Source organism: Populus euphratica, unplaced genomic scaffold, assembly GCF_000495115.2.
Source record: "Populus euphratica unplaced genomic scaffold, PopEup_1.0 scaffold442.1, whole genome shotgun sequence".
Classification (NCBI taxonomy): Eukaryota; Viridiplantae; Streptophyta; class Magnoliopsida; order Malpighiales; family Salicaceae; genus Populus; species Populus euphratica.
The window spans coordinates 59,139-191,674 of record NW_011500222.1 but is presented as its reverse complement, the minus strand read 5'-3'; the positions used below and the strand labels follow the sequence as shown (position 1 = coordinate 191,674).

General features: G+C 30.6%; 7 protein-coding genes across 10 annotated transcripts; 4 read left to right on the top strand and 3 right to left on the bottom strand.

Annotated features, from left to right (window-relative positions):
- Positions 1 to 2,172: 2,172 nt before the first annotated feature.
- On the top strand, positions 2,173 to 4,343 carry LOC105112315 (alpha-1,4-glucan-protein synthase [UDP-forming]-like). Of its 2 annotated transcripts, none has more exons than XM_011007986.1 (4): positions 2,173 to 2,565; positions 3,239 to 3,489; positions 3,571 to 3,739; positions 3,895 to 4,343. In XM_011007986.1, the coding sequence occupies exons 1-4, from the start codon at positions 2,242 to 2,244 to the stop codon at positions 4,231 to 4,233; spliced, it is 1,083 nt and encodes a 360-aa protein (XP_011006288.1). In that variant the 5' UTR covers positions 2,173 to 2,241; the 3' UTR covers positions 4,234 to 4,343. The 2 variants fall into 2 exon arrangements, with proteins under 2 accessions (XP_011006288.1, XP_011006287.1); XM_011007985.1 differs by having other exon boundaries at positions 3,571 to 3,778.
- A 12,084-nt stretch (positions 4,344 to 16,427) lies between these two features.
- LOC105112316 (uncharacterized) lies at positions 16,428 to 21,158 on the bottom strand. Of its 2 annotated transcripts, XM_011007989.1 has the most exons (4): positions 21,026 to 21,158; positions 19,824 to 20,736; positions 19,344 to 19,480; positions 16,428 to 17,523 (listed from the first exon to the last, which is right to left on the bottom strand). In XM_011007989.1, exons 2-4 carry the CDS (start codon positions 20,486 to 20,488, stop codon positions 16,646 to 16,648), a joined length of 1,680 nt encoding a protein of 559 aa, XP_011006291.1. In that variant the 5' UTR covers positions 20,489 to 20,736; positions 21,026 to 21,158; the 3' UTR covers positions 16,428 to 16,645. The 2 variants fall into 2 exon arrangements, with proteins under 2 accessions (XP_011006291.1, XP_011006290.1); XM_011007988.1 differs by having other exon boundaries at positions 19,824 to 21,158.
- Positions 21,159 to 66,204: 45,046 nt separating this feature from the next.
- On the top strand, positions 66,205 to 67,578 carry LOC105112313 (uncharacterized). Of its 2 annotated transcripts, none has more exons than XM_011007984.1 (3): positions 66,205 to 66,653; positions 66,763 to 66,848; positions 67,148 to 67,578. In XM_011007984.1, the coding sequence occupies exons 1-3, from the start codon at positions 66,224 to 66,226 to the stop codon at positions 67,430 to 67,432; spliced, it is 801 nt and encodes a 266-aa protein (XP_011006286.1). In that variant the 5' UTR covers positions 66,205 to 66,223; the 3' UTR covers positions 67,433 to 67,578. The 2 variants fall into 2 exon arrangements, with proteins under 2 accessions (XP_011006286.1, XP_011006285.1); XM_011007983.1 differs by having other exon boundaries at positions 66,208 to 66,653; positions 67,142 to 67,578.
- An 8,333-nt stretch (positions 67,579 to 75,911) lies between these two features.
- LOC105112312 (probable galacturonosyltransferase 11) lies at positions 75,912 to 80,653 on the top strand. Its single transcript, XM_011007982.1, has 2 exons — positions 75,912 to 76,641; positions 78,809 to 80,653. The coding sequence occupies exons 1-2, from the start codon at positions 76,489 to 76,491 to the stop codon at positions 80,261 to 80,263; spliced, it is 1,608 nt and encodes a 535-aa protein (XP_011006284.1). The 5' UTR covers positions 75,912 to 76,488; the 3' UTR covers positions 80,264 to 80,653.
- A 12,855-nt stretch (positions 80,654 to 93,508) lies between these two features.
- Positions 93,509 to 94,507, top strand: LOC105112322 (uncharacterized). The gene has a single exon (XM_011007994.1). It carries the CDS (start codon positions 93,509 to 93,511, stop codon positions 94,505 to 94,507), a length of 999 nt encoding a protein of 332 aa, XP_011006296.1.
- Positions 94,508 to 99,323: 4,816 nt separating this feature from the next.
- On the bottom strand, positions 99,324 to 113,524 carry LOC105112311 (formin-like protein 20). Its single transcript, XM_011007981.1, is given in 18 exon segments — positions 99,324 to 100,246; positions 100,809 to 100,875; positions 100,971 to 101,039; positions 101,681 to 101,797; positions 101,879 to 101,950; positions 102,861 to 102,955; positions 104,179 to 104,260; positions 104,348 to 104,398; positions 104,499 to 104,579; positions 106,606 to 106,647; positions 106,777 to 106,875; positions 107,787 to 107,858; positions 109,187 to 109,313; positions 109,467 to 110,169; positions 110,171 to 111,527; positions 111,605 to 111,826; positions 111,911 to 112,614; positions 112,928 to 113,524. Coding segments are annotated over 18 exon segments (4,185 nt in total). The 5' UTR covers positions 113,001 to 113,524; the 3' UTR covers positions 99,324 to 100,094.
- Positions 113,525 to 124,928: 11,404 nt separating this feature from the next.
- On the bottom strand, positions 124,929 to 132,017 carry LOC105112310 (probable serine/threonine-protein kinase At1g54610). Its single transcript, XM_011007980.1, has 9 exons — positions 131,224 to 132,017; positions 130,130 to 130,414; positions 129,544 to 129,861; positions 128,651 to 128,878; positions 128,250 to 128,347; positions 127,685 to 127,769; positions 127,053 to 127,586; positions 126,242 to 126,374; positions 124,929 to 125,749 (listed from the first exon to the last, which is right to left on the bottom strand). The coding sequence occupies exons 1-9, from the start codon at positions 131,578 to 131,580 to the stop codon at positions 125,730 to 125,732; spliced, it is 2,058 nt and encodes a 685-aa protein (XP_011006282.1). The 5' UTR covers positions 131,581 to 132,017; the 3' UTR covers positions 124,929 to 125,729.
- Between the last annotated feature and the right edge of the window lie 519 nt (positions 132,018 to 132,536).

Below are 132,536 nucleotides of genomic sequence, written 5' to 3'. Positions count from 1 at the left end.
TATTATTATTATTATTATTATTATTATTATTATTATTATTGTTATTGTTATTATTATTATTACTATTGTTGTTGTTGTTATTGTTGTTTTATAATTGTTGTTTATAATTTGTACAATTAACCTCCCTGTGGTTCGACCCCGGTCTTGCCGGGTTATTTATTACTTCGACACTCCTACACTTGGGAGAAGACATCAATCTTTTCGTCGTGTCATAGAACTATTTGCATTGAAATGTAGCATTGTTTGAAATTGCGTTACAAATGATGTTTTATGAAAATTAAAAATATTTTTAATAATTGATGTCAAAAATAATTTTTTAAAAAAATAATATATATTATTTTAATATATTTTTAAATAAAAAACACTTTAAAAAATAATCATTAATACACTCTCAAACATCTCATAGAAATAACAATAGTGATCAAAATTGATGGTTAATTATATAAAAACAAAAAACAAAAAACAATGAAGTATTTTAGTTTTTTAAAATAGTTATGGTTAACAATTGAATGATTGGTTTGGTTATGGTTAAGATTATGATTATGATTTTCATAATTATTGAACTAAAAGAACAACATTTATTTCTATAAATGTTTGTTATAAATATTAAAATATTACAATTATATCATAAATAATTAACAATTCATTTCATGCTTCAATAATACTTATTTTTAAAATTTTACCATGATATTAAGGCTTGACTTATGTTTGTTTTTCATATTGGTTATTATTATAAATTAACATATATTTTGTATAATAAGTTGTTTTTATATATAAACCTATTTGATTATTGTTATTATTATATTTTTTATTATCAATGTTTGTGCTGCTATGGTATTATTTGAATTTTATAAATTCATTTATCTGCTTAGGTTTCTTTAAAAATATAAATATAAATGGTTAATTTTTAATTGAATGGATAATCAAAGGCTATGATTATTAGTTTTTATTTCAAATATGATTATGGTGATTTTTAAAGCTGTAACCCTAGTTAATTATTGTTATCTCTACATTAATGATTTTGTGTTCATGATGTGGTTGGGTAAAACGACTGGATCACGAGTTAGATAAGTCAACTTGAATCAAGAATTGGGATACACATTAATATAGTTGTTTTTGACATAAAATTTAGCTAACATAGAAGAAAATATCACATTAACATGTACGCTAATATTATCAACAAAAAAAATATTATATTAACATATATGTTAGCATAATTAATTAGCATCAACATATTAGAAGATGCATTTGTCTTCAAATAAACAAACATTTAATATAATTTTTTTAAATAAAAAAATTAAAAACAAGGATAATGAAATAATAAGTTATTCTAAAGATAAATAATTTAACATACTTGCATAAAGAAAACAAAAGATTTTAGAATATGTTGAATATTTAACACATTTTTTCTAAAGTAAAATTTAAAAATGAAAAAATGAAAAAAAAAGAAGCTAAAGTACAATATGTTATTGAAATAATCACACTTTTTTCTAACACAATATATAATATTTTTATTTTGGTTGAATATAGATATTAAATTATACAGTGTTCATATGATCAAAATTTAAATCAAATATAAATTTTTGAATAAAATTAAAATTGAGCCTTGTTTAAATATAAAGACGATTGAATTTTAGATTTTTAAAACGCAAAAGCTATTTAATGCTCTTAAAACACTTGTTAAGCCAGATCACAATGTATATATATAGGATACCATTTATTGTTGGATTATGAAAAAACATAAAAAATAATATCTAAATAAAATTAAATGATATTTATTATAAATATTTAGGTGTTAATATTATAGTTATATATTTAAGTGTTGATGATAAAATATATATATATAAAATAAAAATAAAAATTTATTTGAAACATTAATTATTGAAAAATCCAGAATATATATAAAAACTTCATATTTTTATCATGATTCTTAACCGATGTTTGTTTGGAAATATGTTTTTTTATTGTATTTGAATATATTTTAAAAATATAATTTTCTTTAAAAAAAAAGAGATTTGTTTTAATATTTTCTAATAATTTTAATATTTTAATATTAAAAAGTAAAAAAAATATTTTAATATATTTTTAAATAAAAATATTTTGAAAATAACAGCCTACACAATTCTAAACTCGCACTATATCTACGCTGTTCGCTCTCTCTCTCTATCTGCAAGTACAAGGTCATAAGCATAAGAAAAACGCCAAATCTGTCCACTCTTCCTCTCTCACTATTGTGCAACAATGGCTGAGACCAGTGCCTCTCCGACACTTCTTTTGAAAGATGAGCTTGATATTGTAATCCCGACAATCAGAAACCTTGATTTCTTGGAGATGTGGAGGCCATTCTTTCAACCATACCATCTTATCATAGTCCAAGATGGTGACCCTTCAAAAATCATCAAAGTCCCAGGAGGCTTTGATTATGAGATTTATAATAGGAATGATATTAATAGGATTTTGGGTCCTAAAGCCTCTTGCATTTCCTTCAAGGATTCTGCCTGCAGGTGCTTTGGTTACTTGGTTTCTAAGAAGAAGTACATCTTCACTATTGATGATGATTGCTTTGTAAGTCTTGTACCATAATTCTTCCTTCTTCTTTTCTTCTTCTTGAATGCATTTGTATTTTTGGGTACAATTTTGGATCTTTATGCATGTTCAAATTGGACTTGGGATCTGTTTTCTTGTTTATAGCTAGTAGCAATCTTCTCATGGAATAATAACAGACCGGCTTTTGATTAGTATATTGATCTTTTTCAATGCTGACAGACCAACCCATCAGAATGCAACCCAATCTTAAATCATTTCGTGTTTCTCTTACATTTAACATGTCTTATCTCGTCATCTAGATCTGTTGTTTGCACAAGCTGAGAATTCTTTATGGTTTTAAGTTCAGCATTAACAAATGATATTCTAGCTTTGCTACTAGTTCATTATTTTCGACCTTTAGTTTGTGCACTGAAATATATCATATCATGTTGTCAAACGAGAAGCTTAAAACTTCACAATAGAAGACACTCTTGCTATATGTATGACTTTCAACAATTTTCTTTTGTATTTATTCATGCTTATTAACCCTGCACCAATCTGCTTTCTCACCAATATTTATCCATATCTTTTAAGTTTTCAAATCTTAGAAGGATGCATTATGCATAGAGAGATCTGCATACTGAAGATATGTGCTTTAAAATTTGAAATTGGAGGCGAGATCCAAAGTTGAACATCCTTTATGCGATTGCAGGTGGCTAAAGATCCATCTGGTAAAGAAATTAATGCTCTTCAGCAGCACATAAAGAACCTTCTGGCTCCATCCACTCCATTTGTCTTCAACACCCTATATGACCCATACCGAGAGGGTACAGATTTTGTTCGTGGGTATCCATTCAGCCTTCGCGAGGGTGTCCCCACTGCTGTATCTCATGGCCTTTGGCTCAACATCCCAGATTACGATGCTCCCACCCAGCTTGTCAAGCCTCTTGAGAAGAACACTCGGTAGGAAGTTCCTTAATGCACCTCTTGGTCATTTTTGTATGTTCATTTAACAGAAATATTAACTTTCCACGTGTTTGTCAGGTTTGTAGATGCCGTTATGACAATTCCAAAAGGAACCCTCTTTCCAATGTGTGGCATGAATCTGGCATTTAACCGTGAGTTGATTGGTCCTGCAATGTACTTTGGTCTCATGGGTGATGGTCAGCCAATTGGACGCTATGATGATATGTGGGCTGGCTGGTGCACCAAGGTTTCTACCCTTCTTACAGAGCACTTCCTTTCTCTCTCTGTGTTTATCACTGTCCAGTGATGTACATTCTTTAGGCTTTAAATCAGCTTGTTCTATGACCAGCAAATTTCATATCTGTTGCAGCTAAAATAAGAGATGTTTTACTAATCTTGTAGGTTGTTTGCGACCACATGGGCTGGGGAGTCAAGACAGGATTGCCTTACATCTGGCATAGCAAAGCAAGCAACCCATTTGTGAACCTGAAGAAAGAATACAAAGGAATCTATTGGCAAGAAGAACTGATCCCATTTTTCCAGTCTGCTATCCTTCCGAAGGACTGCACCACTGTTCAGAAGTGCTATATTGAACTCTCCAAGCAAGTTAGGGCAAAACTTGGTAAAGTTGATGAATACTTTATCAAGCTAGCAGATGCAATGGTCACATGGGTTGAGGCATGGGATGAGCTGAACCAAACCGGAAAGTCCATCGAAGTACCCAACGGTTCTGCAAAATAGACTTTATGGATAATGCAAGGAGGCGGCAGTAGTTATCAGGTCATGGATGTTATCTTCTCATCCATAGTCGTAGCCTGGTGTTTTGAGCAGCTCTTCTCTTGTTGTCCAAGCATTCTGTGGCCAATTAGATTGAATGGTTAAATTATGCAAGAGTGTGTTTGGTATTGCTGTAATTGTCATGATTGTGGTTTGAAAAAAGTTGTTTTATAAAAAGTATTTTAATTTAAAAAAATAAATGTATGGTTAAAACTATAGTTGAAATTGAGGTTAAAGAAAAAGTAGTTTAATGTGTTTGGTTAAAAATGCTTTTGAAATTTAGGTTATAAAATAATTTTAAAAAATATATAATAATATTAATAATTTTTAATTTAAATATTGTGGATTTAACTATTATTATTATATCATGAAATAAATCATACTTTATGTAAAAAAAAATTATTATTTTATTAAACTATCTATAATTTTATTACGTACAAAATTCATCCGACAAGAACTACAAAATTAGATAAAATATTATTAAGAATAAAATTGAAATTACAATATAAGTAAATTTAATTTACCTTAAACTTATTTTTTAAAAAAAAATTATTATTTATATTTACATGAATAATACAAATAAAATCAATTAATTATATTTATTTTATAAAAAAAATTGTTCAATGAACAATAAAGCATGATTTTTTTATAAAATACGCAGGAAGCAGCTCCAGTTGCTTCCTTTTTTTCTTACGTTTTAAATGTAATAAATTATGAGATTCATGTACAATAACAAGTATTTGTTACTTAATTTGGCCGTAGAAAACATGGATGACAGCACGTAGTCAAACGGGTTCTAAATCAACAATGATCGAGTAGAGTTAATGCCTTCTGGAAATCCGTATCAAATTATCAATTATTCTTGTCAAAATGTTAGGTTTCTATCGTTTTGTCTGTTGATAGCTATTCCAAACGCCTTGCTCGTTATTTCCCGTGAAAAAAAGGGTTCGGTCGTTGATTTTTGGAGTCAGAGAGAGGCCCTGAACCTCACTTCTGACAAATGAGTCAACAATGTGGAGTGGGAGATTTCTACCGAACATCCTGCCATCTTTTCAAAGGCAAATGCTTCAAGCTCTGCAATACTGTACTAAATTTAATTGTACTTTGTTGAACAATAAAAGAACGAAAAAAATGATTGCTAGTGGCATTCATTTAGAGCACTTGTGGGACATTGAGGCCAAACAAAAGGTATAATTGATTATTGAAAGTGCAAAGGGCCTTCATAGTTTGTAGGGTCTTTCATTATTATTATTATTGCAATGAGCTCACAATTTAATTGACATTCATACCCTTCTTCTCCAAAGAAATTTCAGGTTCAGTGATTATGATATTAAGCAGATGTTGAGAGCCAAAAGTCATCTTTGGAATTTATGTAGTTGCATAGTCAGCCTTGAAATAATTATCCTTAATAATTTTCCACCAATTTTTGGCATTAAGAACAGAGGGCATCTTTTGATTAGTATTTTGTTTATGGAAACAACAGCAACAAGAAGAGCTCCCCCAACAATCTCACAAAATAAGGTAGTTGGTTCTTGCACCGAAGGGCTTGGCCTAGCGGTGGCAGGAGCCTAGCTCCTGCCACTGTGCAGGGTTCGAGCCCTGGCGTTGCACGTCTGTCAGCCCCGCGCTGCCTTACCTGCCTGCTGGGTTTGCAGGGTATTCAGTGGGCCGTGGGGATTAGTCGTGATGCGCGCAAGCTAACCCGGACACCTCACATTAATCAAAAAAAAAAAAGTAGTTGGTTCTTGTTTCCATCGCCATAGAACACACACATATATATATATATATATATATATATATATATATGGAATTCATGCCCCACGTAACTTTGCAGTGCTCAGCTCTACTATGAATTCATGTCCCATTATGGAGTTGTCGTGTTTCCATATGCATGACGCTTAATTCCAAGAGATTGATTCGGTCATCATCGAAGTATATTCCCTTTTAAAAAAAAAAAAATTGGAGTTAGTTTGTCATAAAAAAAATTATTCTTTTTTTTCTCTTTGTTTCTTCTTTAAATTATATCTCAATTGATTCTTAAAAGTATTTTTAAAATACCATAGTTTTAAGATCCAATCCAATTCAGAATCTGAGTTTTGAGTTTGACCAAATTATCAAATTGTCCAGTTTATTTTAAAAATATAAAAACAATGTTTTTTTAATAAAAAAAAGTTTAATAAGTTATAACTGAGTTTTTAACCAGGTTTTTCTTAGTCAACAGGGTCATCGGGTCAACCCACTAGATCAAACTAGTTAAACCAAGTTTTTTTTTTTCAACTCGGTTCGGTTCCAACCCCGAGTAAACTAGGTTCCAGATCTACCCGTCTAGCCTGATCGAATTTTAAAACTATATAAAATACTTTTTATAATATATATAACAAAAAGGCTAACTAGTTTGCCACTTCATATTTCCTTAATTATTTAAATTCTAAAATGAAAAATATATTTTTTTTTACTAAAATTTCTCTTTCTTTATTTATTTGACAACAACCTATGCTTTTGTTTTTATCAATAATATGGTTTTAGAATAAAATTCAAAGCAATTAAAATAAAGAATTATAAGAATTCAAATGATTTAAATTTATCAGGAAATATGTATTTTTTTAGTAAAAACATCATTTTCATTATTCATTTATTTATTTGAAAAAAGAATATATTTATACATCACAAGATTTACTACATAGATGCTGCTTTTCCTCTTATATTTAAAAAACTACGCTTTATATATTAAGATTAATAAAATTGATACCACTTTACATATGAATTCAATTAACAAAAAGTTTTGAAATATTATATATTTGCTATTAAAAAAACAAAGAAAGAAAGAAATAAGAAAGGCAAGACGCTGCACATCAAACCCTAATTAATCCCCAACGGTCCAAATCAATAGAAAAGAAAAGAAAACAAAGCTACGTGAAACGCACTTTATCTTGATGTTGTATGATCCTCTCATGGTGATATTATATGTATCAGATTTTTTTTTCAGTTAAATGAAATTAAGAATCATTTATTTTCTTTTCAATTCACCGCCACATTTCAGATTAATATAATACGCTTGATTATCAAATAAATGGAATGGGAATTTTAGAAAAAATGTAACTGGAATCTCAATGAGGGAGATGTCAAAGTAATTAAGGCGTATTTTTATTATTATTATTATTATTTATTAAAATTGATACATTTTGGTGAACAATTATCTATTTTTTTAATTGAAATAAAGGAAAAATTAAGGAAAATTTAGCATTCGAAACTACATGTTTCATTACTAACTTTAATTAATGGATGATCGGATCTAATAGTGAAGATGCTTTAGTATAACTGATCTTCAACGGAAATAACATTCCAGGAGAAAATAATTCAAATTATTATAATAGTTTAAATAAAATATATTTATTCTCCTTTCAATGAAAAAAATTTCAATTCCTCCAATTAAGTACATTATAAATTAATTCTTCTTGTCTTATAAAATAAATTAAATAGTTCTTCTTGTTTAAAAAATTAAAAAATTAATCCCTTAATTAACCACTGTTAGTTATGCCTTTTCATATTATTTATTTCTTTGTATATTATTTTTTTTATTTTCTAATAAAATAAAATAAATGGGAAAAGAATATGAAATCGATTAAAAGGATTAACTAAGTCACAAATAGATTTAAAAATACAAGAACTAGTTAATTAGTTTTTAAAACTACAATAACTATTTAATTCATTTTGTATCTTCTCAATTAATCATCTTCATTCAAATCATTCTTTGCATCATTATATTCAATATAGAAACAAACAAAAAAAAATTAGACCCGTTCAATTTGAACACCAGGGAACATACCCTTAATTTAGCAATTCTTTACCAAACCCAAAAATTCTAAACCCTTAATTTAGCAAACCGATTTGCAATTCTTCACCAAACTTAACTTTTTACAAATTAATTATACCTAAAATATTTATAGAGGCTTGCCCGACCCGTTTAGCCTTGTAATTGCTTTGAAAAATAGGTCGACAGATATGAAATTGGTGGCTTAGAAATATTCTAGGGTTTCCAATATGACAAAGCCAATGAATGGGTGGGTTGCGATGGGGCTTGGGATTGATGGTGGTTGGTGAGGGATCATGGATGCGTCAAGTTATAAAGGCTTAACTGGATACCATTATGAAGCTTATATAGTGGTGGTCGAAGATAGAGAGAAAAATAGAGAAGAGGTGGTGGCTAGTGTAGAAGAACAGGGTAAACTATTTATGGTGTTTGTGTTATATTATATATGAGGGTAATTTGATTATTTTATTTAATTTTAAATTTTAGGTTGACTCATGATATTAAAGTGTAATTTAAAAAGGTATAGAGAGAAGGTGAAACATGATCAAGTTATAAGAGATGTTTTATAATTATCCCATAATTTCAAGATAAATTACAACAATATTTATGAAGCATTACAAAATAAATAAAATAAATATTATCTAAAAAGGTAAACTAAAAAATTTAAAAATAAGAGGTAGGGTGTTAATTATAATATAAATTGAAAAATTGTTAAAAAAAAAGGATAAGTATTAATTAAATTTAAAAAGACTAATTAAAAAAAAAAGTCAAACGTTACTATAATTGGCCAAAAACCCAAAAACCTAGACAACCCTAGAAAAAATGTTTTCAAGGAGTGGATGTCGACCCATCATCCACTCAAGTTCTTTTCTTCTTCTTTTCTTCTTTTTTTTTAAACGTGGATGATAGGTCCTTCTTCGTGTTTGTTCTTTAGTAATAAAAAAAATAGAATTCAAGTTTTGGAAACCTAGAAAATCGTTTTCAACTTGATTTCACCGGAAAACACTTAAAAACACCTTATAATCTTTACAAACTTGTTTTTGAGCCCAAAATAGCCTTTAATGTCTCTAAAAAACAAAAAGTAAATGAATAAAAAAAACTTTATAATAATTACAAAAAATATCCTGTATTGAGGTTTTTTTTTATTTTTAATTTATTGTTTGAGAAATTATGGTTTGCTTATGTTATAAGCAGGATAAATCAAATTATATAAAAATAAATTTTTGTCCTCATGTATAATAAATGCAAATCAACATAATTTTCTCAGTAACCTTGTTTCTTTTTCTCAAACACAATTTCTTTCTTTAGTCTCTCTCTAATAATACGACATCACACCCGCATAGAAACACTAAATATGATGTAAGATCTTTGTTTTTTTTATACTTAATCTCTTCGTATGATCTCAACTAAATAGTAGCCTAGTGAAGTATTTATGTATGATTTTTAGAAAGTGACATGTATTTGCAAATCATATGGTTTTGATTTGTCTATGCATTTATTTATCTAGCAGTTCTACATTTTCTTAACCTGTAAAATGTCCCACATCCTACAAACCACCTACCATTGGTGGTGGCAAGGTAAATTGAATTCTTATCTAATTATTTTCTAGGTTTGGAGGGATGGTTATTTTTTTTAAGGTTTTAGGTGTACCTTTTTATTCTTTAGTTTTAGAGTTGGGATGATGAATGAACTTATTTTTGTTTGTTCATATATATAGCATAAAACCTCGAGCTCCTGAGTTTTACTTTGCTCCAAAGATCAATTATCTCAAGGATAAAGTTTAGTTAATCTTTGTCAAGGAACATCGAGATATGAAGGTTTGTTTGTAGTAGCACAGACTTGTATAATTCTATTATTCTATGATTTTTTTTGTCTTTGATAGAGAGAATTTGAAGAATTCAAGATTAGGATAAATGCAATTGTAACAAAAGCACAGAAGATTTCTCTAAAGGAGTCGATTGTGCAAGATGGGACATTATGGCCTTAAAAAAATACTAGGGATCACCCTGGTATGATTCAAGTATTTCCTAGTCGCAGTGGAGGTAATGAAATTGAAGGAAATGATCTCCCTTGCCTTTTATATTTATCTCGAGAGAAGACACCTAGTTTTTCTCATCATAAGAAGATTGATGGCATGAAAGGAATGCCCATAAATTGTTTGATGAAATTCCTAAAAGGAATTTGTGTTCATGGAATTATTGTAATTATAAATTATGGATGAAAAATTTTGTTATGTTGATGCTCCAGGTGCTTTTTAATCATTAAAATGAGTATAATAGCAAACATGTCAATAATTTAATATTTTTTATTGATTTATTTTTTACAATGTTAAGTGTTAGTGCCCATATGAGATAAACTATAATTTCTTAAACCTTGATTCAAAATGAAAAATGGACCAAAATATAAGAGTTTTTTTTTTTGTAATTATCCTAAAAGCTTTAATGACTTCAATCTATTTTTTTAATATGTTTAGCATGAAATTTTTCTCCATGAACACAAACTCATTGACACTATTATAATCTTTTTTAATGGATTGAATGTTGACATTTAATTATATTTTCTCTCATCTTTATTTTCTAGTTACTCTCTTTTTTTTCTTCACTTTCAAAGATTGAAATGAAAAAACAAAAGTTATAGATTGAAAGTGAAATTGTAAAATATTAGAGATCATACAATAGATTAATTAAAAAACAAAATCAAAATGAAGTTTTCTATATCAATTTTAAAATAAGGTTTTTTTTATGTTTTTTTTTGTTATATTTAACTCTCATTCTTTTAATTTATATATTTGGATTAAAATGTGAAATTATAAAATAACAAGGACCATATAAGAAATAAACTAAAAACTATATGGAGGAAAATGAAGTTTTCCATGCCAATATCAAAGTAGGGTCTATTTTTTAAAAAAAAAAAAATTGATCATTCTTCTTTTGGTTTCTATTCTTATCTATATATAAATTTTATTTTGCAAATTATTATTTAATTTATTACCAAAATATCCCTAACTACTTTTTATGTATGAGAAAATACAAATCAAAAGACATATTTGTTGGGTTTTCCAAAAGTAGATGATAATTTAAAAACTTTTTGGGAAGTCCTAAGAACCCTCTTAAACAATTTAGAGTTATTTAGAATTTGAGTGAAGATTATACGAAGATCACATCTTTTTTAGGTTAAATCAACTTCTTCAAGGCTTGGGAGTCATAAAATAGAAACCTTCTAAGTATTCGACCTTTAATAATAATGTACTTAAACAACAAAGGAGAAGTTTTCTAAAACCCTTTCAGAAAAGATGAACCATTGTGCTTTTGAGAGTTAGCTCTTTCTTTTATGTTTTCAAATGTTTTTGTATCGTTTATAATTTATATAGTTATTTTCTATACGGAAAATATAAAGTATAACATCCTATTTATTGAAAAACATGATAACTCTATAAATAGCAAAACATCAATTTTCCATTAAATAATATGATATATTATTTATTATTTCATATGAGAAAATACAAATCAAAAGACATATTTTTTAGGTTTTCCAAAAGTAGATGACAATTTAAAAACTTTTTGGGAAGTCCTAATAACCCTCTTAGACAATTTAGAGTTATTAAGAATTTGAGTGAAGATTATACGAAGATCACATCTTTTTTAGGTTAAATCAACTTCTTCAAGGCTTGGGAGTCATAAAATAGAAACCTTCTAAGTATTCGACCTTTAATAATAATGTACTTAAACAACAAAGGAGAAGTTTTCTAAAACCCTTTCAGAAAAGATGAACCATTGTGCTTTTGAGAGTTAGCTCTTTCTTTTATGTTTTCAAATGTTTTTGTATCGTTTATAATTTATATAGTTATTTTCTATGCGGAAAATATAAAGTATAACATCCTATTTATTGAAAAACATGATAACTCTATAAATAGCAAAACATCAATTTTCCATTAAATAATATGATATATTATTTATTATTTCATGATAATTTTAAAATTTTATTCAATTAAGTTCATACTTGATTTTTCTAGGTCTATAATTGAATCTCTTATATTTATTACATTTTAGTTCTCAATTTCTAAAATTTATTTACAATCAAGACGCATTTTCTGGTTTAATTTTTAAACAATTTGTTTTATATGTATAATCCATTAGTTTTTCTAATATGTTGGCTCAAATATAAATCACAATCTTAAATAAAATAAGATTAAATAAATTAAAAAATTTAACTTATTATCAATTTAATAAATTGATCGATTTATATTTAAAAATCAAGTATAATGTCCAGTAATGTGTTATATTCCCTTAAATATTAAAAAAATTATAAGTAATTTGACTTAACCTTTCAAATATTTATTTCTCATTATAATTATTATTTCTTCATCGAGAATTTTCTATTTTACATATTATAGAATAAAATGTGTTTTCTTTGTTAAATCATATTTATTCTCAATACTATAGTTACTGATTATTTTAATAAAATTTGAAACTATTTTCAAGTTTTATTCCACCTTACATAAAAATTTGATAATTAACACTATTTGAGAATAAATGAAAGATTTTTTCAAAATCATATAGAATGATGAATAATGTATTAATCACTTAAATACAATTATGTGGTATACACAATATTTGCCTACCTAGTACCCTTAATTAGAGAAACGTACATTTATGAGTAAAACATAATATTCTATATATAAAATAACTTGATGATTTTAAGTTTAAAGATCATTTACATAACTATCATATAAATATTTCCATAGATATAAGTGATTTATCGATATGGAATTCATATACATATTAGTTAAATGTATATGTCATTTAACAAAAAACTATATATTAGTTTTAGGGTTTCCATCATTTCTTAGCTTATAAGAACTGTTTTCTTTCTTAAAAAAACATGATATGTATAAGACTCAACAACTCTAGAAAATATTCAATCTTAGTAAAGCATATGTTAAGAACATTTATGAACAATATCTTAATGTAATAGGAATCTTATAATTACAACAACTTTATAATTTTTTTTCAAATAATTTTTTTTTTATAGACCTTATTTTTACTCTAAATTCATTAATTAAATATTAGACTTATTAATCAAATATAAAAAAATATTAAATATAAAAAAACTTTTATTAATAATAACTATTATATATTTTATATAAACAAAGTTAATATCTTCTGCAATCAAATGATTGAATACATGACATATATATTAATAGTCTCAACATAGAAAACCATGTTAGTGTAACTTAGAAGGACAAATTGCAATTAAAAAATTTCAATGACTAAAACAAAGAAGAAAATTGATATGAATAGTAATTGACTATATGCCTTTATATGAACAATAATCGTGGTTGCTTATATGATGGCCACTGGAGACTTATATGGTCGTTAACTTCAGGGCCCGTGGGATTAGTCGTGGTGCGCGCAAGCTGACCCGGACACCCACGTTAATCTAAAAACAATAATCGACACTGGATCTTCTGGTGTATGTAGTAATAGGAATTCAAAAGATAATTGGTTCACACCATGGTGTGAGTAAAATTAATATTTTTAATATAAAAAAATATGTAGACATTTGCAATATGTATTTTAGCAACAAAAAGAATTTTAATTATTAACTCAAAATCTGAGGTATATGTTTAAAGAAATAAATCAAGAATTATAAGTGCTAATAAATTCTAAAATAAATTTTAATCAGCTAACAACTAATTCGCAGTGTTAAAAAATAGATACTAATAAATATATCAAATCATATGCTATGAATAGCCCTTTATTTTTATTAATTCATTATATGACACTAATATTTTTTTATAAGAAAAGTAATAATTTAAATTCTATTGAAATAAAATAATTTTATAGTAAAAATATTTCTTTTTAATTAATATCTCTAACATAAACAAAAAAAAAATTAACATGTTTTTCTATGTCATATATTTAATAAAACCGAAAAGCATTAATATGGTATCTCAATTTTCAAGAGATGATTTAAAATAAGAAGAAAAAGATACCTGTCAAACTAAAAGCATGCATCTCAAATGAGAACATTTGTTTCGTAGACAATATTATATCATTATTTTAAAAACAATTTTATTTATAACAAACAAAACCCTAATAATTTTAATGTAAGTGTATTTAAAAACATGAGAATAATATAATGTTTGTATGTTTGGTGAACATGAGAATAATATAATGTTTGTATGTTCTGTGAAAATATATCAAAATAATTTTTTTTAAAAATTATTTTTTATTTCAATAAATTAAAATAATCTAAAAAATTAAAAAAAAATTAATTTTAACAAATTTTTCTTTAGAGGCTTAATGAGGTGCAACTGCACACACTCAAAAGAAAAAAAAAATGAGGCACAATAAAATAGGATTTGAAGTCAATATTGCCTCCTACACGTTTAAATAAGTGAGAGAGAAAAAATCTACTTAGTTTTCTATAAATATTTTTGCGAGATGATTTTTGCCTGAAATTCTATTTGTTTTTATATTTTTAAAATATATTTTTTAAAAATTATTTTTTAAAAAATAAAGAATATTATTTAAAAATAATTATAAATAAAAAATAATTTTAAAAACAACTACTCCTACACTCCTCTTACTTCTACACTCGTCTTGCTTGCAAAAGTTTCCAATAATTTCAGAGATACAAGCATGTAGCAGAATGCCTCATTCAAGCCGGCCTTGTTGATGATTTTCCTTAGTCACTGCATCTCTCTAGCGCGCGCGCGCTATATATATATATATTAGCAGGCCAGTTGAAGCTGGTGGAAAGTGGAGGTTTTTTCCAGTCTCGAGCTCGGAATATGCTGATTGCTTTTTTCATGCCCACAAAAACCGGAATGTATGGAAACACTTATTAAAATACAGATTAAATTAAAATTAAAAACACTAAACAGAACCCACTTTTATTATACTGTTCATTCTACTTATTTTAATCTTTCAACTTTTTTCTGGTTTCATCCATGCTATATATATATATATTAGCAGGCCAGTTGAAGCTGGTGGAAAGTGGAGGTTTTTTCCAGTCTCGAGCTCGGAATATGCTGATTGCTTTTTTCATGCCCACAAAAACCGGAATGTATGGAAACACTTATTAAAATACAGATTAAATTAAAATTAAAAACACTAAACAGAACCCACTTTTATTATACTGTTCATTCTACTTATTTTAATCTTTCAACTTTTTTCTGGTTTCATCCATGCCTTTGATGTTTGAATCCATCTGTGTAATAATTCACTTTTATTTGCATTCTATTGCCTGTGAGAAGTGTCTCGGAATGTTCCATCTATCAATTAAACATCAACACTTTTAATTTATTGCTGGGAAAAATTGAAAAGAATAAAGATTAAAATTATTAAAAAAAAACATGCATTTCATTTTTATTGTTCAAGAGGTATGGAAAACTATAGTTTGATCTCTAAGATTTTGAACTTGTACATTATTTGGTCCTATTGTTTGATGATTTTCTATTTAAATCCTAAATTTTATTTTGTTTATTTTTTGGCTCCTAGGTTAATGTACATCTGTGTAATAATTCACTTTTATTTGCATTCTATTGCCTGTGAGAAGTGTCTCGGAATGTTCCATCTATCAATTAAACATCAACACTTTTAATTTATTGCTGGGAAAAATTGAAAAGAATAAAGATTAAAATTATTAAAAAAAAACATGCATTTCATTTTTATTGTTCAAGAGGTATGGAAAACTATAGTTTGATCTCTAAGATTTTGAACTTGTACATTATTTGGTCCTATTGTTTGATGATTTTCTATTTAAATCCTAAATTTTATTTTGTTTATTTTTTGGCTCCTAGGTTAATGTAGAAGAGAGAAAATTACCAAGAAAAAAAAAGAATAAAAAAAATATTTGATTGTCAATATTATAGAATAAAAAAAGAATAAAAAAATAAATGAAAAAATTAAATTCAAGCTAAGAAATGTTTTTTATTGTCAATATTATAGAATAAAAAAAGAATGAAAAAATTAAATTCAAGTTAAGAAATGTTTTTAAAATTGGTAATTTGTTTTTACTGATTTTATGCTATTTTGAGGTTTAAAAAAAAAAGAACATTAATAAATTATATTTTAGTTTATTTTTCATGAAATAATCAAATACTAAAAATACATTCTAACTTATTTTTCATCACCCTACCAAATATATATATATATATATATAGAGGAATCCAATTTCCCAAACAAACGAGCCCTTATGCTGTGTAAAATGACAATATGTAGCTTCAAAGCAAAGTTGACTAAGCATCCTTTCCTTCTGCTCATGTCAAACACCAAATGAAGCACTAGATTAAGAAAATGAATAGGCAACTAATGAGTTAACATCAATGAACAAAGCGTTGAGAATTGAAGATTCTCATTCAAGAGGAGGAGAGTTTGCAAGAGAAGATGATCGTGCCCAGGAGTTCCAAATCGAAAGAAAACAAGTCAATTGTAGGGGAATTTATTGCCTCTTAAGCCATTACAATTGTCAGTTTCAGTGTTGCACTGTCATTCTGGAGACAAGAGCGTACAATATTTCAAGAGGCATGATGGTGATTGACCGTCTTTATTCCATTCATCAAAGAAATTTACTGGCCTTGTTAAGTGATGCCGGGGCAGCTGAAAGGATCATTTCCTGTTTCTCTTGCATTGATTGCTTTTGATGTTCCACTCGCTGAAGCTGTGACGACAGTTGAAGCAAGTCAATAGTCGTGTCATCTTCACTGCCAAGGTGATCTTTGGCATTAAATCCATGGTATACCCCATCTGTTATATCAAAGTTGACGCCATGACTATTTTCAGGTATCGGTATTGGACCCAAATGACTCCCCTTGACGGAACTCGTCACCCATGAAGAGAACTTATTTGGCACCACACTTGAAGAAACCTGTGAGCTAACTCCTATGATTTGATCCATGCTGTAACATGTATTTCTGCATGAAACTAGCAGCTGGTGGGCGATAGGAACTCCTGATGAATGGCTTGAAGAATTTTGTGATTGAGATGACAGAAGAGAGCGAGCACAGCCAGAAGCTGTGATCCCCGAGAACTCTTGAATGGTTGATGCTGCATCAAAAGCAGCAAATTCATCATTTCCCAAAGACGTATCCTGGAGAAAAGAATGTGAACTAGAAGTTCTGCCTCCCATAACATCTAGATATCTATCAGTGCTCCCGTTGAAAATGCTTCTTGATGCAGTGCTAGCTCCATCTTCATGAAAAGTTGGAAACATTTTCTCAGAATTATTAGAAGGGAAGAGGGGCTTTGAATGCAGATATGCATTTGTAATGGGAATTGCTGATGGTGGGCTAAAACCAGTCCCATCTTCAATTTTTACACGCTTCCACCAATCATTTTCTCCATATTTATCAGGATGCGATAGGCCACTCTGGAGTATGTCTTGGCAGATAAAAGATGTTGGTAACGCAGTTCCTTGAAACCTGCTGCTGGAAAAGCCTGCACATGTCGGGGAAAAGATTTCAGGATTCCAAAATAATACGTCTAACAAATCAGAAAAGGATATCAAACAAGAAATTGTTGCATAGAGCACTAGGATGTCCTGATTCTAGAAGAAAATTTGGCACAGAAACAATAAGCTATCATTTCTCTACAAAGAGGCAAGCCATACTGCATCCATTGTTTCATCATGTCCCTGGGAAACAGAAACGATCCAAAGCCTTACAATACATGTGTCTTTCCGAAGTTATCCACTAGTCATATTTTTCTTTTCTTGATTTTGGTTAGAACCATCGAGAATGTTATTGAAAAATGCTATGTTACATTAATAATGTGTAAACTATAGGCATATGACTTGATCTGCAGGTCACGTAAGGCTATTACTACCACGGAATTACTAAGTGCTAGCACAACCTAACTAAGGTCTGGGAAGGATGTTCTGTATGTGATCCTAAATTAGATGCTCTAAAGATCAAAACCATGCAGTCCAGAAGGCTCAGTTCCTCTTTATCTTCCCACCAATTATGGGTTTGCTACTTGCGTGGTTCCATTGGGATACTTGAAACAAGTCTGTACACAAAACAATCAAGTATTGAGTCAGCATGGCTATGAAAAACAAATGAGCCTTTCATGACTGATGAGCATGACCTTAGAGTGACATTTCAAGGAAGAACAGTCCTTTCTGTAGCTTATCTGGATGATATCCAAAGAAATGCAGCATCTGAAGATGACTATAACAATATCCAATATGGTAAAAATTCTGTGCTTAATTTTAGCAATCAGAAGCAAGTTTTCAGAAGAAATGGTTCCTGATTTCATTTTCATTCATATTGGGTATCCAAAAGGTTTGCTCGTATGTTATGTCTGCAGAGTGAAGCATAGCCTGGCAGTATAAATTCTTCCAGGATGTAAAATAAAATATTGATTAAATGGTTCCTGATTTCATTTTCATTCATAGTGGGTATCCAAAAGGTTTCCTCGTATGTTATGTCTGCAGGGTGAAGCATAGCCTGGCAGTATAAGTTCTTCCAGGATGTAAAACAAAATATTGATGTTAATCCATGAACATGCTTCTAAAGGCATACATTTGTACACAGGTTCCCAAAAACAGACCAAAATATTCCAGCATAAACTAGGATGAAATCAGAGAAAGCTGCTTTATTTATCTACTAGTAAACAGGACATCAGAAAAAAATTTGATGCACAAAAGCGAGTCAATTTTGATAAAGAAAATGTAGGACAAAACAAAAAAAACAGCAAGTGCAGTTAAGATCAACATGTTACAAATTCTTTTGTATACATTAAAACGAGAATAACAAAACCAAGAATTCTTGTAATGGATTGATATGACAGGGAGTTCCTCCAATACCACAGCCGACTACCATGATTCAAGCTGAGAAAGAAATATAATTTCACCCTCACTTCCTTGAACAAAGTCTAACTACCTAAGAAATTATCAAGTAGTGCATGTATCAACTTCTGAACGGCGAGATAGGAAAAGGTTAAAAAAATGGAAATTGTACAGAGATACTGGTGCAACCAACCTAGATGAAGAATACCATTGATTTATTAAGAGTTACCTTAGATATTAACTTTATAGTAGTAACTGAACATCTAGGAAGTAAAATACAAGGGCTAACATGTAAAAAAAAATTTTACAGCTTGATGAGAAGTTAAGGTGAAGATGACCGTAACGAGACATCCAGACCACGACCAAATATAGCATTCTCTAAACTGACAGCTAAAGCAGCTAGCTGCTGCAATAAACTTAAGCAGAGAAAATACAGTAAAGATAGTAGTAGATATTATGCATGTTTTACCATTGTACGGGTGAAGTAGCCTTCCAGTTCGTCCCGATTGAAGACCAACTTGAGGCTTTCTCCTTCGCTCATTGTGGCCTGCAAGGCGTTTGCGACAGCTGCGCTTACCATCATCAAATTCAGCGAGCAAATGAAACCTGGGCAAGTCAAAAACTAGTAAACATTATAGTGGGAATAATGGACTAGTATAGAGCCATTGTAAAAATATTTAACAGGAATTAAGAATTTACGTTTATACTTCAATGATGATATCTGAACCACAGATCCCTAACAAGCAAAAGCTAAAGATAAATCTGAACTTATTGAGATGTTTGAATTGGGAAAACGCATACACCTTTATGGAAGAGGAAATGCAAGAATTTAAAGAGAGAGAAAATGCAGATGAAGAACATTCGAGGAGAGAGGGACACAAGAAAACAAGAACAGCTTCAACCCTTCTACCAGTGAAAAATAAAAAAGCATAATGTAAACATGGCAAACCTGCTGCATTGCTGACAGAACCTCTGTTCTATTCCATTGACAATGACTTTGGCAGTCCTGGAGTGAACTTCGCATACTTTATGTCTCTTGTGATACTCTTTTGAGGAGCTGAGATCCTTGTTACAATCATAAACTTGGCAAAAGGCAGTATGGGAATTCATTCCTGCTCGATGCCTTCTTGGAGGTGCAGATGACTTAGTTGGGGACACGATAGATGTGCTTTTGGGAATTCTTCTGCAATTCTGTACATCTCTAGGATCACCAAACCTCCCAAGATTCAAATCAATGAATGCAGAAACCCTGCAATCAGAGTCCATCGCAGTGCTTGAAAGCCCGGAAGTGGACTCATCTTCTAAGGAAAATGAATTTGGGACTACCACAAAGGGATTGATGTTTTTTCTACCAGACACCTCACTTATTAAGGCATTCCTGATTGAGGTGTCAGGTACATGTTTCTCTATCAATTGCTGATAACCTAGTTCCCCTCGAGCTCCATTCTCAATAGTTGGTGAACCTGAGGCTAAGAAGTTATATTCAAAATTACATTGATTTTTCAAATCGCAGCTCATCAAAACATTGTTGCTTCTTGAAAACGTATCAGAAGATGAGGTTGGCTCATTGGATACATGACCCTTCCCTCCAAGAACATAGCTCCCAGACTCCATTACAGATGACAAAACCACAGTTTATTAAAATCCACTTTTAAAATTAAGCAAGAAAAGCATCCCCTTAACACTTTATCACTAAAAAGGGCAAAAACTAAGTTAAATTGTATGCCCTAAACCACAAGGGACTTCAAACAAAAAACAAACCACGTGTGACTGATTGTTCAAGAATCTTGCTGAGCTCTGCGCACACTAACTAAAAAAAGCCCAACTCTTTCCAGCCTCCGATTTATGGAACAAATCAGTTCCTGAGACATCAAATGCATCACATAAGAAAACCCATCAAAGACGCCTCAAATTCCAGAGATTTGAACAGAAGAAAAATGACACTGAACCAAAGACCAGGGGTTTGAAAAAGAAGTACTACTGTGCAGAACTAGACCAAAATTTTAAGACTGGCGAAAATCTTTAACACAGAGGAAATGAAAAGTTCCAGATAGCAAGGCAGCTGAAGAAAGCAATTTTAGTTGAAAAAATGTCTGTGCTTTAATAGTTTGGAGTGGAGAAGTGGAATGGTGAAATGAGGTGGTTGGTTACCTTTAGGCAGACCCAATTCACTGAAAATGATTTTTCAAAGTTGTGTTCCCCGAGACTCCATGAAACAGAGCCAGTAGTTGCTCATTTTGGAGAGAGAAAACACACATTGACTCCATTGACAAACTTCTTTTTACTTTGTTTCGTAATTAAGTTAGTTACTATATGGTTACCAAATCAAGAATATAAATTAAATATTATAAAAGTTAGTTACTAGATGCCATTTCTTATACAGTAACACGATATGTTCAAAAGAAAAAAAAAATCCCTTCCTTGATCTAATAAATTTCTTCTTTTTTTTTTTCTTTTCTTTAAGGTAGTTTATTCCATTAACCGACCTTCGCTGCTGCAAGTTATACTATTTTTATTGTGAAACATAAAAAAATATAAAGATTGTTTGAATTTTTGTATTAACATCATTAAACTCAGAAAATTATACGATAAATAATAATATCGTTTGCATTTAAAAAAAATCAAGTTAATAAAAAATCCTATAAAAAATAAATCAAAACTAATTAATTATATAAAAATTAAAACAAAATATATCTTGAAAATTAATTCAAAATAAATCAAATGCTTAAAAAAATTTAGTATTGCATTTAAAAAAAATACATAAGAACATATTTAATTGATTTCATTTTTGCTATCTAAAATATCAAGTTTATGATTCATGTCACTAAGTTTAATTTTGTTTCTTTTCAATATATTTTTTTTCTTAATTATAGGATAAAAGAAAGTTATTTAAAAAGAACTAAATGATGGCATTCAAAGAAAATAAAGTAATGGAATAAAAAAAACCTATAAAAATGATTATTTGTTAAAAAAAAATATTAACATGGTGACATCTTAAAGGAGCTTAGGTCAACTCATATCAATATATTACACCTGCAACTCAAATAATTAAAGCATGAAAACCATATAAAAATTAGATTTGAACAAATTAATCACATAAAAAAATGCATCATGAGGAGATTTGAACAAATTAATCACATAAAAAAAATGCATTATGAGAAAAAATTAAAAAAAATGTTTAAAAAAATATATCAATCAAAAATTAAAAAAATATTTAAAAAAAATATATCGATTTAAATTTTTTTATAAAAAAATATTTTAACAAAAATATATTAGATTGAGTTGAACTTTATAGATTAATCTGTCAGATCTGCGATCGAAAAAAGTTTATTGATTTTTTTAATAAATTTATTCTTTACCAAAATATATATATAAAAAAAAAGAAAATCCAAAAAGAACCTTGGCATGTGGGTTTAAAAAAAAAAGATCAGAAATGTGAGCCTATCAGCCTAACTTGTGTTTCTTGATATGATCCATTTGTTTTTTTTTCTAAAAAGAAGACAGGACTCGTCATCTTCTATTTGTAGAATTCAATGACTAGGGAGTGACTAGAAAATCAGTGTTTCGATTTTGTTTTGCTAGAAAACCTTATTTTCAATGTATATTTTAGTCAAAACATGAAAAACTCCATAAACATCTTGATAAAACTATTTATAATCTCAATAAACCTAAAAAATAACTTGAAAACCTAAAATACTATTTTTATTAAAAAAATCCCTTCCTTAATCTAATGAATTTCTACATTTCTTTTTTCTTGAGGATAGTCTAGTCCATTTACCAACACTTTGCTATGAGTTAAACTATTTTTCTTTGTCCATTTACCAACACTTTGCTATGAGTTATACTATTTTTCTTTAAAAAAAAAAATATCAAGATTGTTTAAATTTTTTTGGTGTCATTAAACTCGGCAAACTATAAGATCAATAATAATATGGTTTGGATTTCAAAAAAATTAAAATAATAATAAAAACCATATGAAAAAACAAATCAAAACCGATTAATCTTATAGAAATCAAAACAAAACACATCTTCAAGACTAATTTAAAATAAACCGAATGATTAAAAAAATTTCAATATTGCATTTTTTCTTAAAAAAAATTATACACAACATATTTGATTGATTTGATCTTTGAGACCTAAAATGTCATACTCATGATTCGGGTCATATAATTTAATGTATTTAATTTCTTTTCCTTTTAATATATTTTTTCTCAATTATTGGATAAAAAAAGTTATTTAAAAAAATTAAAGGATGAAATTCAAAGCAAATAAAGGAACAAAAAAAATCTAGAAAATAACTTAAAAAAATTACACTTGCAACCTGAATTATTAGGTTGTGACAACCATGTAAAAATTTGATTTGAACAAATTAATCCTAAAAGAATTACATCACAAAGAAAAATTAAAAAAAAAAAGAAATGCTTAAAAGAATATATCAATCTAATATATTTTTTATAAAACAAACATTTTGATGATAAAATATTAGATCAAGTTGAACATTTTAGATTAACTTGTTAATCCTACAATCCAAATAGGTTTAAAGATTTTTTTAATAAGCTCTATAAACAGCTTGATAAAACTATTTATGATCTCAATCAACCTAAAAACTGGCTTAAAAACCTTAAATCAACTTCAACTCAAAAATCTTCATACGATAGAGAAAAAGAAGGAAAAATAATACCTAGGTGAAACTCTTATTATCAAGTAAAACTCATTAACACCAAAACTAACCATTTTTATAGTAAAAATTAGTGTATATGAACTCTTTGCATAGAAATTAAGTGACTCTCTCCCGCTCCTCTCACAAAAAAAAAGAAAAAAAAAAGACTATAAAACAAGGAAAATAAAGTTTGGTATCAAATTTGTATTTTTGATAACTAAAGAAACTGATCATTTATTAATTGAAAATTAGAGGGATCAAATTGACCTTTTCTTATGAAATTCTAAGCTACCAGATAGTTTACCCATTTTTTTTTTATCATATGTATTTTAATTTTATCATTCTTTAACAAATTAAAAGGATATTTATCTACACAGTTGTGGTTGCTTTTAAAGCAAACCGCGGCCTTTAAACGATTGGTAACCAAAAAAACCACGATTTACTGTTCATGTAGGGCTGGTGAAAATGAGTTAAAACTGCAGGTTTGTGGAAAGTAGTTATCTGCTGCTTTCCGCAAATTCTATGGAAAACAATGGAGAGTGAATTATAATTCACTCTCCATTGTTCACTCAAGTGAAGTGAACATTTGAGAGTGAACTCCACTGTTCATGTGAATAGTCGAGTTCAATTTCACTGTTCACATGAATAGTAGAGGGTGACCTTGTTCACGTGAACAGTGAAGTCAGAACATTTGAGAGTGAACTCCACTGTTCATATGAATAGTCGAGTTCAATTTTATTGTTCACATGAATAGTAGATGGTAATCTTGTTCACGTGAACAATGAAGTCACTCTCCACTGTTTCTATTACTGTTTTTATTTTTTAATTGTGTTTTATTTAAAAAATTAGAAGAAGATCTCTTGATGACGTAACATTTGCAGAATTTGATCGCAATTTCAATTTTGTTCTTGCCAGATTCAACCTAGTTAAAAAAATTCAGTTTTTATTTTTATTTTTAATTGTATTTTATTCATAAAATTAAAAGAAGATCGTTTGATGACGTAGCACATAATTTAATAGAATAATAAAAAATATTTGATATCAATATTATTTATTTCATAATGTAATAATAGTAGTTAAATCTACAATATTTAAATTAAAAATCATCCATACACGCGCATACATACTATTTTTTTTTAATCAAATATGTTAAATTATTTTTTGTTTAACTTTAATTTTAATCACAGTTTTAACAAAACATATATTTTTCTAAATCAATTTCAACTAAAAATATTTTTTATAAAATATTTTTTTTAAGACACAATAACAACAGTTATTACAATACTAAATACACTTAAAAGTAATTGGTTTGCCTTTAATAGTTGCTACAGTAATATCATCCCACTGCGAATTGTTTTGTGAATTTAAGAAAAAGAGTTGAGGTCTTTTTAACGATATTCTAATGAAATAGTATATTTAAAGCGGTTTTATGTATAGTGTGTGAGATGACACAATATTTTTTTTTGTACATATTATTAAATTTTAATAACAATAATAACACATATCCAACATTTTGTTTATGCAATTTATATCGTGCAGCTTATAGTTACTGGGGAAGAGCCTCCACCATTTTTAGGAAGATGAAGGGTTAGCTCTAGACCCTTTGACCTTCACTTGTTAACTAGATCATGTAGGCACGGCGTTATTATTGGGATCATTTTTTTTAATGAAAAAAATTATTCAAATAATATGTTTTCTAATTAAATAAATTTTGATTATAAACTGAAAATATATAGCATATTAAATGATATTTTTTTAAGTTATTGATATAGAAACATATTAGATGATATTTTTTAAAAACATATTAAAACTGTGATATATTAAATTGATTCAAGTTAACTTTTTGTATTTATAATTTAAGTTATAAAATAGTGATATCCCTATAAAAATTAAATTAAAATGAATTATGAAAGTTAATCTCTATTCAATTTAATTTTTTTAAAAAATTAAAAATTAATAAAATAAATCAGTTGAATAGACAAATATTAATATGTTAAATCTACATATCAGGTCATGAGATCAAAATCATTTCATAAAAAAATTATAAAACTTAATTTATAATAAATTCAATATTAAAAAATAAAAAATATAATTAAAAAAATAATTTAAAAAATAATTTAAATCAACTCGGATTAACATATTAAATCTTCAACCTGAATTACGAGTTCAAAATAAATTTATAAAGGACAAATAATAAAAAAACAATTATGATGTTCATTTTCTAATATATCTAATATTAAAATTTGAATTCAAGAAAAAAAACATTAAATTCAAGAGATTGTTATATAACAAACAAAAAAAATATAATTCATGAATATAATTTAATATTAAATAATAAAATTTAAAAAATGAAATGGTTGAAAGGTTAAATTAAAAAATATAAGAAAAAAAAGTGGGAGTAACTAAAGTAATATAACCGCACTTTTTAATGTGTTTTTCCCCAACAACAACAAAAAAAAACCTAAAGTAATATAACCGCACTTTTTAATGTTTTTTTCCCCAACAACAACAAAAAAAAAAAAAAAAAAAAGTTCTAAATTGTACTAACTGCGAACACGTTGGGTAACTTACTTTGGGGAGGCAAGCATTTTCCAAGACATTTTACAGATACCTTTGGGAAGACCCACTGGGACCAACTATTTCTAAATTATTGATACTTCCTGCGATATCGGTAACCTGTCTTGTAGTGCCTTATTTTCTTTCTTTCTTTTTCTTTTTATTTCTTCGAGACTCTGCACGTCTTAATTTTTCTACTCGATTATCAGAGAAGAGACGACGACTTGATTGTAAACATTCTGACTTGAGCCTCAATTTCTGGAAAAGTGTTCTTGCAGGTGATGCACAGATGGCAGTGTGGAGCCTAGAGCTTCTCTCATTCTATCAACTAGCTCCACTCCTTTTCTTATCATTTAAAAATTTAAGAGGATGTAAAATATTTTTTATTTATTAATAAGTTTATTTTTTTTTGTTAAAAAAACTATAGTTTTTTATTTTTTTCCTAAAATAATTCAATTTCTTTTCCACAATTTAAAACACACTTTGCATATAAAATAAATATTTATCAACATTATGGTGATTAGAAAAATGAAAGAATATATTTTTGTATATGTTTTTTGAAAATGGTTTAAAGTTATAAGAAATAGTTGTTATGAGAAAGAATATGTTATGTTTAAGGAAATATGATATCAATAGTAGAATGGACACTCTTATTGTATGCAAATTTAAATGATAGTAAACAATCTTTTTAATATTTTAATTTTTTTTGAATGATAATTTTTAATAATGTAGTTAAATTTCTATTAACTACTTGAGTTTGATTTTTTATTTGTAGATGATAAGTAGTAAAAAATAATAATTTAATTTCTAATTCCCCTTATAAAATCTTTTAAAAGCAGTTAAAAATTTTAATATTATGGTTAGATACAATGCTCCTAGATATCTCATGGAGCCAAACCATCTCTCTAAAAATAAGTTTGTTATATTAATTGCATCATTAGTTTTATGACACTATATAAAATATTCTATCTTAGAAAACCTATCCATAACTATAAAAATAGGATTTGTATCACTTTTTGACCTAGACAAACCTAATATAAAATCCATAGATATATCAATTTATGGTTTCTTAAACACTAGCAATCGAGTATATAAATCTCGAGGTAAAACTATAGACTTAGTTTATCTACATGTTTATGCATCTATCACAAATCTTTACATATCTCTTTTTATCTTAGGTTAATAAAAGTACTAATGCAAGAGATCTAAAGTCTTAACAACCATAAAGTGTCTTTTTAATATGCTTAAATGAGCTTCACAAACCATCCATTCATGTATAATATAATTAGGTACACACAATCTCTTTTCTTTAAATATATATCTATTAATTCTATAAAACTTAACAAAGGCCAAATGTTAACATAAAACATATATTTTACTAACATCAAGATCCTCAATATATAATTTTTTTACAAATTCAAATCCTAATCATTTAATGTTTAGAATTAAAAGAAGTACGTACCTTTGCAATAATGTATCAAACACTATGTTTTCCTTACTTTGATTGTACTTAATCACGTATAGGAACATTTAAATAAACTTTATCCATTTAAGATGTTGATGGTTCAACTTCCTTTACCCTTAACATGTTTTAATGATTCATGATTAGTATAGATTATGAACTCTTTAGACCCTAAGTAATATTACTAATTTTTCAAAGTTCTTACCAAAATAAAAAACTTTTTATTATAAATAGGATAATTTAATATTGCATCATTGAGCTTTTAACTAAAATAAGTTGTCATAATCTAATTTTGACCACCTATTTTTCTAAATATTTTTAAAATAAAAAAATAAAAAATATATTATTGATGTATTTACGTTATTTTCATCGTCTTTTCAAAAGAATTCAAAATCAAAAAATTTATTTTCAACTTGTTCAGCTATTAATATGCACATTTCAAAATCATTGATTAATTCTTCTCATTAAGTAATGTTGATGTTGCCTTAAAAAAAATAAAAATATAAAAAAATAAGAAAAAATAAAAAATATATGGATAAGGGGATCAAAAGTGTAAAGAAAAAAAAGAGGGATTAAAGTGAGAAAACCTCATCATATATAAACCACCACAATCTCTACCTCTTTCATAGTAATGTTATCTCCTTCCTAACAGTCGTCCCTTTCAGAACCCACTGCCAACCATACACAAATTGAAAATAAAAAGTCATTATAAGCAGTCCCCATTTAGCTCCTCCCTCACTGCTAGCCACCACGCTAATCAGCCCTTCAAATTTCCTATTTTTTTTTCATCATCACCAATAACCTTCTTTCAAAAATCAACAGCCTCACTTTTTACAAACCTATGAGCTCTCCACATCTAATGTTATTCTTGAGTTTCCATCAACTTCTCTGATTTATTTTGACCTTTGAAAGATCCATTTTATAAATCCTAAATGTTTAATGTATGTGTGAATTATTTTGAATATTAATGGTTTGTAAAAAAGTAATTATAGGGCGTGTAAGTAAAACAAAATATAGTCAGAAAGAGAATGTGTTTGTGTGTTGTATTTTTTTTAATTTTCTGTTAAAAATATGGTACAGAAAGGGAAAAGATAAAAACAAAAAATAATAATTAACCAAATGTTTTAATAGCATACGACCAAATCCTAAAAGTTTTTTCATGCATATCTTTTAAAAAGATAAAATTGTATTTTTATCATGTTTTAAAAATACAAAATAGATATCGCAATTAATTTATAATTATCTATTAGGATTTAAATAATATACCAAAAATCCCACAACAATTAATTTGTTTAATTAATATTCGGAGTATTATATTTTAGTTGTAAGCTTTAATATTTTAGGGCCATAAAATTACACTGTAAAGTATACCATCGAATATTAAAATGTAAAAAATAAAAAATATATATGATGTTAAAATTAGGGTTTTGGAATGATTAATATTTAATCTGATAAAGTAGAAAATCTTTCATAAATGGAGATCTGCCTTGAATCTTAGATGAGACGAATAGATAAAAACATGACTTAGATTAACAATAAATCAATAATGCAACTTATCTCAGGTAGGGTGTATTAGAGGTGATGCGTCTTTCTTTTGCAGAACTAGTCCCTTTACCAAACTCTTACAAACCATAAGTATCTTAGTGACCTTGATACTAGATAATGACTTCCTCTAATCATAACTTTATGATTAAACCCAAAACTCTTCATTTCAAGAGGAAGCTCCACCATTCAATGCCATTTATGTCACGATATGTTGAAGACATTATTAGGGACTTGTTCAGTCAGACTTAACTTTGCTTGTTTATTTTTATTGGTCTGTGTAATTTAGTTTTAGCATGTATTTTCTTATATACTACTCATGTATAAGTACATCAAATATGGATTAATGTCTTCATGCACTTTAATTTTGTAATAAACCCAATTCTAGGTTGGGGGGAGTAATAGTCTTCCTCATGATTTTTATTCGGAGTTTAAATTCATGAAATATCCAATTTTGAATTGAGTGTTTACTTGATAATGGTGGTTATATTGTACCCTAATTATTCCTTATAGACCCCTATATTACCTTTAAGATAGGTAGTCACTAGATAGATCATAAATAATTTTGAGACCAGATAGTGAGCTTACCCCTTATGTAGTGACTTAGAACCTGCTTTTAGGATATGAACTCCTTAATAATTCATTTGTATCAAGGCATACCTAATCAATAATCCTAAACTCCTTAGGATTATATGAGCTAAGACCATGACTTTTTCTGAATATAGGCACGAATCTGAGATAATATAACTAGCCGAGGGGAATTATCCAAAGACCAAAACTAGAAATTGCATAAAAACCATTATCTTTTTAAATGAAAGGGCAGACCTTTTTATTTTGTAATCTTCAAAATGTATGTGATTTAATTGAGATAAAGACTTGGAAAAGATCTTTTTAGATTAATCAAACAAGTTAATCCATATTCGATGTACGTGTATATACACTTGTATTCATACATACATTCATGATTAAATGTCATATGTGTATACACAAGTTAAAATATAGGTCCCTATAAAGCCCTAGTCTGCAAACTTTTACAACATTTGATTGTAACAAAGAAGTATGGAAGATGAAGAACAAACTTGTTGTAATGCCCATTTCCAAGAAAAGTCGGACTCTCTGAAGGCTAACATGAATTGCATCATAAGCTTGCTTTAGCAAACACTTTTTTAATGAAGACCCATCTAATCAACCCATTACTTTTTTCAACAATTCAACCTAAAAAGAAGATGGGATGGTAGGCTTTGGACCCTAGTATAACATAGTTTTTACACAGTCTATAATAGATATATCGGCCCCAACAACCTTTGAAACATTTGCTAGTAAGTCCTAGAAAATGAAGTATGTCGAGGAAATTAACTATAATAATATTGCAGCACTGGAAGTAAGAGTGAAGGCTATTAAGGGAGTAGAATTGTATAACCCTATAAAAGTTACAGAAATGTGTCTAGTTCTGAATATGATTGTACCACAGAATTTTCATGCACTTGAGTTCATAAAGTACACAAGAACTCAATGTCCTGCCACTCACCTCAAGTCCTATTGCAACAAGATAGAAAAAGTTATACATGATGAAAAATTGTTAATGCATTTTTTACAAGATAGCCTAAAAAAGATAGCACTAAGCTAGTACATAAGGCTAGATAATTTAGTATTTAAAGTTGATAAAAATACATACCTTCGTGATAGTATATCAGCCACTATGTTTTCCTTACCTTGCTTAAACTTAATCATTTATTAACATTTCAATGAACTCTACCATTTGGCTTACTAACAATTTAGCTTCTTTTGCCCTTAAAATGTTTTAATGGTTTATGATTGTTATGGATCATAAACTTCTTAGACTATAAGTAATGTTATCAACTTTTCAAAGTTCTTACAAAAACATGAAGCTCTTTATCATAAGTAGGATAATTCAATATTGCACCATTGATTTTTTTTCTTATGATTTTTTTTCTGCGTTAAAACAGCTTCAATATCTATCATTGAGGCATCATCTTTTTTTTTTTTTTTTGTAAAACTAGATTATGATAATAATGGAGCTGAAAGTTTTTTTTTTCCTTTAATAAACTAGTTATATTTTTGGATTAGCATATAAACATTCTTCTTTTGCAAATCAACTAATACATTCCTTAAATATTTAACATGGTCCTTTAAATTCTTACTTTAAATCAAAATATCATCAAAATATACTACAACAAACTTAAATTTTTTTACAAAACATGGTTCATTAATCTTGTGAAAGTATTAGATGAATTAGTAAGTCTAAAAAAGAGACGCTTGAAACCACTACAAAATAAGGCTAAAGTAAATCACTCGATCATAATTTCTTGAAAAGGTAACTTACATGAAGTGTTGAGATTCATCCTAAAAGACCAAGAGTCCTCCTGATCAAGCCACCTAAAAGGGATTTTAGAAGCCTTTTCTCTTTATAAATAGAGGTAGAAGAATAAAAAATGGGAGGAAGGCATTTAAAGAGAGAAACCTAGGGAGAGAAAGAGAGAGAGAGAGAGAGAGAGAGAGAGAGAGAGAGAGAGAGAGAGAGAGAGAGAGAGAGAGAGAGAGAGAGATTTTTATCTTGATAAGAGATCATGTTCTTGATTGTGCTTGGGCTTTAATAGCTTAGTCAACATGTGTTCTATTTTTTAGGGATCAATATAGGCTAAGCATGAATTTTTTTAACTTGATAATTGAGCTCATAAATACATCTACAAGTTTTCATCAAGTTTTGTTTCAATTTTTTAAATTGTTAGATTGATAAATCTCCTAGTTTTAGAGTCCAATGTAGACTTAACACAATGTTTTTAGCCTTAAAAGGAGTTAAAAAATGCATTGATGATTTTTCAAGTTTTCATTAGCTTGACAATGTTTTGGTTTAAGCTTGCTTTTTAACAGCTAGGTTAACATATCTTCTATTAATAACTTATATAGACCTAATATGATTTTTTAGTAAAAATAAAAAAATATAAGAAAAATCATTAAGTTGTAAGGCTTTTAATTTAGGGCTCGATGTTAACTTTGACAAATATCAATCAATAAATAATTTATGAATAATTAAAAATAATTTTAACAATTAATAGCTTGCGTATAACTAATTTGGGAGAAAACACATAGTCAGGGTAACTTTTTTTAGAAAGGATGTGGTAAGGTAATGTTTATCTTCACATAAGAATAATCAACTTCTTATTCAGATCTTTAAAACCAATGCATATATAAGACTATTAGTCTTATTTAATATCTAGGTGGAGACTCTATTTTTTTTTTACATATAATTTTAGATGGGTCAAAAAGTAATTTACAACAAACCCAAACTCAAGCTCAAAACAGGTTGGAAAAAAATAATTGTTTATGAGCTAAAAGTTATATTACAGTAAACCAAAACCTAAACTCAAGCCTAAGCCTAGGATATAAGACCTATGACCTAAGGGTTAAAGCGACCTAAGGCCTGAACCCAAGATCGAGCCTAGTTAAGTGAGCATGCATTTATAGCTAAAGCACAAGCCTATTTTATTTAGGTCTTCTCTCTTTTAAAATATTTATTGCTCTATAAACCTATTTTTAACTCTTTAACTTCTCACTACATTTATTACAAGAAATTTTGTATTTTCTCATATAAGATAAAGGGTTTTGGGTTTTTAAAAAATATCTACTAAGGGTTTTTTTGAGATCAATCTTTATTCACCCATAATTTGTTTTAATCATGTTAATGTTTTATGTTAAATAAATTTTGTTGAAGAATAATTTTTAATAAAGTTTTAAACCTGAAAGTGAGTTGACCCCACTTCTAATTTGGTCAATGTACTTATTAACCATATTTTTTAAAATAATTTCTAACATCCTTCACTAAATAGAAATGGTTAAACTACTATATAAAGACTCAAAGATTCATAGAGAGATAATAAGTTTTATAGATCACTATGTCATGATAAGTAGCTTTTAGCTTTGAATTTAGTTAAATACATTAAAATTTACTATAGGAAATAATAAACACGATGTCTTAAATTATCCAATCTTTTATGTAAATTAAGACAATACACTTAGATGGTTTTTAATTAAGAGATTTTCTTTAGTTCTCATAGTTGTATTCATTTTGGTATTGAAAAACATGCATATTCATTAGTGTTTTAAAGAATTAAGTCTTTGTAAAATTCTCAAAGAAATAATCATATTTGTTACTAATATAGGTGATCTTTTATAAGAAATATTCTTCTATACTCCACTTGCTATTCCAAGATATAAAAATCACTACATGTACAACTTACCCTTTATCACGTTGTAGTTATCACCTTTTACATCATAAGAATATACATATTTGAAATAATAAGTTTTAAGTGCTATTGAAAATGTTATATGGCTTAGTTTTCTTTTTGAACCTAGAAATTAATATCTCCAGTTCACTAGGTAGGGTTACCATCATTATACTCTTTCATCTTTAAAGTATTTAAACTTATTTTCTTTAATGAATTTTAAATAAATTCTTTTGACAAAACTTTAGTTAGCGGATCCATAATATTTTTCTTTAACTTCATATAATTAATAAAAATAACATCATTTGAGAGCTAGTGGTTAATAATATTATATCTACGATGTATATTTTTAGACTTATCATTGTCTATGCTACTTCATGCCTTTTCTAATGCCTGACTAATTATTGTAATGGACATCAATTATTAGCACTAGTTTTGACTAATATGGAATATCTTTTAATAATTTTTGAAGTCACTTAAATTCTTCTCTAGCTTCATCAAGAGTAAAAAACTCTAATTTCATCTTAAACCTTACGATACATGTTTTATTGGAGTATTTCTATCTCACAAATGCTCTATTTGAGTGTGAAAACATATTCACTTGTGAATTTGGAATTCTTTGTATCATCTATATCCAATATGCATAAATATACTCTTCGTGTATCACTATATGACTAGGGTATTATAACCTACAAATTAAGATGTATTTCAAATATTTGAGTACTTTATTTATTGTTTCTCAATTATCTATATTTGGATAATTTAAAAATTTATTTAATTTACTAAATGAGTATGCAATATCAGGTATTATGCATTTCATAAAATACAATAAACTTTTAATTATTTAAAAATATTCTAACTGGTTTATTCTTTTACTTTTATTTTTAGATAGATGTATACTTATTTTCTTTGGTATTTTAATAGTACTATTGTCAACTTTAAAAAATTTACAAATAATTTTTTACTTATTTTCTTTGGTATTTTAATAGTACTATTGTCAACTTTAAAAAATTTACAAAGAATTTTTTTAATATAATGAGATTGAGACAACACCAATCTATCAAATGGCTTGGTAATATTTATTCCTAGAGTGATATTTACAACATCCATGTCTTTAATGACAAATTTATTAGTTATAATTTTTTAGTAGAATTTATCATGTAATAATTTTCATAAAAAATTAGCATATTATCCACACAGAAACATACAATGACAACTTTTATCAACTTCATTCATTTTTTACTCAGTTGATAGCTAGTTAAAAAAAAAAGTTCATACCTTTGCAATAATGCATCAAACACTATGTTTTCCTTACTTTGATTGTACTTAATCATGTATAGAAACATTTGAATGAACTTTATCCATTTAAGATGTTGATGGTTTAACTTCCTTTGGCCTTAAGATGTTTTAATGATTCATGATCACCATAGATCGTGAACTCCTTAGGCCCCAGGTAATATTAACAATTTTTCAAAGTTCTTACCAAAACAAAAAACTTTTTACCATAAATAGGATAATTTAATATTGCATCATTGAGCTTTTAACTAAAATAAGCTGTCATAACCTAATTTTGACCACCTATTTTTCTAAATATTTTTAAAATAAAAAATAGAAAATATATTCTTGATGTATTTACGTTATTTTCATCATCTTTTCAAAAGAATTCAAAATTCAAAAATTTATTTTCAACTTGTTCAGCTATTAATATGCACATTTCAAAATCATTGATTAATTCTTCTCATTAAGTAATGTTGATGTTGCCTTTAAAAAAAATCAAAATATAAAAAAATAAGAAAAAATAAAAAAATATATGGATAAGAGGACCAAAAGTGCAAAGAAAAAAAATGAGGGATTAAAGTGAGAAAACCTCACCATATATAAACCACCACAATCTCTACCTCTTTCATAGTAATGCTATCTCCTTCCCAGCAGTCGTCTCTTTGAAAACCCACTGCCAATCATACACAAATTGAAAATGAAAAGCCATTATGAGCAGTCCCATTCAGCTCCTCCCTCACTACTAGCCACCATGCTAACATGGATCGCATCACAAGCTTGCTTTAGCAGACACTTTTTTAATGAAGGCCCATCTAATCAACCCATTACGTTTTCAACAATTCAACCTGAAAAGAAGATAGGATAGTAGGCTTAGGACTCTAGTGTAACATAGTCTTTGCACAGTCCACAATAGCTATATCGGCCCCAACAACCTTTGACACATTTGCTAGTGAGTCCTAGAAAATAAAGTATGTCAAGGAAATTAACTATAATAATATTGTAGCACTGGAAGTAAAAGTGAAGGCTATTAAGGGAGCAGAATTGTATAACCCTATAAAAGTTACAGAAATGTGTCTAGTCCTGAATATGATTGTACCATAGAATTTTCATGTACCTGAGTTCATAAAGTACATAAGAACTCAATGTCATGCCACTCACCTCAAGTCCTATTGCAATAAGATGGAAAACGTTATACATGATGAAAACTTGTTAATGCATTTTTTTCAAGATGGCCTAAAAAAGATAGCACTAAGCTGGTACATAAGGCTAGATAATTTAGTGTTTAAAGTTGATAGAAATACATACCTTCATGATAGTATATCAACCACTATGTTTTCCTTACCTTGCTTAAACTTAATTGTTTATTAACATTTTAATAACTCTACCCATTTGGCTTATTAACAATTTAGCTTTTTTTGCCCTTGAAATGTTTTAATAGCTCATAATCGATATGGATCATGGACTTCTTAAACTATAAGTAATGTTATCAACTTTTCAAAGTTCTTACAAAAACATAAAGCTCTTTATCATAAGTAGGATAATCCAATGTTGCACCATTGATTTTTTTTTTCCTTATCATTTTTTTATGCATTAAAACAGCTCCAATACCTATCCTTGAGGCATCATCTTTTTTTTTTCTCTATAAAACTAGGTTATGATAATAATGGAGCTGAAAATTTTCTTTTTCCTTTTAATAGACTAGTTATATTTTTGGATTACATATAAACATTCTTTTTTTTGCAAATCAACTAATACATTCCTCAAATATTTAAATTCTTGCTATAAATCAAAATATCATCAAAATACACTACAACAAACTTACTGAAATTTTTTTGCAAAACATGGCTCATTAATCTTATGAAAGTATTGTATGCATTAGTAAGTCTAAAAGGCATAACTACTCATACGAATCATATTTAGTTTTGAAGGAAATTTTTCATTCAGTTTCCTCTTTCATTCTTATTTGATGATATCAACTTTTCAAATTAATCTTAGAAAACACACAAGACTCATACAATTCATCTAATATATCAACAAAACTATAAATTAGGTATCTATATTTTACCATAACATTATTGATGGCATAACAATAAATACATATCCCTCAAGTCCATGTTTTTTCAGTATTAACAACACTTGAACTACACATGAACCTATATTTTCTTTTATGTACCCTTTTGTCACTAAGTCTTCTATGTACCTTTGAAGTTTATTTATCTCTTTGTCATTCATTTTTAAAATTACATTGATTGTGCACCTTCTATAAATTGATATATTATTGACAATGCACCAACAAATATGATCGAATAACATTTTGATATATATTTTCATAACCTAATTTTTATCCTCTCAAAAAAAAATATTTCTATACAAAAAAAATTCAAATTAAAAAAAAACTAAAAAAGAAAAAAAAATATAAGAACTATAAAAATACAATTAGAGATGAAATTAAAAAGAAAAATTATAAAAGGGGTTGAACTTAGCAAAAAATGGAAAATTGCAAAGCCAAAGAACAAAATGGAAGAAAAGGCAACATGCAAGGACAAGAAAAATAAAATCAATGATGGAATTACGAGGAAAATGGGTGCTGATTAGTACTTAAAAGTGTATTTTTATCATGGTTTTATATCATCATTTTGCACTTGAAATATCAATAACTCCTTAACTAAAATATGTTTTATAATAATGTATCTAATAATATAAGATACCTATAATTTATGGTAAATATCTATTTTTAATGCAGGCCTATCACATAAATGAAAGGATTGATTGATGACTTGAAGAACTTAAATTGCAAGGATAAAGAGATGGCCAAACTTAGAAAAGAGATGTCGGTGCAATCCAAACCGGAACACTGTTCGGTAATTGGGTCATATCTGGAGCTACAGATCTCAGATTTAGGTCCAATTTATATGGATGGAAAGGTAAGACATAGGCCTACAACTTTCATATGGAGCCCAAGATCTAAAAAGGCCATTATCAAGTCCAAATTGTAGCAACAACAAAGAAGCCCGAATCTGTCTTCCAGCCCGAGCACTGTTCGGTATTTTGGCCATATCTAGAGTTCTAGAAGTCCAAATGAGCTGAAATTTTTACACAAGAAAGCTGAGACAATTGCCTACAACTTTCATGTTTACAACTGGCTCCAATTTTGACGTTATCAATGACGTTTTGGGCAGACAAGAGAAGATAAGGATTGTCACCAAGTCAAAAGTTGGTCACCCACTTATCAATTAGTCATCAAATCAATAGTTCCCATTTTTGGCCTATAAAAGGAGGCATTTGCCATGCATTTAGGCATCTTGATTTCCAGATCAAGATCATGCTCTTCCTTTCTCTCTTTGTATTTTTTATGCTTTGTTTTCATTAATATTAAGTTTATGCCTTTCATTTCCTTTCCTTTACTTAGTTAACTTTTATGTTCTTATTTTGTTTATCTATTTTGCTTTCTTTCATTATGTCTAGCTAAGTTAATTATGTCAAGGTGAAAAGGTTACACTAATGGTGTAAGAATAAGTATAATGTAAACTTAATATGGACTTTAATGTTTGATACTAACATGTTTTATATTTGCTATCTTGTTCACTCTTTAATACTTTGCTTGTTAAATGACTAATCTTGATTTATGTTACATAACACTTGGTACAACAAATGTTTGGCACTTTCATAGCCCATAATGTATGGTATAACCGACACCTGAGCTATGAAAGGAACTTGATTTGTTGTTAACATAAGTTATAATCATGAATGCTTGACGAGATTTACAAGTATTAGCATTAATTGAATTACTACTACTACTACTAGTATTATTATTATTATTATTAAAGTTATTGTTGTTATTGCTATTATTGTTGTTTATAATTGTTGTTTATAATTTGTACAATTAACTTCCCTGTGGTACGACCCCGGTCTTGCCGGGTTATTTATTACTTCGACACTCCTGCACTTGGGAAAAGACATCAACCTTTTCGTCGTGTCAGGTGCAATTGGTGAAAAATACACAAATATAAATCCAGTGACTAAATTGGAAGATGTAATAAACAAAGGTTGTTAAATTGTGGACTTAGGGACTAAATTGAAAGGAATTATAAGAAAAAAATTACAATTGATCAAGAAAATGTAAAAATAAATATTCAAGAACCAAAATGAAAAAGAAGGCAAACTCAAAGGATTAACTTAAAAATCCAAATTTGCCCTCCTTTTAGGTGAAATGACATTGTTTTGGTGTATGAAAAATAGTCTTTTATTTTTCCTTCCTTAGGTGCATGCAATAATTTCCTTTTGTTTTCTTGTTCTTAGCTTAACCTTGGCCACTTCATTCTCTCTCCCAAACCAAAAAAAAATAAAAAATCCAAATACACTCAATCCCTTTTTTAGCATCTCCTCTCTCATGACCACTCCTCAACTAAAAAAGAGACGCTTGAAACCACTACAAAATAAAGGCTAAAGTAAATCACTCGATCATAATTTCTCGAAAAAATAACTTACATGAAAGGTTGAGATTCATCCTAAAAGACCAAGAGTCCTCCTGATCAAACCACCTAAGAGGGATTTTAGAAGCCTTTTCTCCTTATAAATAAAAGTAGAAGAATAAAAATGGAAAGAAGGTAGTTAAAGAGAGAAACCTAGAGAGAGAGAGAGAGAAGGAAAGAAAACAAGATTTTTGATCTTGACAAGAGATCATGTTCTTGATTGCGCTTGGGTTTTAATAGCTTGGTCAACATGTGTTCTATTTTTTAGGGATCGATGTAGGCCAAGCATGAATTTTTTTAACCTAATAATTGAGCTCATAAATATATTTACAAGTTTTCATCAAGTTTTGTTTCAGTTTTTTAAATTGTTAGATTGATAAATCTCCTAGTTTTAGAGTTCAATGTAGACCTAACATGATGTTTTTAGCCTTAAAAGGAGTTAAAAAAATGCATTGATGATTTTTCAAGTTTTCATTAGCTTGACAATGCTTTGGTTTAAGCTTGCTTTTTAATGGCTAGGTCAGCATATCTTTTATTATGGACTTATATAGGCCTTAAATGAATTTTTACTAAAAATAAAAAAAATATAAGAAAAAATCATTAAGTTGTAAGGCTTTTGATTGAGGGTTCGATGTTAACTTTGACAAATATCAATCAATAAATAATTTGTGAATAAGTTAAAAAATAATTTTAACAATTAATGGCTTGTGTATAACTAACTTGGAAGAAAACACATAATCAGGGTAACATTTTTTTAGAAAGGATGCGGTAAGGTGATGTTTATCTTCCCATAAAAATAATCAACTCCTTATTTAGATCTTTAAAACCAATGCATATATAAGTGTCTTAGTCTTCTTTAATATCTAGGTGGAGACTCTAATGGTTTTTTACATGTAATTTTAGATGGGTCAAAAAATAATTTACAACAAACCCAAACTCAAGCTCAAAATGGGTTGGAAAAAAATAAATGTTTATGAACTAAAAGTTATTTTGTAGTAAACCAAAACCTAAACCCAAGCCTAAGCCTAGAATATAAGACCTATGACCCAAGGGTCAAAACGACCTAAGGCCTGAGCTCAAGATCGAGCCTAGTTAAGTGAGTATGCATTTATAGCTTAAACACAAACCTATTTTATTTAGGTCTTCTCTCTTTTAAAATCTTTGTTGCTCTATAAACCGATTTTTAACTCTTCAACTTCTCAATACATTTATTACAAGAAATTTTGTATTTTCTCATATGGGATAAAAGGTTTTGGGTTAAAAAAAAATATCAACCAAGGGTTTTTGAGATCAACCTTTATTCACCATAATTTATTTTAATCATGTTAATATTTTATGTTAAATAAATTTTGTTGGAGAATAATTTTCAATAAAGTTTTAAACCTGAAAGTGAGTTGACCCCACTTCTAATTTGGTCAATGTACTTATTAACCATATGTTTTAAAACAATTTCTAACATCCTTCACTGAATAGAAATGATCAAACTACTACATAAAGACTCAAAGATTCATAGATAGATAATAAGTTTTATGGATCACTACGTCATGATAGGTAGCTTTTAGCTTTGAATTTAGTTAAAAACAATAGGATTTACTCTATGAAATAATAAACACAATATCTTAAATTATCCAACCTTTTATGTAAATTAAGACAATACACTTATATAGTTTTTAATTAAGAGATTTTCTTTAGTTCTCATAGTTGTATTCATTTTGGTATTGAAAAACATGCATATTGATTAGTGTTTTAAAAAATTAAGTCTTTGTAAAATTCTCAAGAAATAATCATATTTGTTACTCATATAGGTGATCTTTCATAAGAAATATTCTTCTATACTCCACTTGCTATTCCAAGATATAAAAATCACTACATGTACAACTCACCTTTTATCACATTGTAGTTATCACCTTTTACATCATAAGAATATACATATTTGAAATAATAAGTTCTAAGTGCTACTGAAAATGTTATATAACTTAGTTTTCTTTTTGAACCTAAAAATTAATATCTCCAATTCACTAGGTAGGGTTACCATCATTACACTCTTTCATCTTTAAAGTATTTAAACTTATTTCCTTTAATGAATTTTACATAAGTTCTCTTAACAAAACTTTAGTTAGCGGATCCATAATATTTTTCTTTGACTTCATATAATTAATAAAAATAACCTCATTTAAGAGCTGGTGATTAATAGTATTATATCTACTATGTATATTTTTAGACTTACCATTGTACATGCTACTTCATGCCTTTTTAATGCCACTAATTATTGTAATGGACACCAATTATTGGCACTAGTTTTGACTAATATGAAATATCTTTTAATAATTTTTGAAGTCACTTAAATTCTTCTCTAGCTTTATTAAGAATAAAAAACTCTAATTTCATCTTAAATCTTACGATACATATTTTATTGGAGTATTTCTATCTCACAAATGCTTTATTAAGCGTGAAGATATATTCACTTGTGGATTTAGAATCCTTTATATCATATATATCTAATATGCATAAATATACTCTTCATGTATCACTATATGACTAGGATATTATAGCCTACAAACTATTTCAAATATTCGAGTACTCTATTTATTGTTTCTTAATTATTTATATTTGGATAACTAGAAAATGTATTTAATTTACTAATTGAGTATGCAATATTAGGTATTATGCATTTCATAAAATACAATAAGCTTTCAATTATTTAAAAATATTCTAACTGGTTTATTCTTTTACTTTTATTTTTAGATAGATGTATACTTATTTTCTTTGGTATTTTAGTAGTATTATTATCAACTTTAGAAAATTTATTAAGAATTTTTTTAATTTAATGAGATTGAGACAACACCAATCTATCAGATGCCTTAGTAATATTTATTCCTGGAATGATATTTATAACATCCATGCCTTTAATGAAAAATTTATTAGTTATAATTTTTAGTAGAATTTATGATGTAATAATTTCCATAAAAAATTAGCATCTTGTCCACACAAAAACATACAATGACAACTTTTATCAACTTCATTCATTTTTTACTCATTTGATAGCATAACTTTGTTAAACTTTTTATGTCATTATTTAGGTGCTTGTTTCAAATCATATTGAAACTCAAAAGCTCTCAATGAAAACTAAACCTAAACTCTAAAATGATTGAAGGAAAATAAAAAAGAAAATGCTAGAAATAATACTTAATATTTTCATGGTTTTGTCTTTCCCACCAAAATACCTAATATTGACTATTAGGGTATTAAAGTCTTTTCATAAGGCTTATTAGTCATTATTAAATTGATTGGGATAAATACATCATTTTCTATTTTAAAATTATGATGAAACAACTAAAATATTATTGGAAGCAAAAAATTTAAAACTAATGTCAAGGGATATTTTTGTATTTTTTAAAATGAGTTTTTGTTGTTCTTATTATTAAGTCAGTTGAGAGAAATTTAGTATTTAACTAAATATAAAAATAAAAAAATAAAAAAATATAGTGAAACAACTCAAATACCGTTACAAGAAAAATATTAAAATTGATATGAAGGGTTTTTTTTTGTCTTTTTATAATAATTTTTTTGTTATTATTATCTCAACTTATGAGCACTTTGATATTTGATTAAATATAAAAAATATAAAAAATACAAAAATATATATCTTTTTTATTAGGTTATCATGGTTTTGTGACGTAGACTGGGTTATTTGACTTTGATTATCAGAGTTATAAGTTTTTCATATCAATCAGGTTAATTTATACTGATTTTTTTAGTTTTTTTATATTCAAATTTACTTATATATATATATATATAATGGACTAACAATTAAATAATATTATTTTAATATTATTTTTCATAAAAAAATAAATTTAATTTTATTGTGAACTTGTTCCCAAATATGTTAAGTCTATTATGATGATGTGATATATATGGTTTTATATAGTTTTTTTTTTAAGAAAAAGTCTTATAAATGCTTTTTGATAAAATCTTGAATGATTTATTTATCTTTTTATCATAATCTTTCATAAAAATATTTAAAAAAACATGAATTTGATAAATGTTTATTTAAAAATCACTTCAAAACACAATTTTAAAAACGATAAAACCACAGTACTAAAGGAGACTTAAACACGAAAAGTTACGAGCTGGGAAGAAGAACAAATTTACTAACTTTGCTTCTTGAGTAAGAAAGCCAAGATGTGCAGTTTGATGGGTGGAGAGGAGGCAAGAAACGTGGATGCCACCAATTAGGAAGCTCGGGGACACAGATAAGAAAGCTGCCAATCCCCACTATCTTCCATTGAGTGAAAGCGATGTAGTATTCCCCCATTGTTACGTATCTCAATGATAAAAAGGATAGGGTTTCGTGAGTAGTGTAATAATTGTTTTTAAAGTGGTTTTTGGATAGAAAAATATTAAAGTAATATATTTTTTTATTTTTTAAATTTATTTTTAACATTAACCTACCAAACCAATAAAAAAAAATTAAATTAAAAAAAATTAAATTAAAAAAAAAACTCTATTATTGAAAAAAGGAAAGGGAAGGATAAGCATTGAGTGGACAGGGAAGAATTCCATTAATTAAAATTGGACCCACGACAGTACTGTCTCATGAGGGCATGCCAAGAGGAAGCTGTGGATTGCACCTTTCACATTAAGCTACGTATCTTTCTTAGTCTCTCTTGTAACAAACAACAACAACAATAGCTTTGAATATTTCAAGCTTGGGAACAGGTTTTTTTCTGAAGAGACGTGGACAGCTTCGAGTCACGTAATGATAACAAAGCAAAAGAATTAGTAAACCTCATCTGAGAAGAAATATTGGAATCATTTGATACCATTTTGGTTGTACTTTTTGTCCCATATGTGTGAAAACTATATAAATTAAAGTATGCAAAAAGGATTGCCCTTTTTCTCTTTTAGGTTTTGTTTATTTGTTTATTCAGTAAATTATTTTTTTCCTCCATGTTCGATTCATCTTAAAAAAAACAAAACTTGGTCAATGCAATATTTTTTACAATTAAAATAAAATAAATTTAAAATTTAAAAAATCTATATTCTTAATAAATAAAAATACCTTACAAAATTATCATTCAAATAAAATAGTTTTTATCTATCATAGACAGTTCGTATGAAATAATGATGATTTTATATCTGTATTAAATTTTATATTTGTCACAAATATAAATAAATCTTTTAATAGCTTCGAACAATGATCAACCTCATATACATAATTTATTTTGTAATTTTTCCGTAAAGTTTCTACTATTATCACTTTTTTTTGTTACAATTTTCCATAAACTTTCTACTATTATCACTTTTTCTTATTACAATTACAAATCTCTTTATAACTTTTTGGTAACTTTATTTTACTTTGCATTTTTCTAGTTTATAGTATTGACATTACCCTTCTTTTTTTAAAACCTGTTAACTTTACAATTTCACATTATAATTGATTTGCGATGCATCCAATCAAAATTAAGTTTCTAAGTATAGTTTCTCCTTATTAGATAGAAAAATTGAAGAATATATAATATATTATTTGAGAAATCAATAATTAATTAATAGGTTAATGATAATTAATTATAAGATTATATGTCAAATAAATAGATTGACATACCTAGTGGTACAAGTTTGGTAACATCATTAATAAATTTATAATCATCCCAAAAAAACTAACTAGAAAGAATATCGCTATAAAAATAATAATTAGTAAGTACATGATACTAATATAGGCCATTCAATAGACATGCCGCATGATGAATTTTTATTAATTAATTTCCCATGATAATAAAAGACTACATTTGGGAAAAAAGCTAGTGTCTTCATGTACTCTCTCATGCTCCTAACTTTTCAAATCTCATGCTCCTAACTTTTCAAATATCATTACCTTTACTAACTTCTGACTAATGTGTTAGTGTCTCTGTGCCTCCAATATAGCCCTATAATTATCTTTTTGACCTGATGCCATGATTAAATCGTCATATCTTATTTTCTAATTAGCTAGTAGTGACTGTCATAATTTATTTTCTAATTAGCCAGTGGTGACTTTTTCTATAGGAAAGAGTCCTTTTATGATAATCTAAACCTATCTAACATGATTTAATGGATATCCTATTGAGAATGAAAAATAAAACCATCATAATTTACCACAATAATAATGTGTCAATAAATAAAATCATGCAAGATAAAACTGATCGACTCAATTAAATCTAGAATGAGTTCTGATAAAACATATTTAGAATCTTTTTTTATCCAAACATCTAAGGGCAAATCCCACCAAATTTTGTAAAAAATAAACACTCTAATAGAAATGTTTAGAGCTTTTTAACTTCATTTTGAATATTACATATTTGTAGAGCAAGCATCGTAACATGCTTAATCCATTATAGGAATGAGCACAAATGAGGTACCACCTATCCTAATAAACTTATTATTAGGAAACTCAAGCTCTTCCATAAGATTCAACCCTACAGTAAGTTTAAGTCTTGTCATAAATTTTTTAAAGTTATTTGGTTTAACTTTAATCTTGTACACAACACAATGTCGCCATAACATATATTGCTAACAACAATCGTCTTAATTGATTATAAATTCTCATCATAACCTTTCCACGTCATAAATCTCCACTCAATTAAACCCAATAAAAGCCACTATTCAAAATGAAACCTATCAAAATCAATTAAATCTAAGGTTACCAAGTCACCATAAATTCTAGTCCATCTTCTTCCAAAGATTCAACTTTCAAATTAGTGTGTTTTTTGCTCTATTTTCTTACAGGTTTTAAATATGCATGTAAGAATCACATGCCCTTACATTCAATAATATTTCATGCTCTAGTGTATGGAGTGTATGCATCATTATTGTGTCTCTCTTTGTTATTAGATCTTCAAAAGTTAATTTTAAACCTTAATGTGTGATTTATTTATTTTTAGAATAATTTATAAAATATGTGTTGAATTTTGATTCATGAATGTGTATTGCTTATATGTCATTATTTATTTATTTATTTATAATTGTTTGCATTAAACAAGTTATGTTTAATTATTTCTAATATATGAACAATATTATTTTACATATATACATATTTATGGGACGAGACTTGTTTTTTAATGGCAATTATATGGACTTTGTTGTATAACGTTGATTGATTATTATGGAGTTGGGAATGATATCATCCTTGAAATGGAATTATGTCTTTGAGAAATGAAATTATATCATATAAGAGTTAGATTTGTTTTTTTTGTCAAAAACATGTGTAGATAAAAGAAATTTTCATTAAACAATCAAAATATGAACACTATAATCCTTAAAAGGATTCTGTACCAATAAGTTGAGTTTTTTCATTTAAGAAAAATATAAATAGTGTTGCTTTCTTCAAAGAAATGTGTAAATAATTTTTTTTAGTCAAAGAGTCAACCCTTGAGTGGTATAATACTTCAAAAGGTTTTGTTTTTAAGAAGTTTTCATCAAAGAATTAACTCGAGATGGTAAAATCTTTAAAAGGATTCTACCCTTATGAATTCATGTTTTTTTAAATAAATCAAAAATTGAATAATAAAAAAAACAGGCTAAAGCCTAATTTATCAACTTCTTTTAAATTTGGTATCCGTATTTTAAAAGTAAAGATTAGGCTATGTTACAAGGCCTAGATCCCAAATCAATGACTTAGGTCCTATAATTTTTTAATGAGTGAACACGTGTATTAATTTAGGCAAATCCATTGTATAAGCATAATAAATATCTTTATCATTAAAAAACAAACACAAAAAAGCTTATATTAGATAAGATGTTTTAGGATAATTTTTATTATTTTAATATAATCATTCCCTTAACTAAAATCTTTAAAAAACTAGTTAGGATCCTTACTAAAAAATTAGATAGCGATTTATTTTATTTTATTTTAAACTTTTTACATATAGGTCACCGAAATGTTTCTCACGATACAGAAAAATAATTGACATAAGTATGTGGTGAGCACAAACTTTATTATGACATTAAACAAACCCATCTTTTCCTTATGTCTCAAGTTCTCAACCCCATGCTTAACATAAAAAGGCTTGTAAAGAAATGACACAATGTCATAAAATTGTGTTTCCTGTTAACTTGTTTCTTTATGTTGTTTGGTATAGTAAAGGCAATGATATTTATTTTATGGCTTGTTTATATAAACTCAAGACATTCATTTTTAAACTTAAATTTGCTAAACACTCTCATTTTTTGTTTAATCAATCTTTAATAGTTCCATGTTTGGTTATGTGCTCAAATAATATCTGCAAATAATTAATGGGAATTTAAAAAAATTAAGCATTACTAGTTATTCCTAGAGAACAACCAAAAATTCCAAAATATTCCTTTTTTATTACTCATTAGGACAAAGAAAATAATAGAAAGGCTCCTGATTTGAACCATATTGTAATAACTCCTATATAACAAGAGGCTGCAGACTTTAAAGCCTTTCAATTGTTTAACTCTAGTATTAAACCACGACAATCTTCACCCCTACTTGCTTGGTGCACAAATAAAGATGACATCCTACAAATTAAAAAAATCTCCAATGATAAAATGTCTAACATTAGTAGGTGATTTGAGGCCTAATTAAGCTAATATTTGAACAATTTTTACGGAGATGGTGGTTGTCGCTACACGACATCAGGCGATGACTCCATTTTTTGTTTATTTAACAAAAAGATTTTTCTCGATTGGAGAAAATAAAGAATTTATTAGAGTCGTCATCTAGTAATTTGAGGGAACTAGGAATCTCAAATTAGACACTGGTCTCAGAGATTCAGGTACTGGATTAGTTATAAGTAAGGAAAGGTAGTTACTACCCTTAAAACATCCTTTCAAGAGAAATGTTATCCTTACTTGTATGTTTTTTCTATTTGATTCAAATACTATGATATTTTGAGCTTATTTGTAATTTTTTTTTAAAGATGGTTAACGTTGGTCCCTAAAAATAGAAAACACGTTAAAAATAACATTAGTCCCTAAACATAGAAGACTCATCTAAAATATTGACGTTTGACCCTAAAAAAGAGAGTTATGTCTGGATTACCAAAAGAAAAAATAATAGACATAATCCATATTTGGTATTTAAACTTTTGAAATTGGTTTTATTTTTCTGTAAAAAAAAGAGATATGTCGACAAATAATATTTATAGGAGACACATTAAAAAATGACATTAGTCCCTAAAAAATAGAAGACATGTCTAACATATTGACGTTTGTCCCTAAAAAAAATAGTTACACCTAAGTTACCAAAAGAAATAATGGACATAATCCATATTTGATATTTAAATTTTTTACATCGGTCCTTTTCTAAAAGAAGAGACGTGTCAACAAACAATATTTATTTATAAAAAAAATTATTTTGATATTGTTGAGAGATGGGTATAACCATACTTGAGAATTGGGCTTTGGACCCACGAATGATAACATGATAAGATAGGTGTGGACCCGCATCGTTATTACTTTTATATTTATTTTTGGTTTTCATGATAAGATGGGTGTGGACCCGCGTCGTTATTACTTTTATATTTATTTTTGGTTTTTTTTTTGTTGACAACATGCAAGAAAATTTACAAATACTTATATATAAAAATATAAAAAATACCATTAGGAATCATAAAAAATTACCTAAGTTCCACCGTATGGATAAAAAAACTAAAATACTCTTAAATTTCTCAAAAACTTATGAAAATGCCTATAGTGGCGCGTGTAGCTCACACATAGTCACTATTGGAGGCGGTGAAATTTTTAGCAAGATTTCCAACCAAAGAATGGTTGATTCTGGTAGATATAAGGGAGAGGATTCTGCTGACTGTGGTTTCAATGGGCTGTTGATGGCTGATGAGGGAGAATCGTCGATTTGAAGCTTCGGGTGGTCGACGAAATCGCAGCCTTTTTTCGGCCAGATGGAAGGAGAAAACGCTGAAAACGGTCGGGGTTTTGCTTTATAGAAGGCTAATAGCCTTTATGTGGTTGTTTGGAGGCTTCAAATGGCTGGAAATGGGAGATCAGATGAGAGAGAAAGAGAGAGAGAATCATCAGTGAGAGGAGAGAGAGAGTCTGAGGTTTTGCTATAGTATAAACGTTAGGATGGTACACCGATGCAGATGAAGGTTGTGCACCATTGGAATCAGATGAACTAATCATTCAGTTGTGATTGACTTGATCTGCAAGTTGATTGGATGGTCTGAATGGGCTAAGTTTCAATCTGGTGTGGCGTGGTGCATCGAGAGCTTAGTACACCTGATGATGTGGAACAACGGGATCAAAGGGCAGATTGTTTTAAGGATTGAGATGGATTTGGGTTTTAATCCAGTGTGGTAAGCCTATTGTATCCTATTAAATCAAAGACCCTAAACTAAACACTATTAGATTTAACGGTTATGATATTTTTAGTATTTTTCAAATAGTTTTTTTAAAATCAATACCTTACTCGCACAAAGAAAAGGCAAAAAAAACCTGAATAGTAACCAAAACCTATACTCTTTTTTTCTCTTCCTCCTTCTAGTGCATTTTCACTGGCTATTTATACCTAATGATGAGGGGACATGAAAATCTCACGACGGTGGCACGATCTATTTTAAAGAAAAAATTCATTATTACAATTACCCCCTACTATCGGCATAATTGCTCCGCCTAATATCACAAAAATTTTGTATTATTGATTTTTTTATTATATATAATAATAAATATTTACAAGGGTAAAACTAAAAACTCAAATCAGTATTAGAAAAAGCTCGTTTCAACTACTAAATATTAATTTTAATTACCAAAAATTATGTTGAAACACTAAAAAAAAACTTTCGATCTGGTGGATCGGGTTTTGACCCAAAATGGATTAAAACTCTTTTTTTTTTAATCCTGGTCAATATAGTTTTTGACCTGTATTGACTCGGTGGATTCGGTTTTGATAAAAAATAATGATTTTGACCCGAAACAGCCTGAAAACTCATTTTTTAGCCTAGTTGACATGGTTTGACTTGTATTAACCAAGTGGAATCGATTTTCATGGAAAGATATGGTTGACCCGAAAAAACTATATTTTTAAATTTTAAACTTTTTCTTAATGTTTTTGGATTTTTTATGAATAATAAAATAAAATAATTTTCTAGAAAATTTTGATAAATCCAAAATTGGGTTACAACATAATAAAATAAAATAATTTTCTAGAAAATCTTGATAAATCCAAAATTGGGTTACAACAATGGTAACCAAAGACTTCATGAAAAACAACAAAGAAAGAAGAAGAAAAGAACCACAAATAGGCTACCACATGCCTCTCGGCTGTGCTTTTTATCTAGAGGAATTAAAGATCAATATTAGCAGGTGATTTGAGGTCTAAGTTATAAATTTTGCAGTTTTATTAGAATCTTTTGTTTAGATGTTGTGTTAATCTATTTTATTGCTGTGATATGTGGCTTTTTTTGTGGCAGAATATTGATGAAAATCTTGATTAGTTTATCAGAGGATGGATACTCAAAGAGAGGAATCTTAGGAAAAATGGTCCCTCGTAGATTTTCAAGTCGAAGGAATGGCCTCCCCTAGTGGTTTTGAAGAGTTCTTACACTAGAGACATGAATTTATCAGTAAAGTGCCTTTCCTTTGTTTTTGTTTTAACTACAGTAATCGACGAGCCCTCATTTTACACACTATCCTTCGCCAAACCAGTCCAAACCCATTATGACCATAAGACTTAAAGCCGAAACCCTAGAAACAAAACAGAAGCACTCAATGTGAAACCCTAATTTCAAAATAAAGAAACAAAGAGGCCCAGTATTAGTTTAGTTTCCTGAGCATTTTGCATTAAACTGAAACAAAATCGCGGAATAGTAATTTTCAAATCGCGGAATAATAATTTCCAAATTTTATTTGAATTAAATATCATAGAAAAAATAAGAAAACCATGAAATTACTTGATAAGTTCACTGTTGACAGAATCAAAATAACACTTCATCCACTGCATAAACTCCAAGTTATTGATCGGCCTGCCATTCACCAGCTTAGTAACCTCTACATCCTAGCTAAAAATAATTCATAAATAAATCAAATCAACGAGACATTAAAGAAATTTGTAAAATCAAATTGCATACACAAACCCTAGAAATTCTGAACTTGTTAAACACGAAGTTCATCACTAACTTCTAATTTCCAAAAAAAATAAAAAAACAAAGAAGATGTAGGAAAAGAGAGACTGTGTTGTTGGTGTTGAAAGGAAAGGTAGGCACGAAGGAAAGAAAAAAAGAATTCCCTCCTAATAATTTCAAATCCTTTTAATTTCGTATTTCTTGAACGTTATTTTATAGAGGTAAATTTATTTTATAATATTTTCTTTTCTTTTTAATATCTGAATTTAAAAAAAATGAAAAATCTTTTTTCTCAAGCTATTTTCTCTTTAAAACATGAAAAATAGATCAAATAAAGGACAATGAAATTAATATCTACAAAAAATTAACCTGCCAAGAAATTAATTCTCTATATTTGCGTTGTTCTTGGGAAAATGTTTAGAAGCCATTGTTGAAGGCCGAGAAAGGTCCCTGGTCCAAGATGAAAGACCTTTCAGGCTACAACAACAGAACAGAGCTATATTCATGTTCCATGTGGCAGGACAGGTGTAAGTGCTTAGCAGATGTGGAATGGACAGCAGGGATTGTAGTCGTTGTAGAGGTGTCTAAAAATCTATCACTCTAGAAGGTGTCCTATGGAGTAGATAAATTACAGATTTCATAGCTTCTCCCCAATAGAACCGGGGCACGTGCATGCCAAAGAGGGAAGCACGAACCACCTCTAGTATTTGTCTATTCTTTCTTTTCGCTAATCCATTATGTTGTAGAGTATAAGTACAAGAAGTTTGATGGCAAATGCCATAGTAGTGTAGATACTTTTAAACAGAGGTATCTAGAAATTCCATGATATTATCAGTTTGCCAAGTACGAACCTGTTTCTGATACTGAGTTCCCACCATACTATGAAATTCCTGAAAAGTTGTAAAAACATCACTCTTTTCGTGCAGCAAAGATATCCAAGTCATTCTCGTACATTCGTCTATAAACGTGATGAAGTAACTGGCTTTGGAAATGGAAAGAATTTTTGCAGGGCCTCATATATCAGAATGTATAATAGCAAAAGGTTCTGAACTTTTATTCAAACTTGGTAAATATGAAATACGGTGGCTTTTGGCCATTTCACAAATATTGCAATAAAATTCCAAATCATTGACTACTTTAAAAAGATGTGGCCGTAATTTTTTAAGATATCCAAAATAAAGATGTCCAATTGTCAGTGCCATAACCATATAGTTTCGCAATCTGTATCCAAACTCTCAGCCTGATATGCATGACTGAATTTCTGTCCGTTAGTCTATGTTAATTCTAAATAATAGAGTTTGCCTCGTTTAACACCATAACTAAGAATCTCCGGGTCAGAATGTCCTGAAAAACACAAAATAAAAGCCTAAAAGTTACAATACAATTAAGTGCAGAGGTAATTTGGCCGACTGACAAAAGGTTATATTCACCAGAGGGGACAATGAGGACTGAGTTTAAGGAAAAGCATTTTTTTTCCTTAATGAATCTAATTGCTCTTGCGTATTTTTACTAGAGGAACTACAACAAGAGAGACAATCTTTGACAGTCTAGGGTTTGGGTCAATTAAGGACACCATAAGAGGGAAGTTGACAACGGCAGAGGACATTGCTGAAGAAACAAAGGCTGCACGTGAGCGCGGAGGTACCGGACGAAAGTGTTTAAATAAAGATACTGGGAATGAGGAGATGGTGATCCCCATTGAAGAGAATGCCACGGGAGCTGTGGCATCCATCCTAAAAGCGTCCGATCAGATGAGTGGTCAAACTTTCAACGATGTTGGACGAATGGATGATGAGGGAGTCATTCGAGTGGAAATGGAATGCACTCCAAAATTGAGCAAAGATCGCTGAGAGTTGAGGTAGAGATATATATTATGCAGTATAACATCCAATGTCGATGATCTTTCTTTCTCTATTCTTGGATTTGTGTATTTAGTTTTTAGTTACATGACTGATGGGTAATGGATCAGCAGTGGGAACTCGGCTCTAATGTTATCTAATGGAGGAGGCATATGTTTCTCTCTTTTAACCTCTTCACACCCTATTAGAACCCATTTTGAATCACTTGGGAACAAATTCGAAGTAGAACTGAGCTGAATTACACTATTTTAAATCTTTTAATGATGCAAGGTTTATATATATAAATGAAATTCCTCTTACAATATTTACAATATGAATCCTAAGCTCACATGCATTCAGACTTGAAAAAATATTAACTCCTAGCTTTTAACATACATTAAGACTTTATTGATCGCTAGCTGCTCCTTCAAGTCTCCAAGTTGATCAAGTATTCTCCACAAAGGTAAAATAACTATACGTAAATTTTCAAGTTGTTTGATCTCCTGCCCAATCGGCATCTGTATATCCCATAATGCTAGAAACACTGATTTTTGAGAATAATAATCCTTTTTCCTGGAGCACCCTTCAAGTATCTTAAGATGCGGTTCACCACATCCATATGTTCTTCGTTAGGGCATGCATAAATTGACTTAGAACGCTGACAGCATAAGCGATATCTTGTTTTGTATGTGTTAAATAAATTAACCTACCAACTAATCATTGATAGCGACTAATATTTGTTGGAACTTGATGGGGAAGAATTCCGAGCTTGTGATTAGTTTCCATAGATGTTGACGCTGGTTTGCAAGCAAGCATTCTAGTTTCTGTTAATAGATCTATCACATATTTCTGTTGTGACAGTGAAATCCCTTGAGTTGACCTTGCTACTTCAATTCCTAAAAAATACTTAAGTTGTCCAAGGCTCTTTATTTCAAATTCAATAGCTAAATATTCCTATAATAGTTGCATTTCACTAGGATCGTCGCTTACCAATACTATATCATCAACATACACAATTAAAGTTGTTACCTTCCCAACCATCTAGGTGGTGGCCAAGTGGTAAAAACTTGGGATCAAGGGGTTTGCTCCCTCTGTGGTCTCAGGTTCGAGTCCTTGGTTGCTCATATGATGGCCACTGGAGGCTTACATGGTCGTTAACTTCAGGGCCCGTGGGATTAGTCGTGGTGCGCGCAAGCTGGCCCGGACACCCACGTTAATCTAAAAAAAAAAAAGTTGTTACCTTCCCTCCTTTTGTGTTTTATAAACAAAGTATGATCAACACCACTCTACTTATACCTGAATGTCCGCATTGTAGAGGAGAACCTTCCAAACCAGGCTCTAGGAGATTGTTTTAGGTTGTATAATGATTTCTTTAATTTACACACTTTGTCTCGATTTAAAAGACTGCACTTTATGCCTGGTGGTAAATCTATATGCACTTTTTCCTCTAGGTCTCCATTAAGGAACGCATTCTTAACATCAAACTGTTTCAATGGTCACTCCTGATTTTCTGCTAGAGGCAGAAGAATGCATATTATGTCAAGCTTAGCCATTAGTGCAAAAGTCTCTTGGTAATCCAACCCGTATTTCTGTGTATACCTCTTAGCAACCAACCGTGCTTTATATCTGTCAATGCTACCATCTGTTTTGAGTTTCACAGTGAATACCATAGACAACTGATTGTCCTCTTTCCTTTAAGTAATGAGACAAGTTCCCACGTAGAATTCCTTTGCAAAGTTTTCATCTCTTCATTTATAGTCATGGCCCAATTAGGTTCTGTCAAAGCTTCCTACATGCTACTAGGAATGGAGACATTGATAATTGATTCAGATTAAGTGCATATGATTCAGATAACCTATTGGTAGAGACATAATTGTTGATTGGATATTCAACAGTGACGCTAGGATTAGGTTCATATTATTTCTTTGGGATGCCTTTAATTGATCTTTGTGAATATCTTGGAAGTAAACTTTCAAGAGGGATAAGAGTTTTATCAGAAATAACAGTGGACTCATTAGATATGGGATTTAAGAGTACCTGAGGTTCAATATTCTAAGTGGATTTATCAGGTAATGGTGTTAATAGAGGCAACTCAATATTTATCGGTGACCCCTCACGAGTGTGATTTCTTCCAAGCATTTCAGTTACTACTTCTAGTTCTAAAACATCATATGTCCCCCCTGGTAACTCCTCAAGTGTAATATTATTGCTAAACCTCTCAGTTATTTCTTCTAGTTCAAAAAACTCATTATTGCCATCATCATTACCACCTTATGGCAACACATTTCCTTGACTAAAATTCCCCCCCTGAAAAGTAGTGGTTGGAAGTCTTTTATAATAATATGGTTTAGCTTCACGGAAGGATACATCCATGGTTACGTGTAGCTTTTTGTTTTGAGGATCATAACTTCTGTAGCCTTTCCGTAAATCTAAATAGCCAACAAACACACACCGTTTAGCACATGGATCAAGTTTAATAAGCAAAACTTTTGGAATGTGGACATAGGTTGTGCAACCAAAAATTTTAGGTTCAAGATTTGGGAGATGTGGAATGGACAGCAGGGATTGTAGTCGTTGTAGAGGTGTCTAAAAATCTATCACTCTAGAAGGTGTCCTATGGAGTAGATAAATTACAGATTTCATAGCTTCTCCCCAATAGAACCGGGGCACGTGCATGCCAAAGAGGGAAGCACGAACCACCTCTAGTATTTGTCTATTCTTTCTTTTCGCTAATCCATTATGTTGTAGAGTATAAGTACAAGAAGTTTGATGGCAAATGCCATAGTAGTGTAGATACTTTTAAACAGAGGTATCTAGAAATTCCATGATATTATCAGTTTGCCAAGTACGAACCTGTTTCTGATACTGAGTTCCCACCATACTATGAAATTCCTGAAAAGTTGTAAAAACATCACTCTTTTCGTGCAGCAAAGATATCCAAGTCATTCTCGTACATTCGTCTATAAACGTGATGAAGTAACTGGCTTTGGAAATGGAAAGAATTTTTGCAGGGCCTCATATATCAGAATGTATAATAGCAAAAGGTTCTGAACTTTTATTCAAACTTGGTAAATATGAAATACGGTGGCTTTTGGCCATTTCACAAATATTGCAATAAAATTCCAAATCATTGACTACTTTAAAAAGATGTGGCCGTAATTTTTTAAGATATCCAAAATAAAGATGTCCAATTGTCAGTGCCATAACCATATAGTTTCGCAATCTGTATCCAAACTCTCAGCCTGATATGCATGACTGAATTTCTGTCCGTTAGTCTATGTTAATTCTAAATAATAGAGTTTGCCTCGTTTAACACCATAACTAAGAATCTCCGGGTCAGAATGTCCTGAAAAACACAAAATAAAAGCCTAAAAGTTACAATACAATTAAGTGCAGAGGTAATTTGGCCGACTGACAAAAGGTTATATTCACCAGAGGGGACAATGAGGACTGAGTTTAAGGAAAAGCATTTTTTTTCCTTAATGAATCTAATTGCTCTTGCGTATTTTTACTAGAGGAACTACAACAAGAGAGACAATCTTTGACAGTCTAGGGTTTGGGTCAATTAAGGACACCATAAGAGGGAAGTTGACAACGGCAGAGGACATTGCTGAAGAAACAAAGGCTGCACGTGAGCGCGGAGGTACCGGACGAAAGTGTTTAAATAAAGATACTGGGAATGAGGAGATGGTGATCCCCATTGAAGAGAATGCCACGGGAGCTGTGGCATCCATCCTAAAAGCGTCCGATCAGATGAGTGGTCAAACTTTCAACGATGTTGGACGAATGGATGATGAGGGAGTCATTCGAGTGGAAATGGAATGCACTCCAAAATTGAGCAAAGATCGCTGAGAGTTGAGGTAGAGATATATATTATGCAGTATAACATCCAATGTTGATGATCTTTCTTTCTCTGTTCTTGGATTTGTGCATTTAGTTTTTAGTTACATAACTGATGGGCAATGGATCAGATGTGGGAACTCGGCTCTGATGTTATCTAATCGTGGAGGCTTATGTTTTTCTCTTTTAAGCTCTTCACACCCTATTAAACCCATTTTCAATCACTTGTGTTTGGAACAAATTCAAAGTAGAAGTGAGCTGAATTATACTATTTAAAATCTTTTAATAATGAAATGTATATATATCCTCTTACAATATTTACAAGATGAATCCTAAGCTCACATGCATCCAGACTTGAAAAATATTAGCTCTTATAGCTTTTAACATGCATTAAGACTTTATTGATCGCTAGCTGCTCCTTCAAGTCTCCAAGTTGATCAAGTATTCTCATTCAACTCGGTAAATTCTCTTCTTTTGATGACACTTGTATATTGATTTTGAGGTGTAAACAACCTCTCATATGTTGCTTTATTGAAGAAATATTAAATCCATCACATTACAACCGATTAATCAAGAAAAGAGACCATGCAAATCCTAATACATGGAATAATTAACCCAATTCCAATCCAGCTAAGCACCGATCGTGCAGATTACAAGAGATGGTTAGGCAGGGTTTGGTGAACGATGAAAGCATCAAAAGGGAGATAGCGTTGATTTGGTCAAAATTACCACAAAACCTAATAGGAACTATGGGGCACTCTTTCTTTATTTTGGTAAAAATCCAATAATGTTTTTTTTTTTTTTAAGTTATGGAAAGATAACTGTCACTCTGGATGACATGGCCTTAAAAGTAGCCTATAAAGACTTGCTACTAGACATTCTTGAATTTGATGTGTTGATAACAAATAGATTGTATCAATTTGTTGTGTTTAGTGGTGTAATTTATCAAGATAATTTTGGGTTAATTATGATATTTATTCTTCATTTCTTCATTTTAGTTACTTTAATTAGAACTACATCCCTAACAGATGTAGATAGTAGCCTTATAAATCAAACAAAATGCATGAATCCCTACTTGATTTTAACATATTAGAAATAGCATGGATAAACTATTATAAACAAAAACATAAAAAAAATAAAAATAAAACAAAGAAAGATAAAAGTTATAAGTAAAAGAAAAGAAAGGAAAATAATAAATAAAAAGTAAATTACAAATAGAAAGGCAACTAACGGAAATAAATTATTTATTAAAGCTAAATGTGTAGAAAAACAATGATTTCTGCATACTGCAGTTTTTCATGTGTATTGTATTCTTCTACATAAAGGAGAATATTTATATAGGCACAATTACAATTCAAATAGACAACAATCTCCTATATTAATCTACAAGATTGATTTATTTCCTATACATAATTGGATTCCTATTATGAAACAACTACTATATTCCTAATAGACTTCTCATGCCAACACTCCCTCTTAAGTTGGAGCATAAATGTTAAGCATGTCCAACTTGTCAATTATTCCATGAAATGCCTTTCCTGAAATTGCTTTTGTAAGTACATCGCATGAAATGCCTTTCCTGAAATTGCTTTTGCTTTTGTAAGTACATCATTCCTAATAGACTTCTCATGCCAACACTCCCTCTTAAGTTGGAGCATAAATGTTGAGCATGTCCAACTTGTCAATTATTCCATGAAATGCCTTTCCTGAAATTGCTTTTGCTTTTGTAAGTACATCAGCTAATTGATGTTCTGATCGAACAAATGGAAACTTGATGAGGTTCTAATCTAACTTTTCCTTGATGAAGTGACGATCAATTTCAACATGTTTTGTGTGATCATGTTGGACAGGATTTTGTGCAATTGCAATAGTTGCTTTATTATCACAATGTAGACTCATAAGTTGTGTGTATTGTGCCCCTAAATCTATCAGGACACATTTGATCCATAATAATTTGCATACACCATGAGTTATGCCTCGAAATTCAGCTTATGTACTTGATCTTGCAACAACTTTTTACTCTTACTTCGCCAAGTAATGAGGTTACCCTCCACAAAGGTGAAATAACCAGACGTAGATTTTCAAGTTGTTTGATCTCCTACCTAATCAACATCTGTATATCCTATAATGCTAGAAACACCAGTTTTTTGAGAATAATAATTCTTTTCCTGGAGCACCCTTCAAGTATCTTAAGATGCAGTTCACCGCATCCATATGTTCTTCGTTGGGGGCATGTATAAATTGACTTAGAACGCTGACAGCATAAGAGATATCTGGTCTTGTATGTGTTAAATAAATTAACATACCAACTAATCGTTCATAACGGCCAATATCTATTGGAACTTGATGGGGAAGAATTCCAAGCTTGTGATTAGTTTCCATAGGTGTTGACACTGGTTTGCAAGCAAGCATTCCAGTTTCTGTCAATAGATCTATCACATATTTTTGTTGTGACAGCGAAATCCCTTAAGCTGACCTTGCTACTTCAATTTCTAAAAAATACTTAAGTTGTCCAAGGTTCTTCATTTTGAATTCAGCAACTAAATATTCCTGTAACAGCTGCATTTCACTAGGATCGTCGCCTGTCAATACTATATCATCAATATACATAATTAAAGCTGTTACCTTCCCTCCTTTGTATTTTATAAACAGAGTATGATCAGCACCACTTTGCTTATACCTGAATGTCCGCATTGCAAAGGAGAACCTTCCAAACCAGGCTCTAGGAGATTGTTTCAGGCCGTATAATGATTTCTTTAATTTACACACTTTGTCTCGATTTAAAAGACTGCACTTTATGCCTGGTGGTAAATCTATATGCACTTTTTCCTCTAGGTCTCCATTAAGGAACGCATTCTTAACATCAAACTGTTTCAATGGTCACTCCTGATATTCTGCTAGAGGCAGAAGAATGCGTATTGTGTCAAGCTTAACCACTAGTGCAAAAGTCTCTTGGTAATCCACCCCGTATTTCTGTGTATACCTCTTAGTAACCAACCGTGCTTTATATCTGTCAATGCTACCATCTGCTTTGAGTTTCACAGTGAATACCCATCGACAACCAATTGTCCTCTTTCCTTCAAGTAATGAGACAAGTTCTCACGTAGAATTTCTTTGCAAAGCTTTCATCTATTCATTTATAACCATGGCCCAATTAGGTTCTGTCAAAGCTTCCTGCATGTTACTAGGAATGGAGACATTGGATAATTGATTCAGAGTAAGTGCATATGATTTAGATAACCTATGGGTAGAGACATAATTGTTGATTGGATATTTAACAGTGACGCTAGGATCAGGTTCATATTGTTTCTTTGGGATACCTTTATTTGATCTTTGTGAATATCTTAGAGCTAAACTTTCAAGAGGGACAAGATTTTTATCAAAAATAACAGTGGACTCATTAGATATGGGATTTAAGAGTTCCTGAGGTTCAACATTCTGAGTGAATTCATTAGGTAATGGTGTTAATAGAGGCAACTCGATATTTATTGGTGACCCCTCACGAGTGTGACTTCTTCCAAGCATTTCAGTTACTGCTTCTAGTTCTAAAACATTGTTTGTCCCCCCTGGTAACTCCTCAAGTGTACTATTGTTGCTAAGCCTCTCAATTATTTCTTCTAGTTCAAAAAACTCATTATTGCCATCATCATTGCCACCTTCTGGCAACACATTTCCTTGACTAAAATTCTCCCCCTGAAAAGTAGTTGTTGGAAGTCCTTTAGAATAATATGGTTCAGCTTCACGGAAGGATACATCCATGGTTACGTGTAGCTTTTTGGTTTGAGGATCATAACATCTGTAGCCTTTCTGTAAATCTGAATAGCCAATAAACACACACCGTTTGGCACATGGATCAAGTTTAGTTCGCAAAACTTTTGGAATGTGGACATAGGTTATGTAATAAAAAATTCTGGGTTCAAGATTTGGGAGATGTGGAATGGACAATAAGGATTGTAGTTGTTGTAAAGGTGTCTGAAAATCTATCACTCTGGAAGGTGTCCTATTGAGTAGATAAATTGCAAATTTCACAGCTTCTCCCCAATAGAACCGGGGCATGTGCATGCCAAAGAGGGAAGCACGAACCACCTCTAGTATTTGTCTATTCTTTCTTTCCGCTAATCCATTCTGCTATGAAGTATAAGTACAAGAAGTTTGATGGCGAATGCCATAGTGGTGTAGATACTTTTAAACAAAGGTATCTAGAAATTCCATGGCATTATCAGTTTGCCAAGTACGAACCTGTTTCTGATACTAAGTTCCCACTATACTATGAAATTCCTGAAAAGCTATAAAAACATCACTTTTTTTATGCAGTAAAGATATCCAAGTCATTCTTGTACATTCATCTATAAATGTGATGAAGTAACTGGCTTTGGAAATGGAAAGAATTTTTTCAGGGTCCCATATATTAGAATGTATAACAGAAAAAGGTTTTGAACTTTTGTTCAAACTTGGTAAATATGAAATATGGTGGCTTTTGGCCATTTCACAAATATTGCAATAAAATTTTGAATCATTAACTACTTTAAAAAGATGTGGCTGTAATCTTCTAAGATATCCAAAAAAAGATGTCCTAATCGTTAGTGCCATAACCATATAGTTTCATGATTTGTATCCAAACTCTTAACCTGATACGCATGACTGAATTTCTGTCCTTTAGTCTATGTTAATTCCAAATAATAGAGTTTGCCTCATTTAACACCATAACCAAGAATCTTCCGGGTCAGAATGTCCTAAAAAACACAAAATGAAGGCCAAAAAGTTACAATACAATTAAGTGCAGAGGTAATTTGGCCGACTAACAAAAGGTTATATATGCGAAAACTCCCTATAGTTTGTCTTTGTTGAAGTTCTCCTCACATATGCGTAAGAACTTTCCAAGTCCAGCTTTGGATCTTTTCGCAATATTTCTCCACGAACTTGGTCAAAATCAGAATCAAGTCCACTTAGAAATATGTGAACTCGAATTCGAGTTATTGCTTAATGTAGCTGGACTACTCCTTCAACTGTTTTTTCTTGAGACACAGTTTTGTGATCAATTTCTTGAAAGAGAGCAATAAGGTCACTATAATATGCTGACAATGATCTACCATATTGCTTGATAGAGAAGGATTTTTTATTTAATTCAAAAAGACAGGTCTCATCTGATCCATCATTAAAGGTTTTCGATACAGCCTCCCATATTTCCTTGGCTGTGGGGAGACGAATAAACCGTTGCATGAGTAAAGGACTCATTGAATCAATAAGCTAGCTTTTCACTTTTTGATTTTCAGTGATCCATGTTGTAAACGTGGGATCTTCGTGGTTGGGTTTCTTTGTTTCGCCAGTAAGATATCCAGCTTTGGTTTCTTTGTTTCGCCAGTAAGATATCCAACTTTGTTACAAGCACCAATGCGCATCTCCATAAGTTGAGACCATAATGGATAATTAGTTTCATTCAAGATAATACTTGTAAGGAATGCAGAGTTGTCTTGGTGGATGATAATTGGTGTGTTATTTGGTGGAACTAGAATAATACTGGTGGAATTAGCCATGTATTATTTATAAGTATTTAGCTTAATAAATAACAAAGAGAACCATGTGATATAAGATTCGTGGTTTGAGCAACTCTGCAATTCTACAACCTTCATTCTAATACCATGTAGAAAGACAATGGTTTCTACGTATTGCAATTTCTCATGTGTATTGTATTCTTCTTTGCAAAGGAGGAAATATATATAGGCACAATTGCAATTCAAATAGGTAACAATCTCTTTCTAAAAAGCGGAATATATTTTTTTCTATATTAATATACAAGATTGATTTGTTTCCTATACGGAATTGGATTCCTATTATGAAACAACTACTATATCCCTAATAGACTTCTCATGCCAACAAAATGCTATGTGAATTATAATTCACAATCCTATATAAACTACTTATATATATTATAAGAAGTTCATATAATAAATTCTAATACAATCTAATTTAATTATAAGTTTCGTATTCCTTTAAGTAATATAAACTCTAACTAATTTATATTATTTCTCAATTTAATAACTATTTGTAATAAAACTTGATCTTTTGATTAATCATATGAACTCTTTCTCTATAATAAATTGTTATTTACTAATCAATCATGCACGTTTTTGTTCTTTCCTGATTAATCATAACTTTTAACCTTTTAGTCGATTACTTTATAACTTTTCTAATTGATTTGGGCTTTTTCAAAACTAGATTGATTCTACTATTAATTGGTGGTGGATTTTAACTTCATTTTCTCTATTTTTCTTTTACAAATGAACAACTACTATTCTTACCTGATGAACGTATTTATAAGGTGTTGGCCACTTTCCTGTAATTAGATAAATCCTAGGTAAATTTTAATTCATGACCTTATACAAACTGATAAATCCTAGGTAAATTTTAATTCATGACCTTATATAAACTATTTACAACATATAAGAAAATTATATAATGAATTTTAATATATTTGTCTATTTAAAAAGATAATTCTATTATTAGTTGGTGGTTTATGTGTGTGTGTGTGTGTGTGTGAACAATTATTGTTTTTACCTAATTAACTTATTTATATGGTGTTGGCCACTTTGCTGTAGTTAGATAAATCCTAGGTGAATTTTAATTCACAACTCTATACAAACTATTTACAACATATAAGAAGATTACATAATGAATTCTAATATAATTTAAATTTTTAATTATGAATATTCTTTCTAAAAGCGATATAAACCCTTTATTTTTCAATCGTGACTCTTAATCTTGTAGTACATCACTTCCTAATTTTCTTTTCGAAACAAGGTTGATTTTGCTATTAACTAGTAATTAATTTTAACTTTTTTTTTGTTTAGAAGTGAATAAATATTGTTCTTACCTAATAAACCTTTATATATATATATATATATATATATATATATATATATATATATATATATATATAAGCACAAGCTCATCATCATTAAAAGGTAATCAAACATTCTGAAAGAAGATTTGGATGATAATTATTTGATTTTTGGTTCACCTCCTATAGCTAGCATAATACATACATACGTGTGTGTATATTAGAAAGCTTGTGTTTTCATTTGAAATATTTTATCTAACTATCTACACCAGCAAAGTTGATGTTTTTTCAATCCTAAAGTTATATCTTTATTTTTTTACACATTCCAAACCAATGGATTTCTCAAACTAGTTTCTAGAGATTTTTCGGTGTTTTATTTTCATTTTTGTCTTAATTTTTGTAGATTCCACCTCTATAGTACTTATTCAGCAGTGAGTTTCTTTTGGGTCCTCCCATCATTTGTGCCTTAATTTCTTGTCGATTCTATACTTCTACAATACTCCGGCTTTGAATTAATTTTTGGTCATAAATTGGTCATAACTTTTATATGATATAATGACAAGTAATAATTACGTGATTGACTTGAGGCTCAATTTAAGATATTGCAATTATCCTTTTTTATTTAGGAATTATGATTTTATTTGATACATAGCTTTTGTTTAAATAAACAAGTTATTCCAGATGCAGTCTCTTAGGTTAATTTCATGTTCTCCTACTGTCTCTCTCAGACAATAACCCTTTTTCGGTTACAAAGTGGAATGCTATTTGTAGTTCAGTCGAGGAGAGGTCTTTCGGTATGATGATAGTGGGGGCCGGCAATGAGTCCATTCTTCCTGACCAATAAAGACAATTTGGCCGGCGATGAGTCCATTCTTCCCGACCAATAAAGACAATTTCGCATTCAGTGATCATAAAGCTTAGAAAGTTGAATGTGAATCTGTAAACTAACAACGGTCCCGAAATGTATATCACTTTTGTTCTGTTCATATTCCACTTTGACTTGTGTGAATTTCTCTGTTCCCCTGATGGAACATCCTTTGCCTTGGACTTTTTTTTTTTTCTTTTATTAGTCTTCAATACATATTAATAAGACTTGGAATTTTATCGTGAAGATTTCATATTCCATTCTTTAGTGGAAATGTAAAAATTGGAGAGCTTTCCATTGATTACCACTAGACATCAAAAACGATATTATCCACTCACTTGTTATTAGTTTTACTCGAGATCAAGAAAAAAAAATTCATAATAGCTTTATTTCAAGGGATCAAACAAAAAGTATGGATTGTAAGAAAATTCTAGCAAATACTGAGATATTGGATTACGAAACTGAGGGAAAAATATACATTCTTGTTAAGTAAAACAAGTAATGAAGAGAATTGCAAACAAACAATAAATTTACTAAATTAAATAGTAAAAAATATAAAGTATAGAGTTGTAATTAAAATGGAACAAGAAAATAAAAATCGATATAAAATTCTTTGTTAATACTGAATAAAAGGATGTCTTAGGGTTAAACTTAGAAGAGAAGCTTCCAAAAGACTTCAAAGCAAACTATTGCTAAAATCCCCATCACATCCTATGTTTTATTAAGAAAAAATAAATAATCCATGATGTCGATCAAGACACACGTGGTTATCATCATATTCTAACAATTCCTTCGATTGTTATAATAGTAATAATAATAATAATAATACGTGCCCTGCATAACACGCTTATTTTGGATACCAATAACTATAGAGTTCTCGCATCGTGATCGATCCGCTATCTTCCCATGGCCGTATAATTGTTGTCGGAAGTTAAATGAAATTTTGTGCTGTCCTTCACACGTTTTTATAAGATGTACTGAAGATCCCTTGTCGTGAGCTTTGAGAGGGCAAGAGAAAGAAACTGGTTTGAGAGAGAAAGGAGAAGATTTGATGTATTTTTCTCTATTAAATTTTCAGTAGACGTGTGTGTTTGATATACTTATGTGTACATTAAATTCTAACTATGTTGGATCAAATTGCTTCATAGGAGATACATTTATATTAAGTTCATGTTATGCTAAAAAAAACCTCAATCTCAGCCGTGGGGGGGGTCTTCGATATGGTTACTGAAACAAAACATGTTTTAATAGATATATTTATATTTTGTTTTACTTGAACTAACAATATTTTGGATAAAGGAAGCTTCCGCTCGTGGTGAATCCCCGCCCAACTTTTATTTAATTTTTCTCCTGGTGCATCTCCACCAATCCCGCTTAGTGATTGCAAGAGGGAAGTGCATAGATTCATCTCTTCCTAACCTTAATGATTGCAAGAATTAGTGACATGCATGTGATATATAGGTCAAGGAATTTATCGTCGATATGTGATTGGATTTGTCTTACAAAGTGTGGAACCGCTTAAGATGTCATCCCATAATTCAACTAGTAACTTATGGTGATGGAGCCCATGTCCATGTGCTAGCTACATGGTAATGGTAAGCACGTAGAAGACGAGGCCACCCCACTTGGAAAAGAAAAGAAACAGACAAGAAATTTGATTAATGAAGAAGTCGTATGTCAAAACTAGCAACGCCCCGAGGAAAAAGACATGCTTGCAAGTACCTAGGTAGACTAGTGAGCACTCCTCCTCTCGATATATATTGCTCAGTTCCCACCCAAAATTCTGCTCAGCGCAACATGGCTCCGTCACGTCGGAGACTAACAAAGTTTAGTGTTGGTCGATCCATAGCTCGTGTTGGGATCCGTTCTCCCTCCCTTCGGTCCAAACCCACCTCTAGTTCCAGTGAAGGTGATTCAAAAATGGAGTTTTTGGGCAGTGGCAAGGAGAGTTTTTGTGGTGATGGTTTTGGAAATGGCAACAAGGTTATGGTGGTAGTCGATACAAGCCGTGAAGCCATGGGTGCTCTTGAATGGGCGTTGTCTCACACGGTTCAGAACCAAGATACCATTGTTCTTCTTTATGTTTCTAAGCCATCCAAACAAGGTCAGTTTACTCTAGTAATTAATTATATAGCTACTGAATTGATGAGACTAATCAAACAGACTACCGTAGCAATCATACTGATGATTAGGTAATTTATTTTTTAATTCAGGCCCTGAATCTAGTTTGAAGCATAATCTGAGGGCTCATGAGACGCTTCACTCCATGAAAAATATGTGTCAAAGGAGAAGGCCAGGGGTAAGTGACAATGGCATTCAATTAATTTTAAGCTTATGTTCTCAAGTCCACAAAAGACAACATGACATTAAAGTTAATGAAGACCAAGGTTCTAAGGGGCACCATCGTTAGTGCCAACTGCCAACCATAACAACTTTTTTATACCAAGTATTAGAATATTTAGTTAGTGCTAATATGAGACAAGTTATTAAAATTATTGAAAAATGTATATAAAAAAGAGTGTCTTGCTGCCTTAACAACATTAAATAGAAATTCATAAAGTTGCTGATTTCAATTATTTTGTATGTATGCAGGTGCAGGTGCAGGTGGCTATGCATGAGGGTAAAGAAAGGGGTCCAATAATAGTGGAAGAAGCGAAACAACGAAGCGTATCACTGCTTGTGATGGGGCAAAGAAAACGATCGATAATGTGGCGCCTTATTAAGAGATGGGCAGGGAAGGGGAACCGCGGTGGCTCCGGGGCGGTGGGGTATTGCATCCAAAATGCTTCCTGCATGACAATTGCAGTGAGGAGGAAGGGCAAAAAACTTGGAGGTTATTTGATCACCACCAAGCGTCATAAAAACTTTTGGCTTTTGGCTTAGATTTATTTCACTTAAGAGAATCGATTCTGGGAAGCCGGTTCGATGAATTCAGTGGGCATTTATATAGGTTGTGTTGTTTTGCAGCTGCACAGTCTAAAAGTTAAAAAAATAAAACAATAAAAATATTTGTTAAATTGCTGAGAACATCACAATCTTCTTATTCAATATTAAACGTTCAAATATTAGACATTCTTTTAAACAAGTGAATATACAATTTACATTGTTAACAGCACTTTAAAAAAGAAAAAAAAAATTGCAATACAATACATATTTTTTTGCATTGTGTTTTGAAAGTTTTTTTAAAGAAATTTGTAATATTTGTAATTTTTTATTTATTTTAAATTAATATTCTTTTATACTTTCATGTTAAAATTGATGTACTGATATCAAAGTTAATTTTTTAAAAAAATATATATATTATTTAAATATATTTTAAAATAAAAATTATTTTTAAAAATAATTGCTATTATATTTTCTGAGACACTTAACAGATAACGCAGCACATGAACCTATGTTATTTTTCTTTTCTCTCTCTTTTTCTGAATATGTTTTGACCGGTACTATGATTCGTAACAATATTTCTCTTTTGAGCATCCAGAAAGGCTTTTGTAGTAACCTTTGAATGCAAGATTGAAAGCCTATGAATAATCAAACATCTGTTTCAGTAATCAAATAAGAGTGGAGCGTAAATTGCAAATAAGAAAATATGATGTTCAAAGATATCGTAAGCACAGGTGCAAGTTAGCAAACTTCACTGGAAAATTAAATCACAGAAACCTCTTGATATGTATGTTAAGCAATACAAGATATGGTAATAAGAGAAGCTTCAGTGCTAAAATGGACTAAATAAAACAACACGCGCGTAACGAGCAGCTGAAAAAGGAATGATAGGGAAAATCAAACACAGTTTAGATCATAAAGACAAACCATTTGGGAAAACAGACATTCATCTTAGGAAGAACTTAAACTATGCCTGTAACGCTATGGAAAGAAGTAAACCAGAACCTATTTGCTGTAAAACACCTCAATTCATCAATCTTCTGGACGCCATTTTGTCCTTCCAATCAATTACGTGATTTTCTGAGTATAGATTTGTGGAGGTTCTTCTTTGAGGCCAGACAATTCTTTAACAGTTTAGTATATATATATGTATATGGGATGATATATAGGAGGACTGTCTAATAGCAGAACATCTAATACAAAATGCTGTTTAAAGAATGCAGTTCTGATCCATGACCTGCCTGCCTTATTCACACAAGGAATCTCATTCCCACACCGTTGAGGCTCTTCATTTTTTATACACCAGAAAAAAAATATACAGACATGCAGCCATTTTAAAGCATCAAAATATTGGAAAAGCATGAAAAACAAAATGCTGTTGTTTTGATTTATTCGCACTGAAGCGACAAAAATTTAAAGAGAAGTGATGAGTCCTTTCCTCCATTAGCTACTATGCTTATGCTTTGGGTTGGGTTAAATTTTTCTTTACTTAAAAAAAATGTTCAGCATTCTTACAAGAGTATGAAAATTTTGAGATTTCGATCATCAATTCAAATTAATAAGTTCAATAAGCATGGTACTTTAATAATATAGCTGTAAAATAAAAAAGTCAACAACAATGATCAATAAAAAAAGTGTTTTTCAATGTTATGAAAAGAAACCCTATAATATTTTTTTAAAAAATCAATAATCTTATTTGATAACAAAATAAAAATTAAATAAAAATAAAACAATATTATAGAAGAAAAAAAAAGTTGAAACTCAATCACCAACAAAGCAGCCAATAAAAGTTGGCCTAAAAGAAATTTAAAAAAAAAACTAAAAAAAAAACTAACTTAAGTCAACATTTCAAACGCGCGACCAACTTACAAGGGCAAGATAACTCCATACAAAAAAACTTCATAAACAAATAGAGGTCAGCTCCTAGGGAAACAAAATAATTAAAAATAAAATAAAAAAATCAATAAAAAAATTGAAAAAAAAGGTCTACTTAACTCGGGTTAACTTGATCAACTTATGATTGATGATATGAGATTGCGATAACATTGTAGATAGAAAAGCGAAAAAACTCATAAAGTTGAAGGCCCAACAATATAATGTAAAATGATAAAATAAATAAAAAAACTAATAAAAGATCAAAGTTAAATTGGACTAATCTTCAAAATTCATGTCTCGGCTTAATTGAAATAACTTCATAAAAAACAAAGTAGAAAAACTCATGAAGTTGAAGGCCCAACAATATGATATTGAATTATGAAAAAAAAAGAATCTTATAAAAAATAAAAGTTAAATTAAGTTAATATTCGAAACTCGTGTCTTAGCTCTTGAGACTAGATTACCCTTTAGAAGGCAAACCTAAAAAGTTATGATGCAAAATTCTCAACCATCCAGAATTAAATAAATAAATAATAAAATAAGGACCAAATCCAACACAAAAATTAAATTAAATAAAACAATAATGGATTAAATTAAAAAATAAAATAAATCAAGAAAATAGCAATTAAAAGAATAGGGACCAAGTTTGATAGATGAAAATTTTAAATAATGATAAAATTAAAAAAATATTGTAATTCTATAAATTAATTCAAATAAAACAAACATTAATAAGAAGAATAAAGACTAAATTTGAAGAAAAACTAAGTTAAAAGGCATGGAAATCAAGGGGGAGAGAGGGGAAAAAAAGATCATTAATGACAAACCAGTGGTTTGTTGGTCACACATGTCACTCAAGCATAAAAGTGATGCCAGACACTTTCCAATCCTGCCTTGAAATCTGGTGTTTGGCCAATTGGCGAAGCTATACACATTACTTGAAACTCACGAACACACCCCGATGTTGTAGTGGTCTTTTAGTTGGGTATTAGAGCAACATTACCTATTGATAAATCCTTAATTTTAGATTTTTTTCAAATTGATTCAATTCAAAAATAAAATATCATGACATGTGTATCTTATGTATCTAAGGAATAGTCGCTTCAAAGTGAATTCTCCCTAGATTTCATCTTCTTGTATGACAACTATTTTTTAAATAATATTTAAATTTGCTAAATTATCAAATCACCCCTTAGCCCATGTGATAATTATAAAAAAAAACAAAAACAAAAATCATAATAAAAATACATAAAAGATCATAGCAATAAGTTTATGATTTTTTTCTATTAGGGGCGATTTAGATAGTTTACTGTTTAAAAAATGAAAGGCCAAGCGACCCTTAGATGTTAGGCAATTTTTTTCTTTTTAAGGGTAATTTAGTCTTTTTATTATGCTATAAAAAGTAAAATGATTTATTTAATCCTAATCAATTTGACAATACTAAATGAATCTCATGAAAATACCATTTTTTCTTTATTTCGTGCATCATTGGCTTATACTATGGAGGGCAAAAACATCATAACTGATTAGTACTTAAAAGTACATTTTTATCAAGGTTTTATATCATCATTTTGCACTTGAAGTATCAATAACTCCTTAATTAAAGCATGTTTTATAATAATATATCTAATAATATAAGATACCTTTAATTTGTGGTAAATGTTCATTTTAAATGTAGGTCTATCACATAAATGAAAGGATTGATTGATGACTTTAAGAATTTAAATTGCAAGGGCAAAGAAATGATCAAAATTAGAAAAGAGATGTCGATGCAATCCAAACAAGAATACTGATTGGTAATTGGGTCATATCTAAAGCTATAGATCTCAGATTTAGGTCTACTTTATATGGATGGAAAGGTAAGACATAGGCCTACAACTTTCATATGGAGCCCAATATCTAAAAAGACCATTTTCAAGTCCAAATTGTAGCAATAACAAGAAGCCCGAATTATGACCTCCAGCCCGAGCACTGTTCAGTATTTTGGCCATATCTGGAGTTCTAGAAGTCCAAATGAGCTGAAGTTTTTTCACAAGAAAGTTGAGACAATTACCTACGACTTTCATGTTTTTGAGTAGCTCCAAGGTTGACTTTATCAATGACGTTTTGGGCAGACAAGAGAAGATAAGGATTGTAACCAAGTCAAAAGTTGGCCACCCACTTATCAATTAGTCATCAAATCAATAGTTCCCAATTTTGGCCTATAAAAGGAGGCATTTACCATGCATTTAGGCATCTTGGTTTCCAGATCAAGATCATGCTCTTCCTTTCTCTCTTTGTATTTTTTATGCTTTGTTTTCATTAATATTAAGTTTATGCCTTTCATTTCCTTTCCTTTACTTAGTTAACTTTTATGTTCTTATTTTGTTTATCTATTTTGCTTTCTTTCATTATGTCTAGCTAAGTTAATTATGTCAAGGTGAAAAGGTTACACTAATGGTGTAAGAATAAGTATAATGTAAACTTAATATGGACCTTAATGTTTGATACTAACATGTTTTATATTTGTTATCTTGTTCACTCTTTAATACTTTGCTTGTTAAATGACTAATCTTGATTTATGTTGTATAACACTTGGTACAACAAATGCTTGGCACTTTCATAGCCCATAATGTATGGTATAACCGACACCTGAGCTATGAAAGGAACTTGATTTATTGTTAACATAAGTTATAATCATGAATGCTTGACGAGATTTACAAGTATTAGCATTGAAGAAAACATCAATCTTTTAGTCGTGTCAATAACACTATAAAAAAATCACATTGCAATGAATCTTGCTCCTCAATGAATCAATTATGCCTCTCAGTGTTTTCTATAATTTAAAGGTTTAAAAGTAGTCTACACTTAATATCTTAATTGTGTGCTAATTTGAAAGGTAGCAATAATGAAGAATATTAGATAAATTTGTTAGAGCATCCACGCCCTTTCTAGTTGAACCAAATCCTTAGTTATATTAGCTAGTAAGCATGGTTTTCCCTTAGCTTTCATGGGCTTTAAAAGGCTTTCCACTCTAGCTTTGTGAATAGTACTCGCTATATATAGCAAGCATTATTCAACTCATCAAATTGTTAATCATGGTAGTTGAAAAAAAAAATAATAGCACGCGAGAAAATGCTATTTTTTTTTATCTCTGATACTAAAATTGAAGAAGACACTTTTATCTTCTCTCCAAAGAAAAGTATCAAATTTAATGGTAAGCATAAGGTTTGAATATAAGCATAAGAAAGTCAATATAGACTTTGTTTTGTTGGTTTTATTGAATTTGATGTGAAGAAAATGGTTGTAAACAATTTTAATGTACGACAATAATGCAAAATAGCATATAAGTGTACACAACACACAAGTTAATTATTTAGAACTAAAAAAAAATACAAATCATACAAACAATCATATAAACATAAAAGCATAAACTAGAAATGATGTTGATGATATACATGCATGACTTAACTTAAAAGTTATATTTCCTGGTGGAGTAGCTATCTTGTCACTTAAATAACTTAACTTTATTTCACATTGTGATGTGGGGTAGGGATCTCTCTATAAGATAAGATGAGAAAAATAATCAAATATCATCTATAAAGGTAAGGTGTTTCCATTTAAGGCTAATGGTATTAAGAACTTGTTAATTAATATATCAAAGTTTAGAGAAAGAGTTAGTTACATAAAAGGAAGATGAACTTAATTAACAATGCTTCTCCAATATTTATCTTGGGGTCAATTGCATTACACCCATTAATAATAGAAAACAAATATCTAGATATAATGCATATAGAAAAAAAAAGGTAGGGTAAAATAAAAAGAAATGAATACATAGGAATCCTTTTCTTGGAAAAAGGTGTTATCATGACTCGATTACAAATATAATAAAATAAACACATAAGCATATAAAATTCTAATTACCAGACACTCTTGATTCTTATCACCTTTTTAATACAAGGTAAAAATTAAAATCTAATAAAATCTAACACGGACTACATATAAAATATCATCATAATCAGCCAACCATCCCTCCAAAGTTTATATATATAGCATGTAACATGTTATCGCATGTTATTGCATAAAAAAAATTACATATATGAAAATACATTAAGAAAAAAAATATGTTTTCAAGTGGTCATTAAGGATGAATCAACACAAGACTTTTTTACAAAAAAAAAAATCGGTTAAACATGCTACTTAGAGGAGAGCCAATTAGAAAATAAAAGTTTTGAAAGGATCGATTAAAAACCAATTGCTTATGGGTGAACCAATAAGAAAATAAAGTTTGAAAACCAATTGTTTAAAATAAACTACTCATGCACAAATCAATTTTGAAAATAATTGGTTAAAATGAATTGTTTATGGGTAAACCAAATAGAAAAACTTGGGTTTGAAATTATCTGGTCAAGACAAGTCACTTATAGGCGGACTGATTGAACAAAAGATTTAAAAAAAAATCAATTAAAAACAACCCAGTCACGTGTGAGACAATAAAATAAGTACAAGTTTTGAAATCAATTGGTCAAAATAAATCACTCATGAATGAACTAATTAAACATTTGATTTTTTAAAAAAAGTTAAAAACAAATTACTTATAGGTGAATTAATAAGAAAACACAAGTTTTTAAAATCAATTCAATAATCCTTAAAATTCATCTCATATTTATGGTTAAGAAGCACAATCAATTTTTGTTTAGTCATCTCATCTTTGAAAATTAAGCCACATAATCAAAATTAGAATATAAAGTTTGAAATTTTATTTGACAAACACTTTATAACGATGTATAAAGTGCAATCAATTAAGAAATGCATGACAATAATTAATTAAATAATTAGTTATACAAATCAACAGTCACTCAATCATTCAAGCATCGATTCAATAAATACCAGGATCTATACTAATCTTGGATAATCCTCAAAAATCAAATCATAATCCCATAATCTTAGTTCCATCGCAGAACATTGATAACATCTACCAACCTCAAAATTACTCAAGGGTCTTAGATCTCTCGTATTTGGTGCACTACGGTATATTGCATATAATTTATTCATTCAAATATCCATCAATAAAAATAAAATATAATTATTTTTAATTCTAAATAAAATAAAATAAAATTCAGATTTGAGCAATTAGAGAGATACCTCTAGTCTAAGTAAAATTACCATTTTATCCTAATAAGACTATGGAATTATAATTCTATCATTAACTATGCAACTGTACCATTCAGTTCGCATGTGTGTCTCACACTTTGCTATTCTCAGTTGCTTAGTGTTGATTTTGATGAGATTTGAGCTTTCAAATAGCTTGACAACAAGCTCTTAATTTTATCTACCTACTAATGTTGGCCATTTCATAATCAACTACGGAGGGATGTTGATAGTAACATAATTTGATTTCTTATTCAATTTCTTTATTTTTTCTATTATTAACATCAACATTGTCATTGAGGACTCCTCAGGGTATGGTCAAGAAAGGAAGACGCATCTTTTCATGTTAGTCTTGAGGCTTATGGTGGTTGGACAAAGAAAAAATAACAACTAGTTTAACCATCAATAAAAAAAGAGAATGCGGGCTAGGCTGAGGTATGACCCGATTTATGATGGATCCATGATCTAGCTTGGTTGGATGGTTTATAATTTATATTGCATCTGATCTAAATCTAAATAATTTTAAATTAAATCTATGATTGTGATCCATTTAGGGTTTAATTAGGTGTAGGGGAGCTTAAATTAGATTTTTAATCACAACTCACATTCATTTGGGTGATTGGATTTGACATTTAAATTTCTTTCTTTTTTCAACTATTTTCTTTAATAAAAAAAAATAAAAATAAAAAGGAAGAATTAAAAGGGCTCAAGAAAATCCTAATTTTTTTTACCTATCCGACTAACTTTAATGATACAAACTCGATTGTGATCATAAAATGATGGTTTTTTTGAACATTTTTGACATGAAAGTCAACTTTTAACATGATAACTCAATTTTTTTATGAAATTTTTTTTTCTAAAAAAATCATTTTTGTTTTCTAAAAAATTCATTTTTGATCTAAAAAAATCCTTTTCAATTTTTTTTTCATGGTGCCAAAATAGATTATTACAACCATACTTTGTAATTTTACTGAATATTTCTTTTCAAGTAGCATTTGATTAAAAGTTTTAATTTTTCTTAAATAAACCTGAAAACCAACCTAAACACTGAATGAAATCTAAAATTAATGGAAAAGAAATAAAAATCCTAAATAAACTAATAAAAATAAAATTATTAAGCATATTATTTAATTTTTTAAAACTAAATAAAAAAATAATTAAAAAAAAAATTACACCATTTTTCTTATGTTGAAAAATAAAACCTGAGTTGCAATTATTATTTATATCAATCTTGTAGTTGAGCATTTAAAACTCAGTTATTTCATCTTAAAACTTGAATAATAAAAAATAATTAACAAATTATTTCACTTTGCATTGGCTTTTTCTAGAGAAATAAATTGCAAAACTTAAACTTAGAAACGTAATGGATCTTCAAGGCATAACAATGAACTTGTATAAGCTTATACCATGTTTTTTTTAAACGATCAAAGATATCCTAGGAAGTGTAACTAACATTAAATCTGTCTTTCAGACTCGGCCTAAAATCTCACTCTACTTTGGTACGGTAAATTTCGTTGAGTGACGAAGCGAGGTGGGAACTCCCTGCAGTGCTATCTGTGGTTGATAAGGTTGTTTTACACTTGCTGCATGAGGTGATAAAATGGAAAAAAGATTCAAGAATCGAGCATGGTAAGTTTCATACACTTGCTGGCTGTTTCCTTTTTGCTAGATTCTTTTCACTCCATAGACAGGCACAACCAGGCATGCAGCCCCTCTTTTAGTTTCTCATATATAAAAATATAAAAGGACCAGGACAGACGACTTTGGTTGGAAATTTCTACTCTCTCTCTCTCATTTCTTTTCCTAGTATTCACTCTCGATAAAATCCAGATCACAATCATTCTCTTCTTGCTCTTTCCATTTGAACCCCTCCAAATCCAACTCGATACACCGTTCTTTCCCATTTCTTGATTATTATTTATGCATCTGCCTCACGCTTTTCAATTCTTGGTAGTGTTGTGACTGTTTCTTGCTGGTATTTTAAATCTTGGGGGTGATGGTGGATTTGGAAAATCTTGAATTTTTTTTCCCTTGGTGGTGAATTGTGAAGAAATATGAGGAGGCGACCGGCAGAGTACCGGCGTCCAGTTAGAAGGAGATTATCGCAGTGGATCTGGGCGCTTATTGGGATGTTCTTGATTGCAGGATTGGTTTTGTTTGTGTTTCTCCACAATCATCCTGAAGATCAGGTTAAGCAGCCAATAATGGTAAGGTTTGCTTACATATTAAGAACCCATTTCCTTTTTTTTTTCTGCCCCCCATAATGTCTATTTGATCTTGTGTTTCTATGAATTTGATTTTTAACTGTTTAGTTTGATATATTCAGTGGTTTTTGACGATGCCCTATTGATCCAGAAGCTTTAATAAGTGTAACTAATTGATAAATATTTTGTTTCAATCATATCAACGTTTGGATAATTTGATTCGGTGTGATTTATATCAACTAAGTGGATTCAATTTAATTATCTTTTTGTGTTAAATGACTTTTGTATGGATAAAATGAGGTCTTGTTGTTCTTATTATTAATCGGTATAAAAAAATAGGATTTGAATTAATTACAGAACTCATCTGTTGACTGCCCTGAGCTACATAATGGTGATTAAATTGTATGCCATTTCTGCTCAAGATAATGATGTTTCGTTTAGGCATAGATGTTTAAACATAGATTTTACATTACTTGGTTTACCTGCTTTTTTCCGAGAGATGTTACCAAAATCCATTCATCTATCATAGTTTCCGTAGTATCCTGTTGTTAGGGTTGTTGTTGGGAATGAAGAAACAAATAAAGTTCATTTATATATTTGATGAATTCAGACATGCCATCTTCCCATAACTATGACTGTGATAGCTATTGTTTCCCTAAAAGTGGTTCTATATGCTCTCCTATTTGAGAACATGCTTATAGGATACATGACCTTCTTGGAGCCTGTTTGATGCTGCTATGTGGTTCAACAGAACAATTAAGTATTTGATAACACAAGGCTTTTTGGGGGAAACAACATTGTAATCTCACATAGCGAGCTAAAATCTGTTGTTGGGAAAGCAGGGATATGGGGTACTTTCTCCAATGGTAGGTTTTCAACCACCACGTAGCAGTCAACATGAAAGGCTATCAGATGCTTAGTTACAAGATATATAATTTTCTTATAAACCCAGCTCATTAAGGACTGGAGTTTTACCATGGAAAATCCCATTTTTTTAATCTCATCTTTTGGATTAATAAATTACATGACTGGGTTAAGTATGCTGAGAGTTTTAAGATGACATGTGGCATTGGTTCTTCATCCCTTGTCTTTTGTCCTCTCAAATCTGAGCACTTCTGCCACACTATGTTGCACAACCCAAGCTACTGTTAGTTCTTTTCCTACAGGCTTTATGATTATGATGGAATGGAAGTAATGTATTCCTGGATCTTTTCATTTCCATTTTTGTCACAAGACTGAAGAATACCGTAAATGGTGAAAATGCATTCACCTACTTTAAATGTTGGAAATAAATTTGAAACGTGTGCCAGATGCATGTGATCTTTGAACTATATGACCAAGGGCTTAGATTTCCATGGCTAAATGCTTCAATCCACGGTTTTTACCCTTTTTTCGTGTAATTTTGCACTTTGCAGTTTACTGAGAAAAGGTATTTCTATTTTTTTCTCTGTCATGCCTCATGTGGACCAGAGGCTATAAGAAGAGTCATCAGTCGATTGACTATTAAAATATTGCACTTTACAGTTTACTGAGTAAAGGTATTTCTATTTTATTCTCTGTCATGCCTCATGTGGACCAGAGGTTATGAGAAGAGTCATCAGTCGATTGAATAATAAAATCTTACAACACGTCAATAGGGTTCTATGATACTGTGGTGTTCTTTTGAGAATGCCGGGCATACATTTTAGTAGTGTCAGTTTTGGTAATAATGAATTGCCTGAAATCAAAAGAGGCTGCAAATGTTATGTTTCTAAACTGGGTCACAGAATTGCCCTGGTTTCATTTTTCGCTCCATCTTAGCATGACCTTAAGCTTGGACAAAACAGCTATCCTTTAGTTTGAGAATATTGCTGAGACATCTAGTGAAACTGCAGGTATCACCTTTTGACCAGAATTTACTTTTTCGTTGTTACTCTAGACAATCAATTAAAGATGAGAAACAAAATTTGTTTTTCATGCATAGTTGTGTTTTATTTTTGGATTGCTAACATACCCCACAACATTAGTATCTAAATGACCAATTTATAGAGATATAAACAGAAGTTTGTATCACAAAATATGAGTTGCACTCATTTTCACAATACACACACTTCAAGTCATATGCAGTAATTACAGGCATTGTTCTATTTAAGATTTATCGATGTACTGAACAGTGATGCTTCTTTGCCAGGGTGAACATGCAATAAAAGAGCCAATAAAACACAGGGGTTTGAATTTCACCAAGGAAATATTAAATGCCAGCTCATTTTCGCGGCAGTTGGCAGAGCAAATGACACTTGCCAAGGCTTATGTCATAATAGCTAAGGAGCACAACAACCTTCATCTTGCTTGGGAACTGAGTAAAAAGATAAGAAGTTGCCAGCTATTGCTTTCAAAGGCTGCCATGAGAGGGGAGCCCATAACAGTAGAAGAAGCAGAGCCAATAATCAGTAGCCTATCATATCTAATTTTCAAGGCACAAGATGCTCATTATGATATTGCAACCACCATGATGACAATGAAATCACATATCCAAGCCCTAGAAGAGCGAACAAATGCAGCAACAGTTCAGAGTACATTCTTTGGTCAGTTAGTGGCTGAAGTTTTGCCCAAGAGTCTTCACTGCCTGAAAATAAAGCTCATAAATGACTGGCTTAAGCAGCTGCCCCTCCAAAATCATGCAGAGGAGAAGAGAAACTCCCCTCGAGTTGTGGACAACAATCTCTATCATTTCTGCATATTTTCAGACAATATTCTGGCCACCTCCGTGGTGGTCAACTCCACAGTCTGCAACGCTGACCATCCAAAACAACTTGTTTTCCACATAGTAACAGATGGAATCAGCTATGGATCCATGCAGGCTTGGTTTCTAACTAATGACTTCAAAGGGGCCACTGTAGAAGTGCAGAATATAGAAGAGTTCTCCTGGTTGAATGCTTCATATGCTCCTGTTATCAAACAGATCCTTGATCAAGATTCAAGGGCCTACTACTTTGGGGCAGATCAAGTTATGAAGGTTGAGCCAAAACTGCGGAACCCTAAGTACCTGTCTTTGCTCAATCATCTCCGCTTTTACATCCCTGAGATCTATCCGCTTCTGGAAAAGATCGTCTTCCTTGATGATGATGTTGTTGTCCAGAAGGATCTGACAAGACTGTTTTCATTGGATTTGCATGGGAATGTTAATGGAGCTGTGGAAACCTGTCTTGAAACATTCCATCGATATTATAAGTATATCAATTTTTCAAACCCAGTCATCAGCTCTAAATTTGACCCGCAGGCATGTGGTTGGGCATTTGGAATGAATGTTTTTGATTTGATTGCATGGAGGAAGGAAAATGTGACTGCACAATATCATTACTGGCAAGAACAGAATGCTGATCAGACACTGTGGAAGCTGGGAACACTCCCCCCCGCCCTTCTAGCATTTTATGGACTGACTGAGCCACTAGATCGGAGATGGCATGTGTTAGGATTGGGATACGATATGAACATTGATGACCGTCTGATTGACAGTGCTGCAGTTATTCACTTTAATGGGAACATGAAACCATGGCTTAAATTGGCCATTGGCAGGTACAAGCCTCTTTGGGAAAGGTATGTAAATCAGAGTCACCCGTATTACCAAGATTGTGTCATTAGTTGAAATGTGCTCCTTGATTCTTGGTATTTATGCGATCTTCAACGTTTTTAAACAGTTGACCCAGGATCGCATTGTTGTGGAGCCAGAAATAGAAAATTTTGGCTTTGTTAGGATCTTTACTTTTTTATTATTTCTTCTTTTTTTATTATAGTTTCTTAAAGGAAAAGGAACGAGTTTTATACTATAGGGGATTTAAATTTACCTGGGAAGAACTGTTGGGGATTCAATTTTGGCTAATGGTGTTTCCTTTCCCCTTCTGCTAGCTGTGGAATCATTTGTTTCTTAGCAATTCTTGTAATAAATTTTCAGCTTTTATGAATTATATTGTAAGTGGACAGACTTTTGTTATGCTGGCCTGTCTCTGTTAATTTACACAACCAGATATTTAGTCCCTGTCTTGGTGCTTTCATATCAGCATTCAACTATGTTACATGGTTTTATAAATTAACTGCCAACATGACTTCAATTCAAGCTTGGATTATTTTCTATTTACGGCAAATAAATTTCTCCCTTTTACTTTTCTCCATAGGTTTCAACAAAGTTCTAACAAGTAGATTTTTAGAGATTTTTGTATCTTTCAACAATTAGCTAGAAACAAATCTCAATCTCAAAAAAAAAAAAATTGAGGATTGAAGAGATGATTTCAAAAGTTGATTGATTTTTATTTTTTTTGTATCTCCCATAAAATAGATTACTGATTATATTGGTCCTAGTAGTGGGGGGGAAACCATTTGCCTAACTCCTAAAGACAGTTGGATTGGTTGCTATGATGCCAAGATGAGGTTGATTCATAATCTTTTTTAATTTTCATGTGATTGTTCATCTAACGTTGAATCTTTCCTCCAGTGGGATTTGTGCACTGCTAACTTCTCATTTGGTTCAGTATTCGACTTATGATTTCAATGCTTTTCCTTCATGCAATTCAAAATAAACCATCCATAAGGATAAAGAGTATAGGATATGTCCTTTAGGCTTGACATATAGAGGTTGAAAAGTTGCTGGACAGAAATTTAATTATAATATCGATTTCTAATGCCACAGGCCCACATAAGCTTTGCCTCCTTAAAGATAATCTCGGCATAAATTTCATGCAATTTTTGTCATATGGCTCATACTAAAAAAAAAAAAAAACAGACTAGCTTGGTCTAGGGCAATTGGCATCGACCTTTATTGTTGTTACACAACCTTCTTGTTTGATCCTTCATTGCACCCTGATGTTTTGATTTCAAGTTAACCATGATTAAGACATGGAGAATTGATTCCATTTAAAAATAAAAAATAAAAATATTATACTCGTGTCCTAGTGAACTAACTGTAATATCTAATATTGAATAAGTGGTTAAGCATATCCACCGTGCTTCAATTTGCAAAGAAATTGCATTTATTATTAGTTATTCTTTTACTAGAATTGTAAGAATTGAATAGGAAAATATTGACATTAATCATTTAATTCAAGATTTAAGTAATTTTCTTTAAATTTGAGAATTTCTAGTTAATCAACGAGCTAAAATTCTAGGAGCATACATTAATCTAAAACCATATCAATGTATGGATATTTGCTTATTGGTAAAAAAACATTACATCCTTATTGATTTTAGTTTTATTGATTCAAAAGTTTTTCCTAACTTAAATATTCAAAGAAAAATGCTACATTGTGTTTTTCTTGTTATCTATTTGCAAGTAAACCAACAAGAAGTTAAGATCAAATACATTTACTATTAATGAATTCAATTATTGGAAGAAAGTTAATAACTATATTTTTTTATTTATATTAAAAAATATCCAAATATAGCTCATAAAGTTGTTGTCATATGCTTAAAGTTTTTGAAAGATCAATCATGTTATATTGAAAAGATGGTTGAGATATAAATATCTAAAGAAATTCTAAATAATTGATTCTATATTAAAGTCTTAATATCTGTTGGATCACATTTAAAGTATGTGCTTTTAAAGAAGATGATGAATAGCCTGAATAAAAAAAAAAAAACTAGGGTAATTTTCTTGAAATAATGAAACTTTTAGCATCACACAATGAACAAATAAATGCTTTTATTTTGGATAATGTTGTAAATATATAATAGATATAATAATCGAAGATTCCTATTTCATGAAAAAACAATGAGCACAATTAAAATAAATATGTAAGAATATTTTTTTATTAATTTTTTTGTTATTTTACTTTATTTCAAAAAATTTACCAAACATAAATAATGTTTCTTATAAATTTTTTATGTTTATATATGATAGGTATAAAGATCAAAAAATTAAAGTGATGAATGTATTATGAAGATGAAATTAATTCATAGCATGGATTTAATTTGGTAATACTTTTAGCCTCTTTTCTTATATAAAAGTTAGTTTATATATCTTGTGTTTAATTTCATAGCATTGATTCAATTTGTGTTTACAACTCATATATGGTAGATTATAAAAATAATATATATATCTTGTTATATTAAATATTAAGTAATCAAATATTTGATGAATATTAAAAATAAATAAACTTCTATTAATAAATTAAATATATTTACATATACAAAGCCAATATCATATGTAATCAACTAATTGATTATAAGATATATACACTAATAATTATATCAAATGATGGGATCTAAGTTTTCCATATTTCTTTCTTTCAACATGTGATAAAAAAAATTCTTCAGCTTTCCAAGCAATTCCTATAATATAACAAAGAAAAGTCTATTAGGGATGTCATCTAGTACACTCGTTCAAAATCATGTGAACAACTTTCAAAAAATAAGAACTAAACAATAGATTTCTAAGTCATATATCCTAGTAAAATTAAGACCTTATTTGATGGCCGTAAGTTCTACTAACATGTTTAAAGCAAAACCTACATAAAGGCATTATATAGAGAGAGTTGAAAAATATGAGTTTTAGATAGTTTTAATGATGATTATATAAAAGGAATGATTATGAGGAGTAGAGAAAATAATAAGAGTTCAAGTAATAGAGATAGGTCTAGATCAAAATCAAAATTTACAAAAATTAAATGCATAAAATATGACACTTTAGAAAGAATTACACTAAGCTAAAAACATAAGGGAAAGAAAAAGAAAACCTTTTATGTTATAAATATTGCTAGTGAAAGGAAAATTTCTAATAACAGTAGAAGTGTTTTGTTTGTATCTATTAGTATTTCAGGTGATGAGTGGATTCTCGATTTAGGTTGCATATTTTATATTTATCCTAATATAAGTTGGTTTAACGCTCATAAAGTTATCGATAATATTATTTTATTATCAGACAATGAAGATTTTTTAATTATTATTTGTTTTATTTAATATAATTTATGAAATTAAAATATATTTTTTTTAATTTCATTCTCTTTTAACTTCTTTACTGATTAGATTTTATCTTCTTTTTTTTAACAAACTTAAAGGAAAAAAACATTAATAAATTATTTTATTACTTTTTTCATGATATAACTGGATAGTAAAATTGTTTCTCAACTTATTTTCACCAAACATTAAAAAATAATTGTTTTTAAAAATTTATTTTTCAAAAAAAAATAAAGTTATTTATCAGGAAATAAACGGCCTTATAATGAATACTTGATGGATTTGGATCAAGATGAGATTGGTGTGATGTTGTTATTTATCCTACTGTTTAATATAAACTATGAGTATTTGGTTATCTTGTTTATGCTCATGTTAAGGAAAATAAACTTGGGTGAAAAAAGATAAAAAGCATATTCCTAGGCTAAGCATCTAGGGTAAAGGAAAATCAGTTATAATGTGTTGATCCTGAGTTATCTAAGTTTATTACTAACATGGATGTGACCTTGATGAGTCTACTATGTTTTATAAAAAAAGAAAAAAAGTCAACTGATGTTGATGTTGAGATGGATTTAAGTATTAGCAAGCACATGGGGCTTGAGGTTAGAGCTTCAGAGACAATGCAGATAGATGTTTTAGTTAAGTAAGTTCAGGAAATGGTGTAGGATATTGTTTATAAAAAAACATTTGAAGAAAAATTTAGAGTATTGTTATAGAAACACAAATAAGATACAAAAAAAGACCCAATTAAATATGGTTATGCTGATTTATTTAATTTTGTCTTGAATATTGTAGAGAATCTTGATGATTATTAGCTTTGTTCTTGTAAAGAGGTAATTTATTGCAAAGAATCTTCTCAATGGATGTTTGCTATGAATGAGAAGATTGAGTCTTTTTATAACAACTACATATGAGATCTTATTAAACTAACATGGAACTAGAAGATTGATAGGTAAAAATGGGTTTATAAAAGGAAAGAAGGAAGCATATGAGTTGAGGATGCAAGGTTTAAAGCATGTATAATTGTTAAGGGATTTACATAAAAAAAAAAAAGATGTTGACTTCAAAGCATGTATAATTGTTAAGGGATTTACATAAAAAAAAAGATGTTGACTTTAATAAAGTGTTCGTTCTAGTTGTAAACCATAATTTCATCTGAACAATACTTGTTATGGCTGTTTTGTTTAACTTAGAGCTTGAGTAGCTGGATATCAAAATAATATTTCTATATTGTGAGCTAGAGGAGAGAATCTATATGCATCAGCTAAAGAGTTTTAATGCTTAAAGTAAGGAAGGCCATGTGTGCTTATTAAAGAAGTCATTATATAGCTTGAAGCAGTCATAGAAGCAGTAGTATAAGATGTTTAATATTTTTATGCTTAAACATGATTACTTTAAAAATGGCTATAATAATTATGTATTCTAAGAAGTGCTCAAATGGTTCGTTTATTCACTTGTTGTTGTATATTTATGATATATTGATTACTTTCAAAAGCATGTATAAGATTAACAATCTGAAGGACTAATTGAGTGGTAAGTTTGAAATGATGGATATGGATGTAATTAGAAAGATATTAAGTATGATTATATAAAAAGACCGAGGCACTAGAAACTTATACTTGTCACATAGAAAGTATCTTAAGAAGGTACTTAAATATTCTAGTATGAAAGACTATAAACTAGTGAGTACTTTACTTATAACCTATTTCAAGTTATCTCTGGCTTTATCACCAAAAAGTAAGGAGAAAAAGGTTTGTGAGAACAATCTTAAAGGCATTTTATTTTTTTGCAAAAATCTAAAGTGGTAAATTTTAGGTTATGACTACTGTCTCTTTTTTACAATCCTTATGCTATAATGTCTTATGAAAAATGTTTTTTATAGGTTTTGTATAGTAATATTTTTAAGAAAAGATAGTGTTTGTGAAACATTTTGAAAAATAATAAAGTCAACAAGTGACTTCATTGTGAAATATTGAATTTTTATTAAATTTAGAAATAACTAACCTTATGAAAAAAATTTGAAATTTGGTCATTTCAAGAGGTAACCTATCTTGTGGTCCCATAGTAACATTTTTAACCATTGTTGAATTGAAATCTACATATAACATAGTGAGATTTATTTTGGTACAATTTGAATTTGCCATATAAAGATCTTCTTAGTGCTAGTTTAAAATCCAACGACTTAAGGATAACTTTTTGTGATGGTTTAAACTCTAGTGATCTAGGAACAACTTTTTATACTAGTTTGAACTCTAGTGATGCAAGATCAACTTTTTGGTACTTCTTTATTATAGGTTTGGATCTTTTAATGCAAAATTAAGTTGAAAAGAACCTTGTTAGATCTTTGTTGACTTGGATTTGTTGAAGCTTACATGGACTACATCGGGGATTTTTACTTGTAAAATATCTACAAAACAATCCACAATACTAAACATTATAGGTTGGATGACATGGATGTATTTTTACCTGGTTTGAATTTACTAAATTCTTGTTGGACATAAATTTGTTAGAGGCTTATTGAGCTTGAAATTATAATAAATCTTATTAGGTTCAAATTCTTTAGAGTCTTATTGGACGCAAATATGTTGGAGTCTTGTTTGGCTTAAAAGTGCAATGAACCTTACTAAGTTCAGATTTGTCAAAGTCTTGCTGAAATCAAATATATTAAAGCCTTGTTATGCTTGAAATTACAATGAACCTATTGAGTTTAAATTTTTAAGAGTCTTGCTAGACTTGAAATCTGTTAGAGCCTTATTGAGCTTTAAATTACGATGAAACTTGTTATGTTCAAATTTATCAAAGTCTTGCAATACTCAAAATTTACACAAGCCTTACTATCTTGAAATTATGATGAACCTTGCTAGTTTGAAATTTACCAAAGTCTTTCTAGACTTAAAATCCATAAGAACCTTGTTAGGCTTGAGATTGCAATAAGTCTTGCTAGGTTTAAAATTGTCGGAGTCTTACTAGGGTTTTAATGGGCTTGAGATTGTAATAAACCTTATTAGGTTCAAATTTTTCAATTTCATACTAGACTCCACATAGGATTTTTACCGATAGTATAGAAAAATTATCTATACAACATTGCACAAATCTAGAATTTTGGATTAGACATCCTGCATGTATCTTTACTTGTTTAGAAATTAGGACCCTTCTTTTTTACAACTCATTTTGTCTTTGATTATAGGAATTGTTACTTTTATTCTAACTTTTTTAGTTATATAACTTGCCAGATCACTTGATTTTGTCCCATGTGGGACATCTTTCTAATAGATCATATATCATACAACCTAGATATCCATTGCTTATTTGATGTTCAATATATGAAGTTCTTGTTTTGTCGACTATTATTTTAAAAATAGAGAAATATCTCTCAACCATGTGGTATTCATTTTTCATTACCCACTCTTTATCATTCCTAATAAAGAACTTATGCTTTAAACTTCTGAAGAATTTCATCATATAAAATTTATTATTTTCATAGTTATAAAGTTTTTTTAAATAGAATTGCCTCCAACCAATCTAGTTATTCTTATCATTCAACAATCATAAGGCATATATGCATTAACATTATTATCATGTATTTATTTTACCATTTATGACTTATGATGGAATTATGCATATCATCATTTGGTTGTTATCATTACCATGTTTTTTTAAAACTAAATTACCTTTAGCTGATCTGACTAGATATATTATTACCATATGGATTACTCTAGTTAATTTGAATGTCCATCTTCTAGGAGACCTCCATGTATTACCTTAATTCAGAATGTGAAATATAAATAACTTATCTAGTCATACTTAGATTTCAGTAGTCATCATTGGTTTACATAACCAACTCTAAGTTAATTTAACTGCTAAACTTTTCAGCAACCAATCATAAGATGTATATTCATCAATATTATCTTTCTAAAGAACTTTGCAAATTCAGTTAATAACCTTTTTTGTTTAAAACTTCAAACCATTAATTTTGAGGATTGTATCCATGCAAGTCTAATTATTAAAAGGAAAACATTAAGATGTAAATTTGAAAATACTTTTATGAAGATTAAACTTTTTTAATCGAGAACCCAAAATACAACATTCAATACTAATATGCAATTTTGCAGGTGTCTTGTTAACAACTAAACATGTATGTGATAATTGGAATTGGTAGAAAAAATGATTAGTTTAGAATTCCATATCCAATGGATGGCTATTTTTTAAAGGTAATGTTGCATTCTAAAAGTAGGTTTTTAGTTTGTATAAGATGATAAATTTGTTTCACATCATGTTAAGTTAATTTATCATGCAATATAATGTCTAAGAAATGTGATATATAAATAGGTCATAATTGATTTTTTTAGGCTAACACCTTCCAATCCAAATAAGTTATTTTTTATTAGAAAGAATGTTTCAAAGCATGTAATTTAGGTCATGGTTCAAACAAGTTCTTCATTGTTCACTCTATCGGACTAGTGTCGATTCAGATCAAAATGGTTGAGTCGGCTCCAGCCTAGTCCAAAAAAAGAAAAAAAAATATATGTAAGCTAACACCAGCCCAACACTCTTCTAGGTCGATGTTGGCTCAACACTTTTGAGCCGACCTCAACCCAACCCCAAATCCTTTGGGCTGACCTCAATCCAATTTCTTCTATGTCAATTTTGGTCTATCCAGAATGGGCTTAGCTCATATATTTAGGTCAACCCATCCCATTATATATTGTAATATAATAATATTATATTATATAATATTGTATATTAAAAAAAAATTAAAGTCCTTTAAAAAAAAAATTGTTATTTTCTCATAGAAATTTCTACAATTTTGATTAAAATACCTGGTTTTCTCCAAGATATTGCAAAAAATATGTAGAAAAAAAACAAAAAATAATTTCTTATTTTCATGCATACGGTCAAGTCTTTTAAAAATATAAAAATATTCATATCATATTTCCATAAAAAAAATTAAAAAATATGTATTAGCATGCATTTTAAATTTTAATAACCAGTTTATTAAAGTCAAGAGAACTATGCCAATATTTCAAAAATACCAAAAAAATCATTTTATTTTCTTTTAATATATGGGGATTACGAACTTATACATAAGACGTATTCCTCATATTAAATAAAAGGTAGTTCTTTTTTTATTGATGTTAGAACGGTTAGGATTTACCCGATAAAATAATAATCTACTTACCAAAAAGAACTTTTCTTAAACCATAGTCAAACCAACAATTAGAAAATATGACAATACCTTAGTTTTTTATCACGCAATTAAATAATGCATCTTATATTAAGTATGACATATTTGGGGTTCTAATACCTTCTCTTTATGCAATCAATGCTTATGCCTGATCTTTGAGATCAATTAGGATTCCTAATAACCAAAATATTAGGTAGTGACTCACATTCTCTCTTTACACAAATAAAAGACAAGAATCCTTGTCTTCCCTATTTTCTTGATTATTCAAACCAAGAGTGGACTCATTCATTGTGACACTACACACTTATGACAATGCATGCTAGATATTGGATATAAAGTAATGATAGCATAAGGAGACACCTTAAGGAAAAGTTATAGTCATTATATGCACCATGGTAAATTTACTATCTAGTAAAAACATGTCTCTCATTGCTCAATGATTGTCCTCTAAAGCTCGATATAAGATCTATAAGATATATGAAAGCATAAATCATGCTCGTGTTAGATTGACGTACTAACCACATTCAAGTTGATAATAAGATAGGGCTTGGTAGTTTCATAAGTCTTATTCAGGTCAATAGCCATTGGAGTGCAGTTACTCCCTCGCTTAACCTAAAGTAAAGATGTGTGATCTCAAATGTTGTTATATGAAGACATGAATATATCCAAAATACAAATGAAAAAATAAATTATGAATGTTAGATGAGAAATAACATGCAAATCGAAGCAAATTATAAAACACACATAATAAACACATTAATGATAAAAGACTTTAATTATCAAAACATATATAGTTTTGTAATTGAAATATTAACTCTTGCTACTTCGAGCTAGATAGAACTAACTCGATAACCAAGTGGCCAAAAAAACATGTAAAAATGAAAATTGTTGTCACAAGGAACATATTGCTAAACTACATGTCAAAACGAGTAAAATTGAAAAAAGAAAGTCATGATCTAGTTTTATAGTAACTAGAAACTCAAAAGGAATCTTTTAGATATTTTAAGTAAAGAGATAGTTATATAACATAAAAGATAATAATCACCATTTACATTTCAATAGAGCTTGATTGTGGCCAATTGTTTCATCTTTTTATATGACCATTTATAATGTTTATGTGAGCAAGATTAGTGATCTCTTTTTTTAAAATGATAATCTCTTTTTATTGGTTAATCTCTAGCGGGGTTTTCTCCTCGTTATCCATCTATATGTTTTTGAGACTAGTGTTGTAGATCTTAAAAAGAAGCTAGATTTTCGAGGAAACCTATATTTCACCTGTAAATTGAGTTTAGCATATACACATAGAACATTTAATGATGTATGCTAGATATTGGATATGAAGTTGTGGTAGTATAGGGAGACATCCTAAGGGAAAGTTTTAGCCATTACATATACTGTGTAAATTTACTATCTAGTAAAAAAAGGTCTCTCATTGCTCAGTGATTATCTTTTAAAGCTCGATATAAAATCTATAAGATATGTAAAAGCATAGATCATGCTCATGTCAAATTGACATATGTGAAAGCATAGACCATGCTCATATTAGATTGGCATAGAAATCACATTCAAGTTGATAATAAGACATGAGTTGGTGGTTTGACGAGTCTACCTAAGTTGATAGTCATTAGGATACACTTACTTCCTCACTTAACCTAAAGTAAAGATATGTGATCTCAAATAGTATTGTATGAAGACATGAATTTATATTCAATAAATAAATAACAAAATAAAGTGGGAATGTTAGGATGAGAAGACAAATCAAAGCAAATTATACAACACATTTTAATTATCAAAAACATGTATAGTTTTGTAATTGAAGCATTGACTCTTGTATATACATATTTTGAGCCAAAATAAATAAACTAACTCAAATAATCAAGTAGTCAAATAAACATGTAAAAATAAAAATTATTGTTACAAAGAACATCTTGGTAAACTACATGTGTAAAAGAATAAAATTAAAAAAGAGAAGTGACAATCTAATTTTGTAGCAACTAGAAATTCTAAATAATTTTTTAAATATTTCAAGTAAATAACTAGTTATATAATATAAAAGATAATAATCAATATTTACATTCGATATAAGATAAGCTATATTAATATTTACTAAAAACTAAAAAAGAATTTATTGTGTTTTTATTTTTAATTTAAATTTAATAGTAGTTTTGGATTTTAGCCAAAGACGACCAACTAACTAAATTTGTAATACATATATGTTTTAATTATTAAACTTGTAATCTTTAATGATTGATCTGGTAATCAAACTTATTGCTCCGTTTCTTGAAATGCAAAGGTCTAAAAATAAAATAACGTCGCTAAAGTGTCGTTGTTTCATTAGGACGAACCCTTTTCAGTTAGAAGGTCATCAATTATGCTATGACCCTTTACCTTACAGGAAAGCAACATATTTTATTTTACTTATATTGCTTCCAATTTCAACAACCACAGAATATTTAATAAAAATTTTGCAAACTGCCACGTCATATCACGAGAACCTCGTAACCAACCTATCAGCAGCCGCCAGGTCAAAACACTGCGCCCCAACCGCGCCATCACCCAGTGGTCATCTTCCGTCATCCTCCAGCAGCGGCCCGTGCACTTCGCTGTCGTTTCTATTTCTATATTCTCTTGGCTTGGTTTTAGCTAATTCAATTTTCTCGTGGTCTCAATTTGTTGATGATTGCATTATTTTTTCAATCGCATATTGTTAATTGTATGCCCATTATTAGCCTCGTGTATGTGTTTTCTTTTCAATATATATACATATATGATCGAAAGTAGGCCATTAATATCATTTATTTTAAATTTGGTATAACTAGAAAAATTTAAAAACTCTTAATTTGATTTTTAAAATTTAAATTTTAAATTAATTTATGTGAAAGTTATCTCCAAATTGGCTCTAAGGAATTTTTTTTTTTTTTTTCTTTGTTAGGGGCGGATGGCAGATTATTTATTCCTTAGTTTTTCTTTCTTAAAAAAAACGTAACAAACTAAATGTTCTTTACAGTGGCAAACAATGCGCCATTCACTAGGTCATAGCCTAGAGTTTGATCACCACTTTGGTTCCTAAAAAAGATGAAGGTATGGGTTTTTTGGGTTCAAGATTTTATTTTTCAATTTATTTTCATTTAAAAATATCTTAAACATCTATCCAACTACCTAATAACCTTAAAATTAAAAAAAAAAAGAAAAAAAAGACAAAATTAACTGAATGAAAAATATCTAAACCAAATCCGATCTCCTTCCTTGAGGATATTTAAAGAAAATAACCTGTATCATTAAACCTTTTTTTTTCTAATGGAATTAGTTAAAAATTAAAATGATGAGTTTTTTAATTGAAAAATGACTCAACTAATGATTTTTTTTTTATCATCTTTCTTTCTTTTTTTTTTGAAAAAAACTTCTTTTTCTTTTTCAAAGCTTAGGATTGAAAAATAAATGAAATGAACATTCTTCTCCTTTTTCTTTCACTGAAAAGTGACTCAACTAATGAATGAAAAATAAGAATTGTCATGAATTTGGTGTGAAGCATGAAACTTCATCCGGTTTTACTTTCCCGTCTCTTTTTTTATTTAATTTTGTATTTTTATGGTAAATTGAAACCTAATTAGTTGACTTAGTATTCATATGGACAACAGTGAAATCAACCCCCAATATCATTTAGCTGTTTTGTTAATTACATGACCAGAGCTGCTCATCTTCGTATCCGACCACTCGATTAACAAAAAGAAGAAAGAAGTCGGATCCATAGCTACCCTTTCAAGACACAAAATGGTTCATAGGACGGAGTTGATAGGCTTGGCTAGCTTCAATCCATGTTTTGTCCAATTTAATGTCATGGGATATGCAAATGATTAAACCAGTGGATGCCATAAAAAGAAGAAAAGAAGAAGAAGAAGAGTAGTGGAGGTTAATTAGAGGGCCTCCCACCTGTGCTCTGCTTCGTTTGTAATTCAACTACTAGTCCCTTATCTTTTGTGCTAGTTATGATTAAAGTTCTCTTGAAAGCTAAGAATTCAGTCACGTGCCACGTGAAACATAACCAAAAACAGTGGAAACCCAACTAGCCCCACGGGAGCTTCTTACCGAGCAAATTCTCTGGCACATACCCTGCAAATATAATTTTCTTACATGGAAGATCTTCTTGCACCTCCTTCCTTAAGAGGCCTCTTATTTGTTCAAATTCTGAGCCATTTCCGACTCGTTTTCCGATTCCCAAATTCCTCCTGGTAAGTTGAGTTCATATATATGCTGTTTGAGAGCTTCAAGGGATACTTCAGTTGCAAGCCTAATCAAGTAAAATCTTATCCTATGATTGAGCTCATACATGTAGCTTGTGTTTCAAGCATATCGAAAGCACTGATTGAATTAGCAAGCCAAGCTGCTATTGAATTTAAACCTAGACAAGTGCTGGTTAAATTAGACACTCCAAGCTCCTTTTGGCAGACTAAAGTGGGAGTTGGAGATAACAAAGACAGACCCCAAAAAAATCCAAATATACCATTGTCAAAAACAATGTCCGAACCAACTCCACATCTGCAAATTCTCTATTTTGCTTAAATTTTAGTTGACCTATCTATTCAATCCTAAGTCCTATAACAACCCTCTTCTATCTAACCCATCTCAACGTAAAGAAGAAAGGAGAGAGAGAGGGTGAGACTTGCTATAGAAATAAATAAGGAGGAGGAAACATCAATATTCTTGCCTTGCACACCTCTAGCCTATTGGTGAGTCACTCATTTCATGCCCATTTCCCCCCCATCAATGGATCAAGATGATATTCCAATGGAGGAAACAGGCAGCAAGATTTTGCGAAAATCAATCTTTACTTTCCTCCAAAACTATCAATACTTCACCTCTACCGCAGCCCTTCTCGCCTTCCCCTTCTCGGCCTCAATCCTCCTCGCACACCTGCTTCTTGACTCCTCCTCATCTCTCCTTCCGGTCATATACCACAGGTTGACCAGTCTGTTCCAGGCGGCAGGATTCCCTTCCTCCTCGGAGTTGCTCAACCTCGTCAATCTCAAGCTCTCTCAAACAATCACCCTTTCAATTCTTACGCTTCCCTTTGCCCTTACTTTCCTGCTCATAATGAAAGCATCTGTTATTCAAGCTCTCAATAATAATCACAAAAAACCACCTTCTTTCTATTGTGTTTTTTCCATTTTCAATCCTCTCCTCCTTACCTACATATGCAATTCATTATTGATCCTCTCAGCGAATGCAACAGCTTTTTCTCTCTTATTCTTTACTTCTAATCTTTTCCTTGAGAATATTGGGTTTGGCTTTCATCTCTTCCTCTCAGCTGCTGGAGCTGTTGTTTACTCCATCATCCTCTCCCACACAATCATAATATGCAACTTAGCGTTGGTCTTATCGGGCGTGGAAAGAATCGGAGGATACCTGGCCATTCTAAAAGCCTGCGTTATGATCAGGGGAAGGGCTTCAACGGCGTTATCACTTGCAATTGCAGTCAACATAGCCCTGGCAGGGGTTGAAGCATTGTTCCGATACCGGATTGTGAGAGCTTGTCGTCATATCCGTGAAGCACAAAGCAATTTGTCGATAATTTCGGAGGGGACGCTTATCATCTACTTGTATTCAATTCTTGTTGTTCTTGAAACCATTGTCAGTTGCATCTTCTTCAAAAGCTGCAAGGCAACCTACTCTTGCATTGATCAACAGGGTAAATACGCTTACAGGATCAATGAAATTGAAGAGGAATTAGAAAATGGTGGCTATATTATTAGCTTAAAGGTGTAGCAACAACTTTTCTCCTCTTGCCACAAGGGTAATCTATACACAAGAAAGATTCACAAGGATCGTTTCAGAGAAACCATACTTCAATTGAAGCCCACAAAGTACTGTAACACACGTTCAAGCTGTTAAATTCTTTCTCCTTTTTCTCGTTTACATTTTCTGGTTTAATTATTTACTTGTACATTGGAATTTCTGAAAAAGAGAACAAAAGACAAAAATGGCGTTGTAGATGTATCAATCACTGTTCATCAAGAAAATTGAAATTTCAGCTACTCTGTAGATCCCAACCTCCATTGTAAAGCAATTTTTTTCTTTTTTCTTTACGCCACTGATACACTCATGTGCTCTTATCATGTGTGATTAGTCAGTCTCAAAAATTATCTAATTTATGAAGTGAGCATTCCTTGATTATTTTAAAATATAGGTTAATTTAATTGAAGGAAACTATTAGTGAATATTTTAAAATAAATATTTAATATGTCTGAAAAGATTAGGCATTTGCGTGTAAAAATGTGAGTAGCTTTTACAAAGAGATATCATAGAATTATAAAATGAAAAGATTGTAATATACGGTCAAGTAGGAATTATGATTTTACCTCATCCATGAGTATCTAACATCACCTACCTCAGATTGGATTGGGTTTTTGCTTGATTTGACAGATATATTCAATCTCGTCAAGTGAAAACCTAACCCCCTCCATCACCGACCTAGTATTTTAATTATTTTGTTAATATAATTTATAAAATAGAATTTAATTACAAAGTAAAAGTTGTAGGAGGATTAAAATACATATAAAAATTGTTGTGATCAAGGGCATTGGATGATGAGCGTTGAGAGGGAAAATTATTTAAAAAATAAATAAATAAAGAAGAGTTGTCATTTATCATTAAGGAAAAACTAGAAAACTTAAATAACTTGTCTTTTAAAAAAAATCAAGAGTGAGGAGCTGTGGTATGTAAAATGCATCACACGTAAATCAAAATATATATATATATATATAGCATATGTATATTTATGCAACTGATAACGATAACTAACTAGGAATTAATATATATTTGTTAAAGAATAAGATAAAAAAATATTATTTTTAAAAATATTCAAATATTTTTATTTTTCTTCAAATAAAAAATTAAAACAACGAAGATATATTTACTCAAGGTGGTAGAAAACTCAGTAGAAGAGGGTTGTGGTCAAGAAGATACCTTGAACTATCAAATCCAGGTAAGCATGCAACATCAAAGAAAATATGTCAGAAACAATAATCAATAAATATATAAGCATATTTCTAATTTTTTTATGCTAGAGTTGGTTTTACATCCGAGTTATCACTCTATTAAAGCATAATAATATACCAAACCAGATGGATTCAGACACAAACACACTTATAATATCATCATAGGTCAACCATCTCGCAATGTTTTGTTATATATGCAACACGCAAAGCTACCAAGAAAAATGTTTTTTATTTATTTATTTTTGAATTTATATATTGAATATGGAATAAGATAAAATCAAACTAGTAAGTGAAATATGATTTCAAAGAGACCACAAAGCTAAGTAAGAACATGTTCACAACGGACAAGAATGGATTTTGAAAGTCCTTTTAAAACAAGGTAGGATTGGCTTTGGAAATGAATTTAAGACAAGTGAGAAAATCGATTTTTAAAAATAAATCTATAATTAATGGGTTAAGATTTTATATAATAGCTAGGGTTAGTTTCATCGATGAAATACAAAAATACATGGAATTCACGTACAATAATATTATAATTAGTCAATCATCCATTATGTATTTTTATTTATTTATTTTATATTTATTGAATATAGAATAATATGAAATTAAATTGGTAAATGCAATATGATTTGAAGCGAACCACAAACTATTAATTAAGTCAAACTATGTTTAAAACGGATAAAAATGAATTTAAAAGTTACTTTAAAGCGGACTGGTTTTGAAAATGAATAAAAGAGAAAAGAGAAACTAATTCTTGAAAATAAATGAGTAAGTAATATATAATTAGCAATGAATTAAAGATTAATTATTTGAGAAGAAATTCAAACACAATGAGCGAGAAATAATCCACAATAGATATAAAAATATTTTTAAAAATATTTAAGTGGAATGAAATACGCATCAAATATTCAAAAGCAACGAGTGAGAGATTGTTCCAAGGGATTAAAAATTATTTAAAAAAGATATCCACATACATTAGTGGAATAAACAATAAATGCTTGAGCTTTCAGATTTTTGGGTTTCTCTCCTTCTTTTTTTAGATTCAAGTAAGTGTTTCAGCCAGTTTGCGCACACCACAACTAATTTCACAGGCTCTGAAGTTAACGATCATGCAAGTCTCTAGTGGCCATCATATGAGACTCGAACCTAAAACTACAAAGGGAACAAACCCCTTAATCTCAAGTCTTTATTATGTGACTACCACCTAGATGGTTGGTTTCTCTCCTTCTTTATTGTAGACGTCGTTGTTACCGGCGTCTTTGGTTGTTGCAGCTATCAAGAGGAGTTGCTACCGTCATGCGTGGTGGAGGAACAACCATTATGCGTGAGAGGAAGGTATTTGCTCACCGAAAAACATGGGAGAAAGGGGTTTTCGTGTTCTAGTGGCTATAACTCCGAGAGTCGGAGAAGGTGGCTCTAAACCTCATATAAAAAAATAAACAAACACTAGAAAAAAAAATCCATAACTTGTAAAAAAATTATAAGTGTATTTTTAGTATTTTTTTCTCTTACTTGAATTTATTTATTTTTATAAGACAATTCTCATTAAATAATTAATAAAATATTACTAATTATAGCTTCAGTATCATAAAATTTCTCATGGTTTGATCATTTTTTATATATATTTAAATTTATTTATGTGTGTGAGAAAGATGTATATCTAGACATAAATGTTTATGGATTCATGTTTGTCTTGAAAAGGGGTATTTTGATTAAATAATGTGGTTTATTCTTTTTTTTTCAATTTGGGATATGTTGGACTGGTTTTTGAGATATCTAAAATAGAATTTATTTTTATTTTTTGAATTTTTCTATTTCTCAATTCTTCTCTCCTTTTCTTTTCTCATTTTTTCTTGTTTTTTTTTCTTTTTTCCTAAATTGTTTCTCTCATATATTTTTTAATTTACACAATTTTTTCTTTTTTTTCCGTACTTGCTAAAAATATAAAAAAAATCTAAAAATCATGAAAAACTTCTCAAATGACTAATATTTTGGAAAATAATGATTTTTTATGAAAAATGGTTTTTTATGTGAATCTCTAGATTTTTATGAAAAACAAAATTGGGTTATAAATACATAAAATTACTTTTCTATATATAAAAGTTACAACATTATATTGGAAATCCTATAAAAATATATCTAAGTTATTTATTCAATACTATAAATAAGCATGTCAAACAAAATGGTAAATTAAATTATTATATAGGTTTGTGGTGAAGTTATATAGAAGATTTTATTCAAGTAATTGATTCCATCAATGGAATGAATATAAAAAAGAAATTAAAAGGGAATTTTTTAAGAATATAAAAAAGAACTCTTATCGAGTCCAGACGTAGATCTTTCATCCAATCCGACCCGTGATGATCCCTGTTGTATATGGAAGAAGTTGAGAGGAGAGGAGTGGAGACACGTGTAGTCGCCCAGGCCAATAGAACCCTAGAAGTGGATGGGAGGCAGCAAACTTTAACCTGCCAAGGAGTGTTCCTACGATCAGAGTTTCTTCAGTCAATTTCTGCCTTTTAAGAGTGACATCATCTACATTCCTCTCTCTCTCTCTCTCTCTCTCTCTCTATTAAAAAAACAAGAAGATGACATTTTCACATTTGTTTAAAACCAAATTATATTTTAATTTATTGAGTCAATTTTTATATAAATTAATTTTAAATTCTTGCTAGATAAAAAATAAGATAAAAAAGTTTGAAGGTTGATATTTTTGCTCTGATTTAATAACAATATAGATAATTTTGTTTTTTAAAAGAAAATTTTCATCTTTATTTTTTTTATTGAATTTTTTTGGCTTTTTTAATCAATTTAATTTATTTTGAATTAATCTTTATAATTTATTTTAATTTTTTCTATCATATTATAAAAATCTCAAACAAATATCCTGATATTTGGTTAGTATGATGCTAATTCTGTGAATATCTATTTTTTTTATCATATTATTAAATATAATGGTTAGTATGATGCTAATTCTATGAATATTTATTTTTGTTATCATATTATTAAATATAATTTAATTTAAAAAACAGTTGTTAAACTTATTGGAGCTTATGATTTATGTTATAAATTTAGTAGCTTAAATCACAAAACTTATATTGATCTAATTTGTTATCGTTTTAATATTAAAAAAAAACATATCATATTAATTTTTTTAAATTATATTATATTTTTTACCCATCATCAAAATTGTCTTTAAATGCACAAGGTTAATTTTAAATTAGAAAGAAGCAATGAGTTATGTTAGAAAAATTCAAGGTTGATAAGTCAAATTAAATTTAATAATAATATCAAATAATTTATTAAAATTTAAATAAATTTTTTAAATTAAAAAAACAATATCAAATAATTTTTTAAAATCTCAACATTTTTTAAAACAATATCAAATAATTTATTAAAGTATATACATTTTTCTAAATTAAAAAACAATATCAAATAATTTTTTAAAAAAATGATAGAATACAGACCGAAAAGCTAGCTAGTGGAGGATTTGTCGTCTTTGATCATATATATTTTTCATTTTTCGATTTGAATTGAAGCCCTCTAAGAATACAATGAGCATGAAATGTGAACGAAGACCAGGATACTTCATGAATGCCCATGTTTAATAATTAAATTATGAAACAACATTGAAAACTGTTCTGCAAGCTATAATTTTTTTTATGCTGTTATGTTACAATTACACCAAGAGCGAGCAACCCGTCCTCAGACAACTATATCTGAACCTGAAAACCTATACATCTTTTGCGACGTGCCAAGTCAAGATCTCTATTAGAAAAAAATTAAGAAGAGAAGGGGAAGGTTGCTCCCTATGTTACAAGAAACAAATTAAATTCTAGCGTTAGTGTTGGGTTAGAGCTTTGTACATGGTTTCATGGTACACTGTCACTTGGCGGCTTTTACATCCGCTCTGGTGCAGAAAAAATTATGCCAAACAAATGACGAAGCAGGAAACCGAATCAGCTACTGTATAATGAGGATTCACCAAAACTACAAAATTTCTTCTCAATGAGACGTCGAGGCCACATCCAGCATCTTTTATATCATGCATGGAACCACCGCTGGTCAGTGTTCTTAACCACCTGGCATGCTCTAGCAAAATGAACACATTCTTCACTGAATATAGCTTATGGTAGGTTCTGCAGGCCTCGTGGAATGGCGGGCTTGCCTTGCCAATATCACTTGTAAGGGTTGTATTCACACCGTACAGGCGAATATTGGAGCAGAGAATTGGGTTTTTGACACCAGTACTCAGCAGCACGCGCCACCGTTCAATCTGAAAAACTCTGGCAGATGGTTGTTGTAGCAGGGGACCTCAAATTGCCAAGCAAGAAAAGGAAGAAACCAATTCACAGCTATTTCATGTTCTTCTTTGTAAGATTTATTCCCTTCGCTCTCTCCATTTCAGCCTCTTTCTCAGCTTTCTTCTTCTCCAATTCAGCCTGTTTCAAATTTTCTTCATGCGCTTTACGAAACAATCTCACAAAATTTAAGAGAGTAGTGGTAACTGCATCAGTGAAGAAGTCATTTTAGATTCTCTCCATTGTTAATCCTTAACATATAGACTAGACTTGACTTGCATTTTAGTACTACAAAAGTTCGATTCCTCCGGAGTCCACAGCTTGTCCTTGTTTGTTTTTTTTTTTTTTTAATCCTTTTCCACCATTTCATATTTATATCACAATTCTAACTACTGAAGTATTTCTCAAGGAAACAATATAGTATTCATGAAAATTCAATTTGTATCATAGGCCTCGTTTAGTCTTCTCATGCTTGGGATAATTTTCTAGAAGTTTCCTCCTTTTCCCCCTCTGAATATTATTCCATGCCCCATTGTTTTTACCCAGTTCCATATCAACATAGCTGACCCAAGCCTCATCAAGTACAATCCCGCAGAACCTTTGTGTTATTTATAAACATCAAACCTATTTGAGATACTGAACTTAGTAAAGTCCACTAACAAAAAACATGTGGGTATACCACAGCGTATTACTACCAAATCCAGTGCTCTATAAAATTGTAACTTCACAGATCAATTATATAAGAAGAGTGTCCAATGCATAACTTGCCTTGCTCAAATGGGCATCGGGCTGGATCCTCACCGAAGTACAGTGCAAGTGCATCTGCATTTCTACCCTGTCCATCACAAGACAACAATTGATGACTGTGATAATAAAACCTATTTACTCTGGTAGATAATAGCAGATGCAAATGAATAGTCAGCAAATTACCACCACAGCATAGAAATTTGTCACGGATGCCACCTCCGTCTCAGCAACACCAATGAATTGTTTTAGTGTCTAAGAAGTCACATAAGAGAGTGTTAGTGCATAAAGAACATCTTAATATGCATAGGAAACAAAATGTGCATTACATTGATCCTCTACTAAACATATAAAATTGGAATTTGATAATGGCACATTCTCACTAGGATAAACTGCTAAGATACTATAAAGATTTTTTATGGTGAGGACCAACGTTGAGCCCAATCATGCTTGAATCTGATGATGTTACATCAACTACAGATGCCAGCTAATGCATCTACCCACTGATATTCATTAGTGATCAATGTCAATATCTTATCAAAGTTAAGGAAATAATTTTATATAAGATCTACCCCCGAAGGCAAAGAAATAGCAATGAATCATATCAGTACTTTTAACAAGCTCACTAAGCCAAGAACTCCTATTCTTACAAAGGAAAATGATGCAGTATCAATTGACCAAAGGGAAAAATGAAGGGAAAAAAAAGTTAAGCAACCAAATCCCCTAAATATAGCAAGCCATTTCAGATTCCTACAAAGTTAAAGCAATAAACGATGGAATAAAATAATAGTAATAGTAATAGAGGAAATTTCAGTAAGCAGTTTTAAAGAGGCAAGATGAAATAAAAACCATGAAAACAGTTTTTACACAGAATAGAAACAAAACAATGGGCTAACCTTTCGAAAAACTTCAGATACAAGACCATCATTTTCTGATGCAGCCAGCTCCTGCTTAACCTTCTCTAATCCCTTGATGATAGCCTGCATTTCTTCTGCTAAAGACTTCAATTGTATCTGCAAGAAACGACGACTCCATCTAAACATAATCTTACTACTGTAATTAAGTGTCGTTGACAATTAAAACAAGGCACGTACCTTAGATGCAGTTTCAAGGCTAACAAGGTCCAGGTGAAAATCTAGAAGCATTGGGGACTTAGCAGCAAGGACCTAGGAGACAAGAAAACAAAGTGTGAGTCTGAACATAAAATTGGCATTTGCCACTGGAGTTCATTTCTTTGATAAGAGGTAAAAAATAATATTGATTAGCAAACATTACAGAACCAGTAGATAAATGAACACAATCAGTAGAACAATGAACATAATCTAAAACAAAGCAAAGACAATATATAGTTTCCATTTTATACAACTTTGATTCAAATAAAAAATCTCAAGTGTGGAGATTCTAAAACGGAATATTTTATGACTATCTATTGTTTTTAAGGATTCGTCATTTCATGTTTTCATTAAATGAATCATTTTCTGAAAACAAAAGGAGAAGAAATTAAATATTATAAGTCTCACTGCAGATGACATTACAATTGCAACAAGGATAGAATCTTAGAGCAATTCAAGTTCAAAATTTTACATTTCTGAATCACATCCTTTTCAACTTAATGATATAAGTGCACCCAAATATGTTCTCCAATATTAATCTAATGCTAATGCCAAATTAACAGTCTCCAGATTACATATTCCCAAAAATCTCAAACTCAAAAAATCCAAACTTCACAAGTTTTTAAATGCACTTAGACTGCCAAAAAATAGAGTTCAGTTCCTTCTTAATTCATTATGGATCTGCTTAAGCACCCATTCCACAACCTGCATTGTGTACCTAAAAGACATGGTTTGGGAAAACTTATTGTTGCATTGTTCAATTCATTACAAAATGCAGGACTTAATATTGCTAATCAAATAGCTAGTTAAATAATCATCACATCCCAGGAAGCAACAGATCAATCACAAATAGGCTCCACAATCACCAAATTTAGAATAGAAAATCTAAAATTGACAGTAAACATGATTTTGATTCCATTAGGAAAGTTAACAAAAAAAAAAAAGAACATAATACTAATCATACCTTGCAAAGATAATGCATAAGTGTCATCTTGTTGTTGGAAGCGCGCGTATCAGTGAGTTTTAAGAGACTGTCCAACTTGAATCCAATTGCAGAACCTGTACAAATAGGAATGTATATGATATCTTATATCTATGGAAAAAATAAAAGCTCAAAACATTAAAAAGTGCTCATTGAGGTAGGAGACTATCAGCTGGTAAGATAATGGAAAATAAATAACAAACAAGTGAGAAAAACCAATATTGATCATATGAGTACCAGATAATATGGACACGCATGCTTGAATTCTACCAAAAGAAAACCAATATTTGATATCTTACATGTTCTATTCCTGTTTACCATGTTATTTATAGTAGTTTCTTTTCCAAAACGCATGAGCCTCGCTCCTAAAATGATCATTACTTGGCAGGAAAGTGTTCAGAGATCACTGGTTGGGGGCAAGGATAGGTAATAAGAGAATGGGGAAGAAGAGGAAAGGAGAATATATAAGAGAAGAATAGGGACAGGAAAGACAGATAATTAGAGTTAAGCGGAAACACTTTCATAGTTTAAGAACTAAAAACTTGAATCCTTGGAAAATTATGATAGATAAAATAAATACATAAATAAAAATGCCAAACACAAAATAGAATGGAACTAAATCAACTATTGGAAAGGAAATAAAATATAAAATCCCTAAGACAACTAGAAACATCATGTGTTTAAATTACAGCTCCATGATTCTCAGTCAGTTCCCTATCACATAAAACCTTCAAATTATACTTTGCTAGATTTATAATATCTCAAAAATATAAATCCTTGTCACTACAACAGACATCAAAAGATGGGAAGAGGAGCTGTTTCCTTTAAAGTTGAAGCTGCACGGAGTGTTGGTAAAGGCACTAGCTGAGTTTAAGCCATGAGTTGTGATATACTGAAAATAGAGCTCAAAGCTGAAGACAAATTGTACAGATAGTGGCAATTGGCACATCTTATTAATACTGTGATCTTGTTGCTCTAAGACAGCATATGGTTCTTCTGATTCTCTAAGTTGCAATAAAGGCTATGCCCCTCAAGAAGGTTTTAAACAAAGACAGTTAATTATGGAAAGAGCAAGCACACCATCACGGGCAATTAAGTTGTGCTTCTTCTTTAATTGTCTCATGAAAACATACAGATAATCATGTCAGGTGCCATTACGAAAGTTCCTTGTAAACCTTTATTGGGAATAAAACATTTATAATTCCCTTGGTTCAGTATTCCCCAGATAAAGATTTTCTCAAGAATTTCAACTAGAGAGAATTCCAGAACTCGATATGAATTTAGAACCTGAACTACTTACCCCGTGCAGTTCCTTGATTCAGTGTATTCCCCAGAATAAGAATTTTCTTCAAAATATCTTTCAATTTGAGGGAATTCCGGACCTATTAAGCAGAGATATTAATGCCCCTTGTGTAAAAAAGTGAATGTGTAAACTAAAAGAAGGCTTCATTATCATTTGCAGAGCATACCTCATCACATGCAGAATTTACAGTGTTTAAGCTCTTTTTAAACTCTGAAATCTGTGAAACAGGGCAAGATAAGAAAACTGTGGAGAAAACCATAGTTTAGGAGATTTGTATATTTATGAAAACCACACCAACAATGGACATCAGCCCAAACCTGAGAGCCAAATTGAATCTTGAAAGAAAATACCCTCAACTTGGACTCAACACGTGGCACTTTCATCAGCTCCAAGAAATACTGGAGGAACACATAATAAAGTTGAATAGTTCAAATTATCAAAATTTAAAAAAAAAAATGCATTCAAGTTATCCAGCATAACCAATAGGTAAAATCAGTTGTCATAAATAATGTGATCTACATGCATGCCAAAGATTCAAATGAATGGGCTTAGCATGATAAACTATCGTCAACATGCACTGTAATATCCTCAAAGATAAAAATTCATAATGACCTCAATTATAGCAATTGAAACTATCAAGACATGTGCAGTCAGCTTTCACCAATTCATACATCCACAAATTAATAATTGCCCTATTATAGCAATTGAAGCTATCAAGACATGCAGTCAACTATCACCAATTTCATGCATCCTAGTTCAGCTCTGCCAAGCACACAGACCATTTCTCAATTTGAGCATGATATTCTTGAGCAGGGCCAAGCTAATTTTTCATGCATGGTTCCAATAATATCAGATGTCTTCAAAGAGCCTTCCAGCTTTCCCCTTGTACTGCCCTAACTCTTATATAGCTTCTAAACAGCTTTTAAGTCTACCATCCAAGACCTGCCATAGGATCCTTTCTCTTTTGGGGCATAAATAACCATGTCCTTAATATGAAAGACAACAGTAACTAACATTTGGTCATCTAATTGAAAAATTGTGTTAAAGTTATTCATTCTACTTCCAAGTAGAGTTTAATGTTCTGCTGCTCATGAAGAGATTTCCATAATATAGCATTCTTTTTTAGAGTGATGGAGAAAAGTTACTGCTTATATTCCATATATCAATAACAACCACGACATTATCAGACTTCCACCAATATCACTCTAGAACAGAATACTTGAAGTCTCCAAAGGAACAGGGCAATTTAGACTTAGGATTTCCACTTGGAGATTTTGGTTTCCATGGGTGAAGGGGTGATAAGAGTTGCACACCATTGTGCAGGACAAGACCCGTTGAAGCGTCCCAACAAAACAATAAAATAATTTAAAATTAAACACGTAACAAAAACAGAATTTGGAGATATCCATCAGAAAGTGGGGCTTGCCTATCACGTTCATCACTTCTCATGCAGTTCATGATACTTCATGCAGACATGTTCAAACTACTTGTACCCTGCTTTGGTATAATAACCTTCTTTTAAAAACAAAACCAAAACCAAAACAAGAGCAAAGTAAAGGAAAAGGGCAACCAGGAAAGAAAGAGCAAAATGACTAGAAAGGCACTGATATTCTTAGCCTACATTTTTTTATTAGATAAAAGAAAATCTATTAGAAATATTGGGTATTTCTTTCTACCCCTAGACAACCAAACTTTGTTGATGAATCTCCCATAACTTGTCGCAAAACAGTTTCTATTCTTTTCCTCTTTTTTCTCTTATATAGGAGAAGAAATTTCTCAATGCTTTCTTATCATATAGTATTAGAGATTCAGATTATTTTAACTTCAAAACTTCTAGTAATCTTTAAGAACAAAATCCAATTCTCTCACAGTGCTTACAATCACCACAGTACTTTCCACATGCCATTTTTACAGGGCCAAACCAAATTTCTCGTACCACGAGTTAGTGTCTTCTTATGCAGCACTTTCCAATTAAAAAATTGATAGTTTTGAGTTCATAATTTCAAATGGAAATTATCGGGGTATCATAAGTTTTTCTTCATATGCAGCACTTTTCAATTAAAAAATTGATAGTTTGGAGTTCATAATTTCAAATGGAAATTGTAAGGGTATCATATACCAGTGATACTATATGCTAACTTTTAGGGTTAAATGGATCAGCAAACCTATCTACTTTATTGTCAAAATGAAAATTAAAATGGGCAAGCACAATTATACGTTAACTAGCCATAATTCATCATTTCAGATAATGAAAGAGATGCTATAAAGATTTTAAGAAGTCACATAAGCCAGGCTACAGGTATGGAGTCACACGCCAATCCTCTAGAGTTCAACTAAGCCATGTGTGACACCCTGACAAAGTACTCAAGAATGCATTCCAGTAAAAGATGAGGAATTTCTGGTTGATAAGTAAATTTTGCAGACCTGTTCACACTTTCCCAGTTTCTCCTTGTCACCAGTGTAGCCCTGTTATTTTACAATTAATCATGGTTAAATGTCTTATATTGACATTGAGTTTCAAGGGCCACAGAATGTCAAAGTACTCTTGAATATGAAATGGAATGTAAATGAGATCATAATTATTTGAAGTTTCACCTTGAGAAGTTCCATCTCCTCTTTAGTGGGACAGAACTTTATAAGATTTTCCACTTGATCAACATCTAATATTGAGTCATCCATTGCTAGTACTGCAGCCTAAAAATATGCAGGTAGGTGTCATATTAGTTAATGAATAACAAAAATAACCTAAATTTCACAAAAAGAAAGAAAAAAAAAATGCCGCAGCTCCACTTGCACCAAAGGTGGTAGATTCCAGAATAAACAAGTTTTCTGTATCAATGCATAAAAGCATGATAAGCATGTTGTCTTTGCTTAAATCAACCACTAAGCTGAATCTTTTAAGAGGGAAACCTGCTATAACTGGGACAAAATTGCATGCATGCACAGAAGTAACATATAACCTGTCATGGATGAAAATGATACCTTGGGAAAGTAAATTCCACCACAAGGTTAAAATGATATTAAGAACCCTAAATAATACACTTTCTATTCACAAAATCCTGCCCCAAGATTACCAGCTCTGCTCATCTACCAGTCACAGCTGTCTGCAAAAGCCCTAAAGCAACGCAAGCTAATATTGGTTCCATTTCCACATCAAAAAACGAAACTTTAAATACAATAGTACAGGGAAATCCAAGTTTCAGGAGAGTATCCTCCAAGGTCAACAAACAGTGGTGAAGGCTGGCCAAATGAGGGAAATCAAAGTCACAGGAGAATGCGCTCCTAGGTCAACAGACAGGATAGCTTCTGAACATTACATTACACCCAACCTTTTACACTTCAAAAAACATGCATTTCTATAAATGGTTCAAGACTAGCACAAATTGCTTCAAAAGTAGAAGTCAACTCTCTTTTAAATATACACAACAAAAATATCAACACAAACCACATGATGCTATCCCATTTAAACTTGCGAATCTCAAGCATTGCCTATCTAGTCTAAGTGCACAATATCACATCTTCATACACTAATCAAGAAAAATAGTTTTGATAAATAAAACCAATATTCTTATCACTGCAAGCACTTCCAAGATGTCTGATCTTACCATCATGTCAGAAAGTGGCATCTTAACTTTTGTAAGCATGATTTCAGTGTTATTTGCCCTCCGCAGATCAATCTACAGTTGACAACAAGATGCTTCATTTGAGAGACATTAAGTTGTAAGAAAACGATAGAGATTCTATCATAATAATATTTTCTTCAACAAGAAACAGCAAAAATTGCAATCAAATTGATATATATTCAGAAACATACACAAAAACACACGTGGCAATAACACAGAAATAAATAACTACTAGAATTTGAACACAGATAAATGAAATCACTAATGCATGATGAGACTGCACGAGGGGCATATATTTCTTTAATGGTGTTTCTTTTTTATTACATGCATCACACCTGCTTAGCATCCAACTCAACTGAACCTTAATATCAAATTCCTTAGAGTCAAATACGTTTCCTTCATCCCATTATATGTAGAGCGAGTTTGACTTTTCCATGAAAAATTGAAAATTACATCCTTACAATTTCAATCCATGTCAACTTCAGCACGGTTTGACCCTTAACAGTATACAGCCTAGTATTTAAGACATGTTACTCTATCTGCACTTAAAAGGTATAACATTGATAAATAACTTATCCGGGGGAGATATTGTAAGCTCAGCTATCAACCAACTATTATGCAATGGCCCATAAAATGAAGATTTTAGCTATATCACACAGGGATTTCTCCATATATCACAAAACAAAGGCCACTGACATTGGTTATTCAGCTATTCACCTGAAATCCAAATAATAATTACAGTTGCTACCAACATCAAATGTTTAGACTTGCATTTTCAAGCTTAATGTTTGTATGGTCAATGCATGGCCGTGCTTGGTTGTAGGAAATCCTAGGACTGGTATTTGTAGGTAGTTGGGTAGCGCTCCCAGTGCAGTTGATCAAGGATAACAAATTGACGTAAACTCTAGTAAATAACTGATAAGAAATAAAACTGGAAGGTAGTCTTGTTTTTATCCCAAGTGTAAAAATTTCATAAATACATACCATGCAACATATTCATTGTCCGTATAAAGAATGTCTGAATAACTGATGCAAATACTATCAAAGAAACTTTTCTCACCAAATTATCACAGAAACTACAAAAATAAACACCAGTTCTAGAATCATTCATCACAATATCTTCCCTAGAAAACGAAGGCTTATGGGCTCATGAGAAAAGCGGAGCAATTCCTACCCCAATCAAATTAACTAAAGCCTTGTGGAGAAAGAAAATGCAACTTATGATATTATGATTGGAAAAAGAAGAAATACCATTGAAAATAAATTAAGAAGTGATAGAAAGATAAAATATAACCCCAGCAACAAGAATAAAATATCCATCACACACATCTGAGGTTTTTTTACAGACAAATTTCAAGGCAGGGAAATGAATTTTAGATTACCAGGTTAACTTTGTCAGTTTTTGATCCAACAGACTTGCGTCTTCCTCCAGCTTTACCCAAATCAGCAGGTTTGGGGACTGTTGCAGAGAAAAGGCTTTCTAGCTCTGATACATCGAATTCTGGTGCACTATGGCACAAGGATGCAACACCATATTAAAAAAACAGAGAAAATGATGCATAACCGTAAATAGTGAGGCATGTATAGATTCAGGAAAGCATGGATGAATAGCGTGTTAGTAATTCTAAAAGAAAATTCAATTGGTAAAAGACGTTGCAGTACATTTGGGGCTCTCCATGCCTTTGCAGCTCTTCCCATAAGCTTCCTTGTATTGCTCTTGTTACCTTGCTCCAATGCAAAGGCTTTAAGGAAGATCTTCTGGGTGCTGTAGCGGATGTCCCCATCCCTGAAAGACGTGAAAGGCCACGCCCTCTTCCTAAAGGTAAACCTCTGGCACTGCCTGGAGGTGGAGGAGGTGCACTGCCTGGAGGTCCTGGTGGTGCTGGAGGGCCAGGAACACGAGCACCTGGTGGAGCTGGAGGAGGCGGGCCAGCTCCACGACCCATAGGAGGCGGGGCTCCACGACCCATAGGAGGGGGCGGGGGAGGCGGACCTCCACGACCCATAGGGGGAGGCGGAGCTCCACGACCCATAGGAGGAGGCGGGGCTCCACGCCCTGGAGGTGGCGGGGGAGGTGGGGGTCTCCCCGGAGGAGGTGGTGGTGGAGGAGGAGCTCCACGCCCTGGAGGAGGAGGAGGTGGTGGAGGAACTGCAAATCCTGGATGAGCAGCAACTCCACGCCCTGGAGGAGGAGGCGGTGGTGGAGGAGCTCTATGCCCTGAAGGTGGTGGTGGAGGAGGAGGAGCTACACGTCCTGGAGGAGGAGGAGGGGGAGGTGGTGGTGGTGGTGGTGGAGCTACATATCTTGGAGGATGTGGTCGTGACGGAGGAGCCTGACTCGGGTGGGGGTGGATTGGGAACTCCAACTCTGCTATGATATGAAGTAGTAGAAGCACTCAGAGGGGGAGGAGGTGGTGAAGAATAAGTTGGAGCAAGAGCAGCTGGAGTATACTTAGAATTCCAAGGGGGTGGGGGGGGTGGGGGAGGCAAAACCTTCCCGATATTCTGTCCACTGGACAGAGGGGGAAAGGGAGGGGGTGGTGGTGGAGATGCATGCTGTGGAACTATCTGACTATTCTGCCTGCTAAATGATGAGGGTGGTGGTGGTGGTGGTGGTGGTGGTGGAGGAGGAGGAGGAGGAGGAGCTGCTGGTGCTGGGGGAGGTGCTTCACCTACTGGACTGGCCTGAAAATCATACAATGAAGATTTGCTGAAATAAGGCGGAGGAGGAGGAGGTGGCGGAGGCGGAGGGCGCACAACTTGTTGCCAGTCAAGAGAAGGATGTGATTCAGTTGTAGTAGGAAAGCCACTTGAAATTAAATCTCCAGGGGCAGCGGCAACAGAAGTCGTCTTTACATGGCCACCGGCACTAGAGTCCTTTGGTGAAGCACAAAATCCAAGAGCTGGTGGTGCACTATTATATCTTGATGGTGGATATGCTACATGCATTGAATTGGTAAAAGGGCCTTTATTAGGGGGAACCCACCGAGGAACAGTATTTGGCTTGCTTTGTTTTCCATTAGTTCCCTGGGGTTCATGTTGTTTAGTCTTTTGTTTGGTTACAATTGAATCTGCAGCCGGTTTTGCATTTGATGTGGGATGTCTCCTAGGTGAAGGTAACACTAATTTCTCTTGTCTGCCAACATCAGCACTCAACTTTACTGGTGGAATGATGGATTCTAACTTCTTTGTAGCAGTATTTTCTCCATCACCTTGATCTTCCATCTTTTCAAGTTCCCCATCCACATCTTCAATCACTTCTGTTGTTTCTTTACTCAGTGTATCAGTAGCAACAACCACATAATCTGCCTTGAGATCCCCATCATCCACAGCAATGTCTTTCACTGCCAAAAAATCAGAATCCACCTTCTCGTCTACCTTGTACTTGACATCATCCACAGCAATATCCTTCACTGCATCAACACTAGAATCTAGCTTCCCCTCCTGTTTACGATTCCCGTCATCAGAAGCACAGTCTTCAAATGAGTGAAGATCCGAATCCTCCTTCCAGACTTCTTTGCTGTCTACATTAACTGGCATGTTGTCATGAACTATATGAGAAGCCTCATCCACCTTTGCTTCATGCCCATCCACTACATTGCTGAAAATTTCTTCCACCTCAAAAAATTCCTCAGGCGAAGCACTTTCTGTCTCATTCCCATCTTCATTCGTCATGACTGTGGTGACATTAGGCACAACAGCATCAGCATCCGCAAAAAGTACCTGATACAGATATGAGTATGCATTCAACTCCTACAGCTTCAGAAAATAGGGCCAACAAAAGAATTAGGATAAGCTACCTCTGCTCTGAAGTCCTTTGGAAATTGATCCTTGGCATCCCAGAGAGTGTCAATCTCATCACGAATGAGCATCAAAATATTGGCCCGCACAAATGCTGTGTGGAACATCACTCTGAACATCATCTCCTCACGTACCAAATCTTCATCCAAATGGATGCACTCAAGAACAACATCCCCTTGAATACGGCACCTTATATCTATTTTCACTAGCGCGCACTCTTCCTGCAATTGATGAAATTCATAAGAAACACCTTAAAGTGGAGGCGTTTCATGTACCATTTTCAATTACATGACTAAGGGCATTACCTGCTGGTACAGGCGAACATGTTTTTTAGTCTTTGACATAGAAAACAGCAGCTTGGAAGTTCTATTGGCTGGTTTTGAAGGATCCTGGCCATAAACACGAACAACTGGCCGGCAACCTTTGCCCCCCTCAAATAATGGAAGGGCTCTAAGCATCAGACAATCCAACAGCAAAGGAGTATCTGATGGAGGCCAATCTGAACCAAAATTTCTTCTAGAAATGTACTGAAGATATCTAAGCTGGGAAGGCTGTGGATTTAAAGGAGACAAAAGATGAAGAAGCTCCCTAGGAGCTTGCTTGTAGACCATTTCAAGAGTCTTGTTCTCCCCAGTATACTGTTTCCGATATAACAAAAGACCTGCAAGCATGAAAGCAAGTACAGGCCAACCTCCTCTTTCACAATGCATTAACAGAACATTTTGTTGCCCTTCCAAGGACAGCCAGCTTTCGCTTGATCTAAGGAAGTGGTGGATCATCTCCAGTGGCAGCATAGGACAGCCCTCATACTGACGAGGGTAATCCATAACTGTCATGTCATACTGAGACAATATGTCTGAAATTTGGCTCCGCCTCTCTCCTTCTCTAAAGTTAAACACCATGAAGGACGCATCAGGAAAGTGGTCTTGTAGCTGCGCTACAATGCCACCCAAGTACACCTTGAACTCATCTTCTTCCAACACATCCGTGGAGAAGCAACAATCAAACACTGCAAAACAACGAAAATGATAAAACGAATTAGCTCCATCAAACTCCTCAACATTTCAGCCACTTAACAAGTCTGTCTAAGCTCTCAAAACCTAGGAAATACTAACAAAATCAATTGCAGCAAAATTCTTTAAGCATTGCTCAATTGCAGATTCTTAGTGCATTGCCAAGATTAAATACCGGAGTTCGAATAATTCACAACTAAATTATAAGAAACCTAATCATCAGGTTTGAATTGTTCAAAACTAGCAAGCAATTAAGCAGAAATTTGAAGATGCATTCAATAGCGAAATTAAGAAGGAAAAAAAAAGTACCGTAAACTCTCTCGGAGATCTCAAGAAGCCGATCCGGCGGCTTCCGGTAGAAGAAGCGTCTGAACAGCGCCATCTGATGGCGCTGTTTCTCCGGCGATCGGATCCAAACCGTTGATTTACAATAGCTCCGGAAAGATCAGAATTGAGCAACACAAAATCATAGCAGATCCCGATATTCTCCAACACAATTAATTACACACGTATATAAAATAAAAATTGATCAAAAAATACAAAATGGACAACGTTTCCGAAGAGACAGTCGGTTACGTAATTGGATCAAATCAACCACAATAAGCATAACATTTCACAATTCAGCTCTCTATAATAATATTATTCAATTTAGCTCTATATAATAATATTATTATTAATTATAATTATAATAATCAACAGAGGAAAGTGTCTTGTGTGTGTGGCAAGTGACAGTCGAGAAAAGAGATCAAGGTGAAAATGTGGAGATAAGGTCTTTGGAAGAGGAATTATTTTGGATTCAAATGTTGATCGGTGTTGTATTTTTTATTATTATTAACTATTATTGTTTTTTTTTTCTTTTCGTTTGGAAAATCACACGGAGAGAAAAGGAGAGAGAAGCGTAGTGGACTGTTAAGGAGAATAGTTTCGATTCAAAGACCCCTCTCTCATTTGATAAATTGACCAATTAGGACGCAAAATACAAATAAAATGTAAATTAACATGGGAGAACAAAGATACATTAAAATAGCATAATTTAAAGATATCATGGTTCTAAATTGTAAAATTTTATTAATATTATAGTTCTAATCATAATATTTTATTATATAATAAATAAAAATCACAATAAAATTATAATTGATATTACAATTCAGAACGATAACATTTTATAAATATTATAATTTAAAAATACAACATTCAACTAAGTCTTGCAATTATAAACTGCATTATCAATATAATTAATATTTATTTAAAGAGATTAATTTAAGAAAAATATTAAACTATTTCTTAAAACAGCTAAACTATTTTAGTTACTATCTAGTTATGGGAATTTTTTATGTTTTCCGTCTAAAAAAATTCATAAAATTATATTTTTTTAATCTAAAATTTAATTTACTTTATAATTTTAGAAAGTTATAAATATTATAATTTTAACAAAATTTATCTTTAGTTTCCCCTATAAAGAAATTATACTTAAAATTTTATCTCATTTAAAAAAAAACTACAAAAAACCACAATAATTCCAATTAAAAAATTATAACTAAACTTAACAATTTCTCATATTTTATAATCACAAGTAGCTCTAGAAATGTCAAGAAAAAAACATATATACATGCAAAATAAATAAAAAATAATTCAATAATACAATATTCAAATAATTAAAATCTCAAAATATATAAACATAACATATTTATCTATCTAAGTTTATTGATGATCCAGACTTGTCAGTTGCACGACTAAATCTAACTCTTGCAAATGCTTGAATAGTCTCGTAATTTGCCATAACATCATCAAAAATTAACCTCTTTCTAAAGGTTTCTTATCTAATGTAGCAAACATATAACCAACAGGATGCAATAGTGCAAACTTTTGTTTCTTTATCAGTATTATAAAGATAAGATGTCGCCTCTCAACATTTCAGTAGCATGAAACCATCCTAATAGTAATAAAATACTAATGTTAAATTAAAAGATCAATACATAATACTCAACATTTAACATATATTAATTAAAAAAAATTGATTACTTATAATATTTTGAATCTATTAGGCATGTTACTCATACTATATGTATCTAGGTGGAGAAACCTACTCAGGATCCGGAATAATGACCCATATGTAATACTCATATACTAGATCATATACTCTTTATTTGTAATCAAATGATGCATCTCTGTAAATATCTCATTTATTTATTCATCCTACTGTCATACATAAATTCTATATAGGGTTGACTTGTCGTAATCATTACTTTTACCCCCAACAAGTCATGGTGTATAATACATCACTTGTATTGATGTTGATTGGATTATGTTATTTGTAGCTGAAATGTCACATTATCTAATTTGAGCACTATCACTCGGCCATCTAAAAAAAAATCAGTTGGACCATTGATATTCATGTGCCTATCCTATTAGTGCAAACAACCGAAGCAGCTGTCAATCTTTCATCAAAATAAAGCATCCATATGATTTGTAGAATATAATTTTTTTAAATTTTAAAAAACAATAATTCAATGCAATGTAATGATTTTTATTAAACAAATGATTCAAAAAATACTCAAATAGCATGTTATCTATTTAGCTTGCTTCGATAAAATGTCATTATAAAGACATAACATAATTATATTATAAGATATTTTATAATAATAATAATAATAATAATAATTAAAAAAACCCACATCATATCGTAATTAATTTAACTTAATTGTAACTAAATTACATTATCAGACAAAATTTAAATTAAATACAATCAAAATCCTAAAATTTAACATTAAATCAAATTCACCATAAATTAAATATAATTCATGATACAAAATCTAATTAATATTTCATGCTTAATTGCATTAAATCAAACTCAAACTAATATAATTAGAAGAAAATATCAAATTCATCAATTTATCAACAATTCAATAAAACATATAAATATTTTACCTCATTCAAGCTCTCATTTAAGAAATCTTCAAGCATAATTAATTACATTATTAGTTGATTCCAACAATACACATAAAATCTATAATTTGACAACTTAACATCAATTAAATGCAACACACAATTAATTTAATTTATTTTCATATTTAATTATATCAAATCTACCCTAATTGATGATATTTTTATTTTTCACATTAATTAAACAAACCATAAATTCACTATAAATCCTAAATTCAACCTAACACTATTATTTTATTTCATCCAAACAAAATGCAATTTATATCAATTTAATATATTTTTCAAGAAGGATTAATTTGACACACAAAAACATCCAATGATACTTAGAGTCTAGAATAAGTTTGTTTATCATTGTTTTAAGGGTAAAGTGAAGGTTTTTGGTGGACTTTTTTATAGAGATAATGAGGGTAATGACAATGTTGGTTGAGGGGGGAAGGTTGTGTCTATAGTTAATGGCGGAGGCAGGGGGCTGGCAGGGTCCCGACCCCTGCAGGAAATTTTTTTCCCAGCCCTCTCCCCTATAAATATTGTAAAAATAATTAAAAATTTAACTTTGTTCTTCTTAATTTTTAATTTGCCCTTTTTAGTTTTTTTTTCTAGTTCCGCCCCTGTCTATAGTTATTCTTTTTGTTCTTCGATTTGAGTTTAAATTTTAATTTTAAATTGTTATATTTTTAAAATATGATATTAGTTTTTTGCTTTTCTAAATCACATTATTTATCTAATTGTACTTTTAATAGCAACATTTACATTATTGCATTTTTTAATAATAATATTTACTGAATGTTATGCTTTCAAAACATTACAATGTTAAAATGTTTTTTCAAACATGTTATTATGTAAAAACTTTAAATTTACTGTAATATTTATTCTAAAAAAAAAAACCTCCCCCCTTCTGGCTTTCGCTTTGCCAAAGCAATAATTTTCCTGCCTTCCATCCATAGATCATTGATTATGTGGTTTGACACGTGGAAATATTACTCGCATATTATAAAGACACGACACGACACGACACGCACATGCGAGATAAGAGGGAAAGCTTGGTCCCGTTTGCATATGGAAGGACATGTAGGCATGCGAATTGGGCATGTTCTTTTTAACGTCCTCTTCGCTTTTCTTTTATCTTCATAGGAGTTAATTATAGATTAGTCCTTTTAGTTTTATCAAACAGATTAAATAGTCTTTCTAGTTTTAAAAGCTAATCAATTAATTTCTTCACACGTGTTAATTACGTAAATTGGAAAATAATTAGTGGCATTCTATTATTTATTTTCTAATACCATTTTTTAAAAATATATAAATCCATGTATGAGAAAAAAATCATAAATGAAAATATTCTTATTACTTTGATAGGTCATAGATTTTATTTTCTCTCACCTAATTGTATTATATTATTTTTTTAAAAAAATATATCATAAAAAATAACTAATAAAATATCACTAGTTACTCCATATATACCATAAAAATCTCATTAATCATACTTAATTTAAAATAAATAAATACAAGTATAAGAAAAAAAAATCATATATAAAATATTTTTATTATTTTTTATGAGTTATATTTTATTTTCTCTCATCTAATTGTATTATCTATATTTTTCTTCAAAGTGAGTTCCAAGGTGCTATTTTTTTCAAAATAAATTTTAAAAAATAACTATAAAATATCACTAATAACTTTATTTTTATCAGTATCATAAAACTTTCTCATTAATCATGCTTAATTTAAAATATCTTCTTTTCTAATCGAACTTTTCATATTATTTATTTTTATTTTATTTTTAAAACAGAAAAAACAAAATAAATTGGAAAACAATATGAAATAATAGTTAGTTTTTAAAACCAGAAAGGCTATTTAATTCCTTTCTTAAAACTAAAAGGATAATATTGTTCTTTTAACATAAGAGAGAGAATTGTAAAAGTTAAAAAAAAAAGAATTCCCTAACCAGAGAGGGGCCGGGGAGACATTGAGGGAGAAATGATAACGTAACTCCAAACTGACAAAGGAATGTTCGGTGAATTTCATGATTTCAGTCTGGATGCTTATGGTTTCCATTAAGCAGCTTTTTTTTTAGGAATTAATTAACTATCTTATCTACCTTAGAACATTGCTTCCATTTCATCTGCAAACAAATGAGAGGTTAAACCTTGCCAAGGCGATTCGCACTCCCAGAAAGTAACATTACAGCTTGAACCAAAGCTATTTAAACGGCCAATATTGGAATAGTTTGTAAAACTAATGGAACAACGAATGAAAATAAACGGTCCACGAGGTATATTAATATTAAAACTAAACTAACCTTATTTATATATTAAAGCCTTAATGAGAGTGTCAAGATGATCGTTATCTGAATCTTTGCAATGATCAGTAAAAAAATAAGAAATTCTTGATATTTATTGATAAAACTAAAAAGAAATAAAGTTGCTTTTTAATACTTTGATCATCAGAACTCCTACATAGTTGTAAAATGTGGATAAGAGAATTGGTAGTGTATAAAAAAAATATATCACTCTTAGTAAATTATATTATTTATTTGATTAATATAAACTAAGATGCTATTTAATTTTCTAAGCATTGATTTATCGAATAGTTAAAGCAAATTCATTCTAGTAGAGTAGATTATAGTTTTAAGAGTCAAGTCTAATTATTTTAGAGTCATGTCACAAAAATAAAAGTAATTATTTTTTTATTAAATATCGAGGATACATTTTGCAAATCAGTTCATGATATATTAAAAAAGTATTTTTTTTATATGAAAGTAAGTTTTCATAACTTTAATAAACTAGTTATGAAATACAAATATGATTTATTTCAAAATAAAAAAATTATTTTTATGATTTTTTCATAGTATGCTTAAATTATATCAATATTATTTATTTTTGATAAACTTAGTCGAATCAAAATATTTAAATGTATTTCTAAAAAAAGGATTTTTTTTGTTGTTTTCTTAATAATTAAAAAAATTAATATAAAAAAACCTTACATATAGATTATAATCTCAAAAATTAAATTAAAAAAATTTTGTTTGGAAAAACAAGAAGAAATCAATAAAATAAATTGTCAAAAATTCAACTAGACCGAAGAAAGAGAAGAGACGAATAAAAAAAAAAACTAGGCCGAAGAAAAAGAAACGAATAAAATCAACCACTCTTATGGCACTAATCCCTCCAACATCGATGATAGGCCACCATTGCCAAAACCATCCCACCAACTGCAACCTCCATCTAGACACCATTAAAACTAGTAGCAACACCATCTCCCTCCGTTTTTCTCTCCCACACGACAATAACTCCTCTTTCTTCATCATCTTTGAGGAACCTATCACTAACAAACCTAACCACCATAATCACCTCTCATTAAACATAAACCAAATAACTTTAACACCCATGTTCATGTCACCGGTCGCCTGAAGAAAAAAAGAAAAAAAAGAGAAATGGAGAGAGAAGGTTGTCAAACCAATAAAGAAAGGAAGAAATGGTCGAAACTTGAAATGGGTTATCCTTTTACCTCAGGTGTCACACCACTAGCATAGAAAGAAATAGGAAGGGGAAAGGCTCCTAATTTACCAACAAACATACCTAATAAATGTAGAGCATGGGCCCACGTGTCTGTAGCAGTAACGGTGAGTAAACCCACTTATCATCATGACCAAATCTACCACTGTTACCAATCTTATTCTGACAACTTTCTTACGAGCCCAATATCTCTAAAGGTTGATTTCAAAGCTTAGGTGAATGTTTAAACAATTTTAACATATTATTGATTTTTTTTTCTAATGAATTTTGATTGATTGTTAATTTATTATAGATAATTGTTGTGAAATATTTGAAGTATTAGGGTTCGTATTATTGTGTAGCAACTCTGAAAATATGATACTGCCACTAACTTATTTTTTAGGTGGAATGAGGTTGGAAACAATACCTTTCGATGAGGTTGAAAAGTTGGGTTGTAAAAAGTTTATTCGAGGTGTTATGGTTTGATCTCGATGTGAAATTTGACGTGTGTTGATATTATTTTTTATTTGTGAGATTTGTGTATTGATGTTGCTTTTAAATTGTTAAGTTATCTATAAATGTTGTGATGAAATTTAAAACATAAGTTGTAAAAGGTTTATCCGAGACGTAATGTTTTGGTCTTGGTATGAAATTTGATGGTAAATGTTGTTTTTTATTTGTGAAATTTATGTAATGATGTTATTTTTAAATTATTAAGTTGTCTATGAATATTGTTTTTGAATTGTTGTGTTAGGTGTGGGTGTTGTTTTTCATTTGTTATGTTGGGAGTTGATGTTATTTTTATTATGTTATATTGCATGTTGATAACTTTAATACATAATTTTATTGCAAATATTATTTTAAAAAATAAATAATACAAATTATATTGACGAGTTTTTATCAAATTAGTGATGTTTTGATTAAACTTGATTTTAACAATTTAGTCAACATGTGTTCTAGTTTTAGTGACCAACTTAGACCTAGCACGATGCTTTTAATCTCAAAACAAGTTCGATAATAAATCAACAAGTTTTCTTCAAGTTTGCAACTTTTGATTTAATCTTTTTTTTTTAATAGCTAAATTGACAAATCTCCTAGTATCAAGGACTAACATAAGCGTAACATGATATTTTCAATGTAGCCTTAAATTGGATTTCAAAATGCATCAACAAGGCTTCTTCAAGTTGGCAATACTTTAAACATAGCTTAGATCTTAACATCTAGATTAATGAGTCTTTTAATTTTAGGGATTAATATACACTTATTGCGATGCTTTTAATTGAAAATTAAAAAAAATAAGAAAACAAAAAAATTATTAATGAGACTCCTAATTCAAGACTTAATGTTAACTCGGACAAATGTTGATCAATAAAACATAATCTACGAATAAGCTCAAAAAATAAACTTCAATAATTAATAATATGTGTAAAAAATATTTAAGAGAAATATATAATTACGGTAACATTTCGTTTTAAAAAATATGGTTAAGAGTAATATCTATTTTTTAAAAAAATATAATCAATTGCTTATTTAGATATTTAAAACCAATGCATATTATAATATCTTAGTTTTTTAAAAAAGTTTGAATTATGAAAGACACAATTTCTTTAGACAGTATTCATCACCATTTTCAAACCAGCCGTTTCAGCGGACAAGAACCATTTCAGCAACAAATGCCACAGATTATAAGAATGTTTCATAGCTATTATTTTTCTACCGTTACCACTGTAATAATAGTCCAGAATGTTTTCATTATAAAAAACGCATCCAGTTTTTGCTATAAAAGGGAGAACAAGGAGGAGCTAGAGAGAGGAACAAAACAAAACGGGGGAGGAGAGGAGAAAAAACGAGGAGGAAAAAAAAACAAAAACATAGAGGGGAAAGACAATAGAAAAACACATAGAGAAAAGGAAGAATAATCGCCGACCAGCCATAATCTTCTCCCTAAGCCACCACCACCAGCACCACCGCTTACCTTCCTCTTTGAACCACCATTTGGAAAAAGAAGCAGAGAAGCAAGGTGACAGGAAAAAAAAAAAAAGCAATGTAGAAACAGAAGAGAAGAGGAAGAGCGACTACAACAACACCACCGCCCAACCAGTCACCAGCATCACTGCCAACTCATCATCCCAGGTAATTCTTCCCCTTATCTCCATTTACTGTTCATCTTTCTGCATGTTGAACATGCACCATGCACATTCTACAAGCAACACAATAATTAGACGGTTTCTATGCAGGTGCACAGTAACTGACTAATTATTTAACTGGTTACTGTGCTTATGCAGAGTAAGGAGTCCATATTTGTTTCGGGCTAGAACATCAACCTAGCCCATGTGACTGAGCTAAGTTCAATCTTGTAGAAAGAAGGCCTCATTTTTTTTTGGGCTGATTTCAACCTAATTTTCTTTTGAATCGGGTTCGACCCAGTAAAAAAAATCCTAAAAAAAAGAAAATTTTCTTTAAAATAATTATTTTAAGAAAAAAATTATGGTTTTCCCGCAAAATTTTCTACCAAATTTTGCTTAGTATTGATTTGTATTTTTATACTATAAAGATACAAATCCGATATTGAAATATATGATTTTTTTAAAACATAAAAAAATATAAAATATTTTATTTTCATGCATACAGTCAAGACTCTCTAAAAAATATATAATAAAAAAATCATATTATATCTTTATAAAAAAAAAGATTTTAGCATGCATTTTGGCTTTAATAACCAGTTTATTAAAGTCACGAGAATTGACAAATATTTCAAAAATTCCAAAAAAAATTAGTTTTTCTTCTTCTTTTAATATCTAGGGTTACAAACTTATACGTTAGACATATTCCGAATATTAAATTTCTTTATTGACGTTAGAACAATTAGGTTTTACCCGATAAGATAAGGATCATTTCACCAAAAAAGAATTTTCTTAAACCATAAATGGACCAACAATTAGAAAATACGACAAGACCTTAGATTTTATCTGACAATTAAACAATGTAGCATACTTTAGGTAAGACGTATTTGAGATGTTAAAACCTTTCTTTTATGCAATTAGTCCCGTACTTAATCTCTGAGACCAGTTAAGGTTTCTAGCAACCAAAATACAAGGTAGTGAATCCCATTTTATTTTTCCACTAATAAAAGACAAGAATGCCTTGTCTCCTACCATTTGCTACATAAATAGATAAGATACATTCTGAGAGTGAATGTTTTCCCCGTGATACTGCACATGTATGACACTTTTCCTCTATTTTTCTTCATTATTGATTGTCTTTCTTGCCTTATCTTTAACCATTTAAACCATAATTTTAAATATATAAAATTATATTTCATCATTCTCAGTGATATTTTTAACTTTAATAAGTCAAGCTTCATGAATAAAAATACATTAAAAATCAAATATAATTTCTGACTTTCAAAGTTTTAGATGGAATTTAATTTTGTTTGAAAACAACCATAAAAGAAGTGGATTAATATAGGTGAGAAAGAATTCATGAAGATCTAAGCTTTAAAACTATGCTTGGCACATTAATTGGTGGTGGTTGTTAGTAAAAAAAGTTTACGAAGGTGTATCTCCTTAGTTAATTTATTTTATTATGTAAGATGATAAGTTAGAATCGAAATATATATTACTCTATAAAATGATCTAAAGGATTGTATTAGAATTGAAACATATATTATTCTATAAAATAATCTAAAGGATTTATACAAGTGTACTTTTTTTTCATCAAAGTACAAAATATTTTAGTCCTTTATTTTTTTTTACTGATTTGTCTTACACAAAAACCTTTTTTTTGTTAATTTATATGCCATATAATCAATTAATTAATTATACAACATATTGAGTTTGTTCACGTAAACTTATTTAATTTTAATATTCATCATATAGTTAAAACATATTTTACTCTACAAAATGATCTAAAGGATTTTGTACAAAATGAGCTCTTTTTTTAATCAAAGTACAAAATATTTTTTTCCTTATTTTCTTGCTACCAATTTGCCTTGCACCAATTTTTTTTATTAGTATATATATCTTATAAATAACGATTATACATGACATTAATTTTATATATGAAAATTTATTTAATTTTAATAAAAGCTTTATTAATTTTTAATATTCATCAAATATTTAATTAATGAATTTAGAGTAAAGATAAATTTCTTAAACAAAAAAATAAAATTGTAAAAAAAATCATAAAGTTATTTTAATTATGAGACTTATATTACATTAAAACATTGATTCTAAATGTTCTTAATTAATTTTCTATTAAAATCAAACATTAATTATTAAAATCAGACATTAATTAGAGTCGTTGACATTAATACATATCATGTTTTTTCTTTAATGAAATGAAATATTTATTCTTATAAGGTGAGATATAAGAGATACCTGCTATATATATACTTGTCAAATGATATGTACACTGAATTGACTCACATGAGAATTTCATATGAAAATATCATTTGTGTTTATAAAAAAGCTCACATAATAATTTTGTAAATAATCCTTAGATTTGAGATAACTAAATTATCTTATATAGAGAAAGTTATACTTTAATTTTACAACACGTTCTAATTAGGGTAACAAACGAGTAGTTATTAAATATAACATAAACTATATAAAGATTTAAATAATGATAAGAGGATTTATCTTCTTAAGTGAATTAAAAAAAATGTTTCACATGCTCTTAAATAATATTAATTATAAATCCATAAATAAGATAAAATAAGATTTTAAAAGAGTTACAAATTTTATTAAAATAATCAATAAATATTGTGTTGAAGACAAACATAATTTGACAAATTATAAATATTTCATGCTATAATATCCAAAATAAAACATTATTAATGAATGTATAATGATTATATTGAAAAACCTGTCACTAAAAAGTCAAGTTAAATCAATTATAACTTTTCTAATATTTAAAAAATTATAAAAAAAATTATATTTAACCTTTAAATATAAATTAATTAATTTTTGAATTAATAATAAATTAATTTGATTAATTTATTTAATCATATTTTATTTAAAATTATGATTTATATTTGAATCAACTTATTAAGAAGCATAACTAATCACACACATGAAAACTATTGATCAAGAATTAAAATGAAATGATTAATCAAATATAATTAAATTGGAAGTAAATTTTAAAAATTAAAGATTAAAATATAATTTATATTAAAAATTGTAATTAGACTTGAAAAAAATCAAGTAGGGACTTACTTAAATAAATTTTAAATTTTTTCTGAAATAATATATATAATATTATTCAATAAAAAAAATTATATTTTATAATTTATTCAGTTTTGAAGTTTCCCTATAAATAAAATATTATATATTTTATTCTCTGTACAATACAGTACACAACATAGAAACAACCTAAGTTACAAAACACTTAAAAAACACAAAACAAAAGAACCACAAAAGAACCTGTATGTAAAAGCATAACAATCTCTCTTTTAAAAGTATTTAAGAGGTAAAAGTCTTTTATCCACGAATTGTGTAAATTACCGTAAAAAACCAAACACTTAAGATAACTTATAATTTATAACTTAGCCTTAAAGTAATTATTCAATGAAAAAAAATCTAATCTTTAAAAAATATTCTTATTCATCCTACACAACTCAACTGTAGATGTATTTGGTATAATTCTTGAATCTTTTAAAAATATTTTTAATTTATCATTTTCACCCGTATAAACCATCATTCAAAAACAAATTCCCCCTATTTCTACTCCACATGGCATCATGGTAATCGTCCACGTCCATGTCATTATTGTCTGTGTACAATGTCATCAAAACATTTTTGATGGTTTAAAGATCCAAATGATAATTTAAGTGTAAAATTCAAACCATCTCACTAGTTCGAGAATCCACCTTTTTCCTGAAAATATGAAATACCCGCGCAATTTCTTGCATGACTTGAAGTAGCCGTTACCTAGGCCATATATTTATTTTATCTTACGTACGTAATAAAAAAAGTGAACTCACCATGACTTGGAAAGTCACCGAAGGTTTCTTCTACTCAGTTATGTCATGACTTGGATGGCATCAAAACCCACCTGTTGCTGTGACTTGTCAGCTGAACTACATCGTGGCTCCCTGCTAATGTCTTGAATGAAAATGACACCTGCTCATGTTTGATCTAATTGCCAAATGTCCAGAAAGGAAACAAAAACACGGAACAGATGCTGCAAACCCTGAAAATCTGATCATTTTCATAAATAATCTCAGGTCACTAACCATAATTCCACTTCTTACATGGAACAGGATAGGTCAAATCAGAATATAAAAGCAAAAACAAAAAAAGAAGCAGCTTGGCAAAACAGTGGATAAATGAAAAAAGAAAGAGAGAGAGGTGATAATTAACACAAAAGGAATAGGATGAAAAAGAAGACTAAATGCTCAATTGCAGGAAAAAAAGAGAGCAAACCATCAATATGGACCTCTCTTCAATCCAATTTCCTCCTCACTCTTGGATACATAGGATCACAATCAACTTGTAGTTTCTAGATTTTCACTCGACTTTCTATCCAGCTGATGGTTCAATAGCGCCGTTGTTGGGTACGGTAGGTCGGTTTAAACATGTTTCCTTGATGAGTGTTATGGAGCCTGTTTTCTTGATTATTACTTCCAGGAGAGAAACCTGTCCGTGTCTTTGGAAGCTGAGCATATATAATGATGATCACTTTCCATGCTTCTTGCCTGGATCTCAAATATAATTCTAGTCAGATTGAGCATCATGGAGCTTCATGAAGATGCATGCACGGTGGCAAGCGGCAACTATCATGATTTGATAAAACTAATGAGTAATGGAAGCCCCACTCTTCCAGAGTACAAGTTTCCTCTATAATTTCATTTCCAACTTGAGAGAAGCAGTGTTTCATAAATGGCAGCATCAGTTATGACCGTCATGATGGGAAATGATGAATTAGCCACATGGTTTCCCCAATCAATGGTCTGAGGTCCGGTTTACTTACATTTATTTAGGTATAAATCAACGCCTTCCAGCAATTAATCAAAGTTTCAAGGTAAAACCGTGGGGTTAAGAAAGGAATGGAACCAGGGTTTCTCAGATGATTTAATGCAATGAAGAAAGCAATGATGGCATGGCCCAAGTTGGTATGACTGATGATGCAAAACCTCTAGAAAATATTAAAAACAAAAACGAGGGGATTAATATTATCATTTCCGTACCACTTTGAAACCATGATTTTCGGACTGCCTGGCGAATGTGGCGCTCATGTCTTTCTAAGAGTTCATCCACTCTGTGCGTCTGAGATAACAAGGGTCCAGAGAAGTCGACCTTGTCCACTTGGTCTTGAAAAACCTATTCAAGTTGATCCTTAAGTTAGATAATCAGTAGACAGTTGCAAACTATGATCTGCACCCCCTAGTTTTTTTCCCATTCACAAACACAAACAGAAAATGGTTAAAGTTAATTTCACATCTCAAATCCTGTGCAGTTCAAAAAATCTACAAGTAATTAGAGCTATGGTCCGAGCAAATCATCCCAGTGTGGTTTAATGGTGTCAGTTTGCCGACTCTTGGCTTAAATCATGATGACGTGAAAATTATATTTTATAAGCCTTATTTTAGCTTTTTGTTTAAACATGTAGTGATCAATAAACAAACAAAAAAGTTACAAGAGAACTATTAACGCTCCTTTCCACTCTGAATTTATTATTTTTTCTGGATAAATAAGAGTTCTAAAGTTTCAAAATTCTCTCCAGAGTAAAAGAAATAAAAATCTTGAAAAATCACTGCCCTTGTTGTTCTCTTTGCTAAAGCACACCATCACTTACTAGTGACTTGGACCCTGCTGCTAACTCTGTATTCACCACCACCTCCAACCTTTACCAATCTAGGAATTTCATTCGATTTTAAACTATGACAAGCAACATATGCCTTCAGACAAATTGAAAGCAAACATCAAGACATATTTCATTTCATCTTTAACAAAGACTGTAATTAAAGTTAGATGCGGCTCTAATATTTACAAACGTACCAAATTACTTCCCCTGGCTTCCATTCCCTCTCTATGATAAAGTGCCAAAGATAGCTCTTGCGAATGGTACTCCTCGGAAGCATCAAAAGAATCTGGACGTTCAAACTGCCTCCATTGTTTTCGCAAAGCAAGCTTAGAAATTTCATATGAATCATGGCCTCTAGAATTGGTACGGATTCCATGGGTGAGATCCCAATTATCATGTCCTTTTGTGTCAGAATTAGTCTTCTGTTGCAACGCAGAAGAGGGTTCTAATCCATTATTAGAATGACCTCTCGAAGTAGACCTATTGTGAGATCTTATGGATGCATCATCTTTTCTCCGTTTTGCCCAAGCAAAACCACTTGAACTAGAAACTTTTAATGGACCAGAAAAAGGAATGTCTCCTTGGGATGCATTCTTTATATGGAAAATCTCTTCCAATTTATCAAGTGATGGCTTCCGTGCCTCTCCACTTGACTTTCCATCTCCTCCCTTTGGAACACGCATGTTACTGATATTGATTTGAGCACATTGCTTTTGAGCTGCTAGATCCTGAAGACAGAAAGGAACTTATCACTATCAGTGTGAATCACTTCCACCAACACCTGTGCGCGCACGTGTGTGCATGTGTGCTCGTGTGAGAGAGAGACCTCTGCTGCCAATTTACTGATTCCACATAGTTTTCTTGTACACTTTCTTGTTTCAGTTCCACGACCTCTCCCACCAATCTTTTTCCTAAAAGTTCAGAGCCAATGTAATTGGATGTCAGTATAAGTGTATAACCTATGATCCTGGAGATTTGAGTTTTTCAATAATAAGCCTGTAGCCAATATGGTTTCTAGTCATAAATTTTGAATTGCTGTCCACATAAGGTTTGTAAACTTGCAGGCTTTTAAATGAGATTTTAACAAGAGGCATCCGTTTCATTTCTTGGTAATAGCAGTGGTCACATGACAGTAACAAATGCTGTCCAATGCAATTTAAAGCATAATGGACTAGTTTTATCATCATTGTACCCCATATCCATAGGTTGCTCAACTCAATTGCATATTTAGAAAATCCAGCTAATTATATGTCTCAGTTGAGACAGCAGACATGGAATGACTTCATTGCAAGTGCTCTTTAAAAAAAGTAAAGCAGCCAAACCAATGTTTAATTCAGAAGAGAAACAAAATGCTTTCAGAGAAAACTGGATGAGAAAATGAGAATCCTCACCTCCTTGCCTCCTCACGGTTTTTTGCATCTATCTCTTTGCTAGGTGGGTATTTTGGCAAGTTTGATGGATCACATGGATAAGGTTTTGTGCTGAAATACTGAAAAATTGAAGGTAAGGAGCTTGTGTTAATATAAGCTTACCAATGCATAAACCTATGGCACCTGGTCACACAATTTCCATAGAAAGACACCCCTTCTATTTTTTGGTCTAAAAAAAATAATTTCCATAAATGAAGGTTAAACATGAACACTGTTTTTTGGTTAGAACAGAATGTACGGCTAAAATGTGATCCACCAGTGTATGATGATTCAAATAGAATTATATTTAATCTCCATGGCTATATAAATCAAGGTCACCTCTTGGAACCGGCATATCAAATGCTATAGGAGGTAATAATCACCTCAGATGCAAGAGCAGAAGAAGCAGTCCCACGCTTGTAAGGCTCTACAGAGAGAAGAGTTTTGATCAGGTTCACAGCAGTTGTTGGCAAATCTTTAAGGGTCTCACGAAGACAACTATCATAAGGTTGCTGTGGTTTGAATAAAGTTGCATGAGGAAGTTTGGACTTTTTCCAGTATTCATCAGGTGGCGACCCACAAAGCTTGAAAATTTTGTGTAATTGTTCAACCTGGAAGAAACAAAAAAGACCATTCATACAAAATCTTGAAGAAAAAGCAAATCAACAGAAATGACGAGAACAGCTAACTTTTATAAAATATAATTCTTTAGGTCTGCAACAAGAAAACTGGTAAACAGGTATATCTGATCATCCCAACATGGGCATGCCTCTGATTTGCCACCCTCTACAGTTAAATGAGGAACAGAATCACAAAATCGACTGGAACAAGTAACTGCCTTCATGTGATAAATACAAAAATGGTTCTCCTCAAAGCCATCTCACATTGAAATGAGGATAAAATAAAAGCATATCTGGCATCATAAAATTCTTTAAAGGATTTTACTTCTACAATCCATTCGTGAATTGGAGAGTTGCATATGATGATTTTCAGGAATCTGTCTCAGAAGCAGGCTTCACAAAATTCTACAACTGATGCCGCTATAATGAAATGAGAGATAACAACAAAAAGGGGAGGGAGGGAGAGAGAGAGAGAGATGAACAAATCTGTTTCACTTGTATTAATTCTAACCTAAGAAACATATGAGAAAAGTATTACTCAACAGAAACTACAAATTCCCCCCATATAAATCTTTAGCACCTTATTTTTAGTATATTTCACCAATCACACAAAAATCATAATAATGCACAACCATGTGCGGGAAAAAGATGCTTACCTCTGTTCTCCCTTGAAGGATTGGTTTTCCAAGAAGAAGTTCTGCAAATACACAGCCTACACTCCAAAGATCAACAGATGGTCCATAATCAGTAGAACCCAACAAAAGTTCAGGAGGACGGTACCACAAAGTCACAACACGACTGGTTAAAGGTTGCCCGTGCCCGAGAGTGCAGAAGTTTGCCAATCCAAAATCTCCTACCTTCAGTATACCTTCATTGTTTACGAGAAGATTTGATCCTTTGATGTCACGATGCATTACACCCTTTGAGTGACAATGATCAAGTCCTGATATTAACTGCTTCATATAGCACTTAATCTGCAAATTAGAGTAATTAATGTACTTCAGTGCGCAGAAATAAATTGCAATTAACTAACAGAGGTGGCACCTTAAACATGTAACGAATGTGAACAAATCTTTTACACAATGTTACATTTCTTTGTATTGAAGAATGATTGAGCTTTGATTTATACAGTAAACTTTAAATTTGATGCTGCAGATTAAGAGAACATTTTATTTCCATGATGTCTTGAAACACCCAAAAACAAATTCTAGAAAGCAACACAGACAAAGGCAGAGTTAAAACCTGTGCCTCACTGAACCTGACATCAGGGCAAGACAAGAGTCCAGTGATGTCATGCTCCATGTACTCAAAGACAAGGTATATGCTACATGACAATCGCGAAGTGATTAATCCATCCAATTTCATGATGTTGGGATGATCAAGCCTACGAAGAATCAATATCTCTCTTGCCATAAATCGAACACTCTCAGGCTCAAAATTGTCGAACCGAACTTTCTTCAGAGCAACTATCCTCCCAGTTTCAGTCTCACGTGCTCGGAACACACTGCTATATGTACCCTGTCCTATCTACCAAAGCAATTGTACAGAAAATAAGTTGACTATCCAATTGAAGAGGAGAGAATATAAACTAAAATGAAATAGCATCAGTCATCTAGGCAAGGATTAAGTTCAGGTGAGTAAGAGAACAAGATGCCTTCACATTTGACATTATAGATTCTAGTCCACACATGAAAATTGCATAAAAGAAGCAACCGACAACAGGAAAAAAAAACAAAGGAAAGAAATTCCTCCACAAAGTTCTAGTTACAGTGAAATAATAGGAGTAACAAGTGCAATTATCAGAATCATGAAGTACTAATCTGGAAGATTCACATAGTATGATGTGTGCAGCCTTCCAAGACCTGGCATTGTTTCGGAACCAAGTTGTCCAGAGATGATTGTAGCTGAACACTGTATAGACTTCTAGCATTATACAAAGATTAAAAGAAGAGTTGTTATGCCAATCACCCAACCCCCAACCGGATGGTTCATTCTAAAACTTCCTTGCTTGTATATTATTTAAAAAAAAATGAAGGGATTAAAATGCACAAACAACATTTTATTTTCTCCAAAAGAAAAGAAAGAAACAAGTAGATTTTTGATAAATGAAGAACATATACAGCAAGAAGCGCTAATTAGTAGCAAAGGCATTAAAGATTAAATCTTTTTAAACAAACTAACCAAAAAGAATACAAAAAAAAACCAACAAACCAACACCACATTGTCTATGATGACAGAAAAAACACAACACATCTCCTCCTCTCTCCCTCTTTCTTTTTCTTTTTTTTTAATTTGAAAAAAAATAAACAAGTAAAACTTAATAATTAATTAACAACCTTTTCCAATTTCTCAAAAGCATCAGCCTTGAGAGGGACCCAACCGTGAATGGCTTCTCCAGCTACGGCACTTAGCCAAGCGGGCCAACCTGCAGCCACCTGCTCACCTTCAATGTACTTGTGTAAACTCCTCAATCTAAAGCTCATCGACTCGCCATTTGAACTCGGAGCTCTTCCTGACTCGCCCAACTCGCTCCCTCCACAACTTACCACCACCTGATGGTGGTGGTGATCCCCATTCTTCTTGAAACTGGGGTGCTGGTCCATTCCGATACGAGCCCGGCCCGACCCGGACAAGACAGAATGGTCCAGGGCTGGTGTGACGGACACCGCCTGCTTCGAGCTCACGCAACCCATTTTGGTACGGTGAGAGTCGGGCCCGAGTTGTACTGAGTCAGGTCGGTGAACTCGGATCCAGAAAGACGAGCTTAAAAAATGGAAGGGTTTTTGTGGGTTTGCAAATGCATGCCCAGGCAGGCAGCTTCCTTGAAAACAAACAAAAAAAAGAAGTTGTTTTGCTACTTATACCAGCCAAAAAAAGGAAAGAAAGGGAAAAGAAAAGCTTGGAAATGTTTGTTCTGAATCGTCCCCATGCAGCTAGCTATCTACCCCCCACTTTTCCTTTCCCTTACTACAATTTTGCGACAATCGCGGAAGATAGATAGGATGGAGACACCGGAATCCACGGAAGGAAAGAAACATCAAACAATAATGACGACGATGATGGGCATCATTACACACCTCCCTTGACTTTAATACATGAACGCACCTCGCATGAAGTCCTCCTACTTTAGTACGTGCCTCGGTCTAGGACATAGATTTTTCATTTTAGGGTTAATGTGTGACTGTCAATATAAAAGTGACGTTTTCTCTTATCTTTTTTTTTTTAAAATTATTTTTTTTTGACAAAAAAAACATCTTAAATCATAACAAAAAGTCACAAGCTTAGCCAGACTTGGAAAACACATAAGAAATTGCAATAAACATATTTGTATTTATGAGGTTTAATGACACGATTTGTTCATATTTTATATTTTATAAGTTATTATTTATTTAGGTTTTTCATTTTTGTATATTTTTTAATATTTTTGTTTTCTAAGGGTTTTCCATTTGTTTTAAAGTTTATTTTAAAAAATAAAAATCAAGTTTTCCTTTGATGGTTGCAGGGCATTATAGTTTAAAAATTGATAATATATGTGCGCGAGCGATGTAAAAAAAAAAATTATAAAAATATATAAAAAAATTTAAAATAAAAATATATAAAAAATACGATTAATATATATGTATAAGAAAGAAAAAAGAGTAAGAAAATA

Excerpts from the sequence above, each read along its gene's own strand:
- LOC105112315 (XM_011007985.1), top strand. The coding sequence starts at position 2,242 with ATGGCTGAGACCAGTGCCTCTCCGACACTTCTTTTGAAAGATGAGCTT. Across the intron at positions 3,490-3,570 it reads CCTCTTGAGAAGAACACTCG|GTTTGTAGATGCCGTTATGA; the intron begins GTAGGAAGTTCC and ends CGTGTTTGTCAG. Across the intron at positions 3,779-3,894 it reads AGCACTTCCTTTCTCTCTCT|GTTGTTTGCGACCACATGGG; the intron begins GTGTTTATCACT and ends CTAATCTTGTAG.
- LOC105112316 (XM_011007988.1), bottom strand. The coding sequence starts at position 20,488 with ATGGAGTCTGGGAGCTATGTTCTTGGAGGGAAGGGTCATGTATCCAAT. Across the intron at positions 19,481-19,823 it reads TTCTGTCAGCAATGCAGCAG|GTTTCATTTGCTCGCTGAAT; the intron begins GTTTGCCATGTT and ends TGACTTGCCCAG. Across the intron at positions 17,524-19,343 it reads GCTACTTCACCCGTACAATG|GCTTTTCCAGCAGCAGGTTT; the intron begins GTAAAACATGCA and ends CGACATGTGCAG.
- LOC105112313 (XM_011007983.1), top strand. The coding sequence starts at position 66,224 with ATGTCAAAACTAGCAACGCCCCGAGGAAAAAGACATGCTTGCAAGTAC. Across the intron at positions 66,654-66,762 it reads TTCTAAGCCATCCAAACAAG|GCCCTGAATCTAGTTTGAAG; the intron begins GTCAGTTTACTC and ends TTTTTAATTCAG. Across the intron at positions 66,849-67,141 it reads GTCAAAGGAGAAGGCCAGGG|GTGCAGGTGCAGGTGGCTAT; the intron begins GTAAGTGACAAT and ends GTATGTATGCAG.
- LOC105112312 (XM_011007982.1), top strand. The coding sequence starts at position 76,489 with ATGAGGAGGCGACCGGCAGAGTACCGGCGTCCAGTTAGAAGGAGATTA. Across the intron at positions 76,642-78,808 it reads AGGTTAAGCAGCCAATAATG|GGTGAACATGCAATAAAAGA; the intron begins GTAAGGTTTGCT and ends CTTCTTTGCCAG.
- LOC105112322 (XM_011007994.1), top strand. The coding sequence starts at position 93,509 with ATGGATCAAGATGATATTCCAATGGAGGAAACAGGCAGCAAGATTTTG.
- LOC105112310 (XM_011007980.1), bottom strand. The coding sequence starts at position 131,580 with ATGGGTTGCGTGAGCTCGAAGCAGGCGGTGTCCGTCACACCAGCCCTG. Across the intron at positions 126,375-127,052 it reads AAGCCAGGGGAAGTAATTTG|GTTTTTCAAGACCAAGTGGA; the intron begins GTACGTTTGTAA and ends CAACTTGAATAG. Across the intron at positions 125,750-126,241 it reads AAAATCATGGTTTCAAAGTG|GCAAGAAGCATGGAAAGTGA; the intron begins GTACGGAAATGA and ends TTTGAGATCCAG.